The following is a 121,896-nucleotide window of genomic DNA, read 5'->3' on the forward strand; positions in this document are numbered from 1 at the left end:
TTTATTGTCCAAACATTTTAAGAAGGAGGGGCAATTTATCAATCATTGTCTTATCCTTTTAGATCCCTGTTTATAGAGGGGTCTTACTTAGTGGTATTTGCATCATTTTTGTATCTGGCTACAATGAAATTAATTTATTTTTAACAGTGACGTGCTGTAACAGAGTGAACTCAAAATACAATAATTTCTCATCCCCTGGCGAAGTTCTGTGCACGCCCTCGGGTAACACCATTGAAAAAGGTTATCATATTATTTATAATTTAGCGGCTACGCCCCTAGAGGCCTCTAGGGGCACTTGAGAAGAGGAGAGTGGAATTTGATAACCCAATTACTTATTTTAAATTTTAAAAGAAAATGTTTTTAAAAAAAATAGAGGAGGGGGGCGAATTTTTTTTTTTTTTGGGGGGGGGGGGGTTGCACCCCCTCCCCCCCCTAATTTTTAATTTTAGTTAAAAAAATTTAAAAAAAAATGTATTTGGGGGGGGTTTGTGTGGGGTTGGGGGTGTCCTACCTTCCAAGAAAATAGTTATAAACCTTCCCGGGACCTCTGAGAAGCTACCCTTTTAAAGAGAACCCGATCGGTTTAGTGGTTAGCGAGATCCTTTGGCACAAACAAACAGACACACAAACATCCTGTTACTTTAGTATAAGGATTAATCAATGAAATATTCTTGAATATTTATTTTAATCAAGAAATTATATGGATAGGGATACATGGTTTTAAAGAAAGTTTATTTTTGTAATTTCATATAATTCCAGCAAGAAAGCAAAGTTGTACATATCATGAGAGTCTATGTGTAAGTAAACCAACTAAACAGTAAAACAGACTTTTCCAACTTTAATAGAATTTTTTGTTTATTATTCTTTCCCATTATAAATAAACTTTTAGGGAATTCTACTTTTTTATATTATCAACAATCTTTATTGACGTAGGATATATTATTTAGACCATTTAATAGAAATAATAAAAAAAACAACGTATTAAAAAATACCAAAGATATTACTAAAAATACCTACTATTGTAATGACTAAAAAATCTTTTTCTGAGTGTATATTTCCTGTAAGATTCCTTAAACAACTAAGTCTTTGAACTTTAGGGAAATAAATTGTCCTCTTTAGGAACTTGTTTATGTCAAGTCTTTAAATTGTTGCACTTTATGCATATTAGAACTTCTAATAAACAAACCACTGACAAGTAATGATTATAGAATGCCTTCTGTATTAACCATTAAAAAAAATCACTAAACCTTTTATCATAAATTATATATTGATAACAATACATGATAAATACAATATCATTTAAGCATTAACTATCTCATTTAACTTCTTCAATAAATTTTTGAAAAATAATGCATGAAGAACCCTCTATTTATTCTAAAAATATATTAAGATTTAATAATGAAAAAATTCAATAATATAAATAAATAAAAATTTTATTTTACCTTTTTGTGCTTTTCATAATCTTCAAGAATTTACTTTCCATACCAGTACGACCAATTTAATCTACACGATTTTCAATATTTTAATTTTTTTTTAAAAAAATGATAATGTAAACAAATTTACTTCCAATATGGACAGTCTTAGATTTTAATTATTTAGATATTATTAATTATTAACCTGTTTTTAATTAATCTTCTTCTTGAATGATACTTCTCCATTTTAGGCTGTCATTTTTATAGTGTCATTGTATTGTGATATGTGTATGAATGAATGATAATGCAAATTTTGTGAATTAATGTGTATTGTTAGATTTTGTTTTGCAGATTAGGTTTATATTTAAATATTAGGTATTTAAAAGGATTTGATAGTCTTATAATACATGTTTGTATTCTAATTAAAGTTGATATTATACAAGATTGCAAATGGAAAGCCTATTCAAATATTATTTACTAGTAACTACGCCTCTACAAACCAAAGAAATTGTACAAAAAATTAAGGGTTGACTTTTTATACACCCAATTTCTCTAAGGAGTGTGGTGCTCCCCTCCTGTAAACCTTCCCAGAAGCTTTTCTGCAACGGAGAACCATATTGGTTCAACGGTTAAAGATATCCATCAGTTTAACAGACAGACACAGATTTTGTTACTTTTAAATAAGGATATAATTCTGATTTAATAGAATCTTGTTGATTTGATATAAAATGTTACTTGTTACAACAGGACCACTAGTAGTTGTAGGACCAGTTACTGGAGGCTGGGTTGGGGCTTCAGTTGTACCTGGAAATTATGGATATATTAATTTTGGTATTTTTTTCTAGTTCAGCGTTTTCTGAGGTATGCCTTTTTTAGGTATAGCCAATAGTTATACTATGACATAAAATAAGTTTTTGTCTCAAGCTTAAGATTTAAATAACTACTGAACTGATTGAGTTCTCCTTTTTTAGGAAGCTGTACATAGGTCCCAAGAACTTTTTATACAGTTTTATTTTAAAATAGAAGTCTTGGGATGGTTCTAGGCTTTTTCGTACTATCCTACGTCCTTTGAATACAAAGCTCCTAGATGCTTAGGGTGCAACCTTATTCTATATAACAATAAGTACATTAAAGCTTTTTTGGGACGGTGAATATTTTAAAGAAGCAGGTATGAATCTTGGATTGGAAGATTTACAGGAATAAGAATTAGTATGGTGTATGAAATTTCTAGAGCAAATCTGAATAAAGTACTTGTTAATTTTAAACTATGGACATGTTTTATACCTGGACCACCGCCAGCAACACATTCAATAGAACAGGTAAAAGATCTCCCATTTCTTCTTTTGTCTGAAAAAAAATGTTTCTTTAAAAAAAACTGGTTATATGATTTTGTTAACAAATTTAGGTGACTAATTTATATCACCACTAGTGGCTTCGCCCCTAGCCTCTAGGGGCTTTGCCCCAAGAGGTATAATTACATCTTCTATTACTTACCCAGCAGAACGGATCACAAATTTTCGCACCTACCCAGCAGGAAAACATTTTGCGATTAAATTCGCGAAATTCGTAAAATTTGTAAACTTCGTAAAATTCGCAAAATTCGTAAAATTCGTAAAATTCGTAAAATTCGTAAAACTCATAAAATTCGTAAAATTTTTAAAAAAAAAAAAAAAAAAAAAAAAAAAAATGGGGGGGGGATTTTTTTGTTTTTGGGGGGGTTGGGGGTGTCCCACCCCCCAAGAAAATAGCTTAAAACCACCGCAGGACCAATAGGTATATACCCTGAAGAGTAGAATCCGATCGGTTCAGTGGTTACCGAGATCTTAAGCTTCAGACGGACGGACGGACAGACATCAAGTTACTTTGTATTATAGATTACTTTTCTGATCTTTAATTCTAACTTTTAAATAAAATTTTAAAAATATTTTAAATTAGATAAAATAACATTGATATAGTTACCAGACATGAAGTGAAGTCCAAAGTCGCCGTCAGCCTCATAGCCATTGGGAGCATTCTTACGGCAAAAACTAAAATATTAAAATTTTTTTAGACACTGAATATTTTTCTATCTTCTATATTTTCTATAGTCTACTTAAAAATAATACTTTTTATTACCGCTTTTAAAAGATTTTTGTAGGAGTTGATGTAATTGAAAATTTACCTATGATCATAAAAAAGCCTTCTTGTAATATAAATAGTAACTGTTTAACTCTTTTACGAGAATTAAAGCTGACACATTCTATTATTGATAAATAAAGGTAATATTTGATATAAACTTACCCTTCAGCATTGAAATCTTGATCATAAACATAGAGAACATCTCCTCTGGTGCATTGCTTGTTACTTGGCAGGGAAAATCTCTTACAGGTCACTGTGGCTCTAGTACAGCTTCCCATCTAAATTGCATTTATTAATTATAACTTTATCTGCGACTAGCGGCTACGCCCCTAGAGGCCTCTAGTAGCACTTTAAATGTTTTTTTTTGTTAAAGTCTCTACGATAATTCTTTATTTTACGACACCTCTTTATGTTACGTTGAAGTCTCCCAAATATTAAAAAAAATTGATTTTTTTGTCATTTCTCTTGGGGAGGGTGGTGGTACCCTCCCCCAAAATAGTTATAAACCTTTCTGGGACCCATGAGAGTCTACCCTGTTAAGGAGAACCCAATCGGTTCAGCGGTTAGCGAGATCCTTTGGTACAGACACACAAACATCCTAGTACTTTAGTACAAGGATAGAACTTTTTCTTCTAAAATCCACAAATCCAAAAATATTGTTTCTAAAAGTCATAACAGAGTAGGTTATAGCTTTACTAGAAATTCATAGTCTAGACTTGAAATATAAGTAAATATGAACACCTTAATCCTCTCAATACTAAATCCTAATATTTCAAAATTCAGGTTTGCAAACTTCAGAAGAGATGAACGTGGTATTGGCATTGATATTACAGGACATTTAAAACTTTAAATAGTTTATTTATCTATCAGAAAATATTTGGAAACATATTTTTATCAGGGTTATATCTGACTGTTAGAGTAAAACACTAGAGGGGGAAGGGGTTTAATAACTGTATCTCCCAATTGCAGTGTCCTTGGGTTGACTCGATTGGGTCATTGAAAACCAACTTATAGTGTCAGTTATATCAACACAGCCAAGTAGCAGAAAACATTGGTAGTGGACGAAAAAGGTCATTGAAGAAGGGAGGAAGGTAGTTATCTGTATATACTATATATACATCTATGCTATATATCTTTTATCTGACCTTTTCAAAAATATAATATACAATGTTGAAAATAAGGCTTCCTTGAAAAAAAATAACAAGAAATATCTTAGAGATAGACGAATATATAAATGGTTACTCGCTTGAATAAGAATACTTAAAACTAATGAAATGAACTTACAAAGTAGTAGGCTTGACAGTCCATATTGGAGGAATATCTTCTACCAGCCGGACCATAGGTAAACTTATCTCCCTCATTCAAAGTAATTAATTCTGTTGTAGTTCCTTTTCCACATTTCACATCTAAAGAAACACATTATTAGTATCAATATTCAACTCAATTAAATAGATTAAAATCAAAGATATTTTAGAAAATTAAAGGAAATATATCTTAGGATTTATTTAGTTTAACCGCCTACAAAAATAAAAAAAAAACTGTAACTACATATATTATAATGAGTTTTTTTTGTTAACCTTATATAAATCTACTTTGTATATCTTTAAGAAAGGTCAAACAAAGTGTGTTGAAATTTAAAAATACTTTTGTAACTAAAGACATGTTACTTTGTAATTTAACTTGAAAACAGTTATGTCAACTGTTAAAAGGTTAAGTCAATTAAAACTTTACTTCGAAGCAAGTTTTAAAATGCAAGAAGTATATTTATATTCTTTTAGGTTTTAAAATAGTTATTTATTGCTCCATTTTATACACAGCTTTCCGCGGATTTTAAAATGTAAAATTATAAAAAAAAAATTTAGTTCCTGCCATGACCCCTCAACAAATTTGAACTTTTATGATTTTCATTTTCAGATTTTTTAAGAAAATTGTCTGTAATATGATGCTATTTAAAGTTGATATAAAACTTACTTTTTCCGTAGGAAATATTGACTGTGGCACAGAGTGCAAAGACGTAAGCATAAAAACCTCTCATCTACAAAAATAAATTGATATTAAATGTTGAAAATTAAAAGCATAAGATCGATTAATTATAGGTTGAATTATATTGGATTTTTCATTATTTATAAGTAACTTTATTTGATTTTGTATAATTATAAATTATTTTTTAGAAGAACCAACTTATGAAATTTGGGTCACAAATTTGGCATACAAAATAAAAAATTTAAAACTATTGCTAGAACTTAAAAAGAACAATAACTCCAAAAAGTAGTATAGAAAAAAAGTTAAAACATTTAATAAACATACATTACGAATATTGTAAGCCTAGATATGAGGTTATAAAGCAAATTTTATTTTCAAAAGCAAAAAAGGGGAGTTAAGTAAAGCTTAGCTAATAGGAGAGTTATGATATACAAAGAAAAAATCAGAGCATCTGAGCTGCTAAAACAATAAACAAAAAAATCAAATAATTAAAATGTAACCTACCTTGCTATCCCAATACTAAAAACAGTATTGCTACTGATCTGTAGTTTTGATCTTAGTTTATATATATTTTATATCCTTTTCAAATCTCATGTGAAAAGGTGTTTCACTAAACAATAAAAATATTGTTCAATAGTGAATGGAAGGACATTGACAATTTTTCTGAAAATTTAGGTCAAAAATTATTATTATGTTATTTAATTTAGATTTTTAAAAAAAGGAAACATGTAATTCTCTTTTGAGGATGGTACCCCACCCCAAAACAGTTATAAACCTTCCCGGGACCTATGAGAAGCTACCCTGCAAAAGAGGAACCCGATCGGTTCAGCGGTTACTGAGATCCTTTGGTACAAACATACACACAAACACATAGACAAATAGACATCCTCATACTTTATTATAAGTATTTCAATATATTGTTCACTTTATATATATGTTTTGTTAAAGTCAAATTGACAATAAGTTCAGTAAATATTTTCAGATACTATGTCTATATCTTTCATTACTTAAAAGTCATGTATTTACGTAAATAAGTAATAATATGTAATGAAAACAAATATTCAGTACAAAGATTTGTGTTTAAGAACAGTACACACAACTTAGATTAAAAACTTTCAAAACGAAAAGTCCCCAAAACGAGCTCTTAAGTTTATTTATTACTTTTAAATCACAGAATAAATGAATTTGTACATACCTAATATAAATAGCATTATCAATATTAAGATGGCAATAGTGGAACTATCTATGAAATAGTAAATAAGCTTTAAAAGTTTTCATGTAAGGTTTATTTTGGACAACAAAAGTTATGCACCCTATTTAATAATTTTTAAATAAAATAATAATCAAATTTGACCGATTAGAAAAGTCAACTAATAAACTAATTTTAACATTGATTGAAGTTCTGCCCGAAGCTTATGTAAAAATACATCTGTTGACCATTAAACTAGGACGGTTAAGTCCAATGGAGCTAAGCTAAGGTGCTTCAAATAGTAAGTAAGAAAACTGAAGGATTGAGAAAGAAAGAGAAAGAAAGAGAAAAAAGAGGAGAAAAGAGAAAAAAAGAGGAAAAAAGAGGAAAAAAGAGGAAAAAGAGGAATAAAGAGAAAAAAGAGAGAAAAAATTGTGAAAAAAATTAGACAACAAATTTATTTTTTGGGGGGAGGATTTGAAAAATTTTGCGGACGAGTGAACGAATTCTAACTGTAATAAAGTTTAATACCTAATACTTTTATAAAATTTGTGTGATTTTAACTTATAGAATTATTCCTCAAACATTTTATAAATATAACAGAAGAAGAACAATGACTCAATCTATTCGGAGCTTAAGATGATTTTTACACTTTAGATGGATCTTTTCAATCATATAATAAGACAATAAAATAATAAATAACACCATGGACACACATTCAACAGGCTTTGCTAGAAATTAAATTGGACTTTTTCAAATTGTACTTTGCTTAATTTTATTCTTGGTGTACAATTATTTGAAAATAAACATAAAAGAGATTATGTATATGTAGTATATTGATATAAAAAAAGATTTAAAGTATTTATCTTTTTGATCTTTTTATGATAAAAACACTTGTGATTTTTTATCTTTGAAAAAAACTTTTAAATTTTATTTTTTATATATTTCGAAAAAGGATGACAAAACCCATAAGAATTAATCTTTACAAATCAGATAAAATAATGAGCCATATTAATGTTATTCAATAAACTTTAGGCATTGCAGTAGAAAAATCACATGGTATTTCAAAATTTGACGATATAAGAACGATACGTCAAAGTTTTTTTAAGTACTTTTGAAATTAAACTTTACTTTTGACATAAAGGGACATCATTTGATTATGGCGAAAATTAAATTTGAATGACAGAAACAAAAGAACCTATATAAATACATGAGTTTGTTAGGAAGTTGCGATTCTTTACGGATAAAACTGCCTAAAATAAAACTTTGCTCTTAAAAACATAATAGATAAATTTATAGCCTTTTTATGTACAAGTGTTGTATTGTCAATGAACAAGGGTGACGATATTCAAAAAAACACAGCTCTAAAATTTACTATATATAGAAGATACTGTGATAGGGGTTTGGAAAATCTCCTAATACCTCATAATTCTTTATTAAATAAAAATACTAGATTTTATATGTTAGATGCAAGTATTTTTTACAATAAGGCTTTTCTTAAGTTTTACAAAATACAAAAGATGAAACTGTTTCCAGTTTGGCTTATAAAAAGATTACCAACCGTTGCATGGATTGTAACCGATTCTGAGCTATACTGAAAAATCTTATAGTGCATCGTATTACAGACAAAAACTACGAATAATAAACTAGAAATCATAAAACTAACATAAGTTATGTTTTCTTGGCCCTTCGGCCTCTCGGGGCAAACAAAATCGGAATTAATCTTTTTAATTTTACTATTCGCGGAGTGCTACTATAAATACGATGCCGTAAATAATTATTCCTGGGTACTGCCTTACTTACGTACATTACTACATACCCCAAGTGTAAAATTGATTTTACTAAAGTTTAAAATAAAAATATCTATTCTAACAATTAAAATATTTTTTTAAGCCATTAAAATTCTAACAATTAACAATGAAATGCATATATGTATAATAAATACTTTTTAAATTATGAATTTCGGTGTTTTAAGATCCCCAGAATGTCCAATCAAAGTTTGAATTAGATATAAGTTAAGTTTGTGACAGATAGCCCTGGAAATGTTTCTATAAACCGACAAAACAAACATCCAAAGAAGATATAAGTTATTTTAATAGAATGATACAATTATAGGGTGATAAAGTATGAAAAGGATTTGAGAAAAGATAGCTTTGGTAAATTAAATATTAGATAGTAAGAGAGATAAATAGTTAAATGGATGATGATATATGGTTGCATGGATATCTGGAAGATAATTAGTTAGGTGGATAGATAGTAAAATTTATTGATAGTTGGATGGATATATATCTATATAGATTGATAGTAAGATGGACAGAAAGTTAAAAAGATAGATAGCTAAATTGATAGATAATTAAATGGATAGATAGTTGAAGTATGGATAGTTAGATGGATAGATAGTAAGATGAATAGATAGTTAGATGGATAGATAGTTTAATGATTATACAGTTGAATTATATAGTTAGATCAGATAGATAGATAGTTAGGTTGATAGAAAGTAAGATGGAAAAATATTTAGTTGAAAGAAAGTTAGATGGATTGTTAGTTATTTTAATATGAATAATTTATAATCTTATAATTTACATGTATTTCTTAAATTGCTCTTTTGAAATTCATGTTGATAATACAAAAACACCACCCTATCTAGTATTTGCAAGCTAGCATAGCAATTTCAACTTTAGGAAACTATCTCTCAATGGTATTTTATACAATAATCTATCTTATAATAAGATACAAGCTGGTAAACTAGGATGATTACTTCCAATGCAAATTGTGAAATTACAATGTAAACTAGCAATCTGTAATACAAAGTAGAATGATATCCGTCTATCTGTCTGTCCGTCTGTCTGTCTGTCCATCCGTCCCTTAAGATCTTGGTAACCACTGAACTGATCGGATTTTACTTTTCAGGAAATATTCATACTGGTTCTGTGGTTAAAGGCTATTTTCGACTGGGTAGGTGATAGAAGATGTAATTATAGGGCAAATCCCCTAGAGGCTAGGGGCGAATCCGCTAGTATAAAACATAATTTGATCTTAATTCATTCTTATGCTAGATTTTAAAACCTGATACAATAAATGTCTAAGATGAAACAATAATTAATTTCAGTTTTTCTAGATTCGCTGCTAAAATAAACCTATTATGCTTTCCCTTGTTAAATATATTATAAGATTTCGTTTGACTTGTGACTTGTGATGGTTACATTTTAGTGGCAAATTTAGAAGTTGTGTCATCAAACATTAGATATATTTTCATTGTTAATTATTTGTTTTTGATATTGGACATAAGCTGTAACCAAAAATTAACTAAAAAAAGTATATTGTGATCATATCTGTTTAATGGGCCTTTCTAACTAAATAAAAATGACTTGTTGATTCAAACCTAGAATAGCTGCGCAATAAATACTTTTGCAACGTCATTAATAGAAACATACTTTTTTAGTATTAAAAATGTATCTCTACCCGAGATACAATGCGTAGTTGTATGTATACATATACAAAGTCTTAGATAAAATAATTCAGTTTAATCATTTTTTATTATATTATACATAAAAAGTTTTAATAAAATTTGTTCCCATTTAGTTAGGTAGCAAAATAAAAAATAATAGTACTTAATTTCGGTAATAAGTAAGTCAAATAAGTTTTTTGCTTAGTTGAAGAAATAGTGGGATTTTAATGTGGCTGAATCTATAGTAATATAAATTATATTATTTTAAGGTGCGCACCTGCAATGAATCTCTTTATGAAAAGGAGCTAGAAAATCTATTTTTCTATATTTTACTTTGTCTGTACGTTAGTATGTCAGTCCGTAATGCTATGGTGTAAATGGGATAAAAGCTCGTCCTCTGATATTCTATTTTCAACATTTCCATCGTTAGGAAGATTCAGATCAGCTTTTTAGCTTTTTTATCTTTACTGTTTTCGGAAAATCTTCGGTGTTTTTAGCCTGATTTTAAAAATTTTCTTGTGAGTAATACTAACAACATTTGATATCTCACCGTTCTAGTTGAGTTTTTTGTGACAAGTAGTCTTAATTTTAATTTCCTCTCCTGCTATTAAAAATAGATTGCTGTTTTTTTTCTTAAAAATATCCCTTTTCATAGAGCACTCTGAATATAAATAAATTTCTCTGTCGGTCAACTAAAGACATATAAAAATTGCTCATTGAGGTTTCGTGTTTTTTCTATAACCTATAATATTTCTTATTTCTATTGTCCGATTGTCTATTCATACGTTTTTACTTCCCTAATAGTGGATGTTGTCACCCTTGTTTTGAATAAAAGTAGTAGCCTTTTGTTATGAAATGTATTTAAATTTTATGACATCTTTTCAAAATAATTTATAAAGTCACAATGAACATACGTAGAAAAAGTATTTTGTTTAAAAAAAAACATTATTTGAGGATTACGTGTCAGAATAAAAGATATGTATAACTTAAATATAATAATTTGTACTTAAGAGTAAGACAAGGATGACAACATTCATAATACCATAACTAATAAGTAGAAAGACTATCCAGCTGTTAACTCCCGATTTCGTCCCTAGCCTCTAGGGGCTATGCCCCAAGAGGTTTGATCAACCTATTTTTTCGTATTTTAGATTTTAAAAGAAAAAGTAAAAAAAAACAAGAAAATAGTTTAAAACCAGAACCTAGTAAAAAAGGATGTCTCAGATTATGACGTAAAAAAATTAGCTAATGAGAGGCCATTATACACTGTAATTGACCAATGGTAAAATTTATAGTGGCCTCTCATTGGTTAATTTTTTTTGACAAAGGAAAAGTAGGTATATTCCCTGAAGAGTAGATCCCAATCGGTTCATTGTTTACTGTGATCTTAAGCTTTAGAAAGACAGACTGACGGACAGACAGAGAGGAAGATAGACATAAATCATTCTACTTTGTATTATAGATAAAAATTACAACCATATTAAACAACCTTTGTTTCATCTGTTTTTTTGTCAGAATATTTTTTTCAGCTTCTTCATGTATGCGTTTTTTTTTTAGTTATGCTTCTGTATAAGTGTTCGTGTTTGTCTGCCCGTCTGTAATGATAAGCAGGTCGGATTTTTCTCAGTGCAGATAACTAATTTGCCATAACTGCACCTCCTATCACCTCCCACAACTCATCTCAATTATCTCTATTACCCTTCCCATCTACTTGACTTACCTTTCAAAGTTCAACATTTCTTTTAAACAAAAGACAGAAATTTTCAGTGAGTAAGGGAGGGGACAATAGATCGAATATTCAATTTTTAGGAGTCTCAGGCTCCAAGTACTGGCTTAAAGAGAATGTACAAGAATCTAGCAGGTTCTGACTGACAGTTACTAGCGCATCATTGCTGCTAACTCGCTGAGTTAGTTTTGAATATAGCAGACAAAAAAATTGTTATGAATTGGATGGTTTTTAAAAAAATTTTTCTCCAAAAAATATCGTTTCATAGATAAAAACTTTATTGTGATATTTGTGTAATAAACAATCTAAGAACCCTTAAATTTAATTCTTGTATATAGTGGCATTTTAAATTTTGGAATATGGAATGAATAATTTTCTAATACTCAATAACAGAATGGTTACGTCAGTCTAATATACTGGTAATATTATTTTCAAATGAATGTTTTTTTTTCTTAGAACTTATTTTATAGTTCTTTTAAATTTAATTAACATACCCTTTACAAGTTTCTTCAAATTTTCTGGATAAATCTGGATTTCATGGCCTTTCGGCAAAAACTCTTAAATTGAATTAATTGCCCATTGTCCCCTCCCTTACTCCCTGTATATTTCTAAAAACAAGAGATGGTTGTATATTTAAGCTCAATCAACAGAATTTAAGAAAACTGTTAACCCAAAAATAAGGCCTTTTCTTTTAGTTACAAAAAGATAATTGTACGAGTGTTTTGCTGAAATACATAAAAGAATTTAATTTGTATTTATGTTTTAAAAACACTTGTCTTGTTGACATCATTTATTTACATAAGCTTAATTTATTGCTTTTTTGTTCTAAAAATAGAGAAAAAATATATATCTATAATACAAAGTCTGTCCTTCTGTCCCTTTAGATCTCAGTAACCACACATCAGATTCTACTCTTCAGGGAATATACCTACTGGTCCTGTGGTGGTTTTAGGCTATTTTATTGGGGGGTTGGACATGTATAATGTAGATTGATGGATAGAAAGATACATCCTTATAATAAAGTAACAGGATGTTTGTCTCTTTGTCTATCTGGACCGAAGGACCTTGCTAATCGCTGAACCGATACGGTTGTCCTGTACAGGGTAGCTTCAGGGAAGGTTTATAACCATTTTGGGGGAAGCACCACCACCATTCCAAGAGAAATTGGCAAAAATTTTAAAAGTGTCACTTAAGACCTCTTGGGGCATAGCCGCTAGTATATAAATAGATAGTTATTTCGATAGATAGATAGCAAGAAAACACTGTATTGTAATGCTTATTAGAAGTGTATAGTAGATTCTCTACTGAAAATATTGTGTGTTTATAAAGTATTGAAATATGTAAGATGTATCCGATGTGTAGTTGGAATATCTACTTGTTGATCTTATTTATTCCTTTTCCTTAATATTTATAAGAGACTACCTCACATTTAGGGAAATGATAATACATTAAAGTAAAATAATTGGGGGACACGAACTATATGGAACTCTAACAATGCAATGGGGTGGGTTCTCTTTTCCGTCCTTCAATTAGTTGTTTGAATATCAGCCAACAGCGTCAGAAATTTAAACACAGCCAAGTCGCTACAAAAGAGCAGAAAACAATTTGCCAGAGACGAAAAAGGATCCCACAATTTGGGCCAGGTAGTTGTCTGGGTTTTACATTTATTTGTAAGACTTAGTATGATACTATCGCATATATGATTACAATACCTCACACAATTTGGAGATTTTTATGCAACTCCTTATAAATATTCCATGTATTAGAAAACTTTGCATAGATTAGGGATCTAAAGGGATAAGACAATGACCGATAAATTAATAAACATCCCCTGTAATGATACACAAAATTCCCATTTTATTTACAATTAGTGATTGACACGTTTGGACACTCAACTTAACCAACCAATTAAACTCAATAAAAAAAGTTGTTAAGCCAACAAGTATTGAAGTAGCTCTAGCTCAAAGAATAAAGAGCCCTAGGTGCGATTCTATGGCCCTAGAATGTAATATATGCTAGCCAAAGTATGTAAATTATTTCTCAGGGGAGATGAAATATAAGAAATAAAAATGAGAGAAAGATACCAGAAGAGAGAGAGAGAGAGAGAGAGAAAGAGAGAGAGAGACAGACAGAGAGAGAGACAGAGAGAGAGACAGAGACAGAGAGAGATAGAGAGAGAAAGAGAGAGACAGAGAGAGACAGAGAGAGACAGAGAGAGACAGAGGAAGAAAGGAAGAGAGAGAGAGACTAAGAAAGAAAGAAAGAGAGAGAGAGATAGAGAGAGAGGAAGAAAGGAAGAGAGAGAGAGAGACACTAAAAAAGAAAGATAGAGAGAGAGAGAGAGAGATGAGAGAGAGAGGTTAAGAATTCAAGAAAAAGAAACAAAAGTATAACACATCACACAAAGAGTAAATTTGAAAAGTAGAAGAATTAAAAATATTGACAAATGTGGTTAGATTGAGTGATCTAATGGGATAAGACAATGAATGATATTTTGATGTGCGACCCACAAACTCATTACAAAATTACACATTCTGTAAATTGAAACAATTGGTTGCAAAATGATTGGACACTTAAATTAAATGGAGGAAGGCTTTATAAGGCTTTGGGGACTAGTGTAATAAACATTAACATTTTCCCTTCCTCCCTGTTTTAGTTTTTGTTTCTTCTAACATTATTATTCTATGGTAAAGTGTTGAAAGCAAATTATGCAGAACATATTTCATTGTCTTTCTTTTCTGTAACAATGTAACCATATATTTATTTTAAAACATTTACTTTTAAAGGGATAGGGAAAAAAAATTTGGAGGCATAGGGAACATAGGTCTTTTTATTACACTAGTCCCAAAAGTTTTATAAAAAACAGCGTTTTCTTTTACGTTGGCTCAACAACTTTGGGGGCTTTTATTGAACTTTGATTAATTGGTTCATTATGTTGGATATCCTAACGTTTCAACCACTAATTGTAATCTACAAAAGGGGTAATTTTGTGTATCATCATTGGGAATGTATATCAAACTATCTATAAAGGGGAAGGCAGGACTTTCAAGTTTCAAATTTAAGGCGGGTGTCGACAGACACCCACCTACCGCAAACCACTGATATTTTTTTTAAATCACGAAACCTTTCGGGCCTATATTTGCAATAGAAAAAGTTCTTTTCAAAATAAAGATTATGAAAGGCTTATATATTAAGACATTGCTCACACAAACACAGAAAAAATTAAATAAAAAAACATAAAACTAAAAAACTAAATTGTTCTTATTCATTGTATGACTATTTTTGTCTTTACACTAAAAACTCTAACCAGACACATCGTGAATAAAATCCAGACAAATAATAATGAATTAATTAAAACACCAAAGTTGATTTAAATTTTCCGGATATTAGTAATACATTTTCATTAACTCTTTATTACGTTGTAACATATGATTAATTAGGTTTTGGTGCATTCTTTATTTTCATAAAAAAACAGCATTTAAATTTTGATTAAACTTTGAACATAAAATCTCCTAAAATTTGTGTAGCTGTTAAATTAACAAGGATGACAACATCCATAAAAGCGAAGCTCTGAAACGTTTTGACAAATAAACATTAACACTTGTAGAGTGTCAGAATATAAATGAATTAACGTCGAACGAAACAAAATTGTAAGTAGATCTGTTGAAAAACTGATTTTCAATGACCCAATTGAAAGGTTGCACAAGGTTGATGCGATAGGGAGATACAGTTATTTAACCCTTTCTCCCTCTAGTGTTTTACTCTAATGATTACACACCATATTTTTATGTTCTTCAATAAAGCGAAAATCGCAGCAGGCTTAAATAACAATACCCCATGTGCCCAATCCCCTAGCCTCCTACTAAACTAAATGACCAATTAATGTTAGCGAGCTAAATTAACGACAGTTATTCCCAGTCAAAATATCAACGTTTATTCTGTATTCCATTATTTCTTAAAAAGTTAAATCCGATATGGTGTGAAAAAAGTTTTATTCAATAAGAATTTAAATAATGAGTAGTCGCCTCATCAGTAAATAAGATGATTGAAACAGTACAACAATTCTTTGTTTGTATTATTATTTGCTTTCAGTCAGATTGAAAATATATTAAGATATAGCACTTGTTGATATATTTAACACTAGCGGCTACGCCCCTAGAGGCATCTAGGGGCACTTTTTTAATTTAGATTTTTTTTAAAGTAAAATTTTTTTTTGCTGGGTGTTGGTCTATCTTCCCCCCACCCATTTTAAATTTTAGTTTAAAATTTTTAATTTGGTAGGGGTAACTTTTATCTATTTGCGATTTATTTTGGAAGGATTGTGGTACCCTCCCTCAAAATAGGTATAAACCGTCCCAGCAACTGTAAAGGAGAACTTTTTCGTTTCAGCGGTAGGCGAGATCTGTCGGTACAAACAAACAAACTGATAGACATCCTGTTACTATACTATATTTGAACACTCTAATGCTGTGTATCAGTTTCCATTTTGCCTGCCCTGTTTTTTTATTTAACAAGGATGACAACATCCATAAAAGCGAAGCACTGAACCGGTAGGACAAACTGAATAATCAGAATATAAATGTATAAGAGTCGAACCAAAATTGTAAGTAAATTTGTTGAAAAACTGCTTGATACAGGATAATTTTTAGGACTTGATTATAGAGTTGCTTCGCTTATAACATTATACTTTGTTGTCCCAGGAATTAATATACCTAAAATCAGATCAATCGGATGATTGGATCAAATAAAAATTGGTGGTAAAAAGTAAAAAAAGCGACATGTTTAAAATGGACGTACGAACATTCTTTTAATGATTATAGAGTTGCTATATACGCTTTCTAAATCGTTCCTAGGTACTAAAGGAATCACCATGCAAAGTTTGAAATCGATAGGACAATTCTAACATTTCTAAATTAACAAAAAAGCTATCCGTTACGGACGGACGGACGTACGGACGGACCGACCCTAATTATAGAAAAGCTTCGGTTTTAAAAGACAGGTTTTCAAGAGTAGCTTCGCTATAACTATCTCTCATCCATGGTACTTGTATGAAATTATCCATTGTCCATCCATCTTGAAAAGTAAACTGTTTCTGTATAAATTCAATCATTTGAACAAATATAAAATCCATTATTTTCAAATTCCTCTCTCTTTGTCTCCAGATAATATATAGCAAACACAGATTCACATTTTATGGGAAAATCTTTTTTGTTTTGCAAAATTTAATTTTGTTAAACTGAAAATTGATATTTTGGAAAAAAACGATAAATATATTTTCTACAAGAAGGAAAACATCCATTAAAGCGATGCTCTAAAACGAGACTATATGGCATACGAGCATCAACACTTGTAGAGTGCCATAAAGACTAAACAAAATTATGAAAATGTGCTTAAATACAGGTTATTCTTAAGGGCATACTTACAGGGACGGCCAGAGCAGGATATAGGGGTTATTACACCCCCCCCCCCCCAATGAATTTTAATTGGTTGCTTCATTTAGTTGAGTGTCTAAACGTTTCAACCACTAATTGCAATGAATAGAAGGGATATTTTTGTCAGCCATTGTTTTATCCTTTTAAGACCCTGCTAAAATCTGATGTAATGCACTTAGTGATAATAGAGATTAGTTTTTCATTTAAGTAATTCAAGAACATTGAAATTTGAATATAAAATTTATCAAAGATTTAACTAAAAAAACATGATAAAAATTGAAATAGTTCTACATAGATTGTACAATACTAGCGGCTTCGCCCCTAGCCTCTACAAGTACACAGGTCCAGTAGGTATATTTCCTGAAGTGTACAATCCGATCGATTTAGTGGTTACCGAGATCATAAGGCAGACGGACGGACAGACATCATCCTACTTTGTATTATAGATTAACCCTTAACGGTCGGGGGGGGGGGGGGGGGGGGGCGTTGAACGCCCCCCCATCCGGTTTTTTCTATCTCATTTTCTGTGTGTGAAAGATAAAGAGCCCAAACTGCTTGACTTTTTAAGTATGGGTATGACACATAACTGAGAGTTGGAATTTTTTTAAAATCTCCATCCTGGCGGGCACAGGATGCCAGCAAACCTGGCAGGGTCATCCAGGTAAAGAACAAAAATATTTTTTTGACTTAAACAAAGCATTTTGTCTTACCAAATTACTAAAATATCCTTTAGTAGTACATCCTCATCTTAAATACAGGTGTTCAAGTCAATTTCAGGTTCCAGGTATGATCCTGCAGGTCCTGATCCTCCAGGTCTCCAGAAATCTTTAAAAGGCTCCTGTGGCCGCAATTTTTGACTTAGAGACTTAAAATTTTAAACTTAAGCTTTTCTTACATGTTTAGATAATGTATTAAAATTTCATAAAGATCCGCCGCCGTTTTCCCGCCGACCGCCGACTGCGGCGGCTGGAAGCTGCCAAGTACAGCTCCGGCCGCTGAAATTTATGTTTTGATATTTCAAATATAAAATTTACATAAAAATAAACATTTTCTGCAAAAAATTGTTCTTCTAGCTTCAAAAATAAAAAAATTACAGCCGTTTGAAATTTTTAAGTAAAAAAGGACCTAAAAACAAAGGTTTTTAAATAAAAGGGTGAAGGAAGCGAAAATTGACTTAGACTTATGAAAGGTCGGAAATTCATCATAACACAGGGGACTTGCACAAATTTTTTTAGCCCTCTAGCTCTAATAGGAACTGAGATAATAAGGGGGGGCGTTGAACCCCCCCCCCCCCCCCCCCGACTGATTAAGGTGCGGCAATGGGCCGGACTGTTAAGGGTTAATCAAGCTAAGTAAAGAATCCACTTAAGAAACCAAAAACTTTAATATTTGTAAATATGAAATTTGTTAAAATATTCTAGGTGTGCTGTGTAAAGTAAGATATGAAAGCAATAAGATATTTTATGTTTTAACAATCTTGTTAAAGGTTGCTGAAAATTTAGAATTGATTCAGAACCATTATCAAAACTTTAATCTTAAATTAAATTAAGAAAAAGGGTTATATTAAATCTAAATAAATTTGTGTTTACAAGAAAGAAAAAATCCAATTCCATTAAAGTACTGAAAGTTTTAAATTGATTAATTTTGTTATGTTCTAAAGAAATTATGATTGGAAACTTAAACATAAATAGATAATTTAAACTTAGAAAGAAATTAATTGATTATAAAATCTTATGTACTAGTAATTATGGTAAATAAGTCATACAAAAAATTGCCTCAAAGGAAAAAAATTGTATCCATAGAAAACCTAAAAGCCATGACATAGTTTTGGTCCAGTTAAGTTAGTTTGGGTAAGTTAATCTCACGATGAAAATATAGTCTGGAACCCTGAAAGCAAAAATGCTAGGTACAATCCTCTGTAAAATACTATTCAATTAACATTTCTAGTTATTTTGCAGTATTTGAGAAGCAGGATATGAAAGCAATAAACCTTGCTATCCTTCCGTAAGCACTGGATTTAACACAAATCCATGTAATCCCTATTTATGTTATTTCAGACTAATATCTGCCTTCCTATAGGGAACAGGGTTGTCAAAATTTCTAATAGAAACTGAATTTTCTTCAATTATTTAACCCTTAACGGATCAGTAATATTTGACATAAAATCACTTCACATAAATTCATTTCACATAAAACATTTGACATAAAGTATTATTTGACATAAACTCATTTCACATAAAGGTACATTTGACATAAAAACGTTTCACATAAACTCATTTGGCATAAAGGTACATTTGGCATAAAGATACATTTCATATAAAGGTATACTTGACATAAAGGTACATTTGACATAAAGGTACATTTCACATAAAGGTACACTTGACATAAAGGTACATTTCACATAAAGGTACCCCGAGCATGGCAACCGGTGAACAGAATCTCAGTTCTGCACCACAAGCCTCGCACGACTGAAGTTCCCATGTCTATACAGTCATATTTATATGAAAATATTTTTAGAAGATTTTTGAATTTTTTTATGAAGATTTTCTTTTAATAATAAATAAAAATTTCTAAAATCTTTTTAAAAAAATGGAAAATCTTCAAAAAAAAATTCAAAAATCTTCTAAAAATATTTTCATATAAATATGACTGTATAGACATGGGAACTTCAGTCGTACGAGGCTTGTGGTGCAGAACTGAGATTCTGTTCACCGGTTGCCATGCTCGGGGAAAAAAATGACAACCTCGGGTACACTTTAAAATGTATCTTTATGTGAAACGTTTTATGCCAAGTGTACCTTTATGTCAAATGTACCTTTATGCCAAGTGTACCTTTATGTCAAACGTACCTTTATGTCAAATGTACCTTTATATCATATGTACCTTTATGTCAAATGTACCTTTATGTGAAACGTTTTTATGTGAAGTGTACCTTTATGGCAAATGTACCTTTATGGCAAATGTTTTTATGTCAAATGTACCTTTATGTGAAGTGATTTTATGTCAAATGTTTTATGTGAAATGAATTTATGTTAAATGATATTATGTCAAATATTACTGATCCACCCTTAACGGTCGGGGGGGGGGGGGGGCGTTGAACGCCCCCCATCCGGTTTTTTCTATCTCATTTTCTGTGTGTGAAAGATAAAAAGCCCAAACTGCTTGACTTTTTAAGTATGGGTATGACACATAACTGAGAGTTGGAATTTTTTGAATATCTCCATCCTGGCGGGCACAGGATGCCAGAAAACCTGGCAGGGTCATCCAGGTAAAGAGCAAAAATATTTTTTTGACTAAAACAAAGCATTTTATCATACCAAAATACTAAAAAATCCTCTAGTAGTACATCCTTATATAAAATACAGGTGTTCAAGTCACTTTCAGGTTCCAGGTATGATCCTGCAGGTCCTGATCCTCCAGGTCTCCAGAAATCTTTAAAAGGCTCCTGTGGCCGTAATTTTTTTTAAGTTTTCCCGCCGACCGCCGACTGCGGCGGCTGGCAGCTGCCAAGTACAGCTGCGGCCGCTGAAATTTATATTTGATATTTCTAATGTAAAATTTACATAAAAATAAACATTTTCTGGAAAAAAATTTTCTTCTAGCTTCTAAAATAGTGAAGGAAGCGAAAATTGACTTTGACTTATAAAAGGTCGGAAATTCATTATCAAACCATGGACTTTCACAAAAAAAATTTAGCCCTCTAGCTCTAATAGGAACTGAGATAATAAGGGGGGGCGTTGAACGCCCCCCCCCCCCCCCCCCCGACCGATTAAGGTGCGGCAAGGGGCCCGACTGTAAAGGGTTAAATAAAAAGTATTTTGAAAACTATTTTTTAAATTAAAGCTCTTTAAATTTTAGGATGTTTCTAAATGGAGTCTATGATCTGGTATTTATATTTCATTACAGAAGCAACTTTATTGAAAAAAGTGTAAAATACAGTTGACAGCTCTGCTTTCAACATATTTATCAAGTATAAGTTGTCATCCCTGTTACATATATTGTTTCCTTTACTTTGTGAAACAAGCTGTTATTTATCCAATAAAAATAATCTTATCTTGCAAATATATGCTATAGTATACATATATACAATATACACAACAGAAAAAATGCAAATTCTTACACTTTTCTTTTTCTTAATTAATCCAGTAAAATTAAAATGCAATAATGTAGCTTATATGAAATTGAGTAAAGATAGGAATATAAAACGGAGGAAATAAGGAAGGAAGGGACATTAAGCTATAATTACACTAGACCCCAAAGTTTTGGAGTAACGTTTTTTTCGTTGGCTTAACAACTTTGGGGACTTTGATTGAAATTTAGGTATCATAGGCTTTATTAGATATCTAATCGGATTCTAGAGAAGGTGTAATTTTGTGTATCTTCACTGGGGACATAAATCAATTTATTGGCCATAGTCTTATCCCTTTAGATTCCTGTGAGAAAATGTCTAAGCGAATGATTAAAAAAATAAGTTCTCATAGAAAATTTAAAAATTTTTTATGAGTGGTAAAAAATTAAAAATTATGAAGAAAAAAACCCAAATAGCATAGCATATCATCACAATCAGTATCTATTGCTACCATGATCAACATGTGACATCTAAAGTAGGAGTATTTAGTTTATCATATTAATAAAAAGTGCTACAAATCAAACTTTCTTAAAGAGATATTTTAAAACAACATATTTAAACCATTCTCTTCAATATTAAATTATTTCAAACTTACCCCCATGTCCTTGAGATTATTAAATTCTTTACCAATAAAGAAATATCAAGTATAGGAAAATAAAATATTTTCTTGGGCTAAAGTTTGTATAAGGAATATTCTCCAAAGATTTTGATTCCTAGTTGGGTTATTTTGATCACCTTATAACCCTCCCTCACTGTAATCTGTGATGTTATTTATCGCCAAAGGTCTTATCCCTTGATGAAAGTGGTTATGGCTGAGTTTTAACAGTTTTGACATCATCATGTGACTTACTTTTGTCGACTTTATGGCAATGAATAAAATTTATTGTCTTATAGGCAACATGGTATTATCTATCATAATCCTTACAGAAAAGTAACAAAATAATTAAAGCAATAAATTCCAAGATTTTTGAAAACGACACAATACAATCTTTTCCGATTTTGTATTAATTTTGTGGAACATGATTCCAGTTACGTCATATTTTTCTTTCCCGAAAAAGGGAAGGGGGGAAGAAAAAAAGAGATGGGAGAAAAGGTGGTTTTCCCCATCTCTTTTGAAGAGATTTTCTTCCCCCCTTCCTTTTTTCGGGAAAGAAAAATATGACGTAACTGGAATCATGTTCCGCAAAATTAATATAAAATCGGGAAAGATTGTATTGTGTCTTTGAAAACATATAACAGAATTTTTGTTAATGAGGTAATCAGAAGGCTTCCACAAAGAATTGTGCTAGTTTTTGTTTTTGATAACCCTCCCCTTCCCCACCTCTGGAAACTAAAACGATAAGATGAAGGGTGGTCCAATACAAGTCCGTGGAAAAATATTATTTAGGTTCCCCTCACCTTAACTCTTATGTATATTAAACATGTATATTCTTATGGGACTACAAAGTTAACGGGTTCAACCAAAATATAAATAAAAATTCTAGTTTCAAATAGGTTACAAAAAGGGGAATGATTAAATTAAAAATTAATAATGATTAAATTAGTTAAACATTACCAAACTCAAAATTATTTGAAAATGATATAACATATCATCTAGAGATTTATAATAATATGGATACCATTATCGTGTGTATAATTAGTTATAAGGCAATGCAAGAAGAAATGATTGTAGATTAAATTTTCTAAGATTGTTTTTATTTTCCTGAAGTTTTTACTGCAAAAAGTTATGAAAATGAAAATTAAATAAAATATCAAATGATTTTCTTAGGTCAAAGTATCCTAAACAAAACCTTTTAGGAGACTATTTTTATTAATGAATACAGAATAAGTGTATTTTGTGACAGGGTCAATTTAGGTTTATAATATTAGTATTCTTACACTGCCAGGGTATGGGAAAAAGTCATAAATGGTGGGGGAGTTAAGATATTGAGTATCGTTATACTAGCCAGCTAGGAGAAAATAAATTTTCTCCTTATATCCACGTATTCTATATCCATTGTCCTATTATTGTCACAACCCTATTTATAGCGGAATTTCATTGAAATGAATATTGAATTCTAAACTTTTGATGGATATTTATGAAGCAAAGAATATCATATTGCTTAGTGGTACAAAAATTGAATTTTACACAATTTTCAAAATTGCAGCTTTTTAAAACCATTTTTTTTATTTCTGATGAAACAAAGTAGTAAATAAATAATTAGCATCTCATCTTTATAGGGTACATATAACTTACCATAATTCGAGATATAAGGATTTGATTCTATCATTTTCGTTTTGTAATAGTATTAAACATTTATTTTTTTCAAGGTGAAAAGTACATGTGTAAAAAAATGTCTGTGAAAATCCAATTTTCTATGTATTGCGTGTAGCTGAAATTGGTAAAATGATTAATATCAACACATGACGAATCTACAAAAAAATACTGGAACTTAAACTAAACTTCATTACAACTCTAAGCTTGTACTAAATGTTTTAGTATGTTACTCATTTCAAATATCTGGTTATGGTGTTGACATTTTTACCTGGATTACACATCAAGGTTTGTTGGTCACTAGAGGCCAGAAAATTGTTGGTTTTTCTGGTACTTTTCAGCGTTTATCTATGAAGAACTGAAACCTACCACCCTCCTTGTTTGATTTAAAAATAGGGGGGACTATTTACCTTTTCTTAACCAGTGCGAGGTCGGGACCCAGTACCAAAAATAACCTAACCTAAAGTAATAAACAAACAAAGGAAAAACGTACTCTTCCATCTTTGTTTTAAATCTATTTATTTTAATATAAGAGGAGAGGGCAGTTATGAAAGTAGGAAAAGATCCTTAAAGTGTATTTTGTTCTATATTATGTTTTAAGCAAATAGTAAAGTATATGTGTATCAATCAAGGTGGTAAAATGATTAATATGATAGTCTGTACCAGATACTTTTTTATTCATAAATCTTTTTAACACACAATGGGTTGAAGTATAGAAATTGTTATAAATGAAATTTTTATATTACATAAAGATTATTGTACATATTTTGTGAACTAAACTATTAACAATGGTAAATTGTATTTTTGTATTTATCTTGCTTTCTTTTTGTTAAGCTATTATATTTATTATCTAAAGGATGAAATTCTTATCAAATCAGATAAAACAATAAAACTATTTATCCCATTGTGCAACTCATGCAATTATTATTTCTATAATATATTTTATTCAGGGAATGATACATGTATCATGTACATCAATTATATGATTGCAAAAACGACTTTAATATGTATTAAAATAATAGCTACAAAAAAAAGTAATATCTTGTAAAAAAATAAGCAAATAAGAAAAAAGAAGAAGGATGGTTTGTGTTTGTAGTGTTGAACCCTATCTGGCATCTTTACTTTAGTATCAATTATGAGAAAACTAAGTTTTAATGCATTATATCATAATTAATTTAATTGTTAATATCAATATCTTTCTCTTTCTCCAATAGAATTTATACATTTGTTTTCTACATATACAACAAGAGGATATTAAATCAATTTCCAGTTTTTTCTTCATTTTTTCAATGTTGAAGGTTTACCATAATAGAAAATAAATGATAATAATGCTCCCTAATAATTTCTTTGGGTGAAAATTCAAAGTTTAGTTTGGTTTTTTAACTATAAAAATAGACACTAACATTCTGTCATTTTACAAATATACTATCATCTCTATAGAAGCAACTAAAATTGTCCTACCTATTTTTGTACTATGATTAATAGATATTGAAATTGTAGATTGATAAATCTAGATGGGCAATATGTCGCAACAGTTCATCTATTCTATAAAGAAATTACTAGCAAACAACAATCCTTGTTTATATTCTATAATTATTATTGATAAAGATAATTAAGTTTTCTTCATTTTTTTCTAAAAAATAAAAATAACAATGCTGCATTTTTAAATTTAGGATGTTTACAATTTTTCGCCCAATTATGTGGTTGAGTTGTTCCTTTCACTGTATCACTATTGGTTCAAATAATGGATTGTTCATCTAAACTTTCTATTTTTATTATAGATCTAATATCAAGTGTAAAATATACAGTATCATTATAAGAAAACAAATAGTACCAAGCATAATAATATCCAATTATTTAAAGAAAATATAATTGAAATATAAATTTGGTGATCTACTACTTAAACGTACAAAGCGGGGAGGTGGGACATGATATCTCTTACAATTTTTTAGAAAGTACTAAGAATAAAATTGAACAATAATATAATTACCAAAAAATCTTCCTCTTAAGCAAATAAAAAATAATGACATTCTTTGTGATGACATCTTATAATAAAACAATTGTAAGATAATTTTGATTTATATATATACAGCCTCTGATGAAAATTAGACAGTAGTTAAATATCATCTAACTGCAATAGGTATAGTAATTTCTTTAGTTCAACAATATTTGAAAAAGTCCAACACACATAGCAAGGGGTATTATAAGTTGTTTATTATAAATGTCTAGGTAGAAAAATCACAAGAGATGGTTCTTAAAATAATTCAAGGAAAGTTTACATTTGGTCCTAAAATTAATTTCATCTAAGAGCAGAAACTTGCCTGTATTATAGGAATTTTTTATATTTTTTTATAAAAAAAATATTAACTACTTTTAGGCTAGGAAACTGAAAGTTACATTTTTCATTATTGCATATTTGTTTTAAAATATCCTTCACTTTAGTAGATAGCAGCATTATTTTTATAAAGTGTCTGATTTTCACCCATTCAATTTTGATATTTGAATATTGTTAACCTAATGATACATCAATATTATATTTTAGAAAATGAGGTCAGTTACTGTGGCTTTTGGACTTATCTCTGTTGCAGCTATTGCCTCAGGTAAGTTAATTTGTATTTTGTTTATTCATCTGCTGCATTGTTTTAGTACTTTTTGTTTAGGTGCCCCATCAACTGGTTCTCCATGGTCTTCTGGTGCACCAGTATGGACAACTACCTATCCTTGGTCGAGTGGTGCATGGTCCACAACTAACTATCCTTGGTCTAGTGGTGCATGGTCCACAACTACCTATCCTTGGTCTAGTGGCGCATGGTCCACAACTACCTATCCTTGGTCTAGTGATGCATGGTCCACAGCTACTGGAAGAAGTAATGAAGTATCCACTGAGTCTACAGATTATTCCACTGATTTCTCTACTGATTATTCAACTGACTTCTCAACTGATGTCTCTCCTGATTATTCTACTGATTTCTCTACTGATTATTCCACTGATTTTTCTACAGACTATTCAACCGACTATTCCACTGATTACTCTACCGATTATTCAACCGACTATTCCACTGATTACTCAACCGATTATTCAACCGACTATTCCACTGATTACTCTACCAGTTATTCCACTGATTATTCTACTGATTTCTCAACTATGAGAGCCTAAAATTTGTTGAAGTTTAATTTTAAGTTTTATTTGGTAATAAATTTGTTAAATCTTTAGACTAAATTTAATAAATTCATTAAATATTTTTTTGTAATGTAATTCTCCCATTTATTTTGAACTGAATTGACCAACAGCAAAATTTAAAGGGTTTAGAGTTATTCAAAGATTTCATGTGTAAGGAAATGTAAGTTAAAATGTTGAAAAGTTTTGTCTAAAAGTATTCTAGAGGAAAGTAAAGTTTAGATGTTTATGTAATGTGAATTACTAACTTACCAAGTCTGGATGGTTCCAGTAAGGTTGTGATGGTAAACTATAAAAAGCATATAATCACAATCCTCTACATGAAAAAAAAATTTAAAAGAAATAAACCTTAAATATTTAATTAGAGGTAATTAAAATAAAAAATATGTATTGTGTATGTGAAAATATTTTAAGATAGAACTTAAGGAAAGGCAAAACCCATAACCAAGAAATAAACAATGATTAGTAAACAGATAATATGATTATTCTTTTGATGATTAATTTATATATTTTTACCATCCATAAGTCCATACCTAAGTTTTTTTAGTGTTTTGTTTTACAATTTAAAGTTAACAAAATACTCAATATTTCTATATAGTTTTTTTCCATCATCTCACTATCAATATTTTTCTTCCCTCTTACACCTACTCTTTCCAAGTATCTCTGTGTATTTTATACTCTCTACCTCTAAGTTTATCTCTCTCAATTTTACTATCATATATCATGGAAAAATAAAATAGAATCATGAACCTGTTACTAAAATCAAGGGTACAGTTCTAGATCTATGGTAGTTTTGATCAAAACTTTCCTAGAAAATATTATTGATATTATTACAACAATACTTTTATTTTTATTTATTTGTCTTATTAAATTGCCAAAATAACAGTTTTCCTTCATTGTAGACATTTCTTTAGTATTTTATAGTACAAAGATATTAACACAAAGTATAACATGTAGGATATTATTTTACATTTCTCTGTTACATACTTAGTTTCTAGATAAACAATTATCTATGGTCTCCACTTATCTGTGGATTATGATTCTTTATAATTGGATAAAGAACATAAAACTGGCATTACTTCTTATGCCTCCCGAGAGACGAACCTCACTCCACTTAGTGTTCCATTCAAAGCAACAAATAAAAGAAACTTACAGATATATAAGATTCGCATTCAATAACCATGGTTTAGATGATTAAACTAAGCTGAATTGGCTAGATTACCTATTACTTTCTTAAAACCTGCGACTGTGGTTTAACACATAGTGCATCTGCTAGTCATCAGAAGGTGATAAGTTTGAATCTGAGCTTAACACCATGTCATAACTCAACACATTAAAATAGATTCCTTCTGCTGCTATGTCAGATGCTCGACATTATAGGCAGAGTAAGTGGAATGCCTTGGCCTAAAACAGGTGCAATTCATTAAAATGCACAGTTAGGACTTCCAGAAAATAATGCACCATCAAAGAGTTGGTTGTCTGTTGGGTGTTACTAAACTTGATACCCCAGGTGTTTGGACAGAAAAGGAGAGAATAGGTTATTCTAGGTACCTTCATAGGATTATTACAAATGGAAACATTGCCATACTTGATAATGAACAAACATAAATTAACTTGTTAGTAGCTACCTAGATAAGCTGGTGCTATTTCAGTCAATAAGCTATTTAAAAGACTACTGTACTGATATACATTTTGTATATTTACCCTACCAATAAAAAAAAACTAATTGCTGAAATGTAAGTTCACTTTTGCTACAAGTTTTGCGGTTGATATATTTCAGTGTATAACTCATTGATTTTTACTAACTTATAAATTCTGCTTTTACATTTATACATGGACTTTGCATTTTTAAAACTTATAGTTAGACATTTTTTTGTGTGTAATGTTGTTTATTTTTTACCATATTGGCAAAAATTTGCAACTACCATACTAAGTTTATTGCTTAAAAGAAGCTCCCCTAATAAATCATTCTTTTGCAATTTCTTCATTAATTTAATTTTTTTTATATGTGTATGTACTCATTTTATTCCACTTTCAATAAAGTCTATTTATGCCTCTAAAGAGAATTAAAGGATTAAATATTATTAAATTTTCAGTTTATTGAATCAAGTTAAAAAAAATAATAATAAAATAAAACAATGTTTTTTATAGCTAATTTATTATCTGATAAAAGTATTTCAAAAATTAGATAGATGAAAAATCGACTTATTCAGTATTCATCTTCATTCCTGGTACCAAATCCAGTTCTAGTCCATGTTTCATTACCAAAACCAGTACCAGTCCATGTCTCATTTCCAAAACCAGTTCCAGTCCATGTCTCATTGCCAAAACCAGTTCCAGTCCATGTCTCATTTCCAAAACCAGTTCCAGTCCATGTATCATTGCCAAAACCAGTTCCAGTCCATGTTTCATTTCCAAAACCAGTCCCAGTCCATGTTTCATTTCCAAAACCAGTTCCAGTCCATGTTTTATTTCCAAAACCAGTTCCAGTCCATGTTTCATTTCCAAAACCAGTCCCAGTCCATGTTTCATTTCCAAAACCAGTTCCAGTCCATGTTTCATTTCCAAAACCAGTTGCAGTCCATGTCTCATTTCCAAAACCAGTTCCAGTCCATGTCTCATTGCCAAAACCAGTTCCAGTCCATGTCTCATTTCCAAAACCAGTTCCAGTCCATGTTTCATTGCCAAAACCAGTTCCAGTCCATGTTTCATTTCCAAAACCAGTCCCAGTCCATGTTTCATTTCCAAAACCAGTTCCAGTCCATGTTTTATTTCCAAAACCAGTTCCAGTCCATGTTTCATTTCCAAAACCAGTTCCAGTCCATGTCTCATTTCCAAAACCAGTTCCAGTCCATGTTTCATTTCTCAAACCAGTTACAGTCCATGTTTCATTTCCAAATCCATGTGCACCTAAAAATAGTACCATCATATATCTATCTTTAGTTGGCTAAATAATCAATATAAAGGGTGAGCAAAAAAAATGCGTACATTTTTAAAATTAAAATTGTGGGGCTTGTGTTAATAGTAGAAAAACGTCATGCATACCGTTAGAACTGGTATAAAGTCTATTTTCTGGATATATAAAAACGATACCTGTGCTATGCATAGTTTTTGAGCTACGTGGTAAAATATCCCAACTGACTTAAAACTTGACTTGTGAGTAAATCATTAAAGATTAAAGTAAAGGGTGTGAGAAAAAAATACGTACCTTTTTAAAATTTAAAATGCGCGGCTTGTGTTGATAGTTGATAAACGTTTTGCATACCATTAGAACCGCTCTGAACTCTATTTTTAAAAAATATAATAACCATTCATATGCTTCCCACATTTATCAATATAACTCAATAACTACAAATAGCACAAAAATAGTACTTATATTTCCAAAAAATAGAGTATATGACGGTTCTAACGATATCAATAACATTTTTCTACTATTAACACAAGCTGAGCAGTTTGAAATTTTAAAATGTACACGTGTTTGCACACCCTATACTTTAATCTTTAATGATTTACTTGCAAGTCCAGTATTAAGTCAGTTGGAACATTCTACCACGTAGCTCTTAGACTATATGTAGCACATGAAACGTTTGTATATTTCCAGAAAATAGACTTCATACCGGTTCGAACGGTATGCATAACGTTTTTCTACTATTAACACAAGCCGCACAATTTGAATTTAAAAAAGGTTTGTATTTTTTGTATAATTTAATCATTAATAATTTACTCGCAAGTCAGGTTTTAAGCCAGTTGGGACATTTTAACACGTAGCTCCTAAACTATGCGTAGCACAGGATTCGTTTTTATGTTTCCAAAAAATAGAGTTCATAACGGCTCTAACGGTATACATAACATTTTTCTACTATTAACACAAGCCGCGCAATTTTAATTTTAAAAAGGTACGTATTTTTTTTGCTCACCCTTTATATAAATAATAATAAATAGTATAGCTATTACAAAGGCAGTCACAAAACATTATAAAAATTACCAATATTTTGGCTTTAATATGAAAATTAATTGTTTGAGTTTAATCTTTTCTAACTAGTTCAATAAAAAGGTAATGTTACAACTTTTTCAATGTAATAGTCATTTAGCTATTACTTATTTTAGTCCTTAAGGTAAACTAAAATAACAATTTAATTATACCTGACGAAAAAGTTAAAACAGAAATTACTGCAAGTCCAAATTTAAACATCATCATCTATAAAATCACAATTGATTATTTTATAAGTATTCTGTATATTATTTACGTTTGCAACTCTAATCTGTTGATTTTATGCCCTTATTGGGAGATTTTTTATATAATGGATTTTTAAAACTTGATTTAGGTTTATTAAGTTCTAGTAACTATGTGTTAGAATAGAAAAGCATGTATACACAAAAAAATACATTACCTTTGTTGTTAGTAGTCCAATATGATACTATTATAAGAAAGCCTTTATTTTATTATTTAATAAATCTTTTGATATGTTGATACAATTGTTTCTTATTTGATTTTTGTAATTAAATAATATAATACAATACCTTTATTTTGTCAAAAAAAGAATAAACTAATTATTCGATTATCATTATATTTTTATTTATGTTGACTTTTTGTTATCTATATAAATCATCTTCAAGATCAATTGCAATTTTTTGAGAAAAAGGCAGATTTTTTTTAGATTGGCAATCTGATAGCAATCATAGCAGAAAACAGTTAAATGCCTTTAAAATAATAACATTGTATTTTAAGTCATACTGACCTTAAAAGTTATAGAAACACCTCCTGCTATTTGCTGGCTCAAAAAATTAGTTTTGATAATAAAGTAGAAGTGTTTAAATTTAGCCAACATAAGTTTTTGTATATTATAATTGTGGGTGCACATTAATTTATTATCTAATTATCTAATAAAAAAAGAACCCCAAAGTTACATAACTCTCCAACTCTGGTAAGTGGGAAGTACCCATTTAAATTGCTACATATCTCTTGTATGAGAGGGTGCAGGTCCAGTATTTGTTATATCTTTATTCTTTATTATAAAACATGTCTCAAGTGGTTAAAGGAAAAAGGAATACAAGTTTTTAAAATGTATATGTAGGATTTATCTTTGTATACCTGTCTTTCTATTTTTATCTAATATCCAGCCATTTTTAAGGAAAAAACCTCACCCTCCTTCACTCCAAGTATAAAAGATACACAGTGGTCCTCAAGGCAAAAGAAGTTTGACAAAACCCAACAGAAAAACTGACTATATGGCAATCAAATATACCTATTGGGGGGCCAGGAACTGATTTTCTTAAAAGCATAGCTGTTCTTGCTTGGGATTTATTCCATTTTAATTATCTCAAACTTATCTTTGATTCTATTAGATGATAGGAAACATTCAGATTGATAATAAAAAGAACTATATGTGGGGTGTGAATGTCTGTATTACTATTTTCTCTTTAATGATCACATTCAATCAGGAGTCCTTTGTAAGGTTTTATCCTTTTGTTAAAGCCAAGGTTCAGACCCATAGAATACAATATCTAATGTTGCATTTGGAAATAAGATACAAAATCTCTTATAGAATGATATAATAAAGTAGATATGTGAATAGAAACAAAGACAAGTTAGTTTGTTTCTTGAGATAATTAATCTTTCTTTTTATCCATGCAAGAGGTTAAATTGGATATTTCATCCATATTCCCTCTTTTTAAATTTGTTTTAAATGTCTTCCAACACAATCATATATTAGACCAAAATATGTTTATAATATTGATTTTAAGGTTTATAGGGATAAGGTTTCTTTTTTGTGTATTCTGTTTTGACCTTCCTTAGGTATCACAAAAAAATATGTGTTGTTCATGGCAAACTTATTTTTTAATATGTTTTTTTCATATTCATTTGAAACTGATTAACCCATTAGTGACGAACCGGCTTTTAACGCCCGGTTCCAGAAAATGCCAAAAAAAACTGGTTTTCAGTTTCAGGATTGAATCATGCTCGCATGAGCCTACCCTTTACTGCGCTGTTTTTCAATTCCCCCCAGAGAGAAGCGTTTCTATCTATTAGGTCGGCCACAATCTTTCATCGAAAATGGGTGAACCAAAAAAAACAAGGTGATTTAAAATACCCCTTCTAACTTTTTTGTTTATGAAGTAAAGTTAGTAATTTTTTTTGTGAAATTTAAAGTTTATTGGCAACTACATTCATTTGTGAAATCGTTTTATTCAAATTATTATTTTTTATATGATTTTTTTATCGTTTAATTATGTTCTATATAACTCCGGTTCGGCGTGAGTAAAATTACCCGAAAGTTTTATTGCCCTGCTCGGCGTGAGTAAAAATACCCGGTTTTAACTTTTTCAACCATTAGATATACTAGATATTTTTTATCATTTATTATTCTCTTCAAATGTAAAAATTTCTTTATATCCCAATGATAAATATAATTGATAGATAGATAAATAAAAGGATCGATAGATAGATAGATAGATAGACTGATATATAGGGATAAGACAATGGCCGATAAATTTATGTAGATTCCCAATGATAATCAACAATTGTAAGATAGATAAATAAAAGGATGGATGGATAGATAGATAGACTGATATATAGGGATAAGACAATGGCCGATAAATTTATGTAGATTCCCAATGATAATCAACAATTGTAAGATAGATAAATAAAAGGATGGATGGATAGATAGATAGACTGATATATAGGGATAAGACAATGGCCGATAAATTTATGTAGATTCCCAATGATAATCAACAATTGTTAGATAGATAAATAAAAGGATGGATGGACAGATAGATAGATATATCTTGGTTTAGACTTTATTACATAAATATTTTTAAGGGGTGGGGGGGGGGGATATGTTTTTTTCTCTCAAAAAAAAAAACAATACTATTTTAAATTTTGATTATCTTGTCATAGCCCTACAGGATGGGGGCATAACACACGAAAATTTAATTATTATTACTTGTAAATATGATGGTTTTAGGCCATTTTCATTATCTTGTCATCGCCTTCAGGATGGGGGCGTAACTAACCAGTATTCTATGTAAATTTGATGGTTTTAGGCCATTTTGCTTATCTTGACATTTCCCCACAAGATGGGGGCGTAACTAACCAGTATTCTATGCAAATTTGATGGTTTTAGGCCATTTTTGTTATCTTGATATTACTGTATTATTCTATTCTTTTGTTTGTGATATTTTTAAAATACTTTAGGCCAAAGATATGTAATAAGTCTTTTCTAGTCTTTCCTTTATCAATAAAAATTATATTTTTTTTATATATTTGTCAATTACTGATAATACTAGAATAGTTGCTACTCTATAATTCACTTTGGACGTTCAAAAATTACATTATCAATATCCCTCCCATTATTATCAATACAAATATTAGCAAAAGTTTTAAAACTTCCTCGAAATGGGCTTTTTTAACCGAAAACGGCGGCACCTATAGCCAAAATCTTAAATGTGATATAAATTGTTTTGTATGTTAGTTGTAGCTCTATCAATTACATTAGGTTATGTAGTTTTCAATTAAGGATCGTATCAAAGTTCTAAAAAGTGTTCATCTCACTTTAGGCGTTCAAAAATTACATTTTTAAGTTTTTGGGCCAAAAAACCGGGTATTTAGGTCGCAAACGGGCTTTAATGCCGGGGGAAAGCACCAAAAAACGCCAAAAACGGTTATTAATGCCGAAAGGTTTTTTTACTCGCGCCGAACCGGGTTTTATTGCAACTTTCCTGTGCACGCCACTAGAGCAAAACAAAAAAATTGGAATTCCGTTTTTACCATTATAAAGCTTCCCTGAGATTTTCAGCTCGATCGGTCCATAAAAGTGGCGCTCGGCACTAATGGGTTAATATTCAGAGGATTATAACTTATCCAGTTCTCAGTATATCCAGTTTTCTATGGATATGAAAGTGTACAATCATAAGATTAAATCCAGTTTTTTAACCTGTGCCTTAAGCATCTTGTGGCTAAACTGGTTTTAATCCTATAATTATACAGCATGACCCTCAAAAAAGTATTTTTAAGCATCTGCAGCCCTTATTTCTCAATGAATTATAAAAAAAATGCTTATGTCCTTGTTCTCCATAGTATTCCACATAAGTAGATATAAAAATATTTTTTTTACCTCCATTAACACCGGAGATTTTTAGAGCTAAAGTTTTGAAAAAGTGAGTGAGAAAAAGAATTTTTTTTTGTTTCTCTTATTTTTTGGATGGTTATATTATGTTTTTCTGGCAACTGAATTATGATACACAAAGAAAAACAAGTTAACTAATTATTTCTTTTTTATTCCACCAAAAAATATAAATTTTTAATGGCAAAAAATACTACTGAATGAATTGATTATTTGCAAATTTTAGGTTATTTATTAACCCTTATTTGAGAAAAGGATTAATTATGACAGTTGCTCCGCCTACTTTTCTGACATCTCAATAATTTAATAGGGGGTTAATTAAGCTTTTTAGACAAAAAAATCATTATGTTTTAATTTTATTTTCTTTATAACTTTTTTGTTATTAAAGTTAGGATTGTGAAACAAAAACAATTTTCCTGCTATATTCATAAAGATTTATTTGGTTTTTTAATCTTAAACAATTTTGCCTAATAAGTAAGTTTTTCAAAATATCATTAAACTAAAAAGACTCAAAAAATATGTGTAAAAAAATGCTTTTTACTCAAAAACTAAATTTTTTATTTAATTTTTGTATAAAGTTTCTGCTAGTAACAAAAAAAAAGGATTTCCACCTTAATTTTGCTAAAAAAGTCGTTTCATGTTAAAAGTTACTTTTTCCTCAGTCACTTTTTCAAAACTTTAGCTCTAAAAATCTCCGGTGTTAATGGAGGTAAAAAAAATATTTTTATATCTACTTATGTGGAATACTATGGAGAACAAGGACATATGCATTTTTTATAATTCATTGAGAAATAAGGGCTGCAGATGCTTAAAAATACTTTTTTGAGGGTCATGCTGTACATTTTATATCGGTGGAAAGCTGTTTATAATACAATGCAAAAAATAACTATTCTCGTATTCATTCGAATCCGGTGGATAGGAACCAGTTCTCATCCATACGAAAAAACTATGTCTAGCATCGTATTATATCCAGTTTTCTACGAATAGCCTTCGGCACCACGGGGCTAAAAAAACTAGTTTTAATCTTATAATTGTACATTCTATATCCGCGGAAAGCCGTTTATAATACGATACGAGAAATGACTATTATTAGATTGTTAGGCAAAATATTTTGAAGATTTTAAAGAATGTTACATATAGGATCTAATAAGTTGTAAGAACCAGGAGTAAGTACACATCATAGAACAAAGTAAAGTTTAAAAACTATAATACAAATTTTGGTTTTGTTTACATTAGTTCTTAAATTAGAAACTTGTGCAAAGTAGGTAAGAATTTGAAAAATAGTTTGTAAAGCAATGGCAGTTGGAGTAAATGCAACATTACAATCATCGGCAAATGCTGATTCAGGGTCTGGCTGTGTATCTGTGTCTGTCAATTTAAAAGGTATAGCTCTTGGTATTACAATTTCATTGTTAATTGATATAATAAGTAATAAAGGGGTTAGGGCAATTTTAAAAATGTTAGGACTTGGCCTATCACCTTGCATATAACCAACTTTCATGGGAAAGTTAGGTGTTATTCCAGTATCGGTCAGAATGTGGGCAAATCTATCATTCATGCATGTTAAAATCATATTTATCATATTTGGGCCAAAATTCATAAATTCCAATACATCTCTTAAATATCCATGTCCAATACAGTCAAAGGCTGAGTGAAAGTCAATTAAAGCAATTGCTAGAGACGAGTTGGAAGCTAAAGTTTTAGAAATTAGTTCATAAATTTGAATCAAATTTTCCTGAATAGTGTATTTAGAAGAATAGGCTTTTTGAGATCTGATATTTATTTTATCAATTACTTTTTTTAACCTATTGTCAATAACCCCAGAGAAAATTTTGTACACAGTAGACAAACAAAAAATTGTTCTCCAAGATTTAATTTTTGAAAGGTCAGAATTTTTTTTGGCTATAAGTCTAATTTTACCACATCTTAGCATGCCTCTTAACTGTTTTTTATTAATCATTTCTTTAAAGCCTCTTTGTAAAGGTAAGCTTAAAATGTCCCAAAACTTAACCAACATTCTATAAGGAATACCATCTGGTCCTACACTAGAATTTAAATTAGCTGAACAAAGTGACTCTTTTAATTCATTAATTGAAATGTCTGCCTCTAATTTTTCTCTATCTGTGTTATTTAATTTATGTTCTAATATTTTTGGGTGATTTACATTATTGCCCAAAAAATCAAAGAGAGAAGAATTGGAAATAAAGGCTGTGCCAAATTTATTTTTAAAGTGGTTTGTTAAAAACTCATTCCTTTCATTCTCACATGTAAAAGATTCACCTAAGTCATTCTTAATTTGTGAGATACAGTCAGCTTTTTTTGAATTTTTTAGCAAACTACTAAATGTTTTTGAGGCCTTTTCTGCATTTAAAATGTGGAAATACCCAGAAGTCTCTAACCTACGATAATTTTCTTCATCTTCCATTTTACTCAGACTGTTTTCAATATCAATGATTTTATTAAGTACAGTTTTATCTGTGACATTTCCACACTTCAATGCGTTTAATGACTTTGACAAATCTTTTTGTATTTTTCTACTGCTCTTAAGAAAGTTTGATTGAAAGCTTATTATAGAATTTTTAACACAATTTAACAAAACTTCAAGGAAAGCATCATGACTAATATTTAAAGGCATTTCATACAAGTCATTTAAAGGAGGAAGTAAATCAAAGAGATAATTAATAGCCTTATCTTTTTGTTCAATCCAGAACAATATTAGCCTATCATTTTTAAATTCTCTCAAACTTAGGTCATTCTTTAATCTAAATGCTAAACTTATCTGAGAAATGATGTCTTGTAGATGTAGCTTGTTAGGAACATCACAGTGTTGTAGAACCAGCTCGTAAACATCGATTCGGACACACTCAGTAAGACCATCAATATCTAATAATGAAGAATTTATAGTACATTCACGTTTAGAAGTATTTTGATATGTGTTGAAAAAAACTTGCTTGTGGTCAAATATAGACGCTTTAAATGGCTCATACTTGCATGAGTTAAAAATTGTTGAAAGCTGTGGACTAATAAGAACCTGATCAATTCTACTTCTGTTTGTTTTAGTATTTGAAAAAGGAACATAACTAAATTCTAATTTAGTCGGATGAAGCAATCTAAATAAGTCCACACAAAAATTTTCTTCTATCCACAAAGAAAGTTCTTTACAATGTTCAAAATTTGGTAATGAATTTGTATTTATCAAGTCTAAGTGTTCGAGACCTTGTTCTGGTTGTATAGTTGTAGGTATTGCATTTAAATCCCCTGCAATTATGTAAAATGTATTTCCAATGCTCATTATTTTCTCCCTTAATTGTTTAAAGAAATTTTTGTTGTTATTTTGAATTGGCCCATAGCACGATATCAATGAAATTCTACATTCATTAAATTTTAAATCTAGAATCAAAATATTTTCATCAGTGGAACAAAAGCTTTTAATTATTTCATATTTTAGTGTTTGTTTGATTAAAATCGCTACACCCCTATCTGCCTTTGAACTATTGCAATAAGATATATAACTGCCAGCCATATTAAAACGTGCTTCTTTACTAAAAATACTTTCTTTATTATTTAATCTAATATCCTGAATGAACAGTATATCAGGTTTAGTTTTTAACATTGCGTTAATTTTAAGTTTAAACTTGTTTAATGATGCTTTACCTACATTGTAAGTGCTTATGTTGATTGAATTGCAATTAAGAGAACTAAAATTAATATCCTTAAGTAAAGAAACATCTTGTGTTGAATTAACATTTTGAATATAAATCTTTTCAACGAAACTTAAACTATTTATTAAACATAAATTTATAAATCTTAATAAAAGATGAGCAAGTAACTAAATAAAAATTAACTGAATTTAATCTGTTGTAGATAAGACTAAACCTTGTATAATTGTTAGAAGATGTTTCAAAATAGAGGTTTGAATACATATTAATTAGTAGAGGGGTAGAGAAAAAGAGGGGATAAATTGTTTGAAAAACAGGAATCTTTATTTTATTAGAACTTCTGTTCAATCTAACTAGAACTATGCAAACCATAGCAAAAACAAAAACATTCAATTGAAATAACGGTATTTTTAAAGCTTGAAGTATTCAGAATAGCATGGCTGTTGCTTAAATTGTGAAACAAGTTTAGAATCTGCTGGTACTTTAACATTTTGGAGATGTATCCATGGTTTATTAGAATCTTTTTCACGATAGGAAATAAATAAAGATTTACCAGTTTCAGTATTGGGTCTAATAAGAATATGTTTGTCTGTCAGGTCAATTTTCTCATTCTTAAAGTTAGATAGTTGAACACGTATTTTTGTAATATCGTCAACAATTGATTTAGGCCAATGAAAAGGGGTTTTTAGACCACTTTTGCTTACTTCTTTAACTACCATTGCCCTATCTTCCTTACTTTTAGTCTTAATAATAAACGGAATGGTGTTTTTACCATTGCGCAAAGTTGTTTGTTTAGCAAGTGGTATGATCTGTGCTCTAGCGATGATATCTTTCAATTCAGCAATTTCTTCCAAAGATTCCTTAGCCTTTTTAACAATTTCCCCGTGCTCTTTTAGGCTTGCCCCAAAGTCCAAATCAATAATCTTACATTGAGTGGCTGTTTTAAAAACTCGTTCTAGCATTCGGTAGCTTAAAAAATATTGAACCGGTCGATATAATGATTAAAATATTCTTGGAGAAGTGAATCAAGCAATATTAGCTTAGTTTTAGAAAATAATGAAAATACTTATATCATTGTCGAATTGTGAACAAATATTTTGTATTATTAATTATTTTCCTTAATCTTTACAGGAATATAAGGGATTTAATATTAATAAATATTTCTTTCTGTGTCTGACATACAAAATGTCCTAAAACATATCTGTGTTGTAGATGCCAAAAAATCTTGTTGGTGAAATTTGAATGTTATATTAAAAACAACAGAAAAACAAACAAAAAAGGGGCCTAAAACATATCTGTGTTGTAGATGCAAAAAAAATCTTGTTGGTGAAATTTGAATATTATATCAAAAACAATAGAAAAAACTAAAAAGAGCAAAGAATAGAGAACGATTTACATCAATGAATACAATGACACTAAGGTTTAATTCTACTGTGCATATCTTCATAAAATAAAGCCAAGTTTTTTCAAGTCAAATTTTAGCCCTTGTCATCTTTACTTTTATTATATGTGTTTGTCTAGATTTTGCTACTTCCAAGTGTTTCTTATTTGTCCTTTTTTCATTATCTACGAAATATAGTGATTATTATATATTCTTACAGTACTTTTAAGAAGTGAAGCTACTCTATTACTCATTTCATTCGTCTGTCTTTGCTGTTAAAGACTCTTGGTTCTTTTAAAATGTTTCTTTGTGAATATTCCCATAACCTACGCAAATCCAGTTCATATCTCGCTTTGTCCGTCAATCTTAAATCTTATAGGTATTTAGCATCTACTCTATAGTTTGCTTTTACAGACTGCCTGTATGTTTTATATTTCAAACTTGTTGCTGGAATTTATTTAAAAGTGTTTTTTTAAGTTCTACTCATTTTTTTATTGATTTTATAATAAACTATTATTTTCCAAAATTTTGATATGAAGATTGTAGCCAAAATATATATTTAGATTTGCATAAAAGTTATTACATATATTCTTTTCTATTTCTTGGCAACTATGTGACGTCGTAGTATTTCAATGCAAAAGATAAAAGGTAAAAAATAAAAAGCAATATCCTTCATGGTTATATTAAACCCCATTTCAGCAAAAAAGAAACAGCATAAAGTGCCACCCCAAAAATGACTTCATTTAATACAATGTACCAATGACAGGCCAGTATTCATTGTAATTGACCAACGGTAAAACTTATACTGGCCTCTCATTGGTCAATCGTATTGTATGATGTCATGGGGGGCACTATAAGCAAAAAAATACCACAATTTTTTTTCTTCTTTATAATGCTATAATTATATTTTTTCATACCAAGATAGTATTTTTGAAACAATAATTTTTTTCATAATTTAAGAAATAATAATCAAAAAAAAATAAGATGATTTTTTTTCACTAATTTCTACAAAACAAGGATTACAACATTTATAAAAGCGAAGCTATGAAATGGTAGAACTAACTAACATTAACACCTGCAGAGTGTCAGAACTGAATAATCAGAATATAAATGTTTTCTGGTAACGATTATAGAGATGCTACGCTTTCTTAATCGTACCTAACTACTACAGGAATCATTGATAGGACACTTCTAACATGCCTAAATTAACGAAAAAAGCTATCTGTTCCGGACGGACGTACGGAAAGTGGCACACCTAAATTATAGAAAAACTTCACTTTTAATAATTATAAAAAAGCTTCGCTTTTAAAAACTGTTTTATATCAGTAAAAGGTGATTTAAAACACACTCCACTGGATATTGATAAAATAAAAGTAGATTTGGAAGCAGAGAAATCTGAACATTTCATTTATCATAGGATGCTTTATGGACCATTTACTACGAGCCATAGAACAATGAGAGTAGAATTATTATAATCATGAATTACTTTGTCCTCTAAAACAAAAGTGAACATTTGAACAGGTGTTTTATAGAGCATATATCTATAATACAAAGTAGAACGATGTCTGTCTGTCTCTTTGTTTATTTGTAGCGAAGCATCTCGCTAACTAGTAAACCAATCGGGTCCCATGAAGCTTTTTAACTATTTTGGGGGAAAGTACCACCACCCTCCCAAGAGGTTTCGCCCCTCCCAATTTTTTTATACTTTTTAACAAAATAAGTTTTGGAATTCAACTCCGCCCTTCTTAAGTGCCCCTAGAGGCCCCTAGATGAGAAGCCGCTAATATCACAAATAGTAGTATGAGTAGAATTAATGTAATAATAATCTAAAACATTGAATAAAAAAGGTAGAATCAATGTTATAAAAAAATTTGTAAAGAAACGAGCGTAGTTATTTATCATATCCTATTTTATAAATCTTTCTGCAGTTGGTACTCATATTAAAGCCATACTGGAAAAGATTTCATTTTTATGAAACTTTTACTTTAAGTCTTAAATACTTAAGAAAAGAGAAAAAAATTTTGGTATAAAATTATAGATTTAAAAAAATAAGTAAAACAAAATATATCGATTCGCAAGTAAAAGAAAACTTTTCTTTGAAATTCTATTCTCATTGTTTTTCTGAGTAAATCTAACAAAACGATTCTTTGTAATATCTCTAAAAGAAAGATTATATATAACCAAAATATGAAAAGATATTTTTGTTTAAACTTTATATTAAATACTTAGTGATATAAACAAAAGGTGCAGCTTTTTATATTATAAGATGTTTTTTTAATTAGATTCTGAAATGGTTACACATAAATTTTAGATTTTACCAATTTTAGAATCGTTATAATGCAATTTTGAAGTTGTTTTTCATTTTTGAAGGTTCAAAAACTTATCCGCCCGCCAACATTAGTACAACATACACAACAACATATAAGTATAGAACCTAAACAGTACTATAGATTATTTGTTGATGGTTTCTTGCAGTTGATATTAAAATATCAACTGTAGACATGTATAAAGTTATGCTGTAAGCCAGCAGTAAGTCAGCGCTCTAGAAAGGTCCTTTCTTCAACTTTAAAAAAAAGTGCAATCAACAGTGTAATCAAGTGTAGCCAATTGAAAAATGTTCTATTCCATAATTCAGTGTGGTTTTCTGTTATTAAAGTTTCTTGGTCTTTAATTATTTATTAAGGTATCCTATAGCAATGAACATCAATTACTTAATTTACTTAATCCATCCATCTGCTAGTAATGCTACAAAGATATAAAAAATATTATCTATAATACAAAGTAGAACGATGTCTGTCTGTCCGTCTGTCTGTCCCTTAAGATCTCGGTAACCACTGAACCGATCGGATTCTACTCTTCAGGGTATATACCTATTGGTCCTGTGGTGGTTTTAAGCTATTTTCTTGGGGGGTGTGACACCCCCAACCCCCCAAAACAAAAAAAATCCCCCCCCCATTTTTTTTCTTTTTTTTTCTGAAGATTTCCTTGGTCCTTTATGTTTTGTAGAAGATTTCCTTGGTCCTTTAACGAATTTCGCCTTAATTTTTTTTATCACCTCTTGGGGCAGAGCCCCTAGAAGCTAGGGGCGAAGCCGCTAGTGACATATAAAGAAGAAAAATATCGTTACAGTCTGTATTTCCACTCATGATTTTCAGCGCTTAGCTAATTATTGATTTTGTCCTCCTTGTTTTGTCAACGTATAAAGGTTTAACGGATAAAAATAAATGTTGTGTGATATTATTAACCCTAAATTTAGCAAGAAAGAAATAAAATTAGACTAGGAAATGTTTCTCAAACATTTCTCTGGAATTTAAACAATTTTTAATGACAAATAAACAGTCAGGATACTCCAGCCAAACATGAACAAATATTCTAGATACAAATTTGTTTAAATAATTCCAGATGAAATATTAAATCTAAAAATAAATATCTTAACGTTTTAGAGGCTTGATCATATGAATGGGGTATTCCTGTCCAGTTTTTTGTTTAGGAATGAATATTTCTTACCCGAGGGAATAAATGATGGACCGATAGGTCATCATTTATTCACGAGGGTAAGAAATATTCATTCCTAAACAAAAAAAGGGACAGGAATATCATTCTCATTTAAACAAAAAACTCATTTTTTTTATGCTAAAATGTGGTTTAATTTTGGTTTTTAATTTTCAATTTTGGTTTTTAATTTTCATTTTTCTTTTAGTAATTTTCTTTTAGTAATTAATAAAAATTATAAAATCTTCCAAAAAAAATTAAAAATCTTCTAAAATCATACCAGGGATATAAATGAGATACCAGGGAAATAAATGAATATTTACATCCACTATTTAAGGGGTTGTTTATATGGGAATGCTTTTTCTTACTACATGATGCCTATTTATATTTAGAAATCAGCATTGTAAAAATGAATCAAATATAGTATAACTGTTTCAATAACTATGCAACCTTTAAAAAAGACTGGACTGATCTGTCATTCGTATATAAATATGTTGCAAAAACATAGACCTAACATATTGTTAATATGACCAACTTTTGAAAATGGGAGGGTTGATTTATAGAACAACAAGGATGACAACATCCATAAAAGCGAAGCACTGAAACGGTAGGACAAACGGACATGAACACTTATATAGTGTCAGAACTGAATAATCAGAATATATAAGTATAAGAGTCAAAGCAAAATTGTAAGTGAATTTGTTGAAAAACTGCTTTATACAGGATAAAAAAGTAAAAAAACAACATGTTTAAATTGGACGTACGGACATTTTGGTAATGATTATAGAGTTGCTACGCTTTCTAAATCGTACCTAACTACTAAAGGAATCACCATGCAAAATTTGAAATCGATAGGACTATTCTAACATGCCTAAATTAACGAAAAGAGCTATCCGTTACGGACGGACGGACGGACGGACGGACCGACCCTAATTATAGAAAAGCTTCGCTTTTAAAAAGAACAAGGATGACAACATCCATAAAAGCGAAGCACTGAAACGGTAGGACAAACGGACATTAACACTTTTATAGTGTCAGAACTAAATAATCAGAATATAAATATATAAGAGTCGAAGCAAAATTCTGAGTAAATTTGTTGAAAAACTTCTTTATACAGGATAATGTTTATGGACATACATACATTTTTAGAACTTGATTATAGAGTTGCTTAGCTTATAACATTATACTTTGTTCTCCCAGGAATCAATATACCAAAAATCAGATCAATCGGATGATTTGATCACATAAAAATTAGTTGTTAAAATAGTAAAAAAATCAACATGTTTAAAACGGACGTACGGACATTTTGGTAATGATTATAGAGTTGCTACGCTTTCTAAATCGTACCTAACTATTAAAGGAATCACCATGCAAAATTTGAAATCGATAGGACAATTCTAACATGCCTAAATTAACGAAAAAAGCTATCCGTTACGGACGTACGGGCGGACGGACGGACGTACGGACGGACGGACCGACCCTAATTATAGAAAAGCTTCGCTTTAAAAATCTACGAAACAAATGATATAAGGTAAAATAAAGATTTTCAAGTAAATGACTTCCTTCTGAATAAAGGTCTTGGGTATAGTCCCTTTCGTGGTAACGCCTCTTCGTGGCGTTTTGTCGTAAGAGGCGTTACCATGAAAGGGACAATATCCCAAATTTGTTTCAGAATATAAATCCTTTTCCTAGCTTAAAATGTTTAATGTAATGGAAAAAACAATTTTCTTAAATAAGAAAAGGGGTTTTAGTTGACCTAATTTTAGAGAAAGTCCAATCTTTCCCGCTTTTGTATAATTTTTGAGGAGTACGATTCCTGTGACGTCTTATAAAAAGGGAAGGGGGGAAGAACATCTATTCCCTTTTCTCCCATCTCTTTTGAAGAGATTTTCTTCCCCCTTCCCTTTTTCTTTCCCGAAACGTATATGACGTAACTGGAATCGTACTCCTCAAAAGTAATACAAAAGCGGGAAAGATTGGGCTTTCTCCTAATTTTACACAGTTATTTTTAATTTAATTTATTATTAAATGTTTTTTAAGTAAATGAAAGTCACATCTGGCCTTCGTCCTGAATTCCTCCTATATTAGAACTTACTACGTAATGTATAACTGCATAAATTGATAAATTGGTTAATACTTTTGTCTGTAGCTTAGGGTTTCAATGACTTCTGAACTTTTCGGTAAGATTCATATGAATCATTTGATGGTTTTAGGTTATTTCATTTTCAGAATTCAGGTTCGGGATGGTTTAAGCTATTCTTATATTTCCTATCTTCCCCTAGATGTTAGGGACGTAGTCTCTAGTATTTTTTAAGGGAATAAATTATCCTTCTGAGGAAAATTTAATATTCAGTTTTTTTAATGCATACACTATATAACCATAAAAATACTTTTGTGGACTATATTTGTTTACTATTCTTTAAAATGCTTTAATTTTTTTGCATTACGTATTAATTGCATATTGGTGCCCTTTTTGGTTTCCTAAATTTCCTTTTTTTTTTGTAGTTTTGCCTCTTTCTGTTGCATTTATTTTTTACTTTCTTTAAATAAAATTTTACCAGGCATGCATTGCATACAGACACATCAGTATATGATTTTGTACTAAAAAGTTTTAAAATGTCGTCGTTTTGTTACTTATTTTTAAAGTTTTGTTATAATAAAAAAGCAAAGCAATTTGTAAATTATTTGTATTAATCAAAAGTAATCGTATAAAAGGCTATTAGTTAAATAAAACATTATATAACTAAATATAACTGCTGGATTATAACTGGTTCTGAACCATTCTGAAACATCATTTATCATTACTTATGATAGAGAATTTTCCATTGGGGCCAACAAAACTGCTTTAATCTTTTATTTTTAATTTAATTTTCTACAAAAATACCTAAAATACGATGCACTTAGTAACTATTCTTCATCTAGAGTTGAAATTAAGTGTTGCAAACAGTTAAGATATGGCTCATTAATTTAATGTTTAAAGAAGACGACTTTTGAAATATCACGTATTCAATGTATTACAAATCACTGCGAATTTTTAAAGAAAAAAAGTTGACCCTCAAAATTTCACCTTAAAGTGACACTTTTCTAATAGTTTATAGTCCACTAACTCATAAGCAGTAAGAATTCAAATCCATTAAGTCCCTTCTAACGAGATATTGGCAACTTTTTGCACACATTTTTGCAAACGGCAATTATTTCCTTTATTTGAAGTTTTGGATAATAACATTTTCATAAAAGTTTTCAGTAATAATCATTTAAGATCCATTGTTGAGAAAAATAACTGAAAAAATGTGTTTCCATGCAAAATAAGCTTAAAATCTAATGATTTTAAATATTTGCAATTTAATGGTAAAAAAGAATATTTTTTTCTTTTTGATAGCCTGAATATGTTTAATTTTGTTTTTTATATAATCTATTCTTTGAATAGACATGCATATTCTTGCAGATTTTTAAAAAAATTTCAAAAATCAAAAATCGAAATTAATCAAAATTTATCTATAGCCTTTGAAAAATACTTTTGATATTTTTAACCTATATAATCAATAAAATCAATGAAAAATAAAAAAGTTTTATAAAACAAACTTTTGGAAAAGGTTTAAGATAACTTCATAAAATTAGCATTTAAGTAGGATATTTTTCTTGTCTATTTTAAAAATGCAAATTAAACATAGTTAACAAATATTTAATTAGCAAGAATAGTAATAGAATATTTCAATAACTACTTAAACCTTTTTGTGGCTATATTATTTATTTAAACAGTCGTTCATAGTCGTTCATAGGGATAACATCTCCTCCCTAATGTGCAATTAGATAATAATAATACTATCCTATAAAAAAGGGGCGTGGCCATTATCAATATCTCCTAAACTAGTAGCTACTATTTGTGTAATCTATATCTTTTTTAAAGTGGAGTGAATCAGTGCATTATCATTCTCTATTCTTCTGAGTATTTCTGTGATTATAAACATTCTCCTTGTGACATCTTTTAGCTCAAAATGGATTTAAGTGAAATTACTTTACTAAAAAAGGAGATTGTGACCCTTAAGGAGGCTTTAAACCAGCGAGAGCAGTATGTTCGTAACTGGTCAGTAAGGATCAATAACCTTACTGTGCCCAGGGAAAATGTTAAAAGGTACAAAACAGTTGGGGCTTGTATGCTGGAAGCATACAAGCGCATTATTCTACCTGTGCTGAAAAGGGCCATTCCTGATGTTCAAGATCCTGAATGGGGACCTGTCACAGTACCCCCCCTCCACCAGCTACTTGAAAATGCTCATTTCCTTGGAAAGGCCAAAAGGTGCAAGGAGAGTAATGTTTTACTGCCCAGAACTATTATTGTCCGATTCCGTTCCCGCTACTGGAGAAACCTGTTTCTGGAGCACAAAAGAGACCACATCCCCTCTCCCACAGACCAAGAAAAAGAAGTCTTAAAAATTGAAAATTATTATGTTACCCCTGACCTGACCAAGATGAATCATGAATATCTCCTCAAGTTGAAGTCAGATCCAGAGGTAAAATCAGCCTGGACACTGGACTCTAAGTTTGTGTTCATACTGAAGTCTCATCCCAACACAAAACACTTCATTAAGAACACCAGCACACCTGTGCAAGAAGTGATTAGAAGTGCCCTCTCCAGACAGCAGGATCCTGTCCCACCAACACCTACAACTTCCGTCGGCATATCAACACCTACACCCACACCTACACCATCCTTTTCCCAGATGGGTGCCAGACCAAAAACTCGTGCCTCAACCCAGCCTCAGAAGTGTGTCTTCAAGGCTGGCACCAGAAAATCAGCTAAGAAAAATAAGAAGAAGCAGAAGTTGAACACAGCACAAGAGTCCTTAAGCGAGAGCCATAATGACGTCATCAACCTGACAACAGATCTCCTGAACAATATCCAACTACATCAATTACCAACAGACAATGACCTCAAAAGGACTCTTTTCCAAGAGAAAAATTTTAATTAAATATTATAAGCCTAAAAATTTTATTTAGTCAATTTTCAGCTTTAATTATCATTTCTCAGCAAAAGTTCTAAAAATATTTTCATACTTCTCTTTTTATCATTTGTTAGTTATCACTAGAATGAAACTAAGCTAACCATATATTTCTTTATATTCTGAAGAAAACATACCTTCTCTTGGAAAATATAAGTAGATACAGGTTGAATTTATTTAAAACAGTTCAGGTTTACTTTTTTTTGCTACAAGTATGATTTATTAATAATTAGTTTGCTTCATCTAATACTGCTTGGAAAAATTTAATATAGAATAACATAATACTTTGTCATCTATTCTAAAATCTATGACTGTTCTATTTTTTCACACAATGAAAACATAATTATACATATAATTCAAAGTAACTTAAAATAGCATTAGCTACTTTAATATATGATTATGAAATTCCATTGTTTAAAGTCCACACATAAGCCGTTAAGCCTTTAATCCCCAAAATTTCGGAACCTAGACTTAATCTTTACTTATTTTCATAATACCTTCTTAAACTAGCTCCGCCCATTGTTATTCTACTTTACACTTTCTATGAGAAGCTAGGAATTAAAAATTATAATCCCCTCTTCTCACACATAATATCTTTCCCTCCCCCTTTTTTATTTGTAAAAGTAACTATTCTCCCACATTCTTCGAATCCAAAATTATATGGATGAAGTGTTCTGAATAAGATACAAAATTCTATAACAATGCATAAAAAATAAGTTTGTTTTTTAATAACTTGTATATATCTCTTGTTCTTTTAAAGTCTTTGAAAAATTATATTGCAAAGCATTTCCTGTATTCTTACAAAATGATAGCATCGTAAAATGTTTTACTTTATTTTATGACTTCATCAACTTAAAATTACTTAAAATATTTTCTACTTTATTTTTCTCTGCTGAAATTGACTTCTTAAATTTGTCCGCAACCCGCCTCTTTTATACGGATAGTATTTTAATCGCACATAACTTTGGTGCTGTTATGCATCTATTATTTTATTCGTTTTGTTTGCTAACCTTTCTTACACATTTTTATATTAACCCATTCCCCCTTCCCAATCCTTTTTCTCTGTGCTTTATAAAAATGTATTTCTACATGGAAATTAATGAATTTACTTAACATTTATAATCTACAGGTTGACAAAAAATTTGACTTTGTCCATGTTTTAAATAATAATGAACAAGATGAAAATTTTTCACCTTATGAAAGCATTATAATAGACAGCAAATATTATAGTCCTGAAAGTTTTATCCAATCTTTTCAAAACTCAAAAGATCTTTCTTTACTTAATATTAATATAAATTCGATTAAGGCAAATTTTCAGGGCCTCTTAGATTTAATATTATTTTTTAGTGAAAAAAACTTTTTCTTTGATATTATTTGTGTCCAAGAAATAGGTCAAATTGTTGAAAAGTCCTTATTTATCATACCTGGATATCATCCAATCATATTTAAGCAAAGAACTAAACATTTAAGAGGGGGAATAGGTATATTTGTTAAGGCCAACTATAAATTCTCAATTATTAACAATCTTTCAATCTTTGAAGAAATGATATTTGAAAGCCTTACTTTGGAAGTTGAATTCACAAAAGATAAGAAATTTCTTATATCAAATATATATAGACCTCCCTGTAGAAACAACCAAAACTTTTCTGTAAACCAGCAGCACCAATATTTTTCTAATACACTGTTGGGATTACTGGATAATATAAATAGCCATAACAAAAAATGTATCTTAGCTGGTGATTTTAATTATGATATTTTGTCTTGTTATCAGGACCCACATGTTGCAAATTTCATAGAGAATATGTTTGCATCAGGTTTCCTCGAAATTATTAAACACCCAACTAGGGTGGCCCAAAATATAAATTATTCTACTTCTTCATTAATAGATCATATTTGGGTAAATGAAATTAAAGAATCTTTCACAAGTGGGATTATAACTACTTACTTCAGTGATCATTTCTCCACTTTTTACATAATAAATGACAAAAAACCACCAGTAAGTTCTAAGTATATTAAAATTAGAAATTTCTCAGAAAATAATATAAACTCTTTTAGAAATGATTTAGAAAATGTTGATTTTAGTAGAATGTATGAAATGGAAAATGTACAGGAAAGCTTTGATTATTTTAATTCAATATTTTATAGCTATTTTAACCGTTACTTTAGTGAAGTAGAGGTTAGATTTGACAGGAGTAAGCATAGTATCCAAAAATGGATGACTCCTGAAATTTTAGTGGCAAGAAATAAAAAAATGGAACTCTATGAAGTGTTGTCTAGGAATCCAACAGCATATAACAGGCAGCGTTTTAATGCTTTTAAAAATCATTACAATAGACTTATTAGAAATAGAAAAAAAGAATATTATTCTGAACTTTTAACATCAAATCATGGTGATACTAAAAAATGTTGGGAAATTACTAAAGAGGCTGCTGGGCTTTCTAATACTAAGGATAAGTCTGTCACAGATAAATTACTTATTAATGATTATGAGGTCACAGGTGGAATAGATATCTGTAATACCTTTAATCAACATTTTACCTCAATAGCAAGCAAAATAAATGAAAGGATCGAACCATCTGATAGACCACCTGATTCTTACCTTGAAGAATCAGAACACATCTTTTCAATACCTGAAATTACCCCTGCTCAAATAGTTGAGGTGGTCTTAGAATGGCAAAATAAAAGAAGCTCTGATTTTAATGGTCTGTCCCCCTTTTTACTTAAAAAGATTATTGATTCTGTAAAAAATCCTCTCTGTCATATATTTAATCTTTCCATAAAAACAGGGAAAGTGCCAATACAACTGAAAATAGCCAAAATAACGCCAGTCTTCAAGACAGGGGGTGACATGCATTGTGTGAATGACTACAGACCCATTTCATTGCTATGTATCTTCTCCAAAATTCTTGAAAAGATTATAGCCACAGCTCTGAAACAATATTTAGCTTCAAACAATATCATTGATAGTCTTCAATTTGGCTTTCAAAACCTTAACTCAACTTTTCACCCTATGATTCATTTACTTGATCATGTGGCCAAGGCAATAAACAGAAATGAATACACTATTGGTATATTTTTGGACATTAAAAAGGCATTTGATTGTGTTCCTAAACATATTCTCCTAATGAAACTGAAAAAGATAGGTATTCATGGAAATTTGTTGCAATGGTTCGAATCTTATCTATCAGAGCGCAAACAGTTTGTTAAGGTAGGAAATGCTGAATCCTCTAAATTGGATATAACCTGGGGCGTCCCCCAGGGATCAGTACTTGGCCCGATTTTATTTTTGATATTTTTTAATGATCTTCCAAACTGTACTTTACTTAAAAGTCTGCTGTTTTGTGATGACACCACATTACTAGCTTCAGGGTCTAATTTGAATCAACTTGCTAATTTTGTAAATGATGAATTGCAAAAAATTTCTACATGGTTTAGATCAAATCAGCTCTCTCTACATCCTGATAAAACTAAATTTACAGTGTTCTATTCTAACTTAGGATCAATACAATGGGATGATATTCATTTATATATCAATGAGAATAATTCTAGTGCAAGGAATCCTAATCCTGACCTTATCAAACCCATTGCTTATGTCAACAATGCATCTGAAATTCCAGCCATAAAATTTCTAGGTGTTTACTTTGACCCTAACCTTAATTTTAAGTATCATATACAGAAATTAAATGAAAAGCTCTCAAGAGCTCTCTTTATATTGAGACAATGTAAAAAAATTCTAACTAGGAGCGCACTTAAAACCTTATACTATTCTATATTTCATTGTCATTTAATCTATGGAATTTTGATTTATTCAAGCTCGTATGAAAGTAACTTAAAATCTATTGAAATCAAGCAAAAGATGGCAATCAGAGCAATTACAGACTCTCATTATATAGCCCATACTGGTCCACTATTTAAAACAATGAAAATTCTACCATTTGAATTGTTAGTGCAATACTTTAGAATTAAATTCATGTATGAATTTAAACTTAACATAGCCCCTTGCTCATTTTTTAACATGTGGAAAACACGAGGACATATGTCCCAGGGTAATATTAGACTTAGAAACCAAGAAGATTATAGCATCCCATTTGCCAGATTAAACTTGGTTAACAATCTTCCACTTTGTACTCTTCCAGCCACCTGGAATGCGTTTTTCATTAACAATAGCTTTATAGTGGAACAGGCAACTTCTAGATTTAAATTTTATAAAAAATTGAAAAGAAAGCTTTTAGACAGTATTGTAGTTGCCTGTGACAGGCTATTGTGTCCCTCCTGTGACCTTAACATTAATCTATGATTGTACAAGTCAACCTGTAGTTTACCTTTTGATTGCCTAAAATATATACATTTTTTATAATCGCACAGAGACCCTATTTTTTCTCCACTTTCCTATCCCCCCCCCCCCCCCCCTACTTTTCCGAAACATCCTTCCTTGCATATTGCTGTATATAGTGTACATATATTACTTATATAAAAATACCGCTTAAAAAAAAACATTTAAATCGAAGTCTAAAATTAAAAGGCTGTCAACACCGCCCTCAGGCGTTTTTCAGTCCTTGGATACTTGTATTATATTGTGTTAAACCTATAGTATTCATTGTTTATAAAAATAGTTTATTAATAAATTCTTAATGCAATGTAATTACCATTTATGAATGTTGAATATTAAATGTATATGTTGTTTTGTCCCAATAAATATTTGAATTTGAAATTTGAATTTGAGAAAATCTATTTTGTCAGAATTATAAAAATAATGAAATATTTTCAAACAAGCTTGCAAAATAAACGTAATTTTATCAAACTTCCTCACAGTTTTTAGAAGATATTGTTGTAAAATATTAATTATTAAAATAAAATCTTAAAGTTACAATGTTTAAAACACCTAAAAGTAAATTCTAAGCAAAATTAGATTTATTCTCTAGATTTAGAGTAGCTGCGCTACTTAAAAAAACCATCTAGTATTGAAACCTACAGCTGATCAAAAATCAATAGTCATAAATTGGTGGTTTACAGATATCTAAACATATATATATATACACCTTACAGATTTATTTTTAAGATGGAATGTAAAGTATATTATACGAGATGTCATTTAGTCAAATTTAAATAATTTTCATTAATTCATTAACAAAAAATAATGTTATAAATTTAAACTCACAAAGAGACTATTGTGTATATTATTATTATGTTCTTTCTGCAATCTGATTCAAAACAAATTTTTTCTCTCATTCAAGTCAGGGATGAGTTTAGTACCAAAAAAAAAAAACAAGTTGAAATACTTTTAATTTAATTTGATATTATTGTATAATATTTTCTTTTATATATAATTTAAGAAATATATTTATAAAATATTTACCTGTCATAAAGACGACATATAAAAACAACATCCTTATAAGGAAATTAAAATCTATTTTCAAAATTTTCAAATTTATTTTATGCTTAAGAAGGGACGAGAAGGAATTGAAATTCAACATTAACTTGTTATTTTGCTTGTATATTTATCATATTTGTTTACAGTTTATTGGTAAAGTTTGGTAATACTTTATTTCGAGTCTATCATGCAGTGAAATTAAGGAAATGTTTCAATTCCTTTCATTGAACATTAATAATGTCAATCCTAAGACGAAAAAAATGAATGTACATTAGACAATCAAGATATAATAATATTGATTAAGGTTTTAAGTCAACGATTGAGAGAACGTGTTAATAAAAAAGTTGCAGAACACTGCAATCTATAATACTAAGTAGAATGATTCGTCTGTCTGTTCGTCCGTCCCTTAAGATCCTAACACCTGAACCGATCGGATTCTACTCTTCAGGTAATATACCTGGACCTGTGGTTGTTTTGGTCTATTTTCTTGGGAGGTGGGACGCTCCGAATCCCCCCCCCCCAAAAAAAAATCGTATTTTTTTCGGCTGGGTAGGTAATAGAAGATGTAATTATACCTCTTGGGGCAAAGCCACTAGAGGCTAGGGCGAACCCACTAGTTAATTTACAATCCAATTTCCCCGTCAAAGAGTATACAGACAAAATAAGTTGTCAAAAGTACCCAGATAATCTTCAGATTAAACTAACTAATCGAAGAAAATTGTCTACACCGCTAGTTTTGTACCTTCCAATCAATATTTTAAAAAGCCATCACATAAGAGAACTCTTTAATATTTTGGGCACTAGTTTAATTTACAACTTAACCCTTTACAGTCGGGCCCCTTGCCGCACCTTAATCAGTCGGGGGGGGGGGGGCGTTCAACGCCCCCCCTTATTATCTCAGTTCCTATTAGAGCTAGAGGGCTAAATTTTTTTGTGCAAGTCCCCTGTTTGATAATGAATTTCCGACCTTTTATAAGTCTAAGTCAATTTTCGCTTCCTTCACCCTTTTATTTAACAACCTTTGTTTTTAGGTCCTTTTTTACTTAAAAATTTCAAACGGCTGTAATTTTCTTATTTTTGAAGCTAGAAGAAAATTTTTTTTCCAGAAAATGTTTATCTTTATGTAAATTTTACATTAGAAATATCAAAATATAAATTTCAGCGGCCGCAGCTGTACTTGGCAGCTGTTAGCCGCCGCAGTCGGCGGTCGGCGGGAAAACGGCGGCGGATCTTCATGAAATTTTAATACGTTATGTAGACATGTAAGAAAAGCTTAAGTTTAAAATTTGAAGTCTCTAAGTCAAAAATTGCGGCCACAGGAGCCTTTTAAAGATTTCTGGAGACCTGGAGGATCAGGACCTGCAGGATCATACCTGGAACCTGAAAGTGACTTGAACACCTGTATTTAATATAAGGATGTACTACTAGAGGATTTTTTAGTATTTTGGTATGATAAAATGCTTTGTTTTAGTCAAAAAAATATTTTTGCTCTTTACCTGGATGACCCTGCCAGGTTTGCTGGCATCCTGTGCCCGCCAGGATGGAGATATTCAAAAAATTCCAACTCTCAGTTATGTGTCATACCCATACTTAAAAAGTCAAGCAGTTTGGGATCTTCATCTTTCACACACAGAAAATGAGATAGAAAAAACCGGATGGGGGGGCGTTCAACGCCCCCCCCCCCCGACCGTTAAGGGTTAATGTTCCCTAGCTTCCATACACCAAAAAACGTTCTGAAATCCATAACATATAGCATAGCAGACCCTCCGACAAGAGTTCAAAGTTTTCAAATGTACACCTTTCTATTGATAGAAATTTAGTGATAAAACATAAAAGATAATAAAATGTATTAGCATTGCAACCCTTATCATTTGGAACAACTACATAAATGATTAAAAAATGTATTTTTTAGACAATCTTTTTTTATATTTAAATTACTATTGCAAATGAATAATCTTGTCATTTCAAGATCCCAATAATTTTAGACTAATTAAGGGGTTATTTTGTTCATCTTATTGGGAATGTACAACAATTTACCGTCCATTGACCTATCCCTCCTCTAACCATAAAGAAAAATAATGTAAAGAAAACTCTTAATTACCCTGAAAAGCTCAACTGAACCAACAACCAATCAAAGAAGATGATAAAAGTCCCTCCACAGATTATGACGTCACACGATATTGTAGCCAATGAGCCAAGAGGCCAGTATAGAATTTATACTGACCTTATCGTATGACGTCATAATCTGTGGAGGAACTTTTATCATCTTCCCAATCAAAACATAAGAGCTATCATACAATGAAGCTCACAACAACAAAAAACTTGCTGTTATATAGACGTCCTTTATGATAGACAATAAATGTTACTAATGGAGAAGGAGCAATAGAAAAACATAGCTCTTATCTCTCTGATTGTAAAACTAAAAAAAGCATGCTGGCTTTATATTTAGTAGGGATTATCAATCATAGGCATCAGTGAAATACATACATGAGAATTAAGTTATTTTATTGTGAATTCTATTAGATACATAATTTTTAGTTGTTTAAAAAAAATTATTTCAAAAACGTTTTGCTATAGTTAAATACAAATCAGTATACTATTTGATAAAAAGTGAATTTTCTTAACATTTAGGCTTAGTTCTTTTTTATGTAAAGATACGCAGATAGCACTTATTGTAAATACTAAAATCTTAAATAATTATCATTAATTTAATGAGTTCATCAAAACATCTCTTTAACTTTGACTCAAAGGGTAAGTAAGTCAGAATTATAAATGAATTAACAGCAAAATATATTTTATACCAATTTGGTCCGTAACATTTCGTCCTACTAACGGACAGAAATAAAGAAAATCATGCATAACTATTTAATTAATGCTAAGAAAACAAAATTAATGTGTATATATATATTATATAGGTTTCTATAGTCATTTGTTCAAACAATACTGGACTAAAATAATTAATCAAATACAAAAAAAAGAATGGAAACATCCTAAGGCACAAAATTCGTTTTACAAACCTTACATCCAAGGCTTTACAAGTCCTAATGAAACTAGGTATATGGCAAAAAGATTCAATTGATGTACATGCACGCGGATTTAAGCTGTAAAATTATTAAACCAGATTAAAACCAGTGTTTTTAGCCCCGAGATGCCGAATCTAGCGTAAGATAAAATTTATATAACTTAAAATGCAATTTTAATCTATTCTGCTACAGTTCCCTTTCTATCTTTTACTTTAAGATTTATTAACAATCTGAATTTCTAAACTCGCCTAGCTTATCTATTTTCGTTTTAAAATACTTTTTAAACAAATTATTTTAATTGAAACAGTAAAATATGTATTACAATATGAAAAGGTATAAAGTATTTATTGAAACACTTAAATAATTGAAGATCTACTCTCTATTGCATTGTTAAAAACCTAATGTGTTTGTTAATTGCTGTAATACAAAGGATCAAACAAATTCTAGAGTAGCTACTCTCCATTCAATACAAATATAATACGTACATCTTCCTTATAACCTATTGGGTGTACGACTGTCCTTTCCTTTAACACATTTATGAGAAGTACATGAGAAATGAGCTGATTATTTACATCGCCGGCATGTTAAAAAGAAAGTTGAGTGTAAAGGTTACTATGGTCCGAAATAAAGACTTGTTGTAAAGAAATAGGGAAAGCTTAGTAGTGGTTCCTAAGACTTGTAAACAATATTATCACATAAGAACTAGCAATTAAATGTGAATTAATGTACTGTTTCAATAATTCTACTTATTGACCACAGAAACTATATGTTAGAGTAAGTAACTATCAAGTTAAGGCCAGGTGGTTTTTAAAAAGTTGGGCCATGAAATACCCAAATTTAAGAATACTGATTCATTTAAAAAAAATTTTAAACAGAGATCTAAAGGGATAAGACACTGGCAGACAACTTAATTTACCAACCAATCAATACGTTGTTGAGCCAACGTCAAAGAAAACGTTATTATTAAACTTTGGGGACTATTTTGATAAACAGCCGATTGTCCCCTCCCTTCCTGAAACAGAAGCCTTTTCACAATAATTAGATATTAATATTTTGTTACCTATTCTTGTTTGCTTTCATTTTTACAACCATATTTTTTTGTAACAACACCTATATTTTTGTTTTGGGCTTACCTACATATGCATGTGTGTGTGTGTGTGTGTGTGTGTGTGTGTGTGTGTATGTGTGAGTGTGTGTGTGTGTGTAAGTGTGGGATTTTGTGCCATTCTATTTGTTAGTATTGTGTCGAAAGCCTTTTTGACATCAAGTTCTAGTTTTCGTACTAATGAACCAAAAAAATTTATTTTAAGTCAAATTAAGGATTTTAAATTCACTGTAATTTTGATTATGAATGAATTTTAGTGATTAAAAGTTTCTTTTTAAAAGAAATTAAATATAAATTAATTCTATTAAAAATAATCTAGTTTTTACTTGTTTAAAATAATTTTATAAGATAAACATTTATTATAAAGATATAGTTTTGCAAAATGAGAGATTTTATTTTGTTTTAAAACTATGGACAATATAAAATTAGAACAGTTTTTAAACATAAGATGCAAGGGCTGTTATTGAGCTAATTATTTCCGTTTGAAATTGCTGAAAAATAAATTTTTTTTGGCGTAAAACTTGTTTTATGTAACCAAAGGGGAATGGGTAAGAAGGGGGGGGAGAGAAATAAGGGAAGGGGGTTGTGGGGAAATTTTCACTTAAAATTGTTTGTCAGATCACATAATCCCAACAGAGCTTTTTCCACCAACAAAAAATTTTTTATGGGTTTCATAGATTTTTGGTGTCTATGTGAATTTTCTAAAAAAGTGAGAATGTTAAAAAAAGATAGAATTGTTTTACTAATTTTAACAATTATAACATTTAAATTATAACTTTGAAAATTATTATTCTTGTGAAATATTAATATTTTAGAACAAGTTAATATTAGAATGTCTAGATGAAAATGCTTAGATTTGAAATGAAATAAAAGCTGTTTGGCTTATAATACTTTATATTTTTATGAAAAGGCCTAATACTTCAGGTATAGCTATTTTAGTTTTAGTTTTTAAACTTTACCTTTTTGCAAGTCGTCGTACTTGTGTAGATGTTCTATTCCTTATAGTTAAATTGAGTTTGAGACAACACAATGTTTAAATGAACTATGAATTCATCTTAGCACTCTGCTTCAAAAAACTAGCTTTTTTTCTTAATTAGAAAGGTATACAGTATTATCTGCCATCGAACTATATTTCTGTATAAAACTGGCAAAAAAATGTCCAAGATAAAAGGATTTTTTATCAATTTTGTGTGTTATTTTAAAATTGTCCAGTAAACATGTTGTTCAATCTGTATATGCATGTATGTATGTGTTATGGCAATATCGTTTCTCTCATATAACTTTTATGTAGGTATGAATTAGCTATATCATGTAAAGAACAAAGCCTTTAACCAAAACAAGCAACTTTTGTGATTGTCTCGATGGCATTCAGGGTTGGATTTTGTACAGTATTTAATCTGTATGTGTCTTTGTAGTTTACAAATAGTAATAAAAGGGTTTTTTCTCAACACTTTGGCCTTATACTTTTTTAACAAGGATGACAACATCCATAAAAGCGAAGCACTGAAACGGTAGGACAAACGGACATTAACACTTATATAGTGTCAGAACTGAATAATCAGAATATAAATGTATAAGAGTCGAAGCAAAATTGTAAGTAAATTTGTTGAAAAACTGCTTAATACAGGATAATGTATATTGACATACTTACATTTTTAGGACTTGATTATAGAGTTGCCTCGCTTATAACATTATACTTTGTTGTTCTAGGAATCAACATACCAAAAATCAGATCAATCGGATGATTAGATTACATAAAATTTTGTTGTTAAAAAAGTTAAAAAAATCAACATGTTTACAATAGATGTACGGACATTCTTGTAATGATTATAGAGTTGTTATGCTTTCTAAAGTGTACCTAACTACTAAAGAAATCACCATGCAAAGTTTGAAATCGATAGGACAATTCTAACATGCCTAAATTAACGGGAAAAAGCTATCCGTTTGTGACGGACGTACGGACCGACCCTAATTTTAGAAAAGCTTCGCTTTTAAAAATGCGTATATTTTGAACCATTAGGTATCCATCACCTGTCCCATTTAAAAGTTATTTTTAAATTGTTTATTTTAGCCCATAAATGAGTTGGGTAAATGGATCTATAAAAATGGAAGATGAGAACAGCGAGACAGACTGCGCTGGAGTAACGACCAGGAATTTTACACATTTACACAATTAATCGATAAACTTACTTTAAATCCTCGAAAGTACCCGTCAAGCACTGAAAACCATCCCCTGCTAATTTTGAGATATATTGAAAACAAGAGGGAGGTTGGGGAAGCTTTTTATGATGCCTTAGTCCTGCTTGGGGATTGGGCTAAAATAGGGTGCTCTAACCCTGCGGGGCTTCTTAGTAATCAATACAATAACCAAAAACTTGACCTTAAGAAAAATAATAACACCACCTACCTTACTTTCTATTTTCTTGCAACTTTTAGCAACTTGCAACTCCATAATTTCTAATGTTAGTTTGGCTCTTTTATTTGTTCAGCTTTGATTGTTTTAATCCTAGTGAAAATTTTCAATTGTTCCTTTTAAACTCTAACAAAAGTAAAATAATATTAATTTTTAAAATCTAGAACAAATGAATTAATAATTAACATAATTCAACCCTGATTTGATATGTATGTGTTTATTATCAATTTAAAACTACATGAAAATAATTTTAATATCAGTCTATCTCAATGCTTTAATGACAAGTATTTTACAAAAGAGGATCTGCAGAATTTTGCTGTGAACATACCATTCAAATTAACTTCTTTTGTATGTTGCTATCCTTGTTAATCTATCTTTGAGAAAAAATCCAATATGTTTATGATATGCATACTGATACAATATGATTTCCTGATATTGGGTATTTTTCACTTGTCCTATTAATGTAGGATGTAGACTCTTTATAGCATACTTTGTCAGTAATTATGAAAGATTTATTGAGCAAAAACATACGCCCAACAATTTTATGGATAAAGCGGAAGTTTAAAATGGGAAGAGTTATGTGTTTTAGAATTTTTTTGCACTTTGCAATATTTTGCACTTTGTTGTCCTTGAAAACACTCTATAATATAAAAACTGCAGTATATAATCTTATCAAAGTTCTATATCTCAGAAAGGCTGTCTTATTCAGGTCATAAACCTTTATACAAATAAAAAGACACTGTTATTTCATTTTCTTATAAGCAAATTATTTTAGAAGTACAATTCTTGGGTTTATTTTTATCAGATAGAGTGGAGTAAAGGTACTTTTGAACTGTAACTTATACTTTTACACACTTATTTTTCTTCAAATAATTATAATATACAAAAAAATCTTCTTTGTTTATCATAATTTGAGGTATACATTTATTCATCGTCAATTGTGAAACACACAATAATTCGAAATGTTTATACAAAGAAACTAAATCTTTAATTTTGCGACCTTTGTATGGAAGATCTAATCATGTATAAAATTGCCAACATTATGTGTAAAGGCATTCCCCATCATGTCATACATTTGTTAAATCAGTAATAACATATTTTAAAAAGTCTCTAGCAATAAAAATAGAATACAAGTGCATATTATGACAGGTGAAAAATTGTTGTTAATTCGGGGTGCTAATATGGAACTCATTTCATGTTCAGTTTGTTCATTCAGTAGGAGAAGTAAAAGGGGTGGTTGGGGTATCGTTATTTTAGCCCGCACAGTTTCATTTTATAAGAGAACATGGAAATCTGAAGTAATATCCCAGTAATAAATCCATTTCTAGTATATTAAATGTGTAAATAACTGAGCAGAGAATTACGAGATTGGAAGTCACGGTTAAGAACTAGATGGACAGAATTTAGGAAAAGGTAAATTTTCTCAGCTATAGTTAATAGTTGTATATCTTTTTGTTAGATACAGGGTACATTAATCAATCTACCACCCGTTCTTTCATAAAAACTAATATAACTCGCTAGTGAGGCAGAATTTGAAGTTAATCAAATGACCAAAGTTTTATAAACATGTTTTCTTATTTGTTGGAATTTTAGTAACTTTACAAGATGTCTCAAAAATCAGCCATGTAACGTCATAAAAATGATAGATTATCCATAATTTTTTAGGGGTTTTCTTTCCCACTTCTACTCTTATCTCTCTTATTTTGATGAAGTCTCATGGCTAATTTTTTAGACACTTTTTGTATTTTTTCATCTTTATTAGGGACATGCATCCATGTATCGCAAAATTGTCTTATCCCTTAAGATCCTTTTAATTGTGATTTTTGCTTATTCGAATATGAAACTAACAAGGCGAACATGCAGAAGGGAATTCACATAATATTCTTCAGATATTCTTGGAGTCCCCGCTGCGAGTTTCCAGATTGGCGATGGACCAAAAATTTTGAATGGCTTTCAACCACACATTTCCAGGTATAGGTTTCAAGTAGTAATTATTTATAATATTTTCCAGTCATGGATAGACAGACCAACAAGCTTAATTGTTACAGTAGCATTACTATGTATTTGACAAGGAAGGAAGTAGGCATAAGATTGGGGTATAGTCACTTTCGTGGCAACGCTCCTTAAGGGGCGATTCGACGTATTTTCAAAATGGCTTTTGATTGGTTATTTCAGGTTAGGTTATATTGGGTAAGGTGATTGCCCCGCAGGGTTAGGCTATTGGCCCCACAGGGTGCGAGCCGCCCCGCAGGGGCTTGAAATAGGAGAAAAAATACGAAGAAACGCCTCTTAAGTAGCGTTGCCACGAAAGGGACTATACCCTAAGATTGTAATAAATATTAGTACCCAAAGTTTTATTCTTTTGCTGAAAAAAACTTCCAGACTTTTATTAAAACTTTTCTACAAATAACTTTAATACATAGAAGTTGTATATGTATCGCTAATTGTGGGCTTAATGGTACTTGTATTTAAACCTAATTATTTACTAGAAGAAAACGATAGAGGGGGAAGGGGTTAAATAAAAATATGTCCCCACCTGTGGACCCTGGTCTGAATTTGAATTAGTTCTTCAATGGCGTCAAAAATATTAAAACAGCCAAGTAGCTACAAAAGAGCAGCAAACAGTTTGCTAGCAGACGAAAAAGGTCCCCAAGACAGGGGCAAGGTAGTCTGGGTTAAACAATATACATCTATACTTATTACATATATTATTTCTATATTTCAGGACAGAGCGATAGTTATTCGCCACAAGCACAGAAAACAAATATTAGAAAGATCACAGGAAAAAATGTCAAAATAAAAACGGAAAAAAATCTTCCAATTTTTTTGAGCAAAATTAACGAATTTATTCAAAGCTAATGAACTTTTGTTAGTTTTTTACTTCAACTGCTAAAATTTAAATAGTTTTCATATTTTAATATATCAAATGTATTATTTTTTGTATTGATTTTACTTTTATTTTTGATATAAAATGCAATGAAATTGCAATAAAGTGAAGTTTGGACACATGAATTATTTATATTTTAATACCAATATTGCAATTTCTACATATTAAAAAAATCGGGTATAGTCCTTTCGTGGCAACCCTCCTTAAGGGGCGATTCTACGTTTTTTTACAGTAGTTTTTCTACTATTTCTAGCCCTTGCGCGGGGCTCTAACCCTGCAGGGCCAATTGTCTAACCCTGTGGGGCAATCACCTAACCTAACTTAAAATATCTTATCAAAAGCCATTTTAAATATACGACGAATCGCCCCTTAAGGGGAGTTGCCGCGAAAGAGACTTTAAAAGCTCTAAACAAATTCTGTTGGTCCTTTTGAAGAAGTTTTGTTAAAGCCTTGTATTTCTAAGTTTTCTCTATATGATTATTATTACTAAACTTTGATAATTAGACCGCAAACGTCAAAGGGAATAAAGGGGAATTTACACAAGAAATTTTAAAAGAGCATCTAATATTGGTTGAGGTTGACCTAACCTGATATTGAGGGCTAGGTACCGCTTTGGGTATTTGTCCAGGGTATTAAATAAGGTATAGGTTGGGGTTATTTGACTTAATACTTTTAAATCCTATTTTCAAGATCTTCAGACCTCAATGCAATATTGAATAGAACTTTGATGGTGAAAATAATTATCACAAAAATTGGAGATCTCTAACTTCAATAGCAGCATCAAATAATTTATTTTGACATCAACTACACAATTTTCAGGTTGATCTGGATAACACACAAATCAAATTTAAACCAAATAAGTAAGTCATTAATTTTATTCATTTTTAAAAGCGGAGTTAATTTTTATATAAAAGTAACAGGATCTGTGTCTATGTGTGTGTCTGTCTGTCTGTACTGAATGATCTCTGTAACTGCAGAATCTCTGCAGAATTTTTACAGTGAAGCTTCTAATGGGTCTTGTGAAGGTTTAATATTTGTTTTTTTTTTATGGGAGGGGGGGGGGTAACACCACCCTCCTATAGAAATCAAGCATAGAAAAAAGTGACCCTTCCTCAAAACTAGAATTGAAAGTGGGGACAAAGCCATAATTGTATCAAAATTGTGTCTTAAATGTTCCATGTGACGTCATAAATATGAGGGAGATGAGATGAGAAGTGGGAAAGAAAACCTCTAAAAAAGAGATGGATAATCCATCATTTTTATGACGCCACATGGATGATACAATTTTGACACAAATTTGTGTTGAGAAAACCTTTTCAATGTATATACAGTTTTTACTTATAAAACATATTTAAAGTAAATGATTTATGCCTTGGCAAATACAACAAAGTAAAGCCATATAGGGGTATAACTTACATTTCTAAGTTTGCCTTTCAATCTATTATTCAATTCATTATTATCACATAATTTGAAAAAGTTGGAAACTTTAAACCTTAACCATATCGGCTATTGGCCAGCCTATTTTGACTCTTAAATAAACTAATTTCTGACTCCTTTCCTACTGACTATTGTCTGCATGGCTCATATTAAAAAAGGAAGATTTAGAGAGAGTGACATGGGTAGTACGCCTTAAATTTGAAGAATTTAGTATTTAATTTCTGCATTCATTATTCCTTGTATTTATAAATTAGATATTTGTTTAAGATCAAATAATAAAGATTTAATCCAAATGTGGCTAATATCCAGGACCTAGTAATTAGTCAGACAAACAGCATATCAAAACGACTTTAGAAATACCTAAAAAAAGATCTTGAAATTTCTATAATATTACATTTTACATAGAATAAAACATTAGGGAGAAGGGAGACTTTAACTGTAAAATTTTAGAAACTGTCATTCAAAACTTTTTGGACTTTCAATAAATATTGATTTGGTTCTACAAATTTTTTCACCATTTATTTTAACTATAGATAGTGTAATTTTACAATTTGGGATCCAAAACGGTTCCTAAATACACCCAGACGTAAGGATACATTCCTACTTGTTGATTGCAAAGCTATTCTATAAATAAAGATTCTTTTTATAATTTCAGGTATAGAACTTCAAAGTATTCCTTCTTTACCTTCCCACTGCTCAATCTGTTTGAACAGTTCAGAAAAGGGGCCAATGCCTTTTTCTTGGTAAGTCTTTTTTGTAACAAAACATTCTGTAATTAGAGTTGTATGTCTGTCTGGCTGTAATTCTAAGTTAGCCAAATATTTTTAGTTTGCAGATTTAAAAATTCCAACACCTTCACTAATTTTGATAAAGTTTGGGCTAAAAGGGAAAGAACCACTAGGTTAAAAGATTTTATGTTGTATCAGTAACAATCCCATTTTACATTTCCAAATATTTTTGGTTGATTGTAATTTCCAGAAAAAAATTATTAGAGAATGTCATAAAAAATATTAATTATCTTGTTTAATGTAAAAATAACCATAATTATAAAAATTTTGAAATTACAACGTAAATAACAACACAATTTTGACAACGATAATTGACATTATTCAGAATAAAGTGCGTCGTAAAGTGTGTCTAATAAGGAGTAAAAGACACAAAATTTACATCAAATACCTAGAATAACAATTTCCATAGCTAAAGAAAATGGTTAAATTTAAGATTTGATTAAGTTTTTGCACGACAGATGTCCCACGTTGGATAGTAAATTGTACTAGTGCTTATAGTTTTAGATACATGTTCTCCAATTGTCTTTAAAAAATTTAATTTTGATTGGCTGGTCCAAACTTTTTAACCAATATCTGAAATATAAAGAAGGTTTAATTATTTATTATCTATTATTTGTATATTGCCTTTCGCTTTTCGATTGTTTTATAAAGTTTTAACTAAATTTTGAAACATTAGCCTTTTTTTTACACATAGTAATTTTAAAAAAGTAAAATAAAGTGAATTATAGTGTATCTTAGCTTAGTCTACAGTTTAAACGTACTTGAATGCTTTCTACTTAATCATATTAAACAATGATTTTTTTTATGACACTAATCATATAGTTAAAAAGTACCATTTTCATTCAAAAGTTAACAAGTACAAAGCTTTAAAAAACGTATTGATTTCATTTATTTTCACATATTAATGTATTATTAATTACCTAATCATGGTGTGTTTGTTCAACTCATTTAGGACAAATCCTAGAACCAGTTAAAGTTTTTTTAAGTCTTCATAATATATCTATATATATCTTGTTGATTCATATTTACAAAAAGCTTAAAAAGTAACATAGAGGGGTGTTGAATGATAAGAGAAAAGCAAAAATAAGGTTGCATTTCTTGCCAGAGTAGTAATTTGCAATCACCAAGTTAAGAAGCTAGAAAGAGAGCCATAAGTGTATATAAATTGGAACAATAACTAATTATTTATTTAGTTGACCTTCCTGTTGACCTTGCTGATAGACAGTCCAATATCACCATACTCCTGGCTTATGTCACTACTCCTTCTTGTATTTGTAACCATGGCCAAGCAGGGTTATGAAGACTACCTCAGGTGAAATTTAGTACTTAAAGATTGATACCATTAAGTCTTTCATAATGTTTCTAAGAATAGACATGGTTTCAAATGTTTACCAGACTGAAAGCTTAAATTAAGGTTTTATAAACTTTTAAAAGAGTTAATAAGGTTTCAAAGGTTTAAAATAGTTTAAAATATAGTTTGATTGACACTTCAATCAAAATTTTGAAGGGGTGTTAATTCTGGTGGTCTCATACAGATAACAAAATGGGGTGTTATTTTGTTGCCAAATGGGTGTTGATTGTTTACAATCTTGACAACCCCCTTGGCTGTTTTAGGGAGATGTACCAGTGGGAGTACACCCATGTTAAGGGAGTTTAAGAATCACCTAGAAGGCGTAATTACCACCATTAATTTGCAAGTTGACTGAAAACAATCCCCTACCCCCCCCCCCCTCTGCACGCTTCTGTTATTAATGAATATTTTGTTCATTTAAAAATTTCAAGAAATCTAACAATGGATAATCTCTATAACAAAAGAAATCATAAAAAATGTGAAACATTTATGAATCATAATTCTATTTTATTGAACACTTTTTTATATCCTGTTTTAAATTTGCATTTGTTTGTAGAACTTGTTATAACTACACTATAATAAAACTTAATAATCAAGGATGATTATATACAAAAAAAAATAATAAATATTTAATTGTAAATAAAAGTAAGTAAAAATAACCTTACAAAATGTGAAGGGAGCTAAATTTGAATGACTTTTGATAGGAAATTCTTTATCAAACAGGGGACATGTACAACAACATTAAGCCCTCTAGATTTTAAAATTTCAAATAAGAGGGGGAGGCAATCAATCGGCGCCCTTCTGTTCAGGGTAAATAATCAGTCCTTTTCTAAACAACCATAAAAAGCATAAACTATTGAGTAGCTATTCTATTAAGCATGAACAACTTTTGAACTTTTATATAAATTAATTGCAAAACATGATGTGTTCTTTTGTTTGCACTTTCAATCAATGATAAGCTTTAACATTATGACATACAAACAATGTTATCTTTACTCATTTATGATTGGAGTGATACAGTATCAACAAATAATACAAAAAACTTTACAAAAAATGAAAAAAATATAAAAATGTTTTAAATTACATTCAACAAGGATATTTCATCCTAAAATATCCATTTATCCTTAATTTCAGAATTCTAAAGTTGCAATAATGTAACTTCAAGAAAAATAGAAAGAATAACCTTCATAATATGGATACTTATTCGAAGGATTTGGTTACTCTGACTTTGTAAAACCAATTGCTAACCACAAAAGACTTTACTTTAATTGCATATGTAAACAATAAAATAAATATTATTTTTAAGAATTTTAAATCACCTTTTTATTCGTTTAAAATCAAGACATCAAACATTGAGTGAGTAAAACAAATTCTTAAAACCTTGCCAAAGGTTAAGTTCAATATGATTAATGTTTAAGACTTCATTTAGAAAATAAACAAAACAAGGATGATTGAAAAATTTATTGCATATCGTTTTTTTATCAAAACTGGACACATTATTCTGTAAATTATTATATTCAAAAATCAATTAATAGGATAACAACAACTTTTAGAAGTAATAATTTTTAATATGTATATTTTCTTTCATATTTTGTGTACACAAATTGTAGTAAAATTATTCTATTATTAATTGAATGATTCCGCATTAAAGTAATATATATAGAGTGATAAATAGTATTTGTAACCCTGTTCCTTTCTCAAAGGCCTTGTACCGTCTGTGGGTTGGGTCTTTCAAATCAGCTGAATCTTTCAAATATGTAAATACAACAGGGTGCTGGCAAAAGAACAAAAAGCAAATTAGAAAATAATGTGAAATCAAGGACGCCCAAGCTTTTTACTTTGAATGAGGGGTTTCATACGTTTAAGGGGAGTAATCTAACGTATTTTTAAAAAACTTGTGGGGTGTAAAATAAGAGATTTCAAAGTCTAATGGGGTGAACACCCCTTTACCCGTTTTCTTGGACGTCTATGTATGAGCTGCAATGATATTTGCATTCATCCTAGTTAAATTTGTTTTGCATTGTCTAAATACTATTCAATTGTTGAAAAATATTTTGAAAAATATCTACTGATCTCAAAAAAACTGACAATAACCCAATTACTTAAAATAAGGACATAGTTAATTTGCCACCACCTGAGAGAGAGCTCAACCCTTTATGGAAAAATAATTGAAAACAACGTAAATTCAGGCAAAAAATAAATTTGGGAACATCTGCAACAACATATATTAGTTCTACATTTGTCGCTAGATGTCACTAAAAAACTTGATAATTTTGATTTGCAACAAAGTATTCACATCATTAGGAAAAATGTCTTATTAATCACAAATAACTAGGTTTAAAAATGCAGTATTGTAAATCGGATAAAGTGATTATGAATATAATTGTATAGTCAGGAGCCTAGTTGTGAAAAATTGATAATGGCTGTTTTAAATACTACACTTAAGTTTAGACAGAAATGGCAATTTTACACAAAAATTGTCCCTTTCTTTTTCAAAAAGCAGAAGAAAGCATTAAACAGCTGAAATTAGAAAGCAAAGTTTAATGAAATTATTTTTCGTCTGCAACGCTCTAGGTCTTTGCAATTGGAAATAAAATAGTAAGCTCTTTATACATCTATACTTTAAATTTATTGATTCCGCATCTAATACTGCATTTAGCAGCACAGTTAATTTTGTCCACCTTCAGTATTAAATACACTAAGCTGCAGCCGTGAGTTTCAATATTATTGGTATTCTTAAAGCTAAAATTTAGTATGCCATTTGTACATCCACACTTTTTAATTGTACTGGCGAAAATACATTTACTGTACTTTTAACAGATTTGTAAGCTACACTTAGCTCCAGCCAAACAAAGATGCACCCACATCATGGCTGTAGTTATTGTCGATACCTCAGTTATCACTCTATAATTTGATTATATACGTCCGTCCGTCATTTTGCAGTTGCACTTTTAGCAATTTTTAAAGAAGGTTTATTAGTGCTAAACAAGACACTTCCAGGGAAAACGTCCTCCTGTGTTTACCTTTTTCGGTTCACATCCCTTTGGTAAACTCTACTGCTGAATGTCACTTCTTCTAGCCATTTAGAATTATTATTCAACTAATGTTTACTTTTTTTAGACACAGACAAGATAAGAAGACAAATGAGAGAGAATATGAAATAGGAAAATATCATTTCTCGTATTCATTCAAATCCGGTGGATAGGAACCGGTTCTCATCCATACGAAAAAACTATGTCTAGCATTGTATTATATCCAGCTTTCTACGAATAAAAAAATGTACAATTATAAAATTAAAACCAGTTTATTTAGCCGGTGCCTTTGGAACCTCGGGGCTAAAAAAAACTAGTTTTAATCTTATAACTGTACATTCTATATCCGCGGAAAGCCGTTTATAATACGATGCGAGAAATAACTATTATTAACGTTTGTATTCTATTTACAAAATCTGTTTAACAAATAACTTCAAAATTTTGTACAAAGACAGACATCTCTTACAATCAAACACTTTAAGAGATTTTATTTTCAGACAAACTATCTTACTTCAAATTCAAACAAAGTCTAAAAAAATTATAAAGATTAAACTTATCAATGTAATATATCTAATCCAAATTGATAAAAAAGTACTCAATAAATTTAAATTAGTTTAGAGAAATTTTAAATTGAAAAATTAATTAAAATGAATTTTTTATTTATCTATTCTAAGATATCTTTAATACAAAAATGAATTATGTTTTGTACATAAATTTTGAAAAAAATCTCATAGCAACGTTTAATTTTGTTATTCTAAATATGTAAAAAATGATGATTTTTAGTGAGAAAAGGCAAAAGAACCAAAATTGAAAGCCAACAAATAATGGTAAGAATTTTAGAAGTTTAGCAACTCTATAAGCATTGTTTCATTTTTAACTAAACTTTTTTAACTAAATATTTTAACTAAAGTTTTAAAACGAAAAAACTACAAAGTTTAGTGAGAATTTAATTCTATGGGTGATTACTCTTGGTAGTGTAGTGGAACCTCCCTTTTCCTCAAAAAAGAAGAACCATATTGGTTCAGTGGTAAGCGATATCCTTCAGTACACAGGCAGACAGGCACAGATCTGTTATTTTCAAATTTTACAAATTTTAATCCATCTAGTACAACCCTGTGTACGCCACTGTTGTTAATCCTTGTTTATTGACTATCTATCTATTTAAGGTTGGTGATGTGTTAAAACTAGACGAGGATGATCCTATTCCATGTGACGTTGTTCTCCTATCAAGTTCTTCTAGTCAGGTTGGTAATACCTCAGGGATGTTAGGGGATAGATCCTTTTTCATGTGATGTTGTTCTCCTATCTAGTTCTTCTACTCAGGTTAGTAATACCTCAGGGATGTTAAGGGATAGATCCTATTCCATGTGACCTTGTTCTCCTCTCAAGTTCTTCTAGTCAGGTTAGTAATATCTCAGGGATGTTAGGGGATAGATCCTATTCCATGTGACTTTGCTCTTCTTTCTAGTTCTTCTAGTCAGGTTAGTAATACTTCAGGGATGTTAGGGGATAGATCCTATTCCATGTGACCTTGTTCTTCTTTCTAGTTCTTCTAGTCAGGTTAGTAATATTTCAGGGATGTTAGGGGATAGATCAATTCCATGTGACCTTGTTCTCCTATCAAGTTCTTCTAGTCAGGTTAGTAATACCTCAGGGATGTTAGGGGATATATCCTATTCCATGTGACCTTGTTCTCATCTCAAGTTCTTCTAGTCAGGTTAGTAATATCTCAGGGATGTTAGGGGATAGATCCTATTCCATGTGATGCTGTTATTCTATCTAGTTCTTCTAGTCAGGTTAGTAATACCTCAGGGATGTTAGGGGATAGATCCTATTCCATGTGACCTTGTTCTCCTCTCAAGTTCTTCTAGTCAGGTTAGTAATACCTCAGGGATGTTAGGGGATATATCCTATTCCATGTGACCTTCTTCTCCTATCTAGTACTTCTGGTCAGGTTAGTAATACCTCAGGGATTTCAAACAATCAGTACAAATCAGTAAAAATAAGTACAAAAACTGCAATTTCTTTCAACTTAAATAAAACAGAATACATTTTAAGACTCATATTTCTTGTTTTAATAGTTCTTTAAGAAAGTTTTCTATAATGTAAAAATAATTCTCTATTTTTAACTGTTTTTAACCTATTTCTAAAAGGTTTATTAAAAATATACTATGACACTAGTAGAATCATACTACAGAGCTAAAAAAAAGTTTTTTTTTTTACTATGGATTCAGAAAGTTTTTATAGATCAAAAGGTTCTTTATTTTGGGGTAAATTTCTTATCTTTTAGAGTGTTTTGCTTTATAAATATTGTATTCTATTAAAGAGTAAAATTAGGTCTTTTGATTTTAGTGCTATGTTGCATATGAATGTTGTCATCCTTGTTTCCTAAAAATTGAGTCCAATTATTTTTGCTCTCAACACTTGCATACTATCTAAACAAATTTATAACAATAGCATTATTAGGAAAAGATTTTAATTCATCATTTTTAATACACTTTTTATCTAAAATTGACCCCTTTGTCAAAAATGGATCAATCCAAATATTTAGGATTTACATACGAATGAAATTAACTATAATAAAGATGCGCATTTGCAGATAGACAGGCGTATGGACAAAGTAAGCAAAAATGAAGCCTTGCCTAGCCTAAATTTAAACGGAACAGTTTTCTTTCAATTTTTAAAGAAAAGATACTCAAAAAAGGTCATTAGATAAAGGATAAAGTAAATAGTAATAATTTGACTGACTTATTTGCGGAATTTTTTTGTCAAACAGGGAAACTGAATAAATTTGTTAAATCTCTAGCTCTTATAGGAGCTTTGATAGAGGGTAAACCAACCTTCCCCCCTTACAATGGAGAAAGATAAAAAAACATACTGTTTTCATTTTGGAGGGGTTTTCTAAGCTGTAAAAGCTAAGGAAACTGTTTAATTTTCGAGTCTTACATTGTTACTAAAGATACAAAATAAATTCAATATTTTTATTTATTTATAACATTCTAGAGAAAATATTGATTTTTATTAAAACAATAAAACGTTTTATAGAGACTATAGTTTCGAAGTAATAGGTTGAATTATCAAAAAAAAACATTTATCTAAAGAAATAAGAAATATATAATACTGACATCCTGGCCATTACAGTGAGTTTGTTTTTAATACAGACATGAAGACGGGTATCAAATTTGTTTTATTTTTCAGCTTCTGAAAAACATCTTTAACCTAATAATCTTAAAACTTCTTTGGAAATATGAACTTGCCTAACGGATTTAGAGATATCCTGCTGCCAAAAAAATATCCTATTTCTATACTTTGCCATCCGCTTATTCTTAGGGCTGAAATTTATAATTAAAATGTGTGAATCAGTTGCTGTTGTGTTTCCTTATTAACTTTCAATCTGAGACTAATCATGTAGGACTTTGATGCTTGTCAGTGTGTTTATATATTTTTTTATTTTTTATTCAGGGGCTGTGTTTCGTAGAGACCTCTAATCTTGACGGGGAAACAAGCCTGAAAACTAAATACTCTCCCGCCGCCACCAAAAGTGCCAAAACCCTTCGCCAAATTTCAGCCATCCAAGGCTTAATTACCTGTAAGTTTTTTTTTAAAGCGAAGCTTTTCTTTACTTATCGTCGGTCTGTCCGTCCATACGTCCGTAACGGTTAGCTCTGTTCGTTAAATTATACATGTTAGATGTAGCAACTCTATATAATCGTTACCAAAAAGTCCGTGTGCCAATTTAAAACATGCTGGTTTTTAAAAAACATTTTAAAATTATTTTTTTGTATGATTTGATTATCCTATTCTTCTGATTTTTGGAATTATGATTCTTAGGACAACATGGTAAAGTATTATACGCGTGGCATCGCTATAATCAAAATGAAAGTATGTCCTTTAACTGTATCCTATCCTGTATCCGTAATTTGCAACAAATTTACAAGTTCTGACACTCTACATGAGTAATTATTAGTTTGTCCATCCTTCTGATTTTAGAACTCCACTTTTATGGATGTTGTCACCCTTGTTTTAATACAAAAATTCAATAAAACTTTTCACATTATGAATACCAAAGTAATTTTATTGTTAAAAGCAGTTATTTATAATTCACGAAACTACGTGATTTTCTTACCCTCTAATAAATTAAGTAAAACAAAGTAAAAAAAATGTCTGTCCTCATAAAGCAATTATCTCACAAACCACTGGATTGATTATGCAGTGGTTTCAGAGAATATCTCTCTCTACATACACACATACAATGCTATTTCCAAAAAGATATTTAATGTATGAATGTGTGTATGAGGGGTTAGATTTAAGGCTAGTATTTTTTTATAGCGTCTTTAAATAATGCAAAAGATGAAGAAAGTCGCTCAATGCAACGTCAAATAATACATCTATTTTTTAGGGGTTTTCTTTCCCACTCCTCCTCTCCTCATCCCTCATTTTTATGACGTCAGAATTGTTTTGAGGGACTTTCTTCGTCTTGATAATGCATGACTTTGATTGAATTGCGTAGTAGTATTGTAAAGCAATGAATACAGAAAGTTTCATTAATTTATCAATTTCTGGCATAATTAATGTTTCCAGAGTCCAATAACAATCATATTTTCCAACCTCCTGCAATTATTTTCATTTCCAAATTGACGTCACATTTTTTGCAGCTGTCAAAGAATCTATTTTCTCTATTTTCAATTTTGATTTTTAAAATTCTACCCAAACGTATCAGTAAGTCTGTCAGTAACGCTTTGAAAGTCATTTCATTTTGCATAAAAGGGAAAATTTCCTTGTTTAGATTCACTTAATGCAATAGAACTAATTGTTTTTGTGAAGATCAATATTATTTATAGGCATTTTGTCTATACTTTGTTTTGTCCTTCTGTCGGTCAGCAACAATTTGAGAGTCATTATATTTTTATCAAGGGAAATTTGATTATCCTAAATTCTATTCAAGCTAAAGAGCTAAAATAATTGTGATATTCACCCACTCTTTACATTGTTTTAACCATCCAACTGTTTGAATTTATAACATACTTTTTCAGTCTGTCTATTTGGCTTTTCTTGATATTTTATTAAATAGTGTTATGTATCTGTTCTTCGCTCCTTATGTATGTTGTCATACTTGTTTACTCAGTATTTTTCTAAGCTGCGCAAAAAAGAACATATTCACAATATAACATAATATATATTTTAATTAAGGTGAGAATCCAAACCCAAAGCTGGATAGTTTCCTGGGAAGACTGGAACATTACGTAGACGTTGTAGACAGCCATGCACCTGTTAAAACATATAAACTTAGGTAAATAGATAAATTGACAGTATATAAAAAACAAACAGATAGATAGAAAGATAGATTGATAGAACGAAAGGTAAAAAAATAAAAAGACAGATATATCTGAGATACAAAATTTAATTTCTTTTTAAAGGGGAAATTAGTCATTGAAAATTAAATATTTAAAATAAGTTATGTTTTTAAGTGCATTTTTGTTTACCTTCCCTCCAGGGCTCCAGCTCTATATTTACTTGGAGAATAACTTTACACTTTCCCAACCGAACCTAAACGTATTTAAGCATCAATTAGTTTTTTCTTGGCAAATTTGCGATTGATGGGTTACTTTATATAAATTTAGTATATTTGATAATTAAATTATCTTCTTAATAAATAAAAACTTATAAACATCCTGGTTTGTTCGATGACTTTATATTTTAGCAATTTTCTATAAATTTTCTACAATTATTCCAATTAAATATTGAAATATTTTGATATTGGAATTTATGAAGCTAATTCATCGATTAAATTTTTATATCTTACTTAAATTAGTTAGAAGATATTAAATTCATGAATATTTAAGGGATAGTTTTTAAAGACATATTATAAGTAGACAGCTTTTCATGAATAATATAATTTAATTTTTTTAATTTAAAACCAGTGCTGTGAGCCCTAAAACTTGTATTAATTCTATGGTTTTTGTTTTGATATTCGTAGTTGATAGATTGATTGATTAGCCATAGTTTCTTAGGGTTTGTGCCTAAGTAGTCATGGAGTAGGCTGAGTCACGTTTGTCAAGCTACTAGGGCTATCAAGTTCCACGTTCAAGCACATTACGACTTTACCCGCTGTCACATGATAGCTACTCATTATTACATCACCCTCGCCGAGTATGGCAGGTGTCCCAAATTAAGTCACCGTAATGAATGACGCTCTCCGCAGAGAAGCTTGGGATAAGGGTAGTACTGATATTATGTACGTGACTATTGAGTATCCAAACTTACGCAATAATCCCCTTCTAACACAACCAGGGGAAGTTGCGTGATTATTATTGCGAATGAAAAATTCGAGTCAACACACGGAGAATTGAACTCGAACTCTCACCACGGTAGCTCAGGATGTTACCACTGAGCCATGGCGTGGTGAAATACAGTGCTTTACATGATTTTTTTGTATCGCTCAAAACTCTTTCTAATTTAACGGATTTTAAACATTTTCGAAGCCATACTGGAAATTTTTTTTTCAAAAATGAGTGGTTACAATATTAACATTTGATAATCAACCTCTACTAATTAGTTCATTCTGATACATATTGAGTTTTTGAATATTTGAATTTATATTTAATTTACTTCAGACAAGTATTCAATCAAAAAAGAAAAAAAGATTTTCGTGAAAATTTAATTAACCTTTAATTGTTTTTTAATATGAATATGTCTTATATATATTTTACATTAACCTGGCCTCTAAAAATTGGGGAAAAGGTCAACAGCTTTTTTTTTTTGACCACAAATTATTTTATTTATATATTAGAATAAAATATTTATTCATGGTATAACAGACAGACAAACAGTGATGGTTCAAAAATTACTTTTAGAGTTCTTGATCAATGAAACACAATATTGTCTAATACTTTTCTTTAAAAAGTAGTGCAATACTTAATTGTTCCTTGATAAAAAAGGCATATTGCTCTCACTTCTTCAACTAATTAAAAAAATGTAATGGTCTCAATCATTTTACCCAAAAAAGTTTGTGAATCACACTTTTTTAGTTTACCCAAGCTCTGACAAAAAAATTCGAAGAATTGGGTTAAAAGCATAAGAAACCAATGTCCACTGGTTTTGTGTAATAATTGGATGTCTATCTGTTATAGTAACTAGAGGTATTTGTGTCTGTCTTAAAGAAATGAAAGGACAGTATTTTTTTCATTATAAAACTACATAAGTTTTCATGAATATCATCTTGTTTCATTAACGGCTAATTCTTTATTCTTAAAAAAAGCCAAAATTTAATTTTTGTACATTATTCATAAACTAATATAAATAGATAGTTTGATATTAAACTGGATATTAATTGTAGTTTGTATAATTCATTAATTCAAAATATACACATGTACAAGCCGCTCTTTAATATTTTTTTATAAATAGGGTCAAGTTTAAAACACATTCATAAGCAACAGTAAAGACTGCTAAAAGTTAAATTCGTTATCGTGTTACTTTGTCTTAAGGCATAAAGGATAAGACAATGGACGATAAACTCACGTTCAAGTGCACTCCCAATGAAAACAAAATGGCTTAGGTTAGTTTGAAATAACTAACCAAGAGTTTATAAAATTTTTGTAGCAACGAATATGAGAATGTTCACTGTGCAATTAAAATTTAAAACATGCTGTTTTTGTTGAATGTTGGCATCCTTGTTAAACATGTTGTATTTGCATAGCCCGGAATATCTAACATAATTAATGAATATTACTCAAGGCCTTAGACCCATACTTAGAATAGTGTGTCATCACTTTCTATAGGTGTACTATCCACTAAATGAACTGTAACGCAACTAAGAACTAGAGTTTTATGTCTATGTCATTACTATTACCTGAACCCTCATCCCCATCCCCCCCCCCCCCCTATTTATGAATTCTAGTTCTAGTTACTGAAGGCCATAGACCCAAACTTAGAATAGTGTGTCATCACTTTCTATAGGTGTACTATCCACTAAATCAACAGTAACTTTAGTGAATTTTGATTTGTTGGTTAATTAAGTTGAGTGTTAAAACGTTTGAACCACTAATTCTAATGTACTTTTTGTGTATTATCATTGAGGATGTACATTAATTTTTACCGTTTCTAGTTTACTTGTTGTTCTGTTCATAAAAATCTTTTTTAGCGTCTTAATATTCTGAAGTACTGGCACACAATATTTACAAGAACCTTTCATGGTAAAACAATGAAAATAATGATTAATGTACTGTTGGTTTATAATTAGTTTTTGGTTAGTATGGTGGTCAACTGCAGCTAAAAAATCCTCCAAAATAAAAAAGTATCTACCATTTGTAAAATGTACATTTTTGAGGAATACTACTTTTTCTTTTTGAAACTAAAATGAATAATTGGGGGTTCAAATTCAATCCCCCATCCCACAAGTCCACCTAGAGGCCACTAGGGGCGTAGCTGCTAGTTTCAAAATAAAGTTTAACTCAAAAAAGATGTATTGCCCTAACCGAATAAATTAATCCAATATCTCCAGACACTTTTATCTAATTTATGGTATTGCAATTTCTTATTGGGAAAGAGATATTTTTACTCTGAGTCTAATGAATTGTTTTTAAATAAAACAAAACAACTAAAATTGTGAAAGTAAATGTAATTTTATTATTCTTAAATTGTCCATTGCCTACATCTCCAAAAAAAATCTCTATTATTTGCTCTAGATCTTTCTAATTTATCTAAATGTGTACTTTTTGTTTTGATTTTATATATTTAGGAATTAGTAGAGATAAGAATTCATCAATTTAATCTATATTGAATCTTAAATATTTGGTTAAGCTAACCTGGTTAGGGTAGGAAACAAGGATAAAAGGGTATTAAATGCTTCTATTACTTATTAATGGAGATGGTTCAACACTTTCTAATAGCCTAAAACCAGTCCCTGGTCTCTCTTCAAACATATGAGTATTAAAAATAAGCATTAATTATTCACATACAGTAATCATGTTTATTTTATATGTATTCTAGTAGAACAGAAACACACCCTTCCCGAATACAGTTTAGGTTATGTAAAGGTCAAAACGAATATTGAATATTTACAGTTATAATCTTAAGGAAGCTGTCAGATAAAAGTGAAACAATTCAAGGGGCACATTGAAAAAAAATGCAATCAAAAAGAACCTGTTATTCTTGTAGATTAATTTTGCCGAAAAATGTGAATTACTTGAATTATGTATAATTTATAAATAATAAATATTTTGTGCTAGTTAAACTTTTTAATTTTGTTTGGATAGGAGTAGTAATAATAAACTAATAGATAAAGAAATAAAAACCTTGAACCATTTTGCATATATTCTCATTAATATAACCTGAAATTAGTTCTAAAAAAGGGCATTAGGATACGTTAGCTTTCACTAGTTTTGTTTATTTAATTCTACTATTGTTTTCTATTTTAATATGTATTTGTTAAACTGTTACTTTTCTTATTTTTCAACTTTGGATGATGCGCTACTTATAGACATAATTGCCCTTGTTACTTCATATGGCTGATTATAATACTCTTTCTAGTAATTGAACCACCAATGGACGCTAAATTAAATTACATCTCCATTAATGATACACAAATTACCTCTTCCATAGATTACATTGAGTGGTTTAAACGTCAACAAATAAGTAAATGTTATTAGAAGACTTTGGTATCCATAAAATATAAAAAGCTAAAACAAAAGTTTTAATTTATGGCCTGTATACCTAACTTCTGACAAAATATAACCTTACTACTAATGATAGTAATGAAATATAAAACTCTGAAAACAGTATGGTAACAAATATATTTTAAAAATTTAATTTGAAAGATAGTCAAAACACTTATTTTTTCCAGGTGATTAAATCTTTTCATAAAACAAAACAAAAAACGCTGTCGATTTCATAGCAAAAAATACTATTTTACCTTTAATTTTGTTTAAGCTTTAAAAGACCAAAAACAGAAAATCTTTAATACAAAGGAGCTGTCTGTCATTATTAAGTAACGCGGCTGATGGGTGTTGTGGCTGCTTTTACAGGATGCCATTTTATCTTACCAAAATATTAAAATATCCTCTAGTAGTACATCCTCATATTAAATACAGGTGTTCAAGTCAATTTTAGGTTCCAGGTATGATCCTGCAGGTCCTGATCCTCCAGGTCTCCAGAAATCTTTAAAAGGCTCCTGTGGCCGCAATTTTTGACTTGGAGACTTTAAATTTCAAACTTAAGCTTATCTTACGTGTCTACATAATTTATTAAAATTTCATAAATATCCGCAGCCGTTTTCCCGCCGACCGCCGACTGCGGCGGCTGGCAGCTGCCAAGTACAGCTGCGGCCGCTGAAATTATATTTTGATATTTCAAATATAAAATTTACATAAAGATAAACATTTTCTGCAAAAAAAAATTTATTCTAGGTTCAAAAATAAAAAAATTACAGCCGTTTGAAATTTATAAGTAAAAGAGGACCAAAAAACAAAGGTTGTTAAATAAAAGGGTGAAGGAAGCGAAAATTGACCTTGACTTACTTAAGGTCGGAAATTCATCATAACACAGGGGACTTGCACAAAAAAACATTTGCCCTCTAGCTCTAATACGACCTGAGATAATAGGGGGTGGCGTTGAACGCCCCCCCCCCCCTCCCGACTGATTAAGGTGCGGCAAGGGGCCCGACTGTAAGGGGTTAAAGAATACAAACTATATAGTATGCTTATTTCAGTAATGAAAACCTGTTACTAGCTGGTAGTATATTGTAGAATACAAACTATATAGTATTCATATTTCAGTAATGAGAACTTGTTACTAGCTGGTAGTATATTGAAGAATACAAACTATATAGTATGCTTATTTCAGTAATGAGAACTTGTTACTAGCTGGTAGTATATTAAAGAATACAAACTATATAGTATGCTTATTTCAGTAATGAAAACCTGTTACTAGCTGGTAGTATATTGTAGAATACAAACTATATAGTATTCATATTTCAGTAATGAGAACTTGTTACTAGCTGGTAGTATATTAAAGAATACAAACTATATAGTATGCTTATTTCAGTAATGAGAACCTGTTACTAGCTGGTAGTATATTAAAGAATACAAACTATATAGTATGCTTATTTCAGTAATGAGAACCTGCTACTAGCTGGTAGTATATTGAAGAATACAAACTATATAGTATGCTTATTTCAGTAATGAGAACCTGTTACTAGCTGGTAGTATATTGAAGAATCCAAACTATATAGTATGCTTATTTCAGTAATGAGAACTTGTTACTAGCTGGTAGTATATTGAAGAATCCAAACTATATTGTGTGCTTATTTCAGTAATGAGAAATTGTTACTAGCTGGTAGTATATTGAAGAATACAAACTAAATAGTATGCTTATTTCAGTAATGAGAACCTGTTACTAGCTGGTAGTATATTAAAGAATACAAACTATATAGTATGCTTATTTCAGTAATGAGAACCTGCTACTAGCTGGTAGTATATTGAAGAATACAAACTATATAGTATGCTTATTTCAGTAATGAGAACCTGCTACTAGCTGGTAGTATATTGAAGAATACAAACTACATAGTATGCTTATTTCAGTAATGAAAACCTGTTACTAGCTGGTAGTATATTGAAGAATACAAACTATATAGTATGCTTATTTCAGTAATGAAAACCTGTTACTAGCTGGTAGTATATTGAAGAATACAAACTACATCTTTGCTTGTTGTGTATATTCAGGTAATATGATTAACATAATTTTGGAAATAATAGTTTTTTTTGGGGGGTGGGGGGAGGGGAATTTTTAGGTTAATCGCATAAATATTCTATTATAAAAAATCAAAAAGATAGATAAAACTAAAGCTTTTCTCAACTTGAGACGAAACTGCAGTTCAGAAGAGTTTGCTGAGCTTTATAACATGGCATTGTTCTACTATGTTATCTTTACAGAAAATGTTCAAAAATATGTGTATTTAGATAAAAAATTACCTTTCAGAAGAGAATGAATGTTTAGTTAAACCTGCAAAACATTGAATTTAAGACCAGTTTTATTTTTTTTAAATTCATTTAATAAGGTGTTAAAGAGTAAGATTAGTTAAAGACAATTTAATTAGACAACTATTTCATAGTTACAATTTACCATCCAATTAAGTTGAACCTTATAACAACCTAAATGATTTTCAGTAGTCCTATCAAGGGAGTAGACTGTAAATTATTCTTGTCATAAAAGTTTTACAAAATATCATTTTTAGCCTTCAGAACATGAACGACATAAAAAAGCTCATTTTTTCACCAAAAGTTTTAGTTGTCTTTTGCCATAGTCCTAGTCCTAATCTCTGGTAATTTAGGCGATGACTTGACTTTTAATCTTTTAAAATTGCAATCTGCAAAATGTAAATTTTTGGACTTGAAATCTACAGTCCTTTAAAAAATGTTATAGGTACCTTTTTTGTTAAAAATCTTAAAGGATATGTTTCAGGTTATTTTTTAAAAGATCAATCCGCTCTAAAATTGCTTTGGGTTAAATAAAATAACTAGGACACTGAAAATGTTTGTCAAAGTTTAATTAAAGTTGTCAAAGTACATAACCAAAACAGTTTATCCAATTTAGATATAACTAATTGAGATATTAAATTTTGCCTTTGTTTATAAACGAAAAGTTAAAATCCTATTATACAAATAGTAATCTTTTTTGTCTGTATAGAAGGATCTCGCGCACTGTTGAACCCTTATGGTTCTCCTTTACAGTGAAGCTTTTGATAGGTTCAGGAAAGCATTTTAACTATTTCATATATAAAAAATTCATAAAAAAATATTATTAGTAGACTTTTCCCCCTCCCATCTCAAGTGTCCCTAGGCTTCTATGGGCGACGTGTAGCCGCTAGTATATGTACATCATACTTAACCTTTGAACATCGGGCCAGCTTTATACCTTAAAATAAATCAGGAAAGCTCCCCCCCCCCCCTCTAAAAGGAATATATTAGAAATTGACAATTTGGAAACTATAGAATCAGGAATAAGAAGAATGAGATTAAATTAAAAAGTTAAGCTGCTAAATCAATTTTAAAATAATAATAATAAAAAAATATTTTTTGTATTTTGTAATGTTACTAAAATTCTTTAACATTTGAATTATATATCAGTTCACCTTTAAAATGAATAGTAACTTCTGCAATATTGCATAAAATTGTGAGCAAGCTTCCAGTCATATGCGATTATTAAGTCTAACTGTTCTTAAACGCATAGTAAATTAAACGCATATTAAAAAACAGTTTGACCTAATAAGCGCATTTGGCTGAAATCTTAAAACCAACTTTACGCAATATTGCAGAAGCTACTATTCCGGTTATTAAACCTTATACTAATGGGTTATAAGAAACGTTCTAGATAAGTTCAAAATATGGAGAGAGGAAAAATTAATTTTTATTCATTTTCCCATACAAAGATAATTTGACTGTAAACCGATATTTTGTTTTCTAATCAGTCAAAAAAAGGAATTACGTAACAAGGACTATAACTTTCATGGCAAAAAATACATTAGGATTATTTCAATTGTTAATGGAAAAGCTATAAAAACGCAATTATTTGGCAGCTCTTCAAGATAAAAAATATGATTTTTTGCATAAGTCAGTAATTATCTGCTATAACACTCACCTTTTCCATTCGGCATTTATTTCTATTTGTGTTATTTTAATGAAATATCTATCATACATAAGCCACGCTACTATCTATTATCGTCTTTGTATTTTAACGAAGGATTGGCAGGCGCGCGTCAGATGCTATAGCATGATACCTTGTCGTCAAAGGAAATATTAAAAAGAGATGATGGAATAATCAAATCATGTAATAAGATACAACACGTTTAAAACAGACATACGGCCAGGATTTTAGAGTTGCGTCGTGGCGAACATACCTAGTGTGAGATAATTTAAAGACTAGCTTTGCTCCAATTCTAATATTAACATAAATAGACAGCTAAAATGGATAATGGCCAAAAGGGGTAGCTGTCAAAGTAATACAAGCTGTGGCTTTAAGCAAAACAATGCAAAGCTAGACAACTTCAGTTGGTTTTAGAATTTAGCTTAGCTAGGTTCGCTCCCCTGTAGCTGTAGGTTTGAGTCCCTAGGTATTGACACCACAGTTACTATATACCAACCCAGGATCATTATAAGTATAAGTTATATCCACGTATTATTGCATCTATTTACTATATAAATAAAGTTGATCAACATTAAATACAGTGAAGTTTATTATTGGTAAAAATAGCGAGTTTACTCTATAATTGAGGAATATCTGTCCTACGTCTATAATACACTAGCCTTAACTTCCCTTTCAATAAAAATATAATATACATATATGGAGTAGAAAAAAACATACCTTTAAATCTGTTTTGAAATGTGTTTCATCCTTGTTTCTTTATTTCAGGAAATCAGACAAAATTGAGTTTAAACTCAAAGATAACAAGAAACAAGTTTTCCACCATAGAGAAGTCTCTGAACAAATATCTGTGTATTCTGGTGACTATCCTTCTCACTGAGATAATTGTCTCAACTATTCTCTCTTTTCAACTGGATTATGAATTTTATAAGGTAAGTTATCTGTGTAAAAATAACAGGATGTTTGATTGTCTGTAGCGACGGAACTTAATAACCGCTAAGCTGAATGGATTCTTCTTTATAGTGAAGCTTTTAATAGGCGAAAAGAAGGTTTGTGACTATTTTTAGGGTGGAGACCTTTCCCATAGATGCAACCTACAATGAATATCCTTCATCCATATGTTTCCTTTTTCTGTATCAACAAAACTTTGAAAGTAGAATTCTCCATTTTTGGTAGTAATAATCCTGCCGAGCTAATATGTACCTAACTCAACTTAAGCGTACTTAGTTTACAAATCCTAAATAATTATTTTTGCATTGGGGAGTCCCTCAGTAATGGTATTGTTTAAAATATACCTTTGAGTGGTGGGATGTTATATTTCTGCAAATTTAGTTTTATCATTTATTAAATAACTTATTTACTAAGTATATTTGCGATTACTTTTATTTAATGAAATCTTCCAATTTTAACATTTACAAAACAGCCTGCTTTATTGCATCAAGATCCATGACAGATATATATAGGAAATAAACGTCTATAAATGAGCTCGAGTCTTCCATTTGTAAAGTGTTTAAAACTCATAGTGCTCCAATAATCCTCATTAAACTCTCATTGACCAAAGCGATAAGACCTTTATCCTATTTGTATATGGAATGAATTAAGTTTTTCACTTCATGTAGATATTTGAATTACATTGAAGTATTTAATCCTTATTTCATAAATAAAAAATATACGTTCATAATAGAGTAAATCTAAGAAAACTGTATTTTAAAAGAATTCGATTGTGGCGACACTTCCTTTGTGTTAAAATATTAAAACTAAAATTTTAATCATATTAACCCTATGGTGATGGTAATGTGAAAAAAAATATAATTGAAAAGTCTTTTTAAAATCATTTAAATTAATAAATATTTACCTTTATCTTTTAGATAATAATGGCGGGGGAGGAAAATTGATTTATTGAGAAATAGATAAATAGATATGTACTTATAGAAAACTAGCCAATAGCGATATAGTTATATTGAGCCAACTCTAGTAAATATAATAAAACCAATACATAAAAGGATTCAACAAATAATAGAAAAAAGAAAATTTCATAAAACTGGTCTGCTGATAAGTATTTTCTTTTCTATTGTTGTCAATAGATAAAAAATTTCGTGGATAATGATCTGAAATCTGAATAAAAATGAGTAAAAAGAACAGCTAAAGAAGGGAACCCATTAGAAGAGTTTTAATAATATCACAGTAATAATTTGGTCAGATGTACTGTTCGTAGACAAATATTGTTTTATTGTGTTAATTAATAACAGTTTAACTTTAACGTCGCGTTTGATCACGTAATATTAATTGATTCAATTGTTAAACATTCATTATATTTTTATAAACTTTAGAGCAGGAAATTTATCATTATTACAAATCAACCGAATTATAAAAATAAATTTCGAACAATGATCCTCTATATTTATATATAATGCATTACACCCACAAATTTGCTTGAAAAGTACACATACTTTTATCTTTATCAACGAAATTGGAGGGATTTTTAATTTATCTGTCTGTAAAAGTTCTACCTTTCAATTAATAAAGTTGAGTTTAGGTGAATTGAAGATTTTTATTTTTTTTCTCGGTACCTCCACCTAATGATCTCTCAAGGCAAAGCCGCTTGTCTTTAATAAAATCCCTGCTTTAAAAATATGTTTCTTATTTTAGTTATCACCAGATCAATACATCCAGACCCTATCCAAAGCCCTGGGATTTTTCGAGGGAAAGAAGGATTCCTACTTCAATATTACTCTCATCAATAGACCAGAATACAGGTATAATTTTTTCTAGCATCCTATTATAAACAGCTTTCCGCGGATATAAAATTAACAATTATAAAATTATGGTTTCAATCTTATGATTGAACATTTTTATATTCGTAGAAATTGAATATAATACGATGCTGGACATAGTTTTTTTTTCTATTATTCGGTTTTGAATGAACACGAGAAAAATGTTTCTTGAAGTGTAGCACCTCTACTACTAGGATATGTTGCACGTAACTTTTACAAATACAAATTTTAAAAACAAAAATCTTTTTAGCCTTCTATAGTAAGTTATATTCATATCAATTTTATTAATCAAAATGCATTTTTACTGACAAATAATGTTCTATTTAGCTATAAGCATTTTATGATACTCTAAGTTGTTAAATTTAAGTCTTTTCTATTAAAATAAGGAAAATGTTTTGTTTTTTTGAGAAAAAAGTATACTTTTATTTCTAAAATAGGATATATAATGCTACTTCAAACGAAACAAATAATCAAAACTCTAAATAGTTTTTTTTTCTTTGGAAAATGCAAGTATTTCAGATTATTTCAACTTTTTCAAAGACAAGCAATCATAGTTAAATAAGGATAATCCTTTTAGAAAAAACGAAATCTTTATTTTACGTTGCAATTTTCCGCTAGGATCAATCCTAAATTTCTTAAAGAATAAACATGGATGGCAACTTTCATAAGTAGCGCAGCAGCAATAATCAAGGTAGGAAGAAAAGAAAGAGAGCTGAATGACATAAATACTAAAAACCTAGGTATTCTGGGTGCTCTTTAGAAAATTTAACCTTCTCAAAAAAAATCAGCAACTTATCTTCAAAATCGACAGAGAAAATAAAAATATGTGAAAAATTGAAAAAAAAACTACTTGTCCTTTTTCTCTATAAAGACAAGAATCCTTTAGGAAGACGGGAAACCTAATTTTGATACATTTACTCACAAAAATATTGATAATCGGATTTAAAACAAAGAAGATATGTGTAGTGTAAATCAATAAAAAAAAGCAGCTTAGAAGTAGTCGGACTGCTTTGGATATTATATATTAAAAATGCCCGATAATAATGGGAATATTGACTAGAAAAAAAAGCAGATATCTAGATTTAATCGCAGCTAAGTAAATCAAAGACTGACGGACGGAAAGACGGTCGGACATAGTGAATTATAGAGTAGCTTCACTTCTTAAAAGAAGATAAAAGAGGTTGTTTGTCTGGCTTTTGTACAGATTTAATACACACTTCTTTGTAAATTTCTATTCAATTTAAATCTTTCATAAAACATTTTTTTTCTTTACGGGAAACGGATTTTAAAAAAGGAAAACCATTAATCATTATAATTTTCTTATTATTTTATTTAAGGAATTTTGTTGAAACTTGAAAACATTTTCCTTCTAAAAAAAATATCTTAAACATTTTCTAGCCAATCTAAATTTAACATTACTTTAGAGATAATTTAAAAAAGGAAAATCATTATAATTTTACTAATTATCCTTTATTTTGATAAAACTTCTAAATTTAACATTATTTTAGAGATAATTTGCAGTCGTTGTTTGGTTATGAGGGCCTGAGAAACTATCCTTACATTGAATACATACAGAATACTTCGGCCTGGTACTTAGATCAGGTATTTACATCAATAGATAGTTAGGATTTAGTATTATATATAGTACTAGCGGCTACGCCCCTAGAAGCCTCTAGGGGCACTGGTAGGAGGGGGAGAAGTCTACCTCAGCTCATCTTAAATTTGAGTTTCAAAAGAGTTAAAAAAATATTTTTTTTTGGGGGGGGGGGAGAGGGAGGTGAGGACACCCTCTCCAAAAATAGTTTAAAACCTTCCCAGGACCTGTAAGAAGCTTCACTTTAATGGAGAACAAAATCGATTCAGCGGTTAGCGAGATCCTTTGGGACAGACAAAAAACGCTTACTACTTTATATATTAGGATTATTTGTATGAAATTGTGCTCTGATGATAAACGATCAAGGATGACAACATCCATAAAAGCGGAGCTCTGAAACGGTATGACAGACAAATATTAACCCTTGCAGAGTGTCAGAACTGAATATGCAAAATATATATTGCAAAACTGACAAAATTGTGTGTAAATTTTTTGCAAAACTTCTAAAATACAAAATACTGTTTAAGGACATACTGACATTTTTAGTACGTGATTATAGAGATGCTTTGCTGTAGATATTGTACCTTAATGTTAAAGAAATCAGTATTCCAAAAATGAGATCAATCGGATGATTATATCACTCAAATATTAGCTGTTAAAAAAGTTAAAAATCAACATGTTTAAAATAGACGTACAGACTTTCTGGTAACGAGCTTTCTGAATCGTACCTACCTACTACAAGAATGATCATGCAAAGTTTGAAATCTTTAGGATAATTCTAACATGCCTAAATTAACGAACGGACCGACCCTAATCATAGAAAAGCTTCCCTTTTTAAAATTTAGATATTTAACCCGCATTTATACTAAGTGCTACTCATTAGTATCTAACCCTGCCAGAAGTGTCCATATTTAATTGATTTGTTATTATATGCAATCTAAGCAGTAAAAATATATTTTATATAACAGATGATATATTCAGGGAGGAAGGGGACTTTAATCTAAAAATTATACTTTTATCCAATTTTGATTGGTTAGTACAAACTAACTGTGTCCAAACTTGTACAATAATTATTTTAGTCTACATTGCTAATTATTACTATTGGTGTATGTATACCATTTTTTCGTACATTTTTTATTACATAAAGTTGTAAGCTTTTTTTTGTCTGTAACAAAGGATCTCACTAACCTCTTAACCAATATAGTTCTCTTTTACAGTAAAGCTTCTTATAGGTGCAAGGAAGGTTTATTACTGTTTTGAGGGGAAAAAATCAGTCCTATTTTTTTTCTAACTTAAATGAAAAACTTGGAGGGGATCGACTCTACTAACCCCCCTCCCCACCTTAATTGCCCATAGTGATTTAAAATCTTAGATATATGCAGATGTGTAGGAAGAATGAAGTATATATATATATGTATATAATTTGCTTTCAGGTCATAGAAGTGACCTTTGCAGCAGTTCTACAAGTTTGCCTGTTGTGGATGATTCTATACAACTACATTATTCCTCTTTCAAATTATGTCTACCTCGAGTTTCAAAAGTTCTTTGCCAGCATTCAGTTCACCTGGGATATAGGTAAGTGTATTTTAAAGTACTAGCCTTTGCGACCCTAGCATCTAGGGATTCTGTATTAAATATGGGAAGAAAGGTGCAGGTTTATTATAGAAATAAGATAGCCTAAAACCTTCTCGGGACCTAATTGAAGCTAAACTAAAATGAGCTAAAAATGTAATATTTTTATAGTATTGTTAAAATGATATATGTATATACTAAGCAATTTATTTTTGAGTACCTTACATAAATAAAAGTAAAACTTCATAAAATGAATGATTATCTATTTAGCCTTTAACCCTTTACAGTCGGGCCCCTTGCCGCACCTTAATCGGTAGGGGGGGGGGGGGCGTTCAACGCCCCCCTCATAATTATCTCAGTTCCTTTTAGAGCTAGAGGGCAAAATTTTTTTGTGCAAGTCCCCTGTTTGATAATGAATTTCCGACCTTTAATAAGTCTAAGTCAATTTTCGCTTCCTTCACCCTTTTATTTAACAACCTTTGTTTATGGGTCTTTTTTTATTTAAAAATTTCAAACGGCTGTAATTTTCTTATTTTTGAAGCTAGAAGAAAAATTTTTTCCCAGAAAATGTTTATTTTTATGTAAATTTTACATTAGAAATATCAAAATATAAATTTCAGCGGCCGCAGCTGTATTTGGCAGCTTCCAGCCGCCGCAGTCGGCGGTCGGCGGGAAAACGGCGGCGGATCTTCATGAAATTTTAATACGTTATGTAGACATGTAAGAAAAGCTTAAGTTTAAAATTTGAAGTCATTAAGTCAAAAATTGCGGCCACAGGAGCCTTTTAAAGATTTCTGGAGACCTGGAGGATCAGGACCTGCAGGATCATACCTGGAACCTGAAAGTGACTTGAACACCTGTATTTCATATAAGGATGTACTACTAGAGGATTTTTTAGTATTTTGGTATGATAAAATGCTTTGTTTTAGTCAAAACAAATATTTTTGCTCTTTACCTGGATGACCCTGCCAGGTTTGCTGGCATCCTGTGCCCGCCAGGATGGAGATATTCAAAAAATTCCAACTCTCAGTTATGTGTCATACCCATACTTAAAAAGTCAAGCAGTTTGGGCTCTTTATCTTTCACACACAGAAAATGAGATAGAAAAAACCGGATGGGGGGGCGTTCAACACGCCCCCCCCCCCGACCGTTAAGTGTTAATTAACAATAATCCCTATGTTTGAAAGATCATTTCTGGAGAGTCTATTTATACCTTCAATAAGTTTTACAGTGCCTGCTATTCAGCCAAGGTTTTCCTTCCATTAATTTTTATGGTTTGGCTGTAATTTTTACAAATATAAAACACTAAGATTCGAACCCCTTAAAAGCTGAAAACTTGCGAAAGATCGCCTCAAATGTTTTAGAATGATTTTCTTTATAGTTCAGACTGTATAATAAGTATAAAACAAACTTCACTTTTATTTTTGTTGAGACCTACAATTTTTAATGAATTAACTGTCTGTCAAAGGAAAGGCATCAAACAATTCAAACCTGTATTTATTGCAATCTGTATCAATTTAAACTTCAAACTTTAATGACTTCCTTTATTTATTTTTGATTCAAACAAGAATGACAGCATTACAAGGTTTTAGCAGCAAAATATTTAAATTTTAAATTTTTGAACTCAAAAATAAAACTTTATATAGAAATTACAACATAAAATGAAAGTAGAAAATGGCCTAAAATTCTCAGAATAAAAAAATCATTTTATTTAGCACTTAAAATATTTTAAATTCAGGTAAAATAAGTAAAAAATAGTTATCATACATTCAAATTTCACTAACAAAAAATAAGTAAATAGAATTAAAATTAATGATAATCTATTTTCCAATACCAATGTCTATATTTTTTTCATAGGTTCACATGTTTTGCCACATGTAAATCTGATTAATTAATTTCTGTCATTACATCCTGTTTTCCGTCAGAATATTGGCGGACGGAATATTTCTTTTCTTCGGAAAAGGAAAATGTTATTGTATAAGGTTATCCCAATGATTGTAAATTTCAAACTGGTATTAAAAATGAACTGACCTTGTAATATTGCAGCTCTTATGCATAAATCTTGCCCAAATTTCCTTTTAATTAGGTAATGAAAAAAAATTATTGAACAACTTATAAAACTGGAGAAAACCCTATAAAAATCATTAAAATGTATGTCTGTCTAAAGGATCTCGCTAACGGCTGAACTTAAAGGGTTCTTCTTTACTGGGTAGCTTCTTATAGGTGTATAACTATTTTGGAGGAGGGTACCACCACCCTCCGAAGAGAAATCACTCCTAGAAAAAAATCAAACTCAACTCCTCCTTCCTCAGAAGCCCCTAGAGGCCTCTAGTACTTATTATTCCGCTATAATTACTCATTTTCTTCTCTCCTTTCAATTCTATTGGGATGGAATGTTATTCAATATGCGTGGACAAATGGAGAATATTTGAAAAGATTTCCTATTATTACAACAAATTGAAAATATTTACTTTACTTTTTCCTCATAACAAATATATTAGAAGCGAATTTACTCTATTATTCAAAAAGTCAACATGTAGGCTAAGTTAAAGGCAAACATGATTTTCTCTGTTGCTACTAAATATAGTTAATATTTAAGTAAAGATATCATAACCCATGAACCAATTTCAACTAATTACTTTGACATTTTATTTATTCCATTTACGTGTTCTTGGCTAGTATTAAAGATAGATTTTGAAAAAAAATTATATATATTCTTTCTGTCCATCTTTGTGTGTAGATGTGTTTGATATATTTAAGTACACTTTTTTCCTTATTGTTAGGAATTCATTATTTATGTTAACATTATTATTGGTTACAAAAGATTTTTCAGTAATAATATTTATTCATTTTCTTATTTTAATAAAATGTCTGTTTTTTTAGTAATGACTGTGTGTATATGTTACTTTATGTTTATTTTACTATGTAAAAGTAATTAACAGTTCTTGTATTAAATATTCATGATAATACACGGTAAATCAAAACAAAGTGTCTAAACTAAGTTCTTACAAAACAGCCAAACTGTTTTTTTTTTATTTTCAAAAATCAATTAAATTCATAAAAAATTTGAGAAGGTTTTTTTATGATATTATCAATGCTTCAAAATCTCTTTTTTAAAATTTGAAAATACATCAAAAAAAATTTTTAAAATTTTTTTCATTTTCAAATTTTTTTCCCAGCTATTGAGAAACATATCTGAGGCGGCAAAGTCTAATAAGTAGTTTTTTTGACCTTCAATGATTCATTAAAATTAAGTAAGCATGTTTCTTTGTCCATAAAACAGGATATTATAATTTTACATTTCTTAACAGGCGCAACTCATTACCATGCACAGTTAGGATCTCCAGACAAAGATCGTGCAATCAAAGGGTTGGTTGTCTGTAATGTACTGTACCACGGGTATGAGGTGAAGGACCAAGAGTCTGGCCTTGAGTTGACAAGTTGACTGTTCAGTCCAGGTGCAACTCACCCACACGACATTAACATTAACAATAAAGACAGCTTCATGCGGTTATTAAGATGAAAGTTATAAAATTAAACTCAACATTGTTAAAGCCTAGGATCCAGCAGATATAACTCATTTTCGAAACCATACTGGAAAAAAAACTTTTGTTTTCTCCTGAATCTTTGTTATTATAATCCAAAACAATATATTTTAATTGGAGCAATAGGGAAAATTTAAGAAAATAGAGGAAATCTAAAAATTGTCCAAATCCTTGTATTTTCAATTAATTTAACTGTACACTTTTTCAGTCCAAATTTTATTAATATAAGGACCTTTAAGTGCACTTATTCACCACCTTATAACAATTACATTTTATTATTATTGTGTTGGCTTCTTAATTGACATGAAGGGCTTTTGAAAACTAATAACTTTTAACTAATATTTCAATAAATTTATGATTTTCTAAAAACATGAAATCATATGTAATTACGAGAATGGTATAATCAAAATATCATTAAGTTTATTCCTTTACTTTTAATGAAGGTGTAATAGTCTTTCATGAATTTCATTTATTGCCCATCATAGACTATTTTAAAAAATCTCAAATGGTAGAATATCATTTTCTGTTTAGATTTGTATGATGAAGACACCAATGAGCCTGGTCAATGTCATTCTTCTGATATTAATGAAGAACTTGGACTTGTAACACATCTACTTACTGATAAAACAGGCAATTTATTATTTCAGTTCTGTTCAATTGGGTTGCATAATGCATACTTTTATTTGTTTTTCAATTGATGAATAGTATTTTTTCTCTCATTTGGAAAAGCGAAGGTTAAACATTTTCTGTTATAATTCTGTTAAACTTCTTTGGATCTTTTTGAAAAGTTTAGAAAACTTTTTTCATAGGGTTTAACGTGAAATTTCATTGGGTCTTATAAATTTATGAAAGTATATGAGAAAGGTCTCTCTATGTATCTAATAAGATAATTTATCTGAACCTAAACCAGTCTCCTATTAGATCTAGAGGGCTAAAAATTGTTGTGCATGTCCACTCTTCGACTTTCAGTAAAAATTAAATTTTGCTTATTTCAACCTTTTATTTAACAACCTTTGTTTTTAGGTTCTTTATAACTTAAAAACTCTTAATGATTTTAAGATGATTGCTGGAGACCTGGAGGACAAGAACCTTCAGTATTATACCTTGAACCTGAAATCAACACCTATAAATAATATTGTTTTGCATTTAGGTACTATCACAAAAAATGAGATGATTCTACACAAACTGTATCACAGAGAACATAGCTTTGATGTGCAAGATGAATTCCCTCAGGTGAAAAGGAAACATATTTGGGTATTAGGATTAAAATTATTCATCTCTTCTCTTGCATTTTCTTTGTAATATTGTTGAAATCAATAGTTTCTTAGTGAAAGAAATTTTATAACCAAAGTAATAGAGCTGAAAATAAACTTCCTATAAAGATTAGCAGTGTCAAATTTGCTAATGTACTTGGATTTCAACAATTATTTTACAATATCTCATCCATATTTTTAATTGCATTGTGTTGAAAGAATATTTCATTCTTTTCAGATACTTAGAAGTCATAGGGATTCAAAAGTAATCATTAAAATATAATTTGAATTGAATATAATAGAGTCAAAACATTTTTTATCATAAAAAATAATTATTGGATACATAGAAAAAAAACAATGTAATATTTAAAAAGAAATGGTTCATTGTTTTTATTCTAATGAAATATAGTTATTATATTATTTTGACAATTCATTCATAATAACAAGTTTTTCAATGAATCATAAAATAATGCGCAATTTTGTATAGCTCATGGAGAAAAAATATGTTATGGTTGACAGATGAATATTTTTTTTCAGTTTGAGTCTAATGATTCTAATTTAATTAAAAATCAATTAAAGTGCATCTTAACTTTATTCTTGCTAACCACCTAACCAGTTTCATATTTGTCCTGCTTAAAATAATCTTCGTTTGAGGAGCATGTTAACCATCCAAAGAAAAATGTTCCTAAAAACATTTTACTTCTTATCAAAATATGTCCTTTATCTTTATAAGCAAACAAACACATTATATAGAGAGAATATTCACATATCTCAGGATGTTTAGTAACAAATCATCATTTGTTTTAAAGTTTATAAGTTGACATCCATTTAAATAACTAAAATTATCTAATTATTCTAGTAACTTATGAATAGAGTTAAAACCAACTTTTTTTATCTTCTGTAATCTAAAAAATGCGCAAATATTATGAAACTAATCTAATGATACTAATTTTATTCTAAGAATTTCAATATTTTTTAGGATTGGGATAAAGTTATGAAGATTCTCTGTTTGTGTCATTCAGGTAAAGTTTTTTTTTCTATCAACAAAAACAGAAACCAAAAATTTAATCTAACTTGTTTCAAGTTCTTTTTAATACAACCCTTATTTTATTAAACTGGGATAAAATAAGCATCAGAACATTATTCTATAAAATTTGTCTTGGTTTTCTTACAATTGGAGGAATGTTACTTTTTTTTATCTGTAAAGAAAAAGAGAACAATTATATTACTTACTTATTTTAATTGAAATTAATTAGGGGATTGTTTTTTTCCTTCTACGCATAATCTTTGGGCGGTTCCAAATTGTGTAGCTATCTAGTATCCAATAAAAATTAACCTAGACTTTTTTCTATGTTTACTATTTTCCTTGTTTAACATTGTAAGTAAATGACATGAAAAAAACTTTTTGACATCTTCAGCAAGAAAAATTATTGAAGAACAGTTTTTTATATGAGAATGTATTTGATTAACCCTGTTACGAGAAAAAAAGACAAACTTTCTGACAATATATACCAAAATGCAATTGCAATAAAAGTTTTTATATTTATATATTTTGACTATAAAATACATTGCAAATATGTGCTTCATCTAAACAATATTAGTTCTTACCCTTAAAGGGCCATTCGCACTTCCATTTTTATTTATTTTTTAAAAATACATTGAAAATAACACGAGAAAATTTATACAATATTCAAATATATCCAAAAACAGTAGAGGTCCATAATCCTTCGAGGCCTATACCTGTGGTGCCTATACCAATACCCAACCTAAACTGACCTAAGAAATAAACAATGAAATGGAAACCCTCCCCTTTTTTCCAAAGTAATCAAAATGAGGCATTGGGGTTTATGTGCTCAATATAAAACTTTGAGAGACACTACCTTACTATCTAAATAACAAATTGTCAATTTTTAAACTGTCCGAATGTCCATTTATGCATCTTTGGCGTTATCCTCTTAGAAAATTTTTTTTCAATTTTTTTCAATTTTGTACCCCCCCCCCCGACTACCGACGAACAACTATTTTAGGTTAGGTTAGGTTTTAGGCTAGGGAGCCGAGCGCTGCGGCTAGGCAGGCAAGGGGGCCGAGCGCTGCGGCTAGGCAGGCAAGGGGGCCGAGCGCTGCGGCTAGGCAGGCTAGGGAGCCGAGCGCTGCGGCTAGGCAGGCTAGGGAGCCGAGCGCTGCGGCCACGGTTCATAGTTCGTTGTCGGGGGGGGGGGGGGGGGGGGGGTACTCAAATTTTCAATATTGAAAAAAAAATTTCTAAGAGGATAATACCGCATCTTTTCATTCAGTTCAAGTTGCCAATAACGAGTTTGCTGCCTCAAGTCCGGATGAAAAAGCCATTCTTGAGTGCTGTGCTGATCATGGCTTTGTATTTCAGGTAGGTAATTTTACACAACTGCCAAATTGTAAAATAGTCTCTTTTCTTTAGCCTCAAATTTATCACTACAACACAAAGGCTTTATAATTGATCTTGTTTATTAATTTGTTACCCTCATTCTGTTGTGCTTTTCAGCACTTTTAATCATAAATCTTTACAAAACCTGTGTATGAACAATATATAACTTCCCTGAAAAGTAAACCAAATATTATTCCAGTTTTATATGCAAATTTTAAGCCAATTACCGTTTCATCCATTTAAGAGAATTTAGTGAACATATAAATAGACAACTTGCTTCTATTGTAATTCTAAACTGATTTTATGTAAAGGGATAGTTCTACGAAGTGTATTTAAAGAGTTAAGGTACTTAGAGTAGTGAACTTTTATATGTCTTAGTAGAATATATTAGGCATTGGATAGATATGATTATATGTTAAAGAGTTTTTAACATTGACCAGACCAAACTTTTTTATTTGACAATATCTAAAAAAGTTAAAGTGATTTGCCACATAAATTACATGAGAATGGTCTATTTTTTCCAAATATGTATAGCCAAAACACCAATATCAGAGAATCTTTTTCCACATATTTCACAAGAGTTAAAAAAAAATTTAACAGGGGTTCCCCTTGGGACAAGTTACTTAAAAAACATAAATAATAACATCCGGTTCATTATAGGACAGGTTTTCTATAGATTCTTTTTAAAAATAAAGAAAACCGTCTGGTTTACAATATACACATTATCTCACGCGGAAATACCATTAACCATACAACATATATATATATATAAAGAGACCATTCTCATGTAATTTATGTTGCAAATCACTAACTTTTTTAGATATTGTCAAATAAAAAAAGTTCGGTCTGGTCAATGTTAAAATTCTTTATCACAATCATATCTATCCAATGCCTAATATATTCTACTAAGACATATAAAAAGATCACTACTCTAAGTACTATACTAAATATTTTATTGGTCATTCTTTGTTGTTATGTGTAATTCGTTGTATAAAAAGTTTGAAGTTCTATTAACTAGTAAATGCTATCTAAAGTTGTAATTATGACAAAAAAGTTTTTGCCATATATAACATGCAATGAAGTTAAAAATAAAAATGAAAAACTCATTTTTTAAGGAAAATCCCTGGTCAAACCTTTTAATTTTAATCAATAACTTTATATTATGCACTACTACGTTATTTAAAATAGGAAAAACTTACAGTTCACTATTTTTTTTAAATGCACTTCGTGAAACTATCCCTTTCTTCATATTTCAGGGTGAATTTGAAAACATTATGACTGTCAATGCCAAAGGGACCATTTATACATACAGGTGTAGTATAATATTTAATATAAAAGATATATCTACAATATATTATCATATTAACATTTTAAAGGGCCTTAAAATTAAAATAAAACCTATAGTAAAACCAATATCTTAATATTAATTTTGAAAAAAATCTTTAATGAAATGAAAACACAATCAAATATCTGACTCAAAGACATTAATTGAATATGATGTAATTATTTTTTTTTATTTAGAAAATTAGCAGAACTTCCATTTGACTCTGATAGAAAGTGTATGACTGTGATTGTGAAGGATAATACTGGAGTTAATCATGTACTTTGTAAAGGTAAGGTTTGGTTAGCCCTTCAGGGTTATTATATATTCATATGAGATTGTTAAGAATAATACTGGGGTTAATCATGTACTTAGTAAAGGTATGGTTAGGTTAACCCAACAGGGTAATATCATCATGGGGTTAATTATGTAATTTGTAAAAGTTAGCCTTGGAGGCTTAGAATATTATTCATTTATTCAGATTATCAAATTATTTTTCGACTTTGATATATGTCCTAATTTTATCTTTAAATGTAAAATTAATTCAAAAATTTAACAAAATTACTATAATCTACATAAAAGCTTGTAATTTGAAACCTATCATACTAGTATCATAAGAAAAAAAAAACTTATATCATGCTGAGTGTAGCAAATTCCAAATAAAAATATAAGGAAAAGAACAAAAAAAAGGCGAGAATTATACCAGGAAAAACTTTTATATTGATTTCAGAGAAAAGAAATAAAACACCGTTTATCTAGAATATAGTTTTAGAAATTAATGAAATATTGTAACTTAAGATTAAGAATGAAAACATCCATACAAGTAAATTTAAACAATATATAGAATATTTAAAAAAAACTAAATATTCTCTTTTTATGACATTTAGTAATGGCTTTGTACCTAGCAAGTTTTACTCCTAGAAGGAATCAATAGTTTTCTCAAATCTTAAATCATTCTTTTTTTCGGGTAGGGCATATTTCCACTGGGTGATGGGTGGGGTCCCTACCATTTCAGTAAATCACCAGTAAATATATTCACTGAAAAGACCAAATCGATTCAGTTCAGTGCTTATGGTTCATGATCTGATAAATATCTGTATTTCTACCTAACAATACATCTATCTGTTTATCCATAAGACCATCTATCCATCAATCCAACCATCCATATATCCATCTATCCTTACATCCATCTATTCATACATCAATCTATCAATTGATCCATTTATCTATACATCCATCTAATTCATATATCCATATATCATTGTATCTATCTATCCATACATCTATTATCAATATATCCATGTATCCTTGCAACTATCAATCCATACATCCATCTATCGTTATATGCAATGTATGATTATTTATCTATTCAGGAGCTGAGTCAACTATGCTAAATATTTGTATTTCTGGAAATAAAAGTCTGGCACAACAGGTAAATAGCTTGCTATCTATCTATGTATATATATCTACTTAATAAAATGATGATCCATTTTTAAATAGTTTTTCCTTTTTTTAAGACAGATACCTAAGTAAAAATTATGAGCTTACTTTTTATACTACAGACTGCCAAAGAAGGGGACAAGAGACTGTAAACTATTCTGGCCCCAAAAATACATTTACTTTTTGTTAGTTTTAGGAACATTTTATTAAATCTAGCTTGGGTTGTACAAACTGTTAGTGTTCAATCTTTTCAATCAATATTCTTAATCTACAGGGTTATTTTTGTTTATTATGATTAGAATACACATTAATTTGTTCTTCATAGTCTTATACTTTTGTAAAAACACCATACTCAAAAATTACAAGACAAATTATATATTTGTTATTTATTCAGTTAGGTATTATTAAAAAATTATTTGCATTCAAGTGTACAGTGATAATTTATTATGAAGTTTTTTAGACAAAATTATATTTAATATTCTATTATAAATATTCATCATATTGAAAACCTATAAATTGTGTTTATAAAAAGTGTACACAAATGTATAGATCTACATATTTTGTTATTTAGGAATTTCCTGCTTTTTATCGATAAAAATATCATGATAAATAGTGCTGATTCTATTCCACAGTTCCCTTTTTTCCGGGGTTTATATTGCCTATGCTTCTAAAAATATTATAGCACTTGAAAGAAGAAAGGGGGAGTTGACCCTTCAACCTTAATCCACCAAAATAGTTATAAACCTTCCATGTATCTAAAGGAAGCTTTACTGTAAAGGTAAACCATATCGGTTTAGTGTTTAGCAAGATCTTTCGCTACACACACATACAGACATCATGTTGCTTCCATATAAGGATTAAGAATACACTTTGTCTTCTTAAAATTGATTTGGTATCAAATAAGGATGACAACTGTGAAGAGTCGATGTTCAGGGGTCATAGCTAGGGGTTATAAGTCCAAATTGAAAATGAGATAGAACCAGTTGGAAGAAAGGGGGAGGGGGGCGTTAAATACAAACATAAAGCTTCAGTATATATGATGTACTGTTTCAAGCCACTTTAGCTCTAAATAATATAACTGTTTTGGAAATATTGTCACACTTGTGGACATATATGTTTTATTTTTTCTTATTTTATTTAGGAAATTGACTGTTTTGCAAAGATGGGACTTCGAACCCTAGCCTTGGGCTACAAAACTATAACAAATGAACAATTTGAAAGCTTTGAGGAATTGTTGAACAGTGCTGCTCATTCCATAGTGAACAGAGCTAAATATGAACGGGAAGTTTATCAACAAATGGAGAAAGGTAACTTGTTCTATTCATTACATTTTTATAATATAGCTAATCTAAGATGTTTGTGTACGGCCGCCGGTTAATAACCGTTTATTGTTAAAACTGTTAATTATTTTTTTTGTTTGTTTGTCTGTTCTTTGTTTCTTTAACTAGATAACTAACGGCTTCGTCGATAGCCTCTAAAGGATATTCCCCAAGAGGTATAATTACATAAAAAAGGAAGGGGGGGTTGTTTTTGTGTGGGGTGTCTCACCCTCCAAGAAAATAGCCAAACCACCACAGTAACAGTAGGTATATTCCCTGAAGAGTAGAATCCGATCGGTTCAGTGGTTACGGAGATCTTAAGGGACAGACAGACGGACGAAAAGACATCAAGCTACTTTGTATTATAGATTTAAAGTAAGTTTGAACTTACCAAAGCATTTGATAGCCACAAAAAATTTTACGATTTTACCCCACTCATTCTCCAATCCTTTGAAACTCCTAACATTTTTGGGGGTAATTCGCACCATGGTTTTAAGCCAATGATTTTTTCTTTCAAATCAGGTATTTTTTGACATAGCATAATAAAAATGTGAGTTTTTCTTACCCTTCAAACTAAATCTTTTCCCCTCGGAGTTAAACTCGTGGGTGGGGGAATGGGATGAAAAAATTACAGCACTCTTTGCACGACATTTCCATCCAACTTCCCCCTTCCTTCGCAAAAAAGGCTTGGACGTCATTGCCAAATATAATCAATAATTTTGCATACAGTTTTGAGTATGCTAAATTGTGTTTGTTTTTTGTCATTATAACTGAGTGACAATAGTAATTTTAAGTGTTAGAATAGTAATATCAATTTTATACTTTTTTTAATAGTCCTATAAATCTAGGTTCAATATTATAGTCAAAATTTATCCTTTCAGACATTATCAAGATATTTTGACAACAAATTTTGACTTATAAGAATTATCCTATTATTTAAAATAAAGTCAAATATGAATATATTTATATAAAAATGTCAGAACTTTTGAATAGAAAAAAAATGATTTAGATTTGGAGTTAGTTGGAGCCACAGGTATAGAGGACAAACTACAGGACAATGTTCTGGAAACTGTACACGATATCATCAGGGCTGGAATCAAAGTTTGGATGTTGACAGGTAGAATTTTAATATTTTTCTTGCATATAAAAGTAGTTACTATGCTTTTTTTACCTTGTTGGGACAGGATTCTCTTTCATTTTTAAAGTTATTGTGGTAAGCCGAAGCGTTTCAGCTCACCGGTTGCGAGTTCGAATCCAACGAGCCCCTAGCCTTGAAGTATTCTACCAAAACAAACTAGCAGGATTTACTCATACAGAAATTATATTTAACTGAATACATTTACAATGGGTGGCTACTATATATATACAAAATAGATTATAACAATAAGTTAGGTTTGAAGGGGGTGTGGGAGACAAGGGCGTAGCCCGCGGCGGTAGACATCTGTGGGGTAAGCTGTAGTAAAAGGGAAGGCACCATCTCCCGGTTGAATAGTTGCCTGAGGGGCGCGGGGTTGCTAAGTGTCCGTGCCCCTCCCCTATTTAGCCAGTCCAATCTGACCGCTGCGCGACGGGGTCATCTGCGGTCATGAGGTGAATGGTGATATAATAGGATTAGTGCAGAAGGCTTGACTTGATAAGCCACTGCGTAGCAACTCTGTAAACTACCCATCCGTCTGCTGCCGTATTACCACATTATCATCTAGAGAAGCCAGAGAGAAGCCAGAGCATCATCCTCTTGTTATAGGATGCGATACTCCATCACCCAAGGATATTAGGATCAGTGACATCCCAAAGGCAGCCAACTATTTGATTGTACTATCTTTGTCTGGAAGTTCTAACTGTGCTATCTGTGCCTGTTGAAGACATTCCCCTTACACTCACTATTAGTGTCACGTGCCAGGTCGTTCTTTTATTATTGATACTAGAGATACTGCCAATTTTTTCTTGTTTCTATTAAAAATATTTTTAAAAATTTTAGATATTATTCTCGTACTATTAACAAATACAAAATAATATCATTTAATCTAAGAAAACTAGAAAATTCTTGTCGTAAAATACGTATAATACAACAATAGATACAAAATTAAACAAGGATGACAACATTTGATTTATATCTATTATATTTTTAAAATACCTTTGTGAAACCAAAAGAAAAATAAGTATATATTTTTAATTTTATATGTACAAAAGTAACAGGAAGTCTTTCTGTCTTGCGTGTACCGAAGAATCTTGCTAACCACTGAACTGATATGTTTTTCCTTTGCAGTGTGACTTCCAATAGATTCTTGGAAGGTTTATTAGGGGAAGGTACCACCACCCTCCCAAATAGAAATTGCCCCTACAAAAATTTACCTCCCCCCTTCAAAAAAAATATTATTTTACTTTTTCTTTAAAATAACTGGCTCAATTCCAGCTGAGTATCCACGTGGATATTCAGCTACTATTGGGGTCATTTTTGGATACTCAGCTACCATTGGGAAAATGTGTGGATATTTAACTACCATTGGGGGAAAAAAAGTTTTTAAACAATTATTTTGGTTAGCCTTTTTGTTAATTTATACATGTTAGAATTGTCGATTTAATTAATACAAAAGGTACGATTTAGGAAGCGTAGCAACTCTATAATAGAAAGTCCGTATGTCAATTTTAAACATGTTGCTTTTTAACCTTTTTAACAATTTTTTTTCATATAATGTAATAAATGAAAGCAAAGTTTTTCTACATTGCTACGAAATTATATCAACTCTATAAAATCGTGACTTTAGGGATTTTTGGTCCAAAAAAAAATATTGGATTATTAGCCCTGTAGATTGATCATTTTAAAAAATAAGGGTCTCTGCGTCTGTCCGTCCTTCGATTTCAAACTTGGCGTTATGATTCCTGTAAAGCACATTATAAAGAATGTAATTACCAACAAATCAAATTGATTATTGTATGCCCAACTACGCTTTTAATGATTTTGTCATCCTTGTTTTAAAGTTCAAGGTGCAATAAGTAGGTGGAGATTTTTCGGATTCTTTGTACAACTTAAATTCAAGACAAAAACATACGTGGATTGATTTATATCTAAATGGTATTTATTATTTATAAGTTTGAGGATATCTAATTTATGGAATACTGATTCTTATTACGATAAGGTTCAATAATCAAGTCCTAAAAATGTCAGAATGTCCATAAACAGTAGCATATACTTAAGCAAATTTGCAACAAATTTACTATAATTACAATAATTTTATATAGACTTATGCATTATTATCCTGTTAATGTTAGTTTGTCCTTTCATTTCAGAGCTTCGCTTTTATGGATTTTCAATATTTGGTTCCTAAATCTGTATTAAAGTTATATGATAGCTGTGAATTGCTTGCATTAATGTGCTTTATTGTCATGGGAATCAGCATTATGAAAGGATATAATGAAAATACCAATAGAAAACTATTGTGGATATTCAACTACCATAGGGAAAAAGTGTGGATATTCAACTACTCTTGGGAAATATGCGTGGAAAGTCAGCTACTATTGGGGAATTTGTGGATACTCAGCTGGTATTGAGCCAAATAACTTATTTTTAATGTTGGGGGTGGTGTGGGGTATAATCTTTCTGACGCACATTTTTAAAAATTAGAAACTAACTAATATTTTTTCAATATTTATACAAAGCATAGAGTAACTTTGCTTCAACTGCAGAATACACTATTTGTATAAACCTTCCTTACAGTTGAATAATTATCTCTCGACTGAGAGATTTGCCAAATAATTAGATTTCTTTTAATTAGGTTCTCTTCCCATATATTTTAAAAGCAAGACTTTTCTACATATAGGTATTGTTCATGATGAGTTCTGTCACAGTTATGTATAATATAGAAAGCATAGCAACTTTATAATTGTTACCAAAAAGTCCATTTTAACATCTTAAGCTTTTTGGAAAACAATTATTTATTTGATTTTGAATTTTATTATACAAAACTATTCGATTTCCTCATGAATATTAGAATTTCCATTAAACAAAAAAAACGTAGTAGTATTTTACATACTTTTCAAATAATCACGTAGAAAAGTCATGTATTTCTTTTGAAATTAGTATAATTTTAAGTTTTAAATGTAACTAGGAAGTTAAATATTTGAAATTATACACGTAGATATGTAGTTAATTTGGGCTTCTTCTGTAATGGAAAAAAAGGATGAAAACATTCATAAAAGCGAAGCTCTACAAAGCATGCAATAAACAAATAAACATAAGAATAGATTATCAAAACTTTAAAGTTTGAAATTTATAGGATATCATAACGTAATTCAGAAGAAATGTTATAACAGATCTAAATTAAAAGTATAAAACATAAAAAAATAGTAGGTAATCTAAGTCAAACTTTTGCATAATACTTTTATGGGCTCTTTTAAAAATATTTTTTCAGGGAATTTGCACAAAATTTTTGAGAAATTATACAAATATGATTTGTGTGTTTGTACTTTTATTCAGAATTATAAAATGATAAATCTAAACCAATAGTACTTTTTTTCAAATAATAGATGTATTATAAATTATATACATACAAAAAATACACATAAAAATTATTTAGGGATCTTTTTGGATGCTAGTCAACCTTAACTAAAAATACTTTAAAACATTTTTATGACCGTTTTGCATTTTCTTTCTAATGGAATTAGTTTAATGGACGATTTAACTATCCCACCCGTTCATTTTCAATTTTTGAGGAAAGAGCTCGATTTTAGCTCTTATCCAACGGAATGAAGACTTGAAAAAATTAACCTACTACCCTTTTTTTCTTCCTGCCAAAATTTATGAGCAACCAAGTGAAGAGTTTAAACACGTGAAGCTTTAATTTGATTTACTGTTCATTGATTACAGGCAAAAAAATAGAAGGGGTAGGGGTTAAATTACTGTATGTTTACGAGGTGACAGATAAGTCGCTACAAAATTGCAGAAAACAATTAGCTAGCAGACGAAAAAGGTCCCAACCACTAAAACCAGGTAGTTGTCTAGGTTATGCATCTTTACTCATACATTTATTTTGAATTGTCTTATCCCTTCTAGTTTGTGAGACATTATTTATTTTAGGTGATAAGAAAGAGACAGCAATTACAGCCGGGCACTCTGCTGGTATTCTCAGACTGGATACTAATCTGATTGATCTCTGTAATACTAACAAGAGTACAGCCACTATTCTAGCAGAAATAGATGAAGAGGTACAATTTCCAGCGAATCTTCTCTATAATTAAATTTGTCTATCCGTCAATCAAACCGTTTGTCATGTGGAATGAATGATTTTCTCGACTGCTTTTAAAGATATTTTCACTTGATCCCTGTATCAATTAACATACATTTATTAATTGAACATGCTTTAAAACGCAAAGATATATATTTTTATAAAGGCATTAAGATTTTTTTACACGGTTGATTGCATATTCGTTCTCTTTATGAATATGAGCTCTAAAATATTTTTAGTCTATTTATACAATCACGAATTTTGTGCCACTCTACTTATGGTTGTTTTCATACTTGTTCACATTAGTAACTCAGATTCTAAGTAATTAGGATGTATGCAAACTTTAGTTTGCTTTTGTACAAAGATAGATTATTTGATAGTACAAAAATAGATTGTCTATTAAAACTTCTTAAAGAAACTGAAATATAAATTTTCTTTGAATTCCAAAAATATTTCAAATTATTTTTTTGAAGATTTTCTAGAAAATAAATCTAAAAGATATTCTAGATTTGCTCGTATAAGGATAGATATAGTCATTTCTATACAAGCAAAACAAATCAGATATTGAGACAAGACAAAATATAAAATATTCTCCATTTCTCAAATCTCATCTTGTGGTCTATTCAACTGAATATAGTTCAGTTAAATCTGGTAAAGTATATTATTTTTTTATCAGGAACATAAAGAAAAGCAATCGGAGTTTAAACACTAGAAAATCCTGAAAACAGACATTTTTTAAAAGTTATAACTTCACTTATTCCTTGTCTTTGGAGTTGTTTTTTTATTTAAAAAGATAAGTTTTACCTTTTCAATGTTGAATGTCATAAACGTTCTTTAATGTTCATCTGCCTGGTAAAAGAAACATTTCTATTTTATTTTTTTATTCCTGAATTTGGGGTGTACTATTGTCGTCAGCAAATAGATTAAAAAGATTACAATTTTAGAATCTATTTTTGTATACATAGGATTCTAATAGTATAACCTCATTTTTTGGATATTGGTTTTCTTCAAGATAGAATATGTTTTTTTTTATACAAAACAAATATTTTCAACATCCAAGTATAAAAAACAGTTCAAGAGGACCTAAGCTTTTATATAATAAAAACTTGGATCATGGAAAGAAAACAAAGTCATTCCTTAATTAGGACAGAAGTCACCTTCCTAGGAAGGACATAAGTAGCTTCCCTTATGTGAGAATTTGATAGATGAAGGGCATAACTTGCCTCCCTTAACAAAGATTTTGCAAGATGGAGGACATAAGTAGCCTCCCTTCACCACACAAAACCTAGCTTTTTGGTCCTTCACATAGCAAAATCTTGCAAAACATAGCATTTATGTCCTTCACATAGCAAATTCTTGCAAAACATAGCATTTATGTCCTTCACATAGCAAATTCTTGCAAAACATAGCATTTATGTCCTTCACATAGCAAATTCTTGCAAAACATAGCATTTATATGAAGGGCATAAATGCTATGTTTTGCAAGAATTTGCTATGTTTTGCAAGAATTTGCTATGTAAAGGACAGAAATGCTATGTTTTGCAAGAATTTGCTATGTTTTGCAAGAATTTGCTATGTGAAGGACATAAATGCTATGTTTTGCAAGAATTTGCTATGTTTTGCAAGAATTTGCTATGTTTTGCAAGAATTTGCTATGTGAAGGACATAAATGCTATGTTTTGCAAGAATTTGCTATGTTTTGCAAGAATTTGCTATGTTTTGCAAGAATTTGCTATGTGAAGGACAGAAATGCTATGTTTTGCAAGAATTTGCTATGTTTTGCAAGAATTTGCTATGTGAAGGACAGAAATGCTATGTTTTGTAAGGTTTTGCTATGTGAAGGACAGAAAAGCTAAGTTTTGCAACATGAAGGACATAAGCAGCCTTCCTAATGTAAGAATTTGTTAGATGAAGGACATAAGTAGCCTTCCTTAGACCAATTTCCAGTGACTTATGTCCTAATTAGGAATGACTTTGTTTTCTTTCCATGATCCAAAGTAAATAATAAATTCACTGAGTTAAAAAGTCTTTGATAACATACCAGTTGATCCGGGACCTCCAGGTGTACCACCCCCACCCATAGTGGTGCCAGGCCCGGCCATACCGCCCGGACCTGTCGACGGGGAACTGCTCTTTCTGCCAGACCCAGAGGTGGGAGTGCTCAATCATGGCGGTTTGGCGGGTGGTCCTGCCGTGGCTGGTGGCCCGCTACCGCCCAATCCTCCGCTGGGAGTAAATGCTGGATTAATCAATGCTAATCAGGAAAGGAAAAAGAAGATATGTTTTTGTTACCTAAAATGAATAATGATGAATTCAACATGTAAAGAAATATTTTAGAAACTTTAAAATACATTAAAAAATATATTTTACTATATTTGCAGAACCCAGAAAGTCTGGAGGATATGTGTATAATAAGTTATCTGAAATACCTGGAATCTGAGGTTTATTGAAATATATTTTGGTGGACATTGCACCCTCTTCAGTCTTGTAGTTTAACTGAATATTAAAATGTCTGAAATGATCAATTGCTATGCAGAAGTCAAACTGTTTATAACTCATGTTAATTATAGTCTCTCAAATATTGCTAAAGGCAATGAAATTATTTTGATTAAAATACGTGTTGAATTACACATAATGTTTTTTATGTACAAAATCACAAGAAAAGTTTTTTTTTATTAAAGGAATTGTGTTTTTTTTTTTTAAAGAATGAGATAATTTACAATAATAAGAATAAAATATAAAAGCAACTAATAAAGTTTTTCCTCCATTTATTAAAATTATTATCAAACACTCTGCTAGAGTCAAACTGTTTATAAGTCATGTTTATTTGTAAGCACTCAAATTATGATAAAGGCTGATTAGAAGTACATTAACGTTGAAAAAATGTCAAAGATGTATAAACACATTCTCTCATTAGTTGACCTAGAAATTAAAAAAAATGTACAAAATTTGTTTTCCTCTTATGTTGTTAAAAAAAGTGGTTAAAAGAATCTTAATCATATCAATATTCATAAATGTATTTTTTGTTCAGGATTTTGCAAATACATCACTGATTGTAGATGGTTGTTCGGTTACAAACATATTTGCCAACGAGCAATCTGTTAAGGTAAACATTTAATTCATTTTTAAGTATTGAAGTACTAAAACCTTTCACGAAGCTGCAATTTTTATGAACCTTGTGTTTGAAATTATAAATAATTTCTAGAGGAAAAAAAATTTATCAAGATTCATGATATAAATTTTTTTTGAGCTTTTTATAATAAAAAATATTTATTTTATTGTCATTGTTCTATTGCTTTCTTCAGATAGGAAAAATACATTTGCTAGAAGACTTTCTTTAAAAACATTTACTGACAATCAAATAATACTTTTTCAAATATTTGAGAACTACTTCAAATATTTAATTGTTGTTTTTACAGGATTTCCAAGCTCTTAGTATAAAATGTTGTACAGTTATAGCGTGCAGACTTTCACCTATTCAGAAAAGCAGACTGGTTAGATTGATCAAAGGTAACAATTTAAATTATTTATATTGTTCTGCAAGATTTGGTTTCTTTGATACATAGCCTAAATCCATCAGATATGATATAAAACCTGATTTAAAAATAATGACCTAATTGATCTTACTGTTTCAGTAGTATTTTACTTGTTTATCTATTTTTGGTCTCGGACTACAATTCAACTGCACCATAATAATTTTAGATGCTCTCAAGCTTGAAAGCATTTCATGAGATTAGAAGGTTTCTTTAAAAAAACAAAAAACTTTTACTATTTCTTTCTTTTTGCTTTTAATAACACTAAAAAATCACGATACCCCTTTAACTGTTTGTCAGAAGAACTATTTGGTTATAGAGAAGTTTTGCTGCTGATTTTTTTATAACATAAACTCTTTATTTATTTTGTTATTTGAGCCTTAAAACATAGGATAGTACAATTTTATGTCGTCAAACTTTATTTCAAGAAAAAAAAGGTTATTGATAAAATTTACTATTAGTTTATCAAATAAACACATGTATCAAATTATACGTAGAAAAGCCAAAGCATCAGCTGCTTGTAATGGAATGAAATATAATGCCCACTAGAGGATATTAAGTAACATCCAATAGATAACCAACTTTTTGATTTCACGACCTTTGTTTAGAAGTCCTAACTGTATAAATGATTTTACTTCACCACAATATAAACTTTTGTTAATAAGGTGATTTCTATGTGTTTGACTTAGATTTATCTGAAAATTAAAATCAACCTCACTCCTTTAAAAAAAGACAAGGATGACAAAATCCATAAGTAGCGAAGCTCAATAATTATGAATGGATATCGGGAAAAAATTTACTATAGGGCAGTGTCATACAATAATCATTAAACTTGATAAAATAGGGAAATCTCGAAGCCTTTAAAATCTCGCAACCTTTGAATCACGAAAAACTTCTAGGGATCTAAAATTAATAGACAAATCTTAATGAAACTTGATGGAAATATGTAGAATATAAAAATGGATTAAATTGTTTTTGGTTAGTAAAAAACTTATATAAAATATACGTCTTTGCGTCTAATAGATATTGTAATCCTTGCTTTCATAAGTAACTTAAACATTTTTTCGAGGATTTATATTTGCTTTTTTTTTATTTGATCTTTTTATTTCCAATATTTTTCCACATCTATTCTTTTCGTAATTTGATAAAAAAAACAAGGATGACAATATACATTTATAAAATCATTTTCCATTTAAATAAGAAGAAAATACGATAAAATCTTGAATAATAAAAGGAGCATTTGGAAGATTCCTTGAAAAGCAAAACTGAATTAGTGAGGCGATGTTTAGTTTTAACAAACGTAACTTTTTTATTTATCTAATTTTAATAAAGAAGCATATTTTCATCCAAAGATAAGTTTATCCTTTTATAAAAGTAACAGGATGTCTGTCTGTGTGTTTGTGCAAAAAACTCTCGCTATATTTAATATATTTTACAAACATATTTTCATTCTACAGTGTTAACAAAATTACTTGAATGTAGGACACCCATAAAAGTGAAACTCTGAAATCAAACGTACATGAATACTTGCAGAATGTAAACTTAATATAATTTAAAAATATAAACAAAATTATATACAACCTTGTTACAAAATTAAATAAATACAGGATTTTGTTAGGACTTAAATATAGAATTGCTTCGATTTAAAATATTGTACCTTATTGTCCTAGGAATCGATTATTGCGCCTAGATAAAGATTATCATACAAATAATTGTTGTCAAAAAAGGTTTATAAAAATTAACATTTTTTAAATGGACATACAGACTTTCCGATAACGAATATAAAGTTGCTACGCTTTCTAAGTCGTATCCAATTGTTGCAGGACTCTTCATCAAAAGTTTTAAATCGAAAGGACAATTCTAACATGCATAAATTGACGTTAAGAGCTAACTGTAATGTAAGCAAATACAATCCCTAGTTATAGAAAAGCTTTAAAATTGTTATAAAAGCATTTATAAAAAATATTTACAGATATCGTATTTTAAAAATGATGTATTTCTTATTTTTTTTTATAAAATTTACGTCTATATTAAAAAATCACTTAAAATAATAAGTTATCGTGTGTTACATAAAATATCTTAAACAGCGATTCTTAAAGCTGGTATGCTGGTGCTGTATCAACATAAGAATTGTAGAATAAATGCTAGATTCTAATCATGATGTATTGTAAGGGTTATGATGTCAATTGGCTATTACAAAATTTTATCTTTTACAGCAATTTGTCAGCAAACGCACCATGAAGTAAAAAATAAAACATTGGATTTTTATCTTGTCACACAGGTTGTTTTACATCATGCAGTTATGCTTCGCCGGTTATAATTCAGGCAAAGGGCGCATACCCTAGTTTTTGGTTTGTTCTTTTTAAGAATTATCAATCTTGTCTAATATTCTAGATGCTAGTAAAGAAAACCATACAGCAGCCATTGGTGATGGAGGGAATGATGTCTCTATGCTACAGGTTCATAGATTGATAGATAGATAGATAGATATAAATGTAGATAGATAGATAGATAGATATATACATAGATAGATAGGTAGATAGATAGATAGATAGACATATCCTTATTATATGGTAGCAGCGCAAGTTTTAGATAACCTTTAAAAAAATCTTTAAATTGTATAAATTGTTCTTTGTTTCACTTAGCTTATTGGAATTGTTTGAGCAATACCATTTTGATAAAAAATAAAATCTTACAAAATGTAATTGCAAAAAAGTAAAAGAGTATCGTTTTTTTGTTGTTGCACGTGTTTTATTCAACAATTGTGCAACATTTGTAATCTTAAAGTCGTCAAAACATTTGTATGTATCATTACTTAACCTAGCCTATATAGGAGTTAGGGATTCCATAAACTTACATATCGTTATACTAAAGTAACAGGATGTTTGTCTGTTTGTCTGTTTATCTGTTTGTCTATTTGTGTGCCTGTGTGTACCGAAGAATCTCGCAAACCACTAAACCGTTCGGGTTCTCTTTAACAGGGTAGCTTCTCATAGGTCCCAGGAAGGTTTATAACTATTTTTTTGGGGGGTGGGACACCCTCAACCCCCCCAAAAATGAAAAATACCCCCCTCTACAATTTTTTTTAACTTTTTCTTTAAAATCTAAAATAAGAAATTGGGTTATCAAATTCGACTCCCCCCTCCTCAAGTGCCCCTAGACTAAAACTAACGTTTTAACAAGGATCAACTTATGGTTACATATAAACTGTCTTTGATTTAAAAAAGGCTGAATTCTATCAAATTGCCTAGGATAGCCTATTCATTATGGCCTTTTTTTTTTGTAGCTATGTAAGACCTAACTCCAAGGCTAATCTAGAAATTTATACAGGATTTGTGCAAATAATACTAACTAAATGCCTTTTCAGGAAGCTCATGTAGGCCTTGGTATCATTGGTAAGGAGGGAAGGGCTGCGGCTCAAGCTTCTGATTTTGCTTTTGCCAGGTATGCTTATATATTTGTTAATGATAATTTTTGTTTTTCTTTGACTACATAGTTCAGATGTACAGGGATACCTCATAACCATAGAAGGTTATAAAATGTAATTGGTTCCATTTGAAATAGCTGAAAATTTTGATAATTTCGTAGCGTAATGTTAGCGTAAAACTTGTTTTGTTCTGTAGTTAAAGGGAAGTGGGAAGAAGTAGGAGAAAGAAGGAAATTTGAAATTTGCACTTAGAATTGTTTGTCAGAATCCTGGTCCCTTGTCCTTGGGTAAAGTTTTTTTTGTATAAGCTCAAGGTCCTGCTAAGTCATATAGGAAGGAACATTATAATGAGATGTAAAATAAACTGGGGTCTTTTTATGACAGGTGTCCTACTTAACCCCGACATTTTGAATAGGTATATCTAATTTATTGTTTTTTTCTCTCTTTGCAGATTGTTATTATTCTAAAGTGTCTTTAACTGAATCTAAATATAAGTTTTTCATAAAATTATGAATTGAATTGAATATTTTATTTGCAGGTTTGATTGTCTACGGAAGGTTTTTCTGGTGCATGGCCATTGGTTCTATATTAGAGTGGCTTTTCTAGGCAGATTATGGCATTTTATTTAATATATTGTTTAATTGGATAAATAGGTCCTTTTGCATATATACTTTATAATCTTTTTATCAGTTAAGCTAATCTATAATTTGAAATGTCCGTCTTACCGACATGCCTTCAGTCAGCTACTACTATTAGCAAAATGATTTACTTAAATTCTATAGTTTAGAGGTATGCTATCTTTTCCATTTTGATTAATCTTTTCCCATCGATTCATCTATCAAGCTTTAATTTATATGCTTATTGTGTCTTTAAAAACAGAACACTTTTCTGGTATGATGATCTTTCAAAGTCAAAACACATCTTTAGAGAATCATTTGCGCCATTAATTGTCTATAAAACGTTTATATTTGTTAATTTCAATTATCTAAAATCAATAACAATGAATAATATTTTATATCTTGCCAATTACATCAAACATTTTTTTCGTACTTAATAAACACAATATTTTATTTTTTTAAATTACAAAGGAATTTTAATACAATTAAAGTCTAAGAAATATCTAATTATAAATTTTAAAGAATTCAAACAATTTTCTTAATTGAATTAGAAAACTTGTTTTTTGTTTGTAAAATGTTTGTTCTCTCATTGTATGACATCATCCTTGTTTAAAAATGCCATAATTAATTTAGTACAATACTCTTTCTACAAGAACTTTGCTTGCTTTACAGGTATTTTTTTTTATAAATTTTATTATCTATAATACAAAGTAGAACGATGTCTGTCTGTTTGTTTGTGTGTTTGTGTGTTTGTGTGTTTGTCTGTTTGTAGCGAAGGATCTCGCTAACCGCTGAACCGATCGGGTTCTCCTTTACAGGGTAGCTTCTCATAGTTCCCGGGAAGGTTTATAACTATTTTCTTGGGGGGTGGGACACCCCTAACCCCCCCAAAAATGAAAAATACCCCCCCCCCAAAAAAAAAAAAAATTTATTTTTATTTTAAATCTAAAATACGAAAAATTGGTTTGATCAAACCTCTTGGGGCAAAGCCCCTAGAGGCTAGGGGCGAAGCCGCTAGTTATTTTATAAATTAATTGTTTTTACTATTTAAAACTGTAAAATGGTTATAAACCTGTTCTGGGAAGTTTTTACCAGAAGGAGAACCATATCGCTCCAGCTTGGCCGTTTTCTACAAATAGATAGGCAGACAAACAGACAGATAGACATGATGTTTCATAAACAGATCTATAGTATAGATGTATATACAGATAACTACCTCCTCCCCTCTTTCAATGACCTTTTTTCCACTGCTAGCAAGTTTTCTATTACTTGGCTGTGTTAATATTCCTGACACCACTGGTTGATTTTGAAAGACCAATTGAGAGTCGGCACACGTTCATTGGGATATGGAAATATGATTATTTAACCCCTTCTATATATTTAAAATATATTCATGTTTAACAGAGCTGGGTCTTTAAATCATTTAGTGGTGCGCCAGATCGGCGCACAATATCAATCTTTAAATCAAAATGATATAGGCGAACCGGCGCAACTAGTGGCGCGGTGCTGGCGCGGCAGTTACACTTGATGAGTGTAACCATGGCGCCAGATCTTGGTGTTATTGTTATATATTGTTTAATAAAACCGATCTGGCGCACCACTGGAATGATTTAAAGATCCAGCTCAGATAAATCATTTTAGGGCAAGTATTTCTGATGGTATTTTCCAACTACAGTGCCAACACTCTGTTTGACAGTCAATACCTCATCTTCTATAACATGATTTATACCTTCTGTAAGTCATTATTTGTAGCACAGCAACTCTATTAACAAGATATGTATGTCTGTATGTCCCCTAGAACTTTAATGTACTTTAGCTTACACAATTGCATTATTTTTTTAGTATTTTTATTTTTACTTTAATTGATTTTTGAATCTATCATATTTTCAAATTTCTATATTAGTAGCAAAGCTAATCTATAAGTTTTTGTGTCTGTCTGTCTATTTTTAATGCACTAATGGGATTAAAGGGGTGATTTAAATCTATCTGATTACTACTTCATGTCATCGTTATATATTTTGATAACATATTTTAACATTAATGATATTATCTATCTATTTCTTTTAAATTTTCCTTTTTTATAAATAAGGAATTCCCAACTATCTATTTAACTTTTCTAATTATAGATTTTCCTTCAGTTTAATAAAAGAAGCTATTCAAATTTATAATTATCTATTTTTTTCTTAATCCTTTTTCAGATATATTTCTGACGAAATTCATAAGAAAGATTATTTTTGAAACTAAAAGATCTAATTACAAGTTTCAATAATTGTAAATTTTATAATTGTACAAAGATGAATATTTCTTTTTAAATATAATTTTTTTTAAATGCATAAGGCAAAGAACACAAAATATATTGAAAGAACAAAAGAATGCATTAGAGTAACAACGCTTTTAATATCAACATACATATGAGACGTACCTACATATTGAGCAAATAGGTTTTATTGGTTACATGTTAGCCTTGAACTTTTGGTAAAGGCTCCGAAGGGTTATGGTCACCGCAGAGGTTAGATCTTTTTGGATAGTATTTCACTTTATTCATGAGAACCCTATATTTATCACAACAACTACTAATTTGAACTTTTTTTACCAAAGGAGGGAGGTGAAATTGTGCTTTTTATCGCACTTTCCCTTTTAACGTTTTCGTATTCGTTGGCTGCACAACTTTGCAGAGTTTTATAGAATTTTGATTGGTATATTCATTAAATTGAGTGTCCAAACGTTTAAACAACTAATTGTAATCTACAGAAGGGTTAATTTTGTGTATCATCATTGTATAATTACATCAATTTTCAGCCATTGTCCTATCACTTTTATCTGTCTTAGTGCCTGTGATGATATACGCGCTGACAGAACAAAATTTTTCCTCTAAAGAGCTTTTAAATGAGCCAAAGCTGTACAAGAACAACAGAGGAAATGGTGCTATGAATCTTCTTCATATTTTTGGGTAATTTTTCCATCCCTTTACAAAAGGGACCTTCCCCCTTTTGGTTGACCTATCAATTACCTAGTATCGTACAATTTTTTTTATCAAGTCGAACAAACAGGATAACCAACTCTTTTTTTGTCCAAACAATCGGTTTATTAGATTAAATGATACCCAAAAGACAACCAACTCTTTAAATTCCTTTACAATAATGTCATATTTGTTCTTTCCCTAAAAAATATCAATTGGTAATATTTTTTGTGGGTTTTAAAGCTTTTATACTGAAAAGTACATTTGACATATTCCAAATTACAAAATATTTAAAATTTTAAATAATTTGCAAAGCTAAAATTAAAAAAATATATATAAAATTTACGAAATATTAATGAATGTTTAGGTGGTTGTTAACTGGATTATGGCATTCAATTGTTATATTTTTTGTTCATTTCTTTGCTATGAATGTAAGTATTAGTTTTAATTAAATCTATATTATAATGCAATATTGTAACTTTTAAAGTTTTAATTTGATATTTTTATTAGCTATCAATTTCATGACTGTATACTCATTTTCTAGCTAACTCAGCCTATCAATATATTGTAAGATATTTAAAGATTTTAAAATATCTATTTATCTTGATGAATAAATCTTTCAATAATTTCAATTTTTTAGGGGATTGGGCATTGTGAGAAAGACCTTTACTCCTTTCAGTTGATGATCAGCCAGGCTTCTGTTATTCTAGTAAATATCAAGGTAATTTTTAAAAAGAAAGGAATATGTCTTTACAAATTAAATTAAAGAAATCTTTCTCAGGAATCTAAAGGGATAAAACAATGGTCGATAAATTGATGTACATCTCCAGTGATGATTCACAAAATTACCCATTGTTGGTTGAAACGTTTGAACATTTAATTAGACAATCAATCAAAATTCGACGAAAGTCCCTGAAGTTGTTAAGTCAACCAATAAGAAAACGTTATTATACAACTTTATGGACAAGTGTAAAATCCTCAACAAGTTGTTCTGTTCTTTGCATTCTCCATTTTATATATTTTTTCCAAATATTTACTTTCTTATTCAACTTAAAACAATTTAATGGTCAATTTCTCCAACTAAAAAATTGAAGTTTAGATCCTGAAATTGATTTATTTTTAGTTGTTGCTGGAGTCCCGTTATTGGACGTGGGCGTTGGTTGTTTCTGTGATTGCGTCCATCCTTGTTTTCTTTGGTATTACAGCTACATATAATATGATTGGTCCGTGGAATAATTTCTTGTTAAACAACATGTAAGTATCTTTGTACGTTTATTTCTATACTTGTTATTTTTTATAATCTACATATAATATCATTGGTCCTGTCTGTTTAATTTACTAGCGGGTCCGCCCTTAGAGACCTCTAAGCGCACCTGAAAGAGATAATAGGGGATCTCATCCCTCCATTTTTAATTTTAAGAAGGGAGTAATTTTTTGGTGGCCAAATTTCATGGAAAAGTTATGAAGCTTCACTGTAAAGGAAAGTCATAAAGGTTCTGTCGAGATCCTTTGCAACACACATGAACGCATACGACATATATACACACAAACACACAGACATTTTGTTATTTTCATATAAGAATTCAGCAAAGTTTCTGAATATATTTTAAACTATTGTTTATTGTTTAAAAGCTTTTAGTTATATGATACAAGAAAATGCAATTTTTCAATAAAGAAATAGAAAAAATAACTTAATTTTTTTTAATAAAAAAGAGTAAAATATTTTTTTATTTTATAACTCTTTTATTTTTATTATTAAGCTATTTAGATTACTTTATACCTAATTCTCTGATATTATCAAAACAAAATTGGTTATAAGTATTGAGATTAATTTAACATTTATTTTTCACAGAGGTTTCTACCTAGTATTAATCCAGTATATATTTAGGGATATGTATATGAGCTATCTTGATGTGCTGACAGATCTAACTGTATGGCTCTCTCTTCTTCTTATCATTATTTTAGGTAATTTGATATTTCATACCACTTATGATAAACACAATAATTTCTTTAGTATTTTAAAAGTACCCTTTTATGAGCTTGGGCATTCCTAATATTCTTCCTGTTTATAACATATCTTTTTGAATTTGCAACAGATACAATTTCAATTTCTAATTCAAATTTTTTCAAATCAGACAAAAAAAAACACCAAAGATATGGGGAAAATGTGAAAAATAAATGTAGCCAAAAACCTGAAAAAAAGCATGGATGTGTTATAGTTAATTGTGCTCTTTGATGATGGGAATGTTGACAAAAAGTTTCAGCATTTTATCTTATAGAGTAGCTGAGAAAATCACGTTTCCCCAAAAACATTTCTTACGGGCAGACGGACATTTCAAATTATAGAGTAGCTTCGCTACTAAAAATTTTTTTTCCTTATACAGTTTGAATTCTACTAATAATCTCTTATTTTAGGACTGCTGCCTGACTTTGTATACTTATATATAAAAACCTTGAGCCAAAGAAAATACAGAAGAATAAAATACAATCAAACTGTGCCTTATGAGGCTACTTACTTATAGAGTAGCTACACGTACTAAGCATCAAGAAATGTATCAATTGGATGAAAAATATAGGGTTCTAATCAATACTCTAAAGGCTTTGCCTTTCACAGTTTACTATGTAAAATTCAAATTTACTCAAGAAGCCCAGTGCAGAATAAGCTACCTGATCCGTTTTATATCAAAAGTTAGTAACTTTACAAAGTGTCTCGAAAATCAGCCATGTTACGTCATAAAAATGAAGAAGATTAGAGGAGAATTTTAAAAGAAAAACCCCTAACAAAGAGATGGATAATCCTTTATTTTATGACGTCACATGGCTGATTTTTAAGACACTTTGTACAGTTACCGAAAGTTAGGCCTTTATATCAAAGATTTTTAATCAACTGTCTATGTGATGAGTAAAAGAAGCATTTAATTGTTGAAACTGAAATGTCCAAACTTACAGTAATCTATTATTTTTTCTAGTATGGCTTCGAAACCAATTATTCGGTTCTCATCCATACTGAAAAATCATGTAAAGCTTCGAATTACAGACAATTTTCCCCGTTCAGTAAAATAAAAATCATAAAACTAATTGCAGTATTGTTAGTCCAGACCATTGGCCCCTCGGGGCTACCAGAACTGGTTCTAGACTTAAATTTTTATATTTCATTATCTACGGAAAGATGTCTATAATACCATGCAAAAAATTACTAACTATTAAAGCTGTTGAAAAAACTTAAATGCAAAAACATAAATTAAGAACTACTTAAGAAAATCCGCAACAAAAATGCTTATAATTAAAATAGTTTTTATTTTAACGTTTTATCAATTATTTTTATTTAAATACGTATTATCAAGACCAAAATATATTACGTTAAGTTTATTATTGTTTAGTAATATTATCCTTTTTAATTGATCTTAAAGAACTTTGAGTACTTTTTAGTACATTTATGAACCTCTTTATTACAAAATAAATTTTCAAAATTATTTTTATTAGTTAAAATTGTAAATACTTGTAAAGATATTGTGAAATAACAATTTTGTGATTTAAATACTCTGTGATAACATTTTATTTTCAGTTTAAAAATTAAATTATTTTTTTGCATCAAAAATTATTTTAAATCAAATATATTTTATTTTAAAGGAATAACTATTTTTAGTTTTAAAATGTATTATGAATCAAAGATGCATATAGTTAGATGTCATTTCATTAAAATTTACCATTAAACAAAGTTTTTCCTTTTTATTTACTTCTTTTTAATTGAATGAACATTTTTTTGTTTTCTTTTACACATTAAATTGATTGCATTTAAAGGGTACTCCTAAGCTTTAAAAAATATTTATTCTAGTAATTTTCTCGGAGATTTTGCAGGAGATTTATCCACCTTTCTTAATTACAGCTTAATTAAAACTTTCACTGGACCGATGCTTAACTTCCAGAAAATTATGGTCAAGCCATTTACAAGACATTTTTGAACATACAGACTTACTTTCCAGCTACAATTTTGTATATAATATATTATACATCATGTTTAATTGCTTTAAACCTTATGTAAAATGAACAAGATGCAATGTCAGTATATATGTGTGTATCAGAGGATCTTGCTTATAGCTCTACTGATATGGTTCTTCTATACAACTTTACAATGCAGCTTCTTAAGGGTCTTATAGGTTTATAACTATTTTGGGAAGGGAACAACAACCTCCAAAAAAATATCGCCCCTATAAAATAAATACCAATCCCAAATATTTTTACTTTTAATATTTGAATTTTAGATTTATTTCATTTATCCGTTTTACCCTTTTTTTCATTTTCTATACTGTCATGTTTAAACATCTTTGATGAAAAATAAGAAAAGCTTAAGAGTGTCCTTTACAGTGCAAGCTATAAATTGCAAATCATTATTATCTTTCTAAAAAAAATGACTGAAAAATAAATTAATCTAACATTGATGTGATATTAATTGTATGAACTTGCAACAAAAATTTAATATTTTATATTAGTAAATGTGAAAATAATAAAGTACATTGAGAAACATTACATGTGTTTAGATTAATTTTATTCTATTGAACAAGGATGACTATTTTATATAAGCGAAGCTAAACAACTAACTCGTAGTCTTCGGTTTCCTAACTTTATTATCTTGAATAGAATTGTAGCAACTATACAAACAAACGTTATGTAAGAGAGTAAAAAGTTGAAGGTGTAATTTTAATCTTTTTATCCGTTGGTCTGTCAATCATACTACAAATGACAAAATGTCTTCTTCTTTAAAAGGTTTCGTGATTTTTAAATATGTATCGTTTCCCCTCTCGCATCCTCAATTGTCCCTACAGGCTTTTATTGGCGTATTCGGTAATTAGATGTTATAGGTGTAATTTTAAATTACTTTCAACTATGTATCATATCCTTATATCTTTAATTTTCTCTTTTTTTATGATTACTGAACATCCTCTGGACAGCTCAATTTGTCCGTTTATCCAACCATGATTTTTTGGATCTGCTACTTAATGTTGTTGTCATACTTGTTTTTTTTTATAAATGAAACCAAAAAGATATTCTGACCAGACAATTATATAAATTTGATATATGACTTAATCAATTGACCTATCTTATTTAGAATGGTGAAAAAGATTATGTAAATTTGAAAAAAAATACATTAGATGATTTTCTTAATCGTCCTATGAATAAAAAATATAAAACCAAGTCAATTATCTACTAATCATAACTTATAAAAATGATTTTTAAAAGCTAAAAAACAACAAAAATATAGGTGTATCCAAATTATATTTTTTATAATTTTTAAAAAGCAAGGACGATTCTGACATGCCTAAATTAACAATGACGTTACGGATTTTCGAAAGAT

General features: G+C 30.0%; 4 protein-coding genes across 4 annotated transcripts; 2 read left to right on the top strand and 2 right to left on the bottom strand.

The window, feature by feature from the left end:
- Positions 1–1,442: 1,442 nt before the first annotated feature.
- LOC145324732 (uncharacterized) lies at positions 1,443–6,093 on the bottom strand. The gene is made up of 8 exons (XM_080167338.1): positions 6,018–6,093; positions 5,502–5,565; positions 4,815–4,936; positions 3,693–3,808; positions 3,372–3,439; positions 2,697–2,759; positions 1,618–2,216; positions 1,443–1,503 (listed from the first exon to the last, which is right to left on the bottom strand). Exons 2-7 carry the CDS (start codon positions 5,563–5,565, stop codon positions 2,089–2,091), a joined length of 561 nt encoding a protein of 186 aa, XP_080023464.1. The 5' UTR covers positions 6,018–6,093; the 3' UTR covers positions 1,443–1,503; positions 1,618–2,088.
- A 19,698-nt stretch (positions 6,094–25,791) lies between these two features.
- LOC145324733 (uncharacterized) lies at positions 25,792–26,934 on the top strand. The gene is made up of 3 exons (XM_080167339.1): positions 25,792–25,827; positions 26,232–26,291; positions 26,352–26,934. Exons 2-3 carry the CDS (start codon positions 26,237–26,239, stop codon positions 26,846–26,848), a joined length of 552 nt encoding a protein of 183 aa, XP_080023465.1. The 5' UTR covers positions 25,792–25,827; positions 26,232–26,236; the 3' UTR covers positions 26,849–26,934.
- Positions 26,935–29,015: 2,081 nt separating this feature from the next.
- Positions 29,016–31,063, bottom strand: LOC145324073 (uncharacterized). Its single transcript, XM_080166699.1, has 2 exons — positions 31,013–31,063; positions 29,016–29,779 (listed from the first exon to the last, which is right to left on the bottom strand). The coding sequence occupies exons 1-2, from the start codon at positions 31,059–31,061 to the stop codon at positions 29,079–29,081; spliced, it is 750 nt and encodes a 249-aa protein (XP_080022825.1). The 5' UTR covers positions 31,062–31,063; the 3' UTR covers positions 29,016–29,078.
- Positions 31,064–58,835: 27,772 nt separating this feature from the next.
- LOC145324742 (phospholipid-transporting ATPase IF-like) lies at positions 58,836–121,070 on the top strand. The gene is made up of 41 exons (XM_080167349.1): positions 58,836–58,947; positions 60,095–60,172; positions 61,790–61,849; positions 62,326–62,407; positions 63,162–63,215; positions 64,140–64,183; positions 65,416–65,503; positions 66,742–66,860; positions 70,020–70,060; positions 70,712–70,758; positions 71,098–71,175; positions 73,394–73,520; positions 75,122–75,221; positions 81,575–81,648; positions 84,335–84,498; positions 86,216–86,322; positions 87,849–87,942; positions 89,368–89,509; positions 93,583–93,681; positions 94,202–94,284; positions 95,284–95,326; positions 96,599–96,687; positions 97,962–98,017; positions 98,227–98,318; positions 99,400–99,458; positions 100,608–100,773; positions 101,795–101,902; positions 105,860–105,987; positions 109,039–109,113; positions 109,427–109,517; positions 111,935–111,999; positions 112,908–112,984; positions 113,506–113,573; positions 114,218–114,256; positions 115,226–115,318; positions 116,414–116,534; positions 116,911–116,974; positions 117,184–117,264; positions 117,667–117,797; positions 118,432–118,508; positions 118,959–121,070. The coding sequence occupies exons 2-41, from the start codon at positions 60,102–60,104 to the stop codon at positions 119,063–119,065; spliced, it is 3,504 nt and encodes a 1,167-aa protein (XP_080023475.1). The 5' UTR covers positions 58,836–58,947; positions 60,095–60,101; the 3' UTR covers positions 119,066–121,070.
- The last annotated feature ends 826 nt before the right edge of the window (positions 121,071–121,896 follow it).

This window comes from Acartia tonsa, chromosome 7, assembly GCF_053477335.1.
Source record: "Acartia tonsa isolate MP-2025a chromosome 7, ASM5347733v1, whole genome shotgun sequence".
Lineage (NCBI taxonomy): Eukaryota > Metazoa > Arthropoda > Copepoda > Calanoida > Acartiidae > Acartia > Acartia tonsa.

Excerpts from the sequence above, each read along its gene's own strand:
- LOC145324732 (XM_080167338.1), bottom strand. The coding sequence starts at position 5,565 with ATGAGAGGTTTTTATGCTTACGTCTTTGCACTCTGTGCCACAGTCAAT. Across the intron at positions 3,809-4,814 it reads ACTGTCAAGCCTACTACTTT|ATGGGAAGCTGTACTAGAGC; the intron begins GTAAGTTCATTT and ends AATGCAATTTAG. Across the intron at positions 2,217-2,696 it reads TGTTGCTGGCGGTGGTCCAG|GTACAACTGAAGCCCCAACC; the intron begins GTATAAAACATG and ends CATAATTTCCAG.
- LOC145324733 (XM_080167339.1), top strand. The coding sequence starts at position 26,237 with ATGAGGTCAGTTACTGTGGCTTTTGGACTTATCTCTGTTGCAGCTATT. Across the intron at positions 26,292-26,351 it reads TGTTGCAGCTATTGCCTCAG|GTGCCCCATCAACTGGTTCT; the intron begins GTAAGTTAATTT and ends CTTTTTGTTTAG.
- LOC145324073 (XM_080166699.1), bottom strand. The coding sequence starts at position 31,061 with ATGTTTAAATTTGGACTTGCAGTAATTTCTGTTTTAACTTTTTCGTCA. Across the intron at positions 29,780-31,012 it reads TGTTTTAACTTTTTCGTCAG|GTGCACATGGATTTGGAAAT; the intron begins GTATAATTAAAT and ends TACTATTTTTAG.
- LOC145324742 (XM_080167349.1), top strand. The coding sequence starts at position 60,102 with ATGAGTTGGGTAAATGGATCTATAAAAATGGAAGATGAGAACAGCGAG. Across the intron at positions 115,319-116,413 it reads TAACATGATTTATACCTTCT|TGCCTGTGATGATATACGCG; the intron begins GTAAGTCATTAT and ends TATCTGTCTTAG. Across the intron at positions 117,265-117,666 it reads TTATTCTAGTAAATATCAAG|TTGTTGCTGGAGTCCCGTTA; the intron begins GTAATTTTTAAA and ends ATTTATTTTTAG.